The 144179-nt window shown below is 37.8% G+C and overlaps 1 protein-coding gene across 1 annotated transcript; it reads left to right on the plus strand.

Annotated features, from left to right (window-relative positions):
• The first annotated feature begins 9630 nt into the window (after positions 1-9630).
• On the plus strand, positions 9631-106615 carry LOC131045257 (gamma-glutamyl hydrolase 2). Its single transcript, XM_057978809.2, has 10 exons — positions 9631-9997; positions 17853-17939; positions 39486-39575; positions 39933-40027; positions 42509-42569; positions 69673-69762; positions 69961-70023; positions 105828-105916; positions 106008-106100; positions 106373-106615. Exons 1-10 carry the CDS (start codon positions 9704-9706, stop codon positions 106404-106406), a joined length of 996 nt encoding a protein of 331 aa, XP_057834792.1. The 5' UTR covers positions 9631-9703; the 3' UTR covers positions 106407-106615.
• Positions 106616-144179: the final 37564 nt, after the last annotated feature.

A 144179-nucleotide genomic window follows, 5' to 3' on the forward strand; every position in this document is an offset into this window, starting at 1 on the left:
AGGCTAAAAAGTGATAACTCTTGACCCTAGGATTCTAATAAACTCCTCCTTTTCACTGACCAGGATATGAATGTTATCAAATGATTTCCACCTCCAACTTTTAGCTATGACACCCTCCACCTCTTCAATGTAGTTTCTGACACATTTCCCCCACCTTTCCTCCAAGAGGGTTTGGGAATGCTTGAGGTTGGCCATCTTGTTGATAACCAAATATCCACCCCAAGAGTCTAACCCAAACAGGGCATGGTCTCCACTTCCTATATTCCATGTCAGTTTTTTCTATAATAATGCTTCTACAATCTAGTGTGAAGTTCCAAATGCGTGATCCTCTTGGGGGGTTAGCAGTTCAGAAGATGCTCATAGAATTATTGCAATTCAAGTATTTTATGGCAAAGGATTCTGGCCCATTTAAGGTGGGAGAATTTGTGCATTCTCCATTTAATTTTGCTCCTAAAGCCTTACTTTGTTCTCTAATATTCTTGATTCCAACCCCACCATCCTCCTTAGGCCTACATACTTTATCCCAAGCCAATAGTGCCAATTTCATTTTATCCCCTATTCCTTGCCAGAAGAAAATTCAAGAGGTGTTTATTTAGCTCCTTCTTTTTAACTACCGAGAGATCAATACATGAGAGTTGGTAAATTGGCATAGGAGAGAGGACCCAATTTAATCATGGTAGCCCTTCCAGTCGAGGAGAGCCATTTACCCTTCCAAGATTCTTTTTTTTTTTTTTTGGTAACTATATGATCCCAACGTTTTGAAGATCTACAACCCCTATCTAGGGATAATCCCTGATATTTGCATGAAAGATCCCCCACTTTTAACTTCAAAATATTACAAATTGGATGTTCCTCGTTCCTATCAGTATTAAAAAAAAAAATTTCAAATTTGTCTATGCTAATTTCCTGTCCTGACACTTTAGTGTAGGAGTCAAGTATTTCTTTGAATGATCGTACCTCATGTCTATTGCCAAGGCCATAAAACATAGTATCATAAAAAAATTGATGATGAGTGATGGGGTCCAAATCATTAGTTATTCTAATGCCTTTAAGGGTATCCCTTTCCCTAGCCCTGAAGATGGATTTGCCCAAAGATTCTATCATGATGATAAAAAGAAAGGGGGATATAGGGTCCCCCTGCCTCAAACCTCTAGAAATGCCAAAGAAACCCTTGGGGGTTCCATTTACTAGGATGGAGATTCTAGGGCAAGAGATGCATTCATAGATAAGGTTAATCCAAGACTTGGTGAAGCCAAAGGTTTCCAGACATTTATAAAGGAAGTGTCATTCCACCTTGTCATAAGCTTTTTTAATATATAACTTAATAAGCATGCTTGGCTCCTTATTTTGTTGGATAGAGTGGATGGCCTCTTGGACAATGATGACTCCATCATAAATAGATCTTCCTAGGATAAAACCTATTTGATCTTCACTAATAAGGAGGGGAAGCAGTTTCTACAATCTATTTGTAATAGTTTTGGTGAGTAGTTTATAGATAGTATTGCATAAAGCTATTGGTCTGAAATCTCCAAAGTTGTCTAACTTATCCTTCTTAGGAATAAGGGTAAAAAAAGTGTTGTTGATTTGTTTGAGCAAATTACCTGAATTCCTTACCCCCTCCAATGTTGTTGTTACATCATCCCCAATAAAATGCCAACATTTTTGTAAGAAGGTTGTTAGGAAGCCATCAGGCCCCAGTGCCTTGTCAGGGTTCATCTACATTAATGCAGTTTTCACCTCCTCCTTAGAGAATATGGACCCTAGATTCTTATTCTCCTCTTCTGTAACAATTTGAGGGATGTTAGCTAGGATTTCAACTCGAGAACCTAATTTATAACCCTCCCAGTTATTAAGGATATTCTCATAATACTTTACTGCCTCATATGCGATTTGGTTAGGATCTTCAATAATTTGTCCTCCACACATTTTGATTTTGGTTATCATGTTAACTATCATCCTTTGTCTGGTAATATTGTGGAAAAACTCAGTATTCTTATCTCCATCACTTAACCACAACTCTCTGGACTTTTGGCGTCAAAAAACTTTTTACTTAGCCAAGATGTCCTCACAATCAACTAATAATCATATTTTTTCCAAGAAAAGAGCCTCATCCATTCCATTTTTCATAACCATCTTGTTAAAAACACTCCTTTCTTCTTCAATTTTTTCTTTAGTCTCAAAAATGTTACCAAAGTGAGTTTTATTCCACTTTAGCAGATTGTTCTTAACCACTTTCAACTTGCTAACAACTCCAAAAAGCTTGGATCCTGAGACTTTCGTCTCTTTCCACCATTGCTCAATCAATCCCATCACCTTGTCCTTTTTCAGTTATATCAGTTCAAACATAAAAGGGCACCTTTTAGGTTCGGTTTCCTCTGTAATAGATAACTATACGAGATAATTGTCAAAGCCTGAGATAGGAAGGATTTCTGTAGATAGGGGATTAGGGAGGTCGATTAGACCCCCCCTGAGAAAAAACCTATCTAGTTTTTCCGCTATATAGCTGAAACCTAACCTCCTATTGTTCCATGTGTATGAGTCCTCAGATGTCTTAATCTCCACGAGGTTGGTTCTATGTACCCATTCACAAAAATCTTTCTCCGATTGTGAAATTGATCTACTCCCTCCCCATTTCTCTCTTTGGTTCAAAATGACATTAAAGTCTCCCCCAATGATACAAATCTAGTTAGGGATTGCCTTTAGATATTGCTCAAGTTCACTCCAAATCCTTCTTTTATCCCTATTTTGTATCGGGACATATACATTTATAAGAAGGAAACGAAGGTTGTTTTTTATACCTCTTACCCAACCACTCATCCAATGAGCTTGACTACTCTCTACTTCAAAGGAAACCACTCTAGGATCCCAAATTACAACTAGACCCTAGAGGCTCCATTGACCAGGTGACCAACCATCTCCCTAATGCCTAATTTTTTCTTGAAGATCTTGATATCATATGAATTAAGTTTAGTTTCCCGAATCATTGTTATCTCAGAGTTAGTTGTTGTGATGCAACATTTTATTATCCGTTGCTTGTTAGGGGAATTCATGCCCTAACATTTCATGAATGGATTTTCATGGCTCCTTGGGAATGTACTTCTCATTCCCTCTATCAAACATAGAGGTTAATTTGACCTGGCCCTCTGCAAACCCATCCATATTTCTCAATTCTAACAGAGATTTCCTGCCTCTTCTTTTGATCTACTTGGCATAGTCTGGAGTTTCCTTTCCACATTAATTCTAATCAATCCTAAGGATTTCCTCCCTAAGCTTCATGGCTTCCTTGCTCAAATCCTCTCCCTCATCCCCTAATTCCATGATCTTCACAATTAAGGCTTTTTTTTGTAGGACCAGTTCATCTTCATCAACAATTTCCTCTATAAACTTATCCATGAGATGACTTATGACTTCATTGCAAGCTTGGTTGAATAATGCCTCCTTCCTATTCTCATTTTCCCTATCCCTCTCTGATGGAGGCCTCTTGTCTCTACCATCCTGCATCTCAGGATGGTCCTTTTCCAACAGTCCTGTATTAGCCTCCAGTCTAGATTTATTGTTCTTCCCAACAACCTCTATGGCATTCAAAGGAGGAGGCTCATGAGTCTCTCCAACCTTCCCCATACTCTCATTCCATACACTGAAACCATTCAAATTCTTACCCTTGTTTTCACACAACTTATGAGTATTTTCATCCTCCAATACCTTATGAGATGAAGGTGAAATCATATTACCATGAGTAAGGTTTACCAGACCTGGCGACACAATCATCGACCCATAAGTATTGCAATCTGTAGTTGTGGTCGTATTGTTTTTTGATTTTTTCTTAACTTCTGGTGGAGAAGTAGGAGGAGGGGTTAAGGTATGCTGTTTATCTAACACAATTTCTCCCTCTTCGATCTCGGGGGGGTTTCAAGATGATGACATTCTCAATAATCTTAGATGGATCCCCCACAGCCCCAAAGCCACCTGACACATTGATCAGATTGGCTATGTTAAAGTGCTTCTTGATAGGGGAATTAGGGGTAGTATTTTCCCTCCTTAAGAGAGAGGGTGGAGATAATTTGAAGGCAATTTTATCCGACACCGGGCCATCATAAAGTTTAGGTTCTAGATGATATTTGCAGTTCGTTGAGATAAAGACTATTGGTTTTAGCTGAGATGTGTTGGAATCCAAGTTGACAAGCATTTTAAGATCTGAGGATTGAGTCCATTCTCCTTCTAGGCCCACAAAACCCCCAAGGTAGTCACCGATTTTAAACAAAACTTGGGCATGCATGAGTTCTACCAGGAGGTATTTAAATCTAACCCATTTAGATATTTTCTTAAACTTATGCATGCTAGGGTGGAAATTAGGTTGCCAATCTATGAAAATAAAATTAAAACTTTGATAAAATACATATTCCCCTGTTAATAGTTCATGTTTTAATGATTCACTTCTGCAGTCAACAAAAAGAAAGTCATTAGGGAGGATAATGATACTTACCTGGCCCACATATGTTTTTTCCAACTAGCGAGCAATGGACTCAACAGATTGTCCTTTCCTGCACCATTTGGCAAATAGATCATACTTTCTGCAATGATCCCTCAAACCTTTGACAAATTTATCTTTAAAAACTTGCATAAAATCGTCCTTCGGTTTAGGGTTTTCTACTCCAGATCTGTTTGGCCACTCTTGAGCAATGGGCATGGATGTTTTTGGAAATTGTTTTGCTTGGTTAGGAAATATATGTTGGGGCACATGATTCTTGAACTTATTGCTTGATTTGAATTGGGCATTTCCTCGAGAAAGATCAGGATTACCATGAGGATTGGAAAGACCACACCCATTAATAATTCCATCATTTGATCGAGTCTGAGCTAGACATCGGTGAGAAGAGGAGGCACCAATGGTAGGGTTTCGTCTCTTCCCCAGGGGGATCAAATTCACACCCAAAGAAAATATCGGTGTCAATGAGGATATGGGAGTGATCCAAACCCTATCTCTGAGATTCTTGTGGATGAAATTGCCAGAGATGTTACCATGATCCCCCTTGGTTCGAGCCTGCAACACCCTAGGAGATTTCTTGCTTAAAACATCTTGCCATTCATTAGAAGTATGTTCATTGTTTAAATTTTTTGGATGTAGATTCTGAGGCCATCATTCCCTCCCAAAGTTAATCAAAGTAGAGTGGGGGAACACCAAATTAGCAGGGTCTTCACTTATGGCAGAGAGAGAATGACGACCTAGAATCTCAAACTTGTTCTTAGATAGCCCATACTCTGATTGAGAAGGTGCGCTTGGGAGAGATATCTACATTCTGTGTTGTTTTACTACACGATTTCACATATTACGAGCCATACTTATAAACTCATCAGATTATACAATTCTTAAATTTTATTATGTTATAATTTTCATTTTAATTTTTAGTTATTTAATTTATTAATTTAAGTGACTTCACTATGTTTAAGTTATTTAATTTCATTTTAGTTATTCAATTTTTGTAATCACAACACTTATATGCATGCCAAATTAAATGGTTTTAGTTTTTATTAACACATATTCATGCATCCAGTATGTGAGTGTAATACGCCTCTTGGTGTAATTAAAATATATTCTTATCAAAAGAAGACAGAAATAAGTGATAGATTTCTAATTTAAAAAATAATTATTCTACAATAATTAAAATTTTAATAAGACAAATAACTATAAATTAAATGAATTCTAATAATTCTAATTATTATTTGTAATTTCATTAAAAAACATAAATAATTCAAATAAAAATTTCACAAAAAATTAATCATTTAAAAAAGTAAAAAAAATAGCTAATTCTTTCTTTTTTAATAATCTTGTCTTTTCCACTTTTGGAACTCAAAAAAATATGGAATATTCAACTAAAAGAAGATACCATTAAAAAATATTATTATTAAAAGTAGAAAATAGTAGTTTTCTCTTTTGTACACATTCTTTTTCTAATTAATCATATGAAAATATATTTTTTTAGTTTTTATCACTCAAAAAAAATAATAATATTAATGTAAACATATGATTGAGATCAATTCAATCGTGTTGCATCCTTGTAGTAAATTTGTAACCATTGATTTCAATAAGTAAGTTGAAAACTTCATATAGGGTACGCCTTCAGCATAATTAATAATAAGAAAATTAATATTTAATAGAGGTTAATAAATAATTATATATTTTTAATCCTTGAGAAAGAATATTAATACAACAAATGTATTCAATTTCATTTATTAGTTTAGCCATTGAGCATATAGAATTTAAAAAAACATGAGCAACTATCTTATAATATAGATTTAGTTTTTTGATTTTAAATTTTTTGTTATCTTTCCTTCTATTACTTCATGTTGGAAATAGTCTTTTGGAAACACGATTCTTGTTGCACCAAAAGATCTACCTGTTAATGCCCAATACAACTACACAACTTAATGAATCCATGGGTGTTGTGCTACACAACACAAAAAGACCAAGGGTGCACACCTTGCAACAATCCCTCCAATACAAGTGAGGGGTTTGAACCCATGATCTAGGCTTTGATACCATTTTTTGGAAACATGGTTGTCGTTGCACCAAAAGATCGACTTGTTAATGCCTGATACAACCGCAAGACTTAATGAACCTACGGGAAGCAGTTAAGCTATGTCGCAAACCTGAGCGCTGTGTTGCACAACATAAGGAGACCAAAGACGCACACCTTGCATCAATAGTCACTATAAAAACAAACAAAAGAAAACTTTTTTAAATCATAGTCTAATCTAATACATTTAATTCATTAAATCCAATTTCCAATTTATTAATGATTTACTATTATGTAAATCCTAATAGTCATTTTCTATGTGACACGATAATTTAATATGGAAATAAATATTTGCCTTTATTAAATAAACTTTAAATTTATTTTGTCTCCTTAAACATATATCTAATACCACTCAATATATTAGACATAACAAAATTTATTAGAATCATTACAACATGATAGAAAATTACCAATGCGTCTCTTGTTTGAATCACAATCTCTCATATTTTATCTATTTCACCTTTTCAATAAATTAAAATTATTTCAAGTATGCTTAAAATACTATATCCATTGGTCCACAATCTTATCATTTATCAAATAGGACAATAAATAGTGACAAGAAAATAAGTTTGCACTATTAGTTTTTTATGAAAAGTTAAAAGATTCTATTGCTTACATCATACTAATAATAATATTATTCACAATTATTATCCAAAAGAATAAATTAATTTTAATATTTTAATTTTTTTCGATCAATCAAAAGCAACAAAGGAGCTACACCCAATTATATTAAAGTATCAAAATATTAATTTTGTGTTTATATCATCTACCAGTTTCATATTGACATAGCTACCCTAAACATCCATACCAAAATGTCTCAGAGTAGAGGGAGACATATACAACCATCTATAGACCATAATTACAACCGATACCTTACATTCATAAGACCAAACTAGACTTATAAACATATTGTCAAAAAGAGGAAATTGTTCTTTAAAAAGCCACCCTCTCCACTTCTCTAGGTAGGTTGCAAACCTTGCTTTCACTAGGCACAACAAACCACATTAAGAGTACATATCTAGCTCTACCACATCATCAAAGTTTCCCTAGCCACAAACTATTTTTTAGTCACCTCCCTACGACCATCTACCTCCACACCATGCTCAATTAAGCCTTCATCCAGTAAGTATTTGTGAAACCGCCCATCGTCATCCTCCAGTACCAAGTGCCAAAATTGCGAGAGAAATCAACAAAAGTCTCTCAATTTTACTTGCATTTAGCAGGGAGGCCAAAATCATGGAGGAAATACCAGTGTGTGATTTTGCTAGTGATGATTTGTCTTAATAAACTCTTCACCCAACACTATATTTCATTGCATGGACCACCAAATCATGACTCAACTTGAGCACACTTTTTAGCCTCTTCTCATAAATCTCTTTGAGAAAGGCCATATATCATTTCTTGTCGACTAATCGAACACGAGTGTCCATTTCCCACCCACCTAGCACCACTAAAGTCAGACATAACAAAATTCATAATATTGAGATTAACAATAGTGATCACCCTTTAAAGGATATAACACATATTGCATTAATTTATTGAGTCTTGAGCAATGATGACAAATTAAACCCAAAGGGAAAACATGAGAATAAATCATTCCCCGATCTCCAAGATCATAAATATCACCGTCCTTTCAAAACCAATTCCCAACTTGCCTAGCTATCACTTAGGCCGAACATTAACTCCCACCTTTCAAATGTGCTATAATTACATTAGCAAGCATGATACACTGATGCATGTCCTCTTCCAATCCAAATTTGGGAATATCAAATCCAATAGGGTACATTGCCACCTCAAAACCATCGAAGATGTTTATCATGGCCACACAAGCTTGTCCCATCCAAATAAATCGTGCTTCGACACGACTGTCTAATGGGAAAAGAGAAAGCATAAGGCCCTACCATCATCAAACCCCTTTCAAAATATGCCAAGTCATCATTAGAGTCAGGGAGTTACCATGGCCAAATTGGCCAACTCATTTGTCTCTGTGTTACCTTCCTTGTAAACATGCGAGGTTTTTAAAATTTTCAAAATTTATTGCCTCGTCCCAAATTAAAAGGATCCATTTATGTAGTTTCCAATTGGGAGTGTATCTTTGTCGGATTGTGTTAACAACAATCAAAGAATCACCTTCTAGATGCACAATTGTGACATTAAGATCACAACCACACTCCACACCGATCAAAACTCCTCTAAATTTTGCCTCATTATTCATAGCAATCCTAAGATTAACCGTTCTCTGAGCCAATATCCTTCCCATATGATCTTTGACAATACATTCAACTCCACTCACTCCAGGGTTGCCCTTTGAAGCACCATCAAAATTGATTTTCACCCAACTCAGATATGAAGCAGTCCATGTGACACTCTCACGAGGATTGGAAGGAAGATCAACCTTCTTGACCCCATTAACGAGAGTTTGATATTTTAATTATTATTGTTTTAAATAAAAAATAATATCATTTATCAATAGTAACATAAATTAAATTTGCACTATTAATTTTTTTATTTTAGTTAAAATGAAATAGTTAAAAAATTCTATTAAACTTACACATTACATTAAAATTACATTAACATAACATTAACAATACTAACATTACATTAATAATACATAAATTAAATTTGCGCTATTAATTTTTTTAGTTAAAATGGAATAGTTAAAAATTCTATTACTTACTAGTTCTGCTCCGCTCCTCTGCAATCGTTGGTTATGCAACAACCCCTTGCTGTTCTTCTGCACCAACCACACTCTCTTGAATCTACTAATGATATCCAAGAGGAATCCTTGCCGTTTGATCATTCTCTTGATGGTCCCATTGACAATGTCGCCTAGACTCTAGTTTATCGCAAACGAAAGGGTTCTCCCTGCCCGCCCATACCCCTCTTTGAGTTGGTTCTCGATTGTTGAAGATTAGATAAATTTGCCCTAATTAACGCTACATTTTAATAAAAATAATACTATTCACAATTATTATCCAAAATAATAGAAAAGTAATTTTAATATTTTAATTTAATCTCATCAAATTATTTTTATTTTTAATTCTACAATCTCATTGATTCGTTAACAAGAGCAATCTTTTATTGAAGGCTTTTCGAGGGGTTCCAAAGGATTGTTGCTTCGATAATTAATGATGGCAAAATTGCTGTGGATCACTAGCATATTGTTATGTGCAAACCTTGAATCTCATCTCTTATATGCACAGATCTTGCGCTTCCCGTCAGAAAAGCCAAATTCATTAAATTCAGAATACTACAGACCTCTAATAGGAATTGTGAGTCATCCAGGGGACGGAGCAAATGGAAAGCTGAGCAAGGCAGCTAACGTGTCGTACATAGCTGCTTCGTACGTTAAATTTGTCGAATCTGGAGGTGCCAGGGTTGTTCCTCTCATATATAATGAAAGTCCAGAAATTTTAGAACAGGTTGGTTTTTTTATCCATTCCTCTTGATTCTATCCTGGTTCAAATTGAAATGAATTGAATTCCTCTGTTAGATTTTTATGTTTAATAGTTTATCTATTCAAGAGCGCCTAGTTTGCAATTAAACTTCTGTTTTTATGATTAATAGTTTATCTATTCAAGAGCGCCTAGTTTGCAATTAAACTTCTGTTTTTATGATTAATAGTTTATCTATTCAAGAGCGTCTAGTTTGCAGTGTAAACTTCTGTTGGATGCTTGTGGAATCTATTGAATAAGTTGGATGCTTGTGGAATCTATATCTTTATTGGTTGCATAGTGAGGGACAGGAAAACTGAAGCTAATTGTTTGAATATATCTTTTTAGAGCTTTACTTTGAACTGTAAATTGAGATGATTTTAAGGTGGAATTTTGGTTTCGTTCTTCTTTTTATTGGAATTAGGCTTTTACATAGTTTTTAGCTCCATCTAGGCCGATTTTGGATATTAAAATTAGGGGCTTTTGCATTAGTTTTCAATTCCATCTAGATCGATTGAGGATGCTGAATCTATGATGAGCTTTGTCAAAGGGTCGAAATCTGAAGAGAGATTGAACTATGTATAAGGTAATGTGTAATCTCCCTTGTTCCAGGAAGGAGTCACATTTGCCATGATAAGTTTTTGCTAGTGTGAATGAGTAAAAGTTGATTCACATTTGCTAAGAGAAGCGTTTGCTAGCATAAATGAAAAAAAGTTGATTGGCCCTGTAACGTCCCAAAATTGCACCCCTTGCAATTTTTGATTGCATTTGGGTCTTCGCCTTAGTGTTTGCGCCTCTCAGCCTGATCGGAGACTTGAATATGCTCATGCAAGTCAAAACCTACATTTTGCTCAACCCTGCACCTCAAAGTCACCTTGATCCTGCCCCAAAATAGGGCAGGACCAGGGCGTGGCGCCCTGGGATCCCCTATTTGGGACTTATCTTGGGGTCCCTCCCTTTGGCTCATCTCAAATTGGAGTGAGAAAATCCCCCTTATGTCAGTCCAAGTTGGAAAATCAGTCAATTAAATCCCATTGACAAGTATATAAGAGGGATTTCCCCTCTCATTTGAGAGATCACGAAATTCAATCAAGCATCCGGGCATTCAAGAGATCAAGCATCCAAGAGCAATTGAGCATTTTCAGTCTTCCTTCAAGCTTTGGAGCAGCCATAGAGACAAGATTTCAAGCAGCTAAGAGGAGATCAACATTCTACTTCATGAAACCCTAATTCCATGTGGAGGCAAGCGAAACTTCACAAGGAGGTATAAGCATTTCATTTTTAGTCAATTCAACATCCACTCAAAGAGGAGGATTTCTACTTTCAGTCATTTCATTTACATTACTTCAATCACTTGGTTAATTCCAAAACCAGGGTTTGATCTGAAGACAAACCTCTATTCCCAACACATTTCCCTTTCTTCTTGTGTGTAGAAACATGTACGCTACTGTACTTTTGGAATTAAGCTTTATTCGTAGAGACGGAAAAACCCTTTTCGACGCGCAGAAAGTTCGGAGGCGCCCCTGTTCGGACACACGGTCCCTGCAACTTTTGCCGGATTTCTGAAAGCAGCTCCGAATCATCTCAAACTTCTTAGATCTAGGTGCACGACTGAATCCTGAATTTGTAGCTCGCTTTTTTCTCATACTTTGTCTTCATTTCCAGCATTTAGTCTTAATTCAACTTGACAACTTACAAAAGAGGGTCAATTACATTTCAATCACAATCAATCTACTTGGTATTCAATCCTTGCATCCTTTGGGATTGGATCTATGTAATATCCCTCATCCTATAATGACTGAGAACAAGGAATATTTTGCTGTCCAAACTGCGTGTTATGCTGTTCTGAGAAATTGCATGTTATGCTGTTTGCTGTCTCAGAAGTTTTCAGATTGATATGGGGGTGAACTAGCACACATAAGTGGACCAGCACATGAGTGGACAATTACTAATGACTGCAAATAAAGGAATGATAGCCAAGAGTGCATATACAACAGATTTAGAGTATTCTATGTCAAATTAGACCCACAAACACGTACTTCCAACTACCTGACATTATACCAAACAATTGGCATACAACCTCAGAAAAGTCATGTATGAAGATGCAACCAATGCTCCTTCCTTTCTTATTTCAATTGATGATCAAATAGGACAATACATTGACAACACTATGATCAAAACACATTAACTATTTTCAATTACCACTTTCAGATTTTCTGAAGATAAGTAACAGCCATGGACTCATGCATACTAGCTGAGATTACAATGAAATTTCAATGTCAAATGAACCTGAAACAAATCACCTTCCTTGATAGTTGAAGAAGAGAGCAATATCAACAATTTTGGTGCCTCCAATGACCTGATTCGACCCTCCTACCAGGTCGCCCCTGCTGCTGCTATGGTGGACTGAGAATTAACTGTTTGACAGCTTCTAAGTCTTCACCTTTTTACCGAGAATGATCACTATCTCCCCCAAAACAAGATGCCAATGTCAAAAGCCAAGTTCGATACCAATATGGATGCCTAGGAGCAAATTTGTGTGTCCCAGCAGTCTGATCAGTTTGTCTTCAGAATCTGATTTGGGCTTGATTTCTTCCTTAAATTCCCTTCAAAATACCCCCAAGGGGATTGCCCTTCATTGTCAACACTAGCGCTGCCCTCCTTTGTATGATTTGATGCTCCAATGATGGAAATAGAATGAAATCGTGGGTTATGGAAGTCTGCTATGGACTTATCTTCAGATCTTTTTGACTTATTTACACCTGCAACCTCTAAGTTCCCTTCCCTGCTTCATAAACCAATGATGTTACCTTGAGAGTGGAGTCAGTGCCAATGTGATTTCCTATGAGCAAATTCGTGAATATCACCCTAACCGTGGCTGATCTGAAGACGACTGAGATAAACTCAGTGAACTGAAGGTGTGGTCCGCATCCATGTAGAACAACCTTTGAAGACTTCCACACCAAAATGTCTCCTCTTGACTCCTTCAAATCGTACCTTAGCAAGTTGGCCTTTGACCACAATTTGAGCACAATCGAGATGACTGAAGTATCACCTCCTCAATACAACCCCTCGAGAGATCTTCCACTCCCTCAGTTATGTAATCTATGGGAGTTTTCATTCCCAAAGATGAAGATCTGCAAAAACCCCTCGGTTCCACAAAATCCAATCAATATTCAATTCATCAAACCAAGCTGCTTTGAAGCTTCATCTTGATCTCCTTTAATACTTTTTCACCCCAACATCTAGAAGCTTCTAGAAGTGACTTTATGAAATAATATTTAATTAGTCACTTTATTAAATTAATTAAATATAAAGTCATCTATGATTTTTATTTTTTATTTTTAATTTATTTGATAACTTTATAAATAATTAACTTAGCATTATTATTTAAATTAATTAATTAATCTAATCATGAAAAATAATAATTATTTGGACAACTTAACCAATTAAATTAATTAATCAATTCTTCTCAAAAAAAGGGGACATTACAATCTAGTAGATTCATCTCCCTCTTTTGAATGTAAAGTCCCCCTCAAGTGAAAATTGAACCTTAGTAAAGTTCCTCTCTTCTTTCAAGTGGCAAATTTGGCTAAGGTTCCCAATTTCCACTTTATAGGACCCAAGTGTGTTAAGGTTTTCATCTAATCGCCCTGAATAGTAGGTAGGACTAAGAAAATGAAATGTTTTTTTTTGTTTTTGTTTTGTTTTTATGACAGAAAATAACTGTTTTCTACTTAGCCTTATTAAATATTAATCTACTTAAATAATGTTTGACGAAGCAAATTATTGAGCTAGGATGTGGAAAATTAAAGTAAAAGAGAATACAGAAACAAAAACAGAAAAAACGTCTGTAAAACAGTAGATATAAAGGATAGAAGAACTTGGAAGCAGCTCAGGAAGCTCACTGATGTGGATGATAGGATGCCTGTGCTACACTCATATAAACGCACTGTTGTTTGACTTCCATGCTGTCATCCCAGAATAATGGAAATTAAAAATGTACAAACAGATTTGGCTCTTTTTGCAAACCAGAAAATGAAGAACACAACAGAATTCACTGGAAGAGTATAGAAAAACAAAACCTCAAGAATTGATCTATTCTAACTATTTTAAACAGAACATTGAAATGAAAATTAAGGAGAAGAAGGAACAATAAACCTCTGTGCATTTGAAGAGCTATAAGTACCTGTTCTGAGAGAAAGAAAATGATCCTGACTGCAAAAGAGCCTGTCAAAATGATCAGGCCCTTGGTTTGGTCTTCCAACCTCCACAGGCAGTTAATGGAATGGGGGAAAAATGGATTTAAGTGTGTGTTTAGCTTATGTGTGTCTAAGACTGACAATATAAATTAGTTTGCAAGTATTGAAATCCTAGGTCTATAGTGATTGCTACCCTAGAAGGTGTGAAGAGGAATAAAGTGATGGAATCCTGTGGTGCTAAGTAAGAGAATGCAACGACTACAGGGGATTCACAATGAACAACATGACAAATTGAAATTTGGAGAATTAAAAAATACACTAGAAAGTGAAATAACAATCTTTCAATATCACCAGGCCAAGGAGGGCTTGCACAAGAATGCTTTGCATATTGATACATAGGAGCTTTCTAATGCAATTTCTCAAATATCCAATTAAAATGTAGTATTGAAGAGTACCAAAGCTCCAAGCAAATGGCGAGGTACTGCTAGGAAGACTTTTTTTTCAAGAAAACACTATAGATGCTTAGAGATTGTTGTAGGTACTTAGAGAGTTCCAGTTGGATGCAATTGATAGCACACAAATCTGTTGGAAGGTGAAGAAGAATGCAAGGGAAGAGTGACTGTTGAGACTCATTCAATGCATCAAACATCAGTTACGTCTGCATGTTGGGAGGCTGAAAGGTGGCAACTTTGGTAGGACATGCTGTTGTACAATACTGCTGTTAGAGGACAATAGTGGCAACTTTGGTAGGAAATGGCTTCTGTGCAACAATGCTATAAGAGGATGAAAGGGCGCTCATGTAGATGTCTATGCGTATGTGCTATTGTTGTTGTACAATAAGGCCATAGATGATGTAGAATGGATATATGACTTCAAATAAATACTAATGACATATAAAGGAAAGGCTTAACACACAAGGACTCTAGGCTCACATTGGCACGAAGGTCGGAAGGCTAAGTGGTCCTACAAATATGCTATGGGGGTGGACACCAAAGGTGAGGTCCACCTGTAGTGCCAAAATTGCAAGGTATGCAATTTTTGACCTTATAGCTAGGCCTTGACCTAAAATTACATAATCTTATAAACTGAACTTTGTAGTATGTTTTAGGGTAAAATGATGTACGATATGTTAGAGTCTAGATCATAGAAGCAAATATCTTTCTCAACATTTCTTGGCATACCAAAAGATAAATATATTTTTAGATTTTTAGGATATTATCAAGAAAAAATGGGAAAAATATTGGGAACCCAAAAATGCAATAAATTTTTTAAAAAGAGAGATATAACTGATTTTTTTTACATTTAAAGCCACCCTAATTGTATAGAGAGTGAGAGAGTGAAAGTAAATAAGATTGTGCACCATGAATTTTGAAATATCGATTTTTCTCATTAATCGTGTGATCACTGAGTACCTATGTTATTGGGTATTGCAGTTTTAGCTTGGGTACGTGTACCGGTACAGTCCTGGTACTGGTATGGTTTGGGTTCATCCTCGGGTATGCCCCGGGTACAATAATTTTTATCCTTGTCTTTGGACAAATTTTCCTTCTTTGTGAAGAATGTAGGTTCTACTATGGCAGATTTCTTCATCCAACACATAGTGAAACAATGGTTATTCATTTTCAATCCACAAAATGAACAAAGATATGCATATTGACACTCTTGAGCTACACAGCCTCTCTTTTTTCAATTAAAGCAAACAATAGAAAACTTGGCTCTTGCAAACCTTCTTGGATTCCTATTTGGACACGTTGAATCCCTCTTTGGGCTGTTCTCAAACTTGTTTAAGGAAGTAAAGAGCAATAAAAAGGTTTTTGAGGGACTTTAGGACACCAAGATCTGAAGTGATACTTAACAAATATAACCTCTCTAAGGAGGGATTTGATTTATTGACAAAAGAACAAGATGAATTGTGTATGTAGCTTAACTTAACCAGATGAAATATAAATCATAAAAATTACAAGCAAGGCCATTGAAGCATGTGGAGAACTAGAATGAACCTACTAGAACACTTGGAATTTAGAACATAGAGTTAATGAACTCAAGAACTTAAGGATATTACATAAGCTCTAGACTGTATGGTCTGCACAAACTAATTTATCAATACTTAAATAGCTACTTGTATTGCTTAGACCATTGCGACAAGGCACTAGAATTTGTTGTTGAATGAGTCAATTCTTCAACAAGAACACAACGGTCATTCTTTTGGCCACATTTCTTAGGCAGTTCACTCAATTCTGTAGGTCAATCTTCTAAGGCATCATTTGTGATCACTTCCTTTATTTGGACAAGAATCTAAAGATTCTCCTCCACTCACCCAGAGGTCTTGTTACTGCTTGTTGCTTTATGTAGAAGAATCCGGTAGAGTCATAAGCATCATCTATCCCTTCTATTTATAGACATACTAGGGCAATGATAATTCAGGGTACAACAAAATCGTTACATGTTAAATATCAGTCAAGCTTCATGGTCACAATCAAAATTATAAACTATAAAACACAAGTTCAAATATCACTATAAAATGCAAGTTCAAATATCACCAATTTATCACCTAGGAACAAATGACTTTGCTTGGAGGCCAAACTCAAGTATTAGGTTTTCTTTTTCGCTTGACCACCATCACAATAGGATACCAGCTTCATGATTTATTAGTGAGGTACACAACCATTTCTAGAGGTCACAACTAGTCTAAATTTTGCTGGGTTTTAGCCATGCAGAGCAATTTGGTATCATTTCTTCTTAGCCACCCCTAAGCTCAACACTTACCAACTTTAAATACACACGTGTGCACACACACATGCATACTCATACAAGACATAACATCTAGATCCAAATTGGACTCATATACACTATCTTGGGAGGGCTACAACCACTCCATTGGGACCAAGCACAAGTGAACCAGGGAATTTGGCTGCAACTGACTCATCCCCCTATAATGGTGGTGACCTTCATCTAGCCTCAACTGTGATGATCATCATTTGACAATAATCATGATGATTGCTTTGGCTACAAATTAGCATGTAACTCTGCTCTCCACTTAGTGGTGGCTACTGCACCTATTTCTAAGTAATTAATTACTGATTTAAATTCTCCGGATAAAGGGAAATATGATGTTTAGTCATGTAGTTCTTGAGCTCAACTACGGGCATTGACTATTTTTGTTTTTTGAACAGATAGTAATAAATATAGCATATATTGTGACACATTTAATGTTTTGAATCAACAATTAGCTGTAGCATTTTGTTATCTTTTATTTTTATTTTACATGTAAAACATTGATCGTATGGTAAATTTTGTTTATTTTTCTATAATCTTTATATTTTTTATTGTTACACCTAGGCTGTACCAGTCCCATATCCAAACCCCACCTGCAACTCAGTTTTGATATCTCATTCTATAGTTTGTTTTAATAAACATTAATGCGAATGCTATTGTTATGTCCTTGTGTAAGGATGCGCAAACTTAGGTTAATCTATTTCACAGTTCACCAATGAATTTGTCTTTGGTGCAAATATTTAAACTTATAATATCTTTACCACCAAACTTGAGCTTTTAAAACTTGCAATAAAGGATTTTTAAGATTCTGAATCTTTTCGTATATTATTAGGTTTTAAGTTTACATGGATTTTGTGCTTTACCAGAAATTTCGAGCAGTGAATGGTCTTATTTTCACAGGCGGAAGTGCTAAATATGGTCCTTACCATCAGACAATTAAAAAGCTTTTTCAGGTATGAATACTGGTATCTTGGGTGTGTTAACTTCTTAAAATTTGACAAACCAACAACTGCTATTGGTGTTTATTTTACAGAGATAGCATCAATAAAAGTTCTATTGTTTATGTAGATTTTGTTAGTCATTTGTTTTTGGCTTCTTAACACAAGATGGCCACTAGTATAGGTAGAAAAAGTTTGCATAAAAACCGAGGAATCAAACGAAGGATAAAAGAAACACAATGATGCAACTTCTAAGAAATTTTCTCTAGTTGTTATTTACCATTATATATGGCAACAATTTCAAGTGGCCTATAGTTAAAATTAGATTTAGAAACTAAAATTCTTAAGACCTATACAAGCAAATAGTTATATCCTTACAAATTATTTCCACTGCTAATTCATTTGACTAGCTTTTAAAGTTTTAAACAAGTGAGAAAGATCTTTTTGTATCCAATGACAAGATAGATATGGCAGACATTGGTTAAGTTATTTAAAACTAGCAAATATCTGTTCTCAGTATTGTGGTAGAGAAAATTTTATTTTTTCATTACTCAGCAGCTTCATAAGGATTTCTCCCTTATTGCCAATTAGTAAAAGGAGGGATGCAATGCAAGGAAACTGCAGTATATGGACAAGGAACCAACCCCTGTCACCATAATCACATCCTTTAGTGATTATATCAATATTTAATATAGTTGTTCCCATATTCGTTCACTCCTATACCCTACCTCTACATGTTACCATGCTACCATTTGTGAGACATTACTTGAATGGGTGGCAAAGAATGTAAGTGTTGAATCAAATCTTTTTTGTCTTAGTAAGAACCATTCTCAAAAATTACATTGTTATCTCCAATGCTCCTGGGTGACATGTCCCCAGGGGCTTTTGCAAGGATTTGGACTGGGGGGATGTTTTGGGGATTTGGGCATGGTGACAGGATGTTCCCACCTTGTTCCCTATTTTTCTGAAAATTGACATCCCAAGTATGCCTCTCACGATGGGGGACATCTCTTGAGAATGCCATAAAGGGGGAATCCAGGGTGTCTCTGATTTCCCTATGATGCCTTGACGTTGTAATGTCCCCTAATGGGACCGTCTTATATTTTGACCTTGAATCACAATTTTAGTGCATAGTGATTACAATAGAGGGACACTATTGTCAACTAAGCTTGGTCTGAACCCTGCACAACAGATTAATCAACATTTCCATTATGCCTTGATAGACTATATATTCAGCATTCTTATATATTGCATAGTTATATGAAGGATTCAACAACCCTTTCTCTCCCTACACCTGTCCTCATATGGAGCTCAAGGAGAATCACACAATTTGCCTCGAGCTCCAACAAGCCGAAGAGCACCACAGACCTCGTCAACTTGGCCTCTTGGCCCACACTTGGGGTTGGCGTACCTGCTGGAGCCTAGCGCTCTTGCTTCCTTGTATTCTCCCTTCATAATTGGATGGTGAGATTGAAAGGTGTTAGAGACTCCATCATATAATTTACTTTACCATCATATGAACAGTTAGTGATAGAAAGGCATCATTAAACTGTCATACATATTGCAGTCTATATTAATATTACTATTAAATTCTGCATAAGAACATTATCAGGCTTCATATTTTAAGCATACATATTCAGCTCATCCCCATGCATACCACCAAGAACAAAGATGTTACTGCCTGTAACTTAATAACAGTTTTGATCTGATCTGATCCATGGTGATGTCACTAGATGCTTTTGATTCATTTCCTTTATATCTCTCAATGTGAGGGAGAGGTCACATCTCTTCATCATGTATGCCCTTTAGCAAGAGACATGCCCTTTCCACCAATAGCACCCTTTGAAAGAGTGCAACTCTTCATTATATCTGCCCTTTGAAAGGGACATAACCTTTGATGATCAGATCTGCACTTCTTATTTAAATCAGATCTGCACTTCTGATTCCACAATTATCCCCTGCTCAAATGAGGTTCTCTTCTCCCTTTTATATCCCATGTTTGAGGGAGTCACAACTTTTCCTTCCATGTCTTTTGATCATTTATCAACTTAATTAAATTTTAATTATATTATTTTATATTTTAATTTTATTTTTTATTCTTTTGTATTTTAATAATAATATTATTATTTATTATTAAATTCCATTTCAAAGTGGGGACATTACAGACATTCCCCATGGATTCACACTTCTAAACCTGAAAAATAGCTCTTTTTTAATTTAAAAAATAATCCTATGTTACCTCGAGTTTCCGGGATAGGGATGAGTTTCTGGAATGGAAAGTTTTTTTGCCAATTTTGGGGATGGCTATATAAAATATAGGGAAAATTTTAAATATATAGGGGAATTTTAAATGTTCATATGAAAAATAGATAAAGCATGTATATATACATTATATTCTTATGAAAACATGGATAAAGCAGGTATATGTACATTGGAGAACCTTAACATACCACATTTGTGTTCAAAATTCATTGTCAATATTCAATATGCATTTATAATTCATTTTCAATACTCAATATGCATTCATAATTGAAAATATATTGTCAATATGCCAACACTTGTTCGCATGTAGTTCATTGTTTTCTTTCTGGTTGGAGGATATTTTGATAGTCCTCCATTTCTATTATGACCTACAACCGCTTCTTTATGCACTACAAAGTTTTGGGTGTTTGTGAAATTCTATACCAAGCTGTTATTCATATTTATGAGTGCTTTTGGCTATGATTCAGACCTGTTTACCTTTCATAATTGTCAAAAGTTGTGATGTCCCCAATTTTTAGGTTCTTTAGCAAGCTTTAGTAGCTGACACTTTGGGTTCATGTTGTTAATGCATGGTAGCTACGGTAAGATAAATGATTGAATGAGAGATAAATGAAGTCTCTCATTCAATCATTTATCCTATCGATTAAACCAGTAAGAAAAACTTCAAGCTATTTTATTTGATGATTATTCCTCATGTATATCAATATCGATAATCATATCATGGCATATTGGTAATCAACGATATTAACCATCTATCCCAATCTATATCGGATGTGTTCTCAACAAGAGATTATTACATTGCTATTGGGTGGCAAAGTAATGCACCGGTTAATGATTATAATCCTTAGTTAGTGATCGGTGTCGGTTAACATAGACACCGATCCACTTCGGTTAATTTGCAATGCCAAACGCCATCATTAATACCGATTGGCATATCGGTTAATATGCTAATATGATTACGTGAGTCCCGATTAATATCGGGTTGGTAAATATGTTATATGCTACGTAAACTCCGATTAATATCGGGCTGACAAATATGTTTAACACCGGTTGATATTATATACCAAAGGGTGCGATCAAGTAGTGTCTTGATCGGTCATGTCCATAAGACATGACCGGTCAAGGCACTGCTTGATCCTCCCCTCTCATATATATATATCATTTGGCATTTGAGAAAGAGGATATCGAAATCAATAAATACTCCTCTTACCTGCCAAACAAAGAAGATAGTCAGAATCATAATTGAGATAAAATACATAGATATATAAAGAATAAAATTAGAATACATCTTGCATATTGAATTGTAAATTGAACAAACATTTACACGTGAGCGTGTTCAGATGAGTAATTTGATGTTTCTGATGAGCTCAGTTGGTTTATTGGAGTTATACACCACTTTCCGAAGTGATTTTTGGCCTCTGGATTGGTCTCCAAGAATCTTGGAGAAGTCGTCTATTTTTAGTAAGTTGCCCGATCAGCCTTGTTTGCTATTATTCATTATCAGGATCACTCCAGTGCGATCGGAATTTGATTCCGATGTGTTCTAACAAGGTTTCACAAATTTGTTGCATTAATGAGTTATTTTAATTATTTTACTAAGGTTGCTTAAATTTAATTAAAATATTTAATTCCAACCTTATTGTTATAGCTCGTTGGAACTGGGGCAAAAAGTTTTTAAATCTTGGGTGCATAAAATAGTGACCTTAAGTGTCAAAATATTATTATATTATTGAAAGGGTCATTTTTAGAGGAAAAAGGGAGTTTAAATTAATAAAGTGACTATTAATTAAAGTACATTTATTTATAAAGTCACTTTATCTTAAAAGGTACACTTTATTCACTTTAAGAGAGAAGTGATATTTTAGAAAAAACTAAGTTTTTTATCCCACATTCATGGTTTCTTGGGAAATGAGCCCAATGAGAGTTATAAATGAAAGCATTAAATGCAGATTGGGACATCTTGGAAATTGGTATTCTTGGTATTTGTGTTTTTTGGAATTCAGTTCTGGAAATTTTTTGGCTTTTGGGGACGAAATCCCTCATTGGCAACATTTTCCACGTTTGTGAAAGACCGAATCTGGGAAATCTTTGAAAATTAAATCAGCAGAGATTGGGAAGCACGAAAAAATCAAGTTTGCAGGTTGAAGCTCATCCATGAAGGAATCACAGTACTTAGTTATTGGGTTTCTGAAGTGCAGATATTATTCTTCACAGCGCTGAAGTAATACTTTGGACTGTGCGACCAAATAGTGTTGAGATTAATACTATGGCAGGGATATATACAGTTATGACTGCAAAATTAACTGAGTAGAATTTGTAGTGGAGTGACAGGTGATTGCTAGAGTTTGCAGCGCTGAAGGTTTATAAAGCAGATTTGTAACTGGCCGTGGAAGTCACTTCATCTTTATTTAACAGGGAGCTTTCAGCAGGTCACACTTGGTGAGTTCAAAGTTAACACAGGCTATTCGATTTGGGGTGGAACTCACTAATATCACCCAGCAACTCAAGCCGTGGTTCAAAGGGAGCACATGAGGGGGTTTATTTCTGCTATCGACCGCAGTGTATAGTGTGCCCAACCAACAAGTCACGCACCCCTTCTTACATAGGCGATGCACAAGGAAGAATAGACGTGTGGGCAGAGTGCAAATGGAAAGAAGGACTAGTTGACGTTCCAGCAAAAGCAAGTAACCGTCTACCCTTGGGACAAGAGGTGTAAGCTAAATATGCCTTTAGACCAGCCAGCAATGATCAGCAGCAAAATACCAGGTTCATATTTGCAAATGTAATATCATAAAGCTTTGTTAGGAGCTGTGTTATTAGATTATCTTTGAGTAACACTCTGTTGGACTGTGATATTTGAGGAGATTATTAGTTTAAATAGATTCATTTAGTTGTGGAGAGTTAAGTAATTCATTTGAGAACTTCTAGCTGTTATATGATAAGAAATGACATATGAATCCTTGCTGCTAACATACTATGATATGAGGAAATGAATGCTTGCAATGAATGAATAAAAAAAAACAAAAAAAAAAAACACCAGGCACCAGCATAACCATGAAACTTCTCACTGAATAGAAAAAAATAGAACAAGGGAGACAACCTATTACAAAAGTCCAATTTTGCCAACCTGCAACCACTTTTTTATGCACTACTGAGTTCTAAGTGTTTGTGAAATTTATTACCAGGTGATAGCCCTGAAAACGACTATGCAAAATTTGGTGTCCCTGACAATGTTTTTGTCATTTTGAATTAATGTTGCTCTCTGTTTTACCCTCAGGGTTTAAGGTTTTTAGGTTTAGATGTTCCTGAGTGAGCCTTTTATTTTAAAACCTAAATCTTGTTATGTTTCTTCATTACCTTTTTACTTAAACATGAGGGTCTTTTCTATTGTCGAAGGGACTGTGTTCCTTTCCCTAGGCGTTATTTCTTTTGCCGGCCTTTAAATTTTTCCTAGAGACTGTCTTTTTCGTTGTGGTCGGGCCCCTCTTTAATATTTCTGTGGGTATTTATTTTCCCTAAGTCCGGCCTTAATATTTCGATTTATCTCCACGTTTAAGTGCAAGCAACTAAAAGTCCCATGAATTTGCACGTGTTTTAAATGAACGGTGATGTTATGACCCAAGCGGAAAGATTCTCGAAGGATAGCAGCGAGTATTAGGTGGACTTTGTAAGCTGGATGTAATGAACGAGCAGATCGAACGACCCTCGCAATCTCATGATGAAAGATGCAGGGAGGTTAAGGATCGCGACATCACGAGATGATGCCACGTGTCCCAGGCAAGTTGAGCAAGTCCGACAACGGGGCAGCTGACAGAGTCAAGATTCAAAGATGATTTGGCAACGCTTTGTCAAGCTTTTAACGGGCCCATTGGCTACGTTGGAGGGTCAATATCAATGATGACCGATGGTGATCGCGCAATGTGCCATGCTGGACAGATCTATGGTGGAAACATAGTGTTTTTCAAAAGGAGTGATTTGGACTGTTTCATTGTTATTCACGTGGGAAAATAAAGGCAGAAGGAGATAAACTTGTCTACATGGAATAAATAGAGACAAGTCGAGGCACGTGGATGCCTAATGATTTTCAAAAGGCCAATTTAAGAGGTGTTTTGTTGGGTTGAGTCGTATTAGTGGACAAAGTTGGTAGTACTAGAGGTGGCAATATTAGCAAGTTTTCATTGCCACCACGGAAAGAAGTTGATCTTCGGAGGGATGAAAGGGATAAGGATGATTTATGGGTTGGAAGCAAAGTGATCAATGACCTGTCAATAAGATCATAGGACGCGTACTGTCAGAGATTCTCACAGTAAGGCAGAAAATCAAGAAATTGTTGTCGAGAAACTTTCAAAAGATAAAGACTTAGTATCCAAAAAAAGGGATTCTGAAGCAGAAATTTTGCAGTCAAGAAATCAAGAAATTAGGAACAAAATCGTTCACGTAAGGTGAACTTGGTCAGAGGGTAGTGAATTGGCAGTTTGAGTCTGACGATGTTTTTTGATTTGATGGATATGATTTCTTGAATCCATTTTGCTGGCAGGATGAGTAGAAAAGCATTGGAATGATGATTTTTTCCATGCATGAACACCGCCAAGAAAGGTATTTTCATTATAAATAGATCTGGGTGGTGTCTTCAATTGGTAGAAAGAACAAAAAATTCATTATTTTCTCAAAAGGTTTTGAAATGGTGAAAATGATTTTTGAGCAGTATCGTGCTAGGAGCTACACTGAGCTCTGTGACATCGGATGGAATTCTTTTGTGAGTATGCTTATAGTCAATGGAGTCTTGAAAATGGGGAGGATAGTCAATGGAGGCTTGAAATCCATTTTTTATCAGAACAAGCCCTGCAGGACTCATCCTCCGTCTCTCCTTTGTCACTCATTGGTAGAGGGTTAAAGGAGCCTTATAGAGGAAAAGGAGCAGAACAAGGTTGGGATTGGGGCGGCAGCCAGTCATTTCTGCAACAGCATGGAAGCTGCAACGCCTTCTCATCACTTTATTTTCCTCTGTGAGCTCCTCTTTCCATTTTCTCTGATCTTGGGCATCAAGATTGGAGGTCCTCTAGTTTAGGGGCGTCTTTACTTCTTGTCAGGACCTAATTTCCCTTCCCGAAGGGAAATGCTCTATAGAACAAAGATGATGCATCTCACGGTCCATCTGGAAGCATCTGCAGTGATAGTGGCACGACTCAGGAAGTTTTGTTTCTACCAAAATGCAGTTAGGAATTTTGGTTCTACTTCATCATGAACACCAGCATGGACAATCTTTTGGGAGACTGTGAGGAATATTTCTATAACAAAGTTACAAGCGGTCTTATGAGCTTGTGACAGGTGTCTCCTCTGGCTTGAAGCTTGTTTGCTCCCTTGTTTCTATTAAAGGGAATTCAGGGCCATGAGACAGAGGTCGAGAAATTTGGTCCACAAGTTTGGATCCAAACCCTTGGTCATGTATAGTAAGTCTAGGTGAAATGAGTAGGCTGTAATAGGAATTTGCAAAGCAAATAAAATGAGTCTTGTGTCTTATTTTCTTTCAGATTCTTGAAGGAGTTATATGTAAGATAATTTGTAACAGAAAATAGCTTATTAAATGAATGAAAGCATAGTTCAAACTTATTTTCTCCAATATGTAACTCTGTTATGTTTTGAATGAGTAAGATTAAGGGTTTTTCTCATTCATTGCATTGTTGTGATGTATGTGTTTTCTATCTTATGTTCTAATCTAAGGGTTCGGTTAAATTGCCTAGATAGGGCTTATACATGGATTTCGTTAAGTATTTTGGGTTGGGACAGATAGATGAGATGCATTGTAAGGCGGTGTTGTCTTAAGATCTCCAGCTATTAGATTAATGTTCTGTTATATTTTCATCTTATGTTTCACAATTGTAGTCGCCCAATGGATAAGACACTGGTCGTGGCATGTAGTCATTTCCAGTAACAGTTCTTTACTCATAACTCATCGACAGCTTACTGTAAATCACTCATATCAGAATATCTTTTCATTTTTGTATATGTTATTGCTTGTCGAAAGTCGTCTCACGCTTCGAAGAAGGTCGAGGATCACTAAGAGCTAGCCACTCTGTAGCATTCTCCCTTTTTGTTGAGCCCCTTTTAGGAGTGAGACCTTCTGCTTTGTTTTAATGTCTTCTGCAAGTGTGGTGCGGAGATTGCAGGAGCATTAAGGGATCACCCTCTCGGGTTTTGCAGAGCCCGAAGTGAAGAAGGGTTGGCATAATCCTTGTCATATGTTGGTCCAAGTCCCCGAGTATTTCTAAACAGTCTGGAGTTGGCCTCTCCATGCATGATTCAAGGGCCTGACTTGGTTCCTGCCCCTGCGGCAGTGTAAAATCCCACCGTGTGCATCCTGGGGAATCGACACCAGGCTGCTGCTCATTATTTCTAAGTGCTCTTGGAAGTGATTCAAACATGTTTACCCATCATATTAGTGAAAATCCAGTTTTATGGACCTATGATAAAATTTAAAAATGTTTTTTTTGGAGCATTTGAGTCTTTTTTTTTAAAATGTGTTGGGAAAAGGGGATGGCTGGCCGTCCCCATAGGGGATAGGGGGACATCCCCCAACCATATTGGGTACAGGGGGATGTCCCCAATTTTCTGGGACGTTTCCCACAAATTTTGCAATTTTGGGGATGGCGGGGGACGTCCCCTAGCCGTCCCCAAGTCCTTGAAACGTCCCTGGTACAGGGATGGGGCATTTTAGCTTGGGGACGCGTCTGCGGATTAGGTTAGAGCAAAATCACAATATTAAACATCATTGCACAACAAAAATAGCTCATATAAAGATTATGGTGATTTTCTTAATGTTCTTGGTCTTTTACATGCTCCCTAAAGCACCAATTGTTCTTCTTTTTGGGCAAGCAGCTGAGGATTACTGCACCAACATCAGCATTATGATATTATGCTTTCATACAATGATTACCATGATAATTCAGCTACTACTATTGTAGGATCTTTGGATGCTGCAAAATACAACACAAGCTACCTGTTTATTTGTCCAGCCAGATTTCTGCAACAACAGTTCAGTATGATGCTTCCTATATATGTTCAAACAATTGGTATAAGCATTAGAGCTTCGTTGTTGTAAGCCTATGATTCTTCTACTATATCAGTGTTGCAATGTCTTGCTGATTCAGATTTTATTTTTAAAATAATACCACATTTTTTTCCCTGTCAACATACCACAACACATGTTTTTAAAGAGTTTTGTAAGGATTACTATCAATAGCTCATTAGCATCATCACATAGCAGGATAGAATGAGTAGATCCAAATCATAAGCTTGAAATGTTTGATGGTACTTTGAAGTTTCAGCTCATTTGTACAATGGATTCCAATTTTCAGCTCCTATGATCATTGATATTCAAAGACCAAAACCCAATATCTTCCTCCCACCCAATCTGTAGCCTCCAATCTGTGATCGAGATAATTATCCATCTCAGTTGTTAGCATCTTTCTATTCAATTACTTTCAAGGATCAAAGTTCAATCTGATTGGCGGAAAAGGGGAAGGGTATGAAGCAACTCTAATGAATATTTTCTTCAAAATCTGGATCACCAAACTCAAGCAAATCAATGTATTCTCTCACTGAAACTAATAACCAAATAGGGTGGATCTTTCACCACCGAAACCAGACAAATTGTAGAGGGTCTTTGTCCTCAAGAATCCCGAGAAGAACTCTCAAAATTCATTTCAATAACATTTCGATATGTGTGCAAACTTAGAATAAGAGAATGAGAGCTTGAATCCCAATATATAGACTTGGAGGGAGAAATTAGGGCAAATTCTAATATTCAAATATAATATTTTCCTGAAAAAGGCCTTGTTGTGTCGTTTTCACACATTGTCCTGTTGCAAATGGGGGCCACCACTTTTTCGCTTTTTAGGGTAGATGTTTTGCCTAGTTGTCTTAGTCGTTAGCCTTACATGAGAGGGGAGTAGTCCATTGTGTCAAGGTCAAAAGAGAGGGATGTTGTTAGAAATGTCAAAATTGTCAAGTTACAAGTGTGTTGAGGTAGCCTAAGTTAGACAGTTCATTCTTTGGAATGACAAGTTTACGCTTTGCCTTAAATGGAATGAGCAAAAACATTTAAATTTTTTGGAAAATAATAAAAAATAAAGTGAAATCTGCTTTGTCTCAATGGAAGACGTTTTTCTACTGAAAAAATCAACACAATCTCAATGGAGGTCATTTTTCCCCTCCGTTTTGAGCACCAAATTACCTATAAACATGTGTTTGGAATGTTTAGTCCTGATGAGGGCTGTTTTTCCACTTGGAAAGAAAGTTTTCAAGGCAAAAAATACATTAGTCCCAATGACCCATGTTTTTCCATTCCTAGGACTTTGTTAATAAAGGAATGAAGATGTCCGGATGTGTGATGTCCCCAAATTGGACCTCATGAAATATTGTTGATATTGAGAAAGCTCCTTGTATTATCTTTATAATAAAGTTGATGCAGTTGAAACCAAATGGTTTGAAGACAATGTATTAATAATGATCAAGATTATTATCACAGTGATTATCATTACCAATAAGGGATTCACATTTATATCAATCAAGGCATATTGAAGACTCATCCGATGAAGGACAATGATTTTTATGAATTTTATTAATATGAAGAGGAATTACATACACTGATGGAGGAGACTTGTGAGCAAGTATTAGATATTGCATCTCGACCATCAAGATTAAGCATTGACATGGAACAATAAAACAAGCATATTGATTATATATGAAGACGTTAGGAGATGAATGAAATTTGACATTATTCCCCATTCAAATACATAAAACTCGATACAATACTCCAGCCATTGTAATACATTTGAATCAATATCATTGGGTCCTTCTAGGATCACCTTTCCAAATAGAAGTTACGACTCAATATAATTCAAACCCGATATTGGGTAAAGAAGGATCCACGTCAGGTTGGAATAATGAATCCCGCAAGGATTGTGCAACGAAGGCAACGTTTCAACACCGATATCTAGCATTATCATAGGGGATCTTGACCAGATATAAGTGAAGATAGCCGTCATTGCAAAACCATGGGGAAAATTTGAAATTATTATTAAGAAAGCCCGATGTAGAATAATGAATAGAATGGTGCGATTTGTATATAGCTTATTATGATTTGAGTATCTTCCCAATATAAGGCATGATAGTTTGAGAGGCTATCTTTCTAAAAAATAATGATCTACGTGGTAAGGTTAATGATCGGGACACTATCAATGAGATGACAATATTGATCACTTATCAGGTCGCCGCTAAGAAAGGTGATTATCAATAGTATCGAGATTATCGACTAGCAACACATAATAGTGATGGGGTTCAAGACAGCAGATCCGGTAACAAGCATCAATCATTTAAAGGCACAATTTGTAAATGAAATTAATATAACCACTACCGCTAGCATGAGAGTTTGTAAGGTGCGATCAAAGAATATTGACCAAGGCAGAGTCGACATATGTGATAATTAAATACAGCGATTATAATAAATTTCCATTATGTCCAAAACCAGTCTAACTAAAGGTGGCAATGATTGCTTAACATACAATTGCACAGCAATCATAATATGAAGTATAATTGGCACCCTTTGGAAGTAAACCAATGGTTATGAAGAAGTCTAATTATGAAGAGAGATGTCTCATCGACTTTAAAAGGTTGTCATCTATTGGTTTGAGCCGTATAAGAGCAAGTTCAAAGACACTCAAATTGGGGGAAGGAATAGGTATGATTATGATAGGGAATAGAAAGGATTACACTATATTGATTAAGTCCCACGAAGTACAACGGAGTACACATTAATAATTACCAAGCCAGCAATAGGAGGAGAGATAATATGAAAGTGATTTAGAACAGAGAACAATCAGGAGATAATAAATGACTATCAATTAAGAAAAGGAATGATTGATTGTGAAGGAATGTGACCCCAAGGAATGCCACCCTTCAAAGATATATATGTAGTGAATAACACATCCATCCCTGGAATTATGAACTGAAAACTTATCTCTTCTTTTATCCATATTTTATTTAAAGTCAGAAATCAGATTAATGCCCCTAGTGAGCAATGTCATTGGCACAACATTGTGTGCACAATCTTATCAATTTCCAATTTGACGCAGCCCTCTAAGTTATGAATATATCAGTTGTAATCAGAGGAAGCCTTTTATCTCCTTTATCCATATTTGGATCTGCTATATGAGCACTTGCCATATTGGCTATTATTGGTCACATATCTACAAAGGAAGATCAGAAATAACATCTTGTTGCAAGAGTTAATCGACTACATCAGACATAGCAGCATCATTCTAAATTGCACAAGCATATCAACATAATAGACATAGCAATTATTGCTATAAGCCGGTTACAAGCACAAAATTCTACTTCAGATACATCACCACTGATATATATATCAGAATCAGCATCAGACTAACATTGCAAGGATCATATATTGTATATCTGAATATCTAAGATATCCATTGCATAAACATTAACATTCTTCAAATGAGGAGATAAGTCCTATGCTTTGAACTATTCTCAGAATTTTAAGTTAAATATCAAAATAAAATGTCTTCAGTTTGGGTAAATTTTTTATTCCAGTTCTCACTTTAAGTTGGACTTGTTGTTTCAGGATTAAATTAAGGAAATTCCTGAATGGGGACATTATAGGATGGAAAGTCCCAATGACCTTGGATTTTCCACTCAGGATAGAGAAATGAGTTCATAAGGACAAAGAGTCCCGATGGAGGTCGGATTTCCACTCCAGGACTTAGTTTACAAGCACATGAAGATGTTATTGTGGAAAGTCCTGATGACTAAAGAATCTCTACTCAGGACAAAACAATGGAATTTAAGAGTCCCGATGGAGGTCATTTTTTCACTTGATTTACAATGATGAAAATGCACAAGGAAACAAGAGTCCTGATGACCCATGATTTTCCACTTGGAGAATAAATGATCAAGGTGATGCAAAAACAACAAGAATTGAGTGTCCTGATGTTGATCAAATGTCTACTTGGGGCATAGTTACAAGGATATGACTGAATTTCATTGGGAATGAAGTGTCCCAATGGACCTCAATTTTCCACTAGGCTGATATGACATTATATTTATCCCACATTTATTGTGGAGTGGAACAAATGAGGTAAGAATGAATAAACATGCAAGTGGGTGAGCAAAAGTAATGTAAGTGTGAAAGATGCCAACCATTGATTTTGACAGCTGATTTGTTTGTTTGATTCAATTCTTTTGCCAACGTATAATTATTTTGGTTTTTGAAGAGATTTTAGGATAACTTGCATATACAATTTGAACTCTGATTTTAGAACTCTGATTTTTATTACAGCAGTACAATTTGATAAGGAAAGACCATTTATTTTTGCTCAAGGTGCAAATTTGCACACCAGGAGTCCAAAGCTTGCCTGGTTGAGCCTCCTTAATTGACCGAACTTCAATACATGCTAATGTGTGAGCTCCCAGAGTGTGGAATTAGCTCCAAAAGACTTTATTGACTCTGAAATGAATTACCAAAAACAATTGGAGAAGATCTAAGCAGATCCAGATTGATTTCCAAAACCTTGCCAGGAGAAGTCACCCAATTTGACCTCTTTTTCCCAATAAATTGCATATGTAGCTCAAATGAGATATGGATTCTTTGAAATAACCACTAATCTGCCTTATTCCAATCTCAACAATGAATTCCCAGGCAAAAGCCGATTCCAAAACCCTCCTGTTTATTTATTTGATCTCCCAAGCTAGCTAGAATGGTACAGTCTATCTGGGGAAGTACGACTGGCCCCAAATGTGCATCATTTTCACTGAAAATGATCAAATTCCTGCTCAGATCTGAATTTCAGAATGATAACTTTCTGTAGCTATCATTAAAACTATGATTTTAGCCCTCCTTGACCAGATATAAGCATTCCAGACAAATCGATATGTTGAAAAGTGAGAGGGGTTTCGTCCTTTCACCAAGAAATGGAGATTTTTTTCGTTTCCAAATCCATTCCAAAACTCTGCCAAACTCGTTGCAGACCTGTAGAAGATAATACTCTCTCAAAAAATAAACAACTCAATGCCAACATGATTGTCAAATTCACTTTTTATTTCAGCTCTAACTTTAATTTCGAATTAGGGTTTCATTTCCCCTTTTATTAATAAAATAACTTTATTTTATTTATGTCTCCTTATGAAAATTGAACCGCAAGGGGCCTCCATCATTATTTTAATTTGACCCCTTCATTATTATAGTAATATTTGCTAAAATGCCTAGGTAAGAGGGCCAACGAATTGTTATAACTTATTTCTCCATAAAGTGATTATAATATCACTTTATTATTATTTTATTAAATCCGAACTTAAGAAATATTAAAATATTTCCTTATTTATTAATAAAATGAGATCTGGGGCTCAGTTTGGAATTCCATCTGAAGTGCTATGATCACTGCTGACGACTGAAACCCTGTAGGCTGACTTGCAGTTCCTCCTAAAAAATAGGAGCTCGCCCTAAAAAAATAGGAACCTCGCTCAAAGTGCCAAAAACTGTCCAAGAGGCTCCATCTTAGCTTCGTGGTCCCTCGGATGGTCAACCAATTAACTGCTAGTTCTCCCTAAAAAATAGGAGACCTCCCTAAAAAGTAGGAACTGTCGTTTGAAGGTCCAAAACAGCTCACAAAGCGCCTGCAAAGCTCCATGACCCTCAAAATGAGTCCCCTAACCATACAATTGACCTATGAGAACTCAAATGATAGGTCAACCCCTGCTCATCTCATGTTGCCTAGAAAAGGGGACATTACAAAGAATTTCAAGGATAAATTTGTCCTTATGCCCATTGATTTTCCTACCTTGCTGGTTTAATATTTATTCATCCCACATTTGCTGTGTGGTGAAAACAAGAGTGGAAATGCTGAATAAAATACCTGTCAGAGCATTAAAACGATCATTAAGTTGCTGATTTGATGCCAAAGAAAGAGGGATTGAGATTGCCTTAGGCATCAAGGGAGAAGATGCCACCATTACAGACATCTTGCAACACATAAAAGGAAGATGCCATTGCCAGCCAAGACACATTTTCTTTAGGGAAAATCGCATCAGTCCCAGTCATACAAATCCAGATTGCATCAGCCACTTGAAACGCACAAGGAAGAGAATAGCATTCGGCTGATAAAGGACAATTTTCAGACTGTGTATATACTCAGAAATCAGACCTAGACAACTGAGTTATGCAGACTTATCATCTCACATTCTGAGTTAGGGAGGCAATTTCCAGACTTCTGAGACATTCTCAGACATTTCTCTGACTTGTACATTCAGAAACCAGGTTAAGTCAGCAAATTTGGTTGCAACATCACTCCAAATTCTGCGTTAGAAGATAAATTCAGACTTGCAAGTCATAATCAGACCTTTCACAAGTCTGAAATTCAGGTTTCCTTAAGGCAAAATTTCCACATTTAGATTGAGACCTTCACATTTTCCAGAATCAGTATTACACAGTTCCAATTTTCTGATTTTAGAAAGCTAATAAGTCTGAAAATCAATTGAAATCAGAACCTAAGTTAATTCTGGAAAATTAATTGTTCAAATTACCTATCACAAGTTGGGACAAAAGTTGGGAACAAAAGGGTCCCTATGAGGTTGTATTTTCCACTCAGGGATCAATGAGGAGTTGCATCAAGGATAAGGACTAAATAGTCCCTATGGAGGCCGATTCTACACTTGGGGACTAAATTTGCAAAGAGATTGAAAGGGGATGTGCAAAATGCTTTGTCCCTATACCCATTGATTCTCCACCAAGGGACAAATCAATTCAAACATGACAAAGTAGTCCCTATGACCAGCAAATACCCATTGATTCTCCACCAAGGGACAAATCAATTCAAGCATGACAAAGTAGTCCCTATGACCAGCGAATCCCCATTGATGAAGACTCATTTAACATAAAATTGGTCCCCATGGGATTCGATTTTTTATTAAGGGTTCAAATCTATTAAAGATCAAAATGAATTAAGGATTCATGAGTCCCCAAGGGAATCAAGTTCCCATTCTCATGTGGTGAAAGGATTGATGGTGCTTTCATTCATTTCATAGGTGTTTGATTCAATATTCGTTTGTTTTATAGGTTTTCTACAAGGAAGGGAAGTGTGATGATCAAGGCTTGAGGTGAAAGAGGATGCAACTTGCAAGGATACGAAGGGCTCAACACTTCAAAGAAACAAATGATGAAGGATCAGCTCCAAGATGACGAGCAAGTGAAATGCAAGAATGAAGAAACTCAAACAATGTTATGAGGAAGAGTCAAGGTTCAAATTCAAAAGACTCTACAAGCATATTGCAAGGGCAATAACAACAGGACTTCTAGAAATGAAGGAATCCAACATCAATACACTTGAAACAGAGATGAAGACTAGCTCAAGCATGAGGAAAACTTCACCATGATGGTGAACAAATGAGGGAAAGACAAATCCAAGACACGAGCATTTTGGATTCCATGTTATGAAGTAGGAACTACATCAAGGGATCTCAAAGTCAATGAATGTTAAGGAGGAAATAGTTTAAGGGGAATTCCCTAACATAAGAATGAAATGCAAAATATCACAAGGAATTCCAAACATCATGAAGAATGTTCAAGAGTTGGTCAAGTCTACAAGGCAAGCTAAGGTGGCATCCCAGTCACCATTTGTTCAATCAAAGGGTACCAAGTCAGCATTCATTCAAGGATGGAATAAGTGACACGTGATGCTACATCAAATATTATTTATCTTACCTATCCTCATCTCTCATTGGCCAATCTATTGGTGGTTGTAACAAACCCTAATTAGGGTTTCTATCTTTCGATCTTGGCCATATTGAATCAATCTAAGCCATTCATTGTAATGAAACCTCTATATAAGGTTCAATTCTCTCATTTGTAAAGGGCAAATGTTAGAAGAGTAGATGAATAGTTGGTAAGGCAATTTGGAATTAGAAGTTAGAGTAGGAGTAGATTAGGAGAGAAGGCAAAGATTGTTGCCAAGATCTTGTTGCAAGAGACATATTATTTTTTCATTGAAGTTAAGGTGAATTTCATATGTTGATTCAACATGTTGCATGGTCTCTACTTCTCATTTGTTTTAATGTTGGTTAATTGAATGAAAGATTTTGTGGATGATTAATGGTGAAATTTGCATATCCATACTACTAGCAGTTTGCTGATTGCCTTGTGTGGTCAACTGGGATATTTATTCAAGCTAACTTCAATTGCTATTCACACATTGATATGCACGCCTTGATGGTGTCTATGTTGTTGGTGGTAATTTGAACATCATATATTTACCTTAGAAGATCGCACTAGCTTTGTGGAGTTGTTCATTGATATCAAAGTGAAGTGTAATAGAGTTTCACCAAGTCATTCACTACATCCTACATTCCTAGGATTAGATTAGACTCTTTAAACCATTTCCTTTTGTTCTTTCTTTGTTAGATGAGTTAATTTCCACGTTCTAGTAACGTTCAAACATTCAAGCATTCATATACAACGCAAGTCCCCTTGTGATATCAGCATTATCACATCAAACCATTGAGCTTATCCACACGTCAAGACCTGACATTTCGGAACTTGGAGTCTTCCAATTGATCACATAGTTTAGCATTTGGGAAGATTTTGTTCAAGAGAGGATAAGATACCTTTGTATTTTATTCTATGTTAGAGGTGTCTAAAAAACACATCAACAGACCCCCATAAGACTTTTTAAAAACAACTTATGTCTTTCAAGTCTAGGCATCCCATTTGGAGACACACTATGAAATATTAATTGCTTAAGCTATATTAAAGTCACTTTTTAAAACACTTAAGTGAGAAATATAAAATATAATTTTTCCATCACCTTAGAGAATTTCACCATGGTATTGAAAAAGAGAACACTTCTCACTGAAGCGAAATCCAAACTGGAACATATGCCAAGTGCCTAAAATAGAACTTAATAAAAATAGCATATACTAAAAATAAAATTGTTGTTGAAACCCATTGAAACTGAAAACTTGATCTCTCCATAGAACACTGAGTCTCCTAACTTTGACTAGCTTACGGGAACCCGGGTATATAGGCTAACAGAAAGCACAACAAACTAGGTGCAAGAAGGGGACATTACAAAAGTACAAGGGAAGGATTGTATCTTTGTAGTAGTAGATCGACTCACCAAGTATGCTCATTTCAACATCATATCTTCCGAATATAGAGCTCCACAAGTGGCTGATCTATTCTCTAGAGAATTATTTAAACTACATGGACTACCTAAAAATATTGTTAGTGATAGAGATAGTAAATTTATTAGTTTATTTTGTAAGAACTCTTTTGGTTGACTGGAACAAAATTAATCCCAAGCACTAGCTACCACCCACAAATGGATGGAAAAATAGAATTGCGGACAAATGGCTTGAAGGGCATTTAAGGAATTATGTTATAGGACAACAAACAACAAACAATATTGGTTATATGGCTTCATCTTGGAGAATATTGTTACAATTCCACTCAACATATGTGAATTGAAATGACTCCCTTCTAAGCACAATATGGTTACGAGGCATTATCATTAATGAATTTGATTCTTGTAGATAACAGAGTCCCTGGAGCTAGGGACTTGATGCAGCAAAGTATGGATATTTTAAACACTCTCAAAGAAAACTTACAACAGGCCCAAAACAACAAAAGATATATGCTGATTGCCACAAGTTAGAGAGAACATTTAAAATTGGAGACATGGTTTTACTAAGGTTACAACCTTATTAGAAATCCTCTCTCAAGGGAAGTGGTTTAGTGAAGCTCAAGCCATGATTTTATGGACCTTATAAGATTACATGAAGAATAGGAGAGGTAGCTTATGACTTGGAACTACCAGCAAATAGAAGAATTCATAATGTCTTTCATGTATCCTGCCTCAAGAAGGTACTGGGACAACATATTACACGGTGTCCTTAATTAACCTCACTTGACAATGATGGTAAATTGATTTTGGAATCAAAAGCAATCCTTGACATGAGAGAAAAGAGGTTAAGAAATGAAGTTATTTCAGAATATTTGGTTAAGTGGAAAAATCTACCTATGGAGGATGCCACATGGGAAGGAGTAGACATCTTTGATCGTTTGAATTTAAAATTGCTTGAGGACAAGCAATCTTGGGAAGGGCAGACTGTCATGTTCCCACCTAAATTTAAATATTCCCAATTAAATAATATGCCCATCTATCCCTTACAAGATTAATAAAAAAATGCAAGATGATATTAGGCGGTAGTTAAGAGGACAACAATCCATAATTAGTAATTACAATGATATAATTCTTTAACAGTAACAATTTCCTTCTAATAAAGTACAAATAATAATTAACTAAAAATCAAAAGGTGTCCAAAGGGTTATGACTATTGGAGTCAAAGTGGTATATAAGAAGATAAATCAAGGGAAAGGAAGAGCAATTCAAAAGATACAATTATTTATGCATCCTTCATGGAGTATGAATCAATTAGTCAGCCATCTTGCACACGAAACCTCTCATTGATCAGAAATTCAAGGACGAAAACACTTAATTTCCTCATCAAGTTAGTGGACAAAACCCCCTAACTTTAACAAGAATATTTCAAGACATTTGTACAAATGAAATAGTTGCAAATTGCAGGAAAGATTACAGCAGATATTCAAAAATATGTTTGCATTTTCAAAATTATATTATTAAATTTTAAATATTTAATATAATATAAAATTTTAATAATACTTGTAAGCCCTATAGTGAATGTGGGATATTTATGTAAAGAAAAAATAAAGAAAATTATAGAATGGGACATTACACGATCTAATATGAGGTAGTAATATAGATTTAATTCTATTGAGCTGCCTGATAATTGACAAGAGACATCATGGCATTGGAATATTTATCTCAGTGACCATTGCATATCTTGGTGACTTGGAAAAAGGGATAGGAAAGGTAAAGGAAGCCATGGGTCCCAAATCGCACCCTAAGTTGTATTAAATATTAAGCATGGAAATAGTTAAGGGTATCATCCAATTTCACTCAGCTTGCACTTAATGAAAGCAGAAATGTTTAGCTCTAAGGTGTGAGAAATTGTGAGGAAGAAGTCATTTATATTTGCTGAAGGATGAAGTCAATAATTTGATCACAGCTTCTGCTCTATATTTATTAGAAATCATAACAATCATAAAGAGATTCAAAGGAGGGGTTTATGAAATGATAATTAAATGTTGTAATTAATTAAGTAGAGGAATACTCCTTATATAGAAAATTACAAGACGATCTTTCCATAATGAAAATGATTGAGAATAGAAACACGAAAGACAGAAAGGAAACTTCTTAAAACTAACTAAAGACAAAAGACATAAACGGAAGTTTCTAAATACTAACTAAGTTACTAAGATGACCATTATATCAATATTACAATATTATTTTAATAGTTGAGAGGTATCTAGGAAGCAGCAATTCAATCCAAGGCTACTCCAAATGCAGTTTGTGAGAAGAGCTGTTCGTTCACTCACTGCCAACCATACTTTAGCAGTCTTGAATTTGACATAACAAATTTGAGAAGGTTATAAAGGGAAGATACTTAGTCTTGGGTGCCCCTGTGCATTCAGCAGGCCTGTTACAACTCCAGCGAAATGCCCAGTCCAGGTTATTTCATCTAGAACATCAGTTTAGTGGATACAGATTGCTGTACAAGGTCAGAGTGCAATTAAATTCCATTTTATGAAAACCGTGTATTAAAAACCTCTAGCAGTGGGTAATTAATTATATTAGAAATATTTCTGAGTGGGGGTGCATTTGAAATTTGCTATTTGTCCTTTCATCAATCTATGGAGAGAAATGTTAGTTCGTAATGTGTTGTCTATATTATTATCTGGTTAAAGCTTGCATAATTATAACAAGAGCAGCAGCATTTCAAACGGGCATTTTGTCAATCATTTGAAGAGATTTCATTTTTTTTTAGTGAGGTTCATTACATCTTTCCGATCCTCCTCACTTAAAAAAATTGTCATTTCCATTGTAGTTTGTCCTTGAGAAAGTCTCTTGTGAGATTGATTGTGTTTTCAACTTCACCATATTCTCTTACACCTTTGATAATTGAATTTTTTAGGCTTTCACTTCTTACTTTGTGTTTTTAACTTCACCATATACCTTTAAGGTTCTCAGAAACAATGGGAATTTATATGTCATCTTATTTAATGTTACTAAAACATACCAGCATTGCTACTTCATGTTTTGATTTGTATGATTTGTATTTTTTAATAACAAATCATCATTTCTGTTGCAGAGAGCTATTGAAGAAAATGATAATGGAGAATACTTCCCTGTGTATGCTGTTTGTTTAGGTTTTGAGATTCTCAGCATGATTATTAGCCAGGTGAATTTCTATCTTTGTGCTACAGATTAAGCAAAAAGATTTCCAGAATTGATTGAAATTAAGAATGTGTGGGGAGATGTGATAGGAAACGTTAATCAGGAATTCAGACTGAATTTTTGTTGAGTAGCTACTTTGGATATAGATATAAGGGGGGTAAAATTTATAATGTGAGAAAATAAAAATTTTCTGGGCAAATCTACCTTCAGTGGTTCTGTTCACTAAGGGTCATTAGTTTACTTCTTTCTGTATTTTTTTTGGTGTTGCCCATCAATTTCCTTTCAATATTGCTATTATTTTGTAGAAGTATTTTTTTATTAAGTTTTTTTGAATTATCATGAGATGGATTTGTACGTGCAGGATCTAGGCATTTTAGAAAATTTCGATGCAGTGAACTCTCCATCAACCCTAATCTTTGAAAGTGAGGCTGCAAAGAATAGCAGCATATTCAAATGGTGAATAGACTTTTCCCATCATTTTATCGATGATTATATAGGTAGTTTTTATCATTTCTATTGTCATATAACAATTCATCAACATAAATGCCATGTTTTTGCCAGATTGAGTTTTTTGTGTCTTTGTTCATATGCAATGATATCACATGAATCTTCATAAAGCCAATTGCAGAAATGGAAATTAAGGCATGGTCAAGGAGACTCAAGTTCCTCTTAAATAAAAAAGAATATAAAAATCCTTTCTACTGAAGCATGCCCATGAGTGCATTTTTTGTTGCAGGTCTTTAATTAGAATTGTATAGTTCTTCTTGTTTCATTATCATATTGACAGAGAGATTCAAAGATACATGTATATGGTGATTAGATTTTGGAATTTATTGTCCTTTCTCGCCTTTAATGTCAACTCAATTGGATCTTCTTTGTCATGACCTGCTAATGAATACATTTTCTGTTGCAGGTCCCTAGTTAGAATTTGTATTGCTTTTGTCGTTTCACTATAACAAAGAGATTCAAACTAACATTTATTTAGTGATTAAATGTTGGAATTTATTGTCCCCTACTCCCTTTATTAACTTAATTGGATCTTCTTTGTTGTAATGTCACTCTTTGGGATTTATCTGAATTTAGTCCTGAAACGGTATTTCCAACTTAAGATGATAATTGTATTATCTTTACCAATATAACTTTCTAATAAAATTACCAATTGTAGTGCTCTTTATGAGATATTCCTGGCTTAGGGTCTGCAAACAATATTATTCACTAGAAAGTAGAAACTGACATTAAAAACATTAAGTATCAAGAATCCATGGAAGTATCTAAATCCATATAAGCATCATTCATATCTAAATCAATATATCCTAATATCATTAATATTTGGTCCAAGGCATATTCTTTATAGCCAACCATATTAGGAATTCATTTCAAATGCTTGCAAACAGCAATCTCAAGGGTGGTTGTCCTTGTATTGCGAGAGCATGGAAGGATTTCTGGTCCATTCCATCCCTTAGACCACCTTGGAGGCTGGCCGTCCTCCTTGATCAAGCCCAAGAGCATCGAAAGGATTTCTGGTCCATTTGACCTCCTAGCCCACGAGGTCCATCCATCTCGGGGTGGTATACTTGATAAGATGCATGAAGGATTTCTGGTCCTTCAGATCTCGTGAACTCATAAGGCTGGCCGTCCTCCCTATTTGCAAGACATTTCTATAAATTCAAAATATATTGCTAAGATTATTCTTAAATTTAATTTCTATATATTCCTTCTTTGCAATCAATATTTATTTCTATTTGATGTCTTATGTCTAAATTCCTTGATTTCTGAATTCTGTAATTGCTCAATTACAGATTGTTTCTTGTTTATATCTAAATCATCTATTTTCTGCTTAAATTAAATATATTTACAGCTGTTTGTATTTCTGATTTTTCTGCTCTAATTTGAGGATCTGCCGCTCAATATATTTCCTTAATGATACTTAAATTTCTGTCCTTCATGGATTCCTCTTTCCCACAAAATGTATTTCTCTTTCATATCTCCTCATGGGGTCACACCTCTTCATTACTGTCTTCTAGCAAATAGTCATACTCCTTCAGAATGGAGTGCTGCCTTTTATTTAATTTGCATGCTATTTTATTTAATAATAACCGCCACTAATTAATCTCAGTCGGCCCTGTTGCTCGGCATATTAATTCTTTTTAATTCTAGTTGGCCTATTTATTCAATCGCTGTCCTTTTTCTCTGAGCTGGCCCTATCATTCATTTAATTTTATTGCCTAAGTTGATTATTTATAATTGTTTGCAACCAAATTTGATTAAGGCTGTGACTTCTTAGGCGGGGGCATGACATTTGTCATGTCCTAAGCTCGTGAATGCGTTTTTTGTTGAAGGTCTCTAATCAGAATTTGTATTGCTCTTGTTTCATATTGACACAAAGATTCAAATTGACATGTATTTAGTTTTTAAACGTTGGAATTTATTGTCCATTACTCCCTTGTACATCAACTCAATTGGATATTGTTTGTCATGTCCCAAGCTGATGAATGCACTTTTTGTTGCAGGTTCATAATTAATATATGAATTTCTCTTCTTGTTTCATATTAACAATTTTACTGAAAAAATAGATTGTGGATTGTGATATGATGGGTATCATTGTTTCCCTTTACTTGTATGATAACAAAATATTACCCGAACACTATTGTTTTAATTTCTAATATCAAATTCTATTTTATTTAATGTGACAAACACCCTAATGTGATTTTAGATTTTTGTATATCGAAAGTCTTGTAGTCTAATTACTGTTGCTTTCTTAGTGATATTGAATTTCTGCAATCTTAAGGTAAAGTTGTTATTATTTATTATGCAAATTTTATGATTCCTTTGGCATATTTGAGATGCACGAAGGCCTGTGATTTATGAAAGTAATTGCAAAGGTGAAGGGCAGTTGAAATATTTTCATATGTATTCATTGCTTCTCTGTCTTTTCAGGTTTCCCTCCAGCATACTCAGTAAGATGAGCTCAGAACCCCTTTTTATGCAGAATCACATGGTGAGCTAGGGGGTTATCTAGATTTGTTGCATAATATAACTTTTACTTTCATGTGGTAGGCAAACACTATGTCTAAATTAAGGTAAAAATGTTACGATCCTAGGTTTTGATATACCCTACCTTGAACCTATGATTATGTCAATCATATTGCTCCATTTTTGAAAGTCTTCTACCTGAATAAAATATTTCTTTAGACATAGTCTAAAGTACTCAACTTATAAATTTACAAAAATAGAATGCAAGCAAAAAAAACATAAAATAAATTGGATGTTGTAAAATTACTATGCATCAGGGATTTTTTTAGTGGTGAATCTTCAACAATTGGTGAATAGTTTGTATCCGCCAATCCAAATTTGGCGAATACATTGTAACCAGGTGGCGGGGAGTGGGGGAATTGCTTGGAATTTATGAATAATTGGTCAAATGCATTTCATTTCTCCATTATTCATTTTATGAGGCATATATAAATAATATTTTTGCTGTAATAAATTGTGTTTTCAATGGTCTAATTAATATCTCTAACTTGAATTTTGGATGCATGTATTAATTTACCCAACTATTTACCAATACCATTAAAATTTCATTGTGTGTGAGGTTACATTTCACGTGTAACACTAAAAGTTCACTATATGTGAGGACCCATTTCATTAATAAAATAAAAAATTAAGTGCATATGAGGACCTTGTTGATGGGTGTTATGTGACCACACCAACACAGAATAAAGTTTCCAAAGGACACTTGTCCTCTCTTGAGCAAAATCTTTTGTATGCTAAGATTGCGAAAAATCATACCAGTGATTCCAAGGTTCCTACTGCGAACATGCGACTTTGCGGTGGATATGAGATCATTTGGCTTGATGTATGTTGGTAATCCAAGGGGGATTTACGAGAAGTGAATCAATCTTTTAAGGAGACTTTAAACAATTTGGTTTTCAAGGAAGTATGGCGAATGATTTGGCAATGACAAGTAGTTTTGAAACGTTTTCAATGAAATATGCTGAAAGTAAATGAGAATACAGGGGTTTGAGAGACTCTCATCTAATCCTAAAGAACTTAAGAGACAATGACTATTTAGGTGAAATCGACCACACTTTGTTTCGCCAACCTAGACAACTACACAAAGGAGGTGCAATCTTCAAACGTTGTGCTAAGAATTTTCACACCATCTACGAACAACATCAAGAAGAACAACGCACATTCGATGATCGAAGTTAAACACTCACATAAAAGGCTTAGACCAACCTTACACTGCAAGTAGAAATCATCTATTTGCAAAAGGTATGAGCAAATGGTTTCACCACAAAACATGTCCTAATTTTTGAACTTGCACAAATTGGGACGACCCCACATATTTTTGCTTGAAATTTGAGATTTTAAGGCTCTAGACACCTTTTCCAAGGCATTTTTCCATCACCTAGGAATCCATTGATGAATCCAAGTCCTTCACATCCGTTATTGTCAATTTTCATTGTCTTAAAGTTGGGTTTTTCTTCAATTTCCGGTTTCAGAGCAGTCATTGCAAGTAGGAAATTTTAATATGAAATTTGTGATTTTAAGGCTCTAGAGCACGCTTTTCAAGGTGGAAAGTCTACATTTTCTTATGATAAATCAATCATGAGCCTATTTTCGATCTCTGTGAAAATTTTGGTTACTTTTGGCATTCGTTTTGGCCATTTTTTGTGCAATTTCGGGTTTTAGAGCACTCACTGCAAGTTGGGGAACTTTTAAATGTCATTGCAAGTTGGGGAACTTTTAAATGTCATTGCAAGTTGGGGAACTTGTAGATGTCATTGCAAGTAAAGTCACTGCAGGTAGGAACTTTTTGATGCAATTACAAGTTTTAAATTTTACTTTATGTTTCTTTTTCACTTTAAGTGTTTGTAGGAACTTTTTGAGGTGAATGCAAGTGTTTGAAATTGCAAGTTTTTTCAACTTGTAAAGTGTCCTTCAAAACCCGAAATTGGCCTTTTAAGTCATTTTTTCAAACTTGTAAAGTGATTTTAAAAGCTCCCATTACAAGTTATTTTCAAAAAGCAACTTGTAATGAACCAAAAATAACCTGATTCGCTTCAAGTAAAGCATTACAAGACGTTTTCAACTTGTAATGTGTAACGTCCCCAAATTTTGGCGAGATAAAATTAATTAAATCAATTTATTTAAAGTTGTCCAAATGAGTTAAATATTAAAAGGACGACTTTATTTTAACTAATTTAATTAAAAAGTGACTTCAATAAAAAAATTATTAATTAAATATGAAATGAGACCTAAGTTGTAAGTTATAACTTTTTCATATTTAATTAAAAGGAGGGCCACTTAAATAATAACTTTATTATTTACCTAGGCCGAATTGTCAAGGTGGGCGAATTATTATTTTGAGTGCCTAAGTTAATATGTTTGGGGATCGGCTTTTATATGGGCCAATTAAACTTTATAAGGTGAATCATAAAGGTTCCCATGTAGCTCATATGGTAAAAATATTTATGAACCGAAGGTTTTTTTTTTAAGGAAGGCGATACAATTATTTTTAATGCCTTCGTGAAAACTTAATGTTTCCCGACTCCTTTGGCGTGGCGACATTGACCAAGCAAGAAATATTAAATATTAATATGGAGACCAAGTTATGAAAAAGGGAATTTATAAAGGGGAAAATCGCGAGCTATGGGGGCACTCATTCACGATAATTCCTTTATTTTATCAAAGCTTCTTCTCTATGCGACAAGCTCTGTAGCACAAACCCTAGGGCGTGACCCCTAGCTGTGAGATGATTTGGACAAAATCTCAAATCATCGGTTGATGAATTCATTGCTAGTTGTGGATAATTTAAGCATTCGAACTACAGGTTCAGATTTGTTGATAGTTTTGGGTGTGAAGCAAGATGCAGGTTCAGCCCGTGGGAGTAAAGTACAGCACCGAGTCGTGGGAAATACACAGCAAATGATACAAGTACCTCTGCGTGGACTTAGATTGTTATTCCTCAAGATTATATTGCCAACAATACAATTTTGGTGGACAATTGCAAGGGTTTCCTCTATGGCCGTATAGGGTGTCGCATATCTACATGTCCATTCAACAGAAGCCACCGAGATAAATCGATTGAGGAGGATTGGTCTCAGCATGAAGGTCGAATATTCAGGTGGATACGAATTGCAAGGAATTAAGACCAGAATTCTATTAACAGTGAAATTGTGATTGTTGCTCAAATCTGACCTCTGTTACTGCTACTATCGAGGTGCAAACTGTTCTACCGAGCCTCTCTTGACTCATCATATATTGCTAGGCATTTCAACTTCATGAGACTATGTTATTATGTTGGTACAAGTAATGCATATCTGCTGTAGGATATTGATATGGTCAATGTAATGCATTTTTCATGTGAAGTTTCAATTTGAAACGAAGTGTAACAGTTATAACTTAGAAAACAACAAGTTCTGATTTATGCTCCTCATGATGCAATTTCCTTAAGTTTTTATTATCTAAATCATATGCAAGTATCGGTTACCATTTCCATGCATTATTATGTGGTTGGCACTTGGCATCAAATATAAACTCTCAAACTCAAACAACACACAAGAAACTAGTCATCCAAACCATTCATGCAAAGTGTTTGACGAAATGTTCAAAACTAGCAAATTGAAACTTGAGGGCAGAACTAAACAGATCCTTGCAGTGGTACCGGAGCATGAACAATGCAAACACGAATCAGCACTCAGAAAACAAAATCAGACTTTGCACACAAACTGTTTGACAAAATGTCAATAGATCAAAATTGAAAGTTTTTGGTAGAATAGGCAGGGGTTATTGTTGTCATTTTATGACACCCTTGGTCCATCAGTGAGAACCAATCAGAGATACGATCCATGGACCAGCGCTGCCCTAGTTGATCAAGGAGAAAGCAGAAGAATCATGAAGTGTGAAGTGTTGCCTTGTCCGGAGGAAGTTCCTCCCTTGGCCTTTTCTTCCTTTCCCGGAACTCCGGAACCCCGAGGTTCCGAGGTTCTTTCCCTTTGCCTTATCCTGTTTTTCCTTTCTCTTTGCCTTCTCTTGTTGTCCTTCTCCGGAACCCCGAGGTTCCAAAGTTCCCTCTTCGGTTTCTTCCCTTCCCCAGAACTCCGGAACCCCGAGGTTCCGAAGTTCCTCCCTTTCTTTTCTTTTGTTACCCGAAACTTTGGAAAAGTTCCTTTCTCTTGTTCTTCCCTTCCCCATAACTCCGGTACTCTGAGGTTCCGAAGTTCCTTTGCTATGTCCCACCTTTCTTGCCTCCTTTTCAGTGGTTTCGAAGTTCCTTTCCCTTGCCTTCTCCGGAACCCCGAGGTTTCGAGGTTCCCTCCTTGCTGTGTATATTTCCTTACCTTCACCATAGGTGTATGTTTTGTGGTTCTTCTTTCATATATGCTGTGTTAAATTTATTTCTGAGTATGACTTGTGGGAAACCTTCTCCCCTCTTGACACTCGACAAATTCTAACCTCCATACATGCATTGGGGTCACTCATACTACTGAAGTTTGTGCATCTCCTAGGTGTTTTAGTTGATTCTTTGTGTCATTTCGGGTAGGGAGAGGAACAATCTCTTCTTGGTGCATCACCTCCTTTTATTTCAAGCAATTCTCTCTTCCCTTTACCTCTGCAATTTGTTAGGATAGGCCTAGGAGTTAGTTTTGAAGTGTTGAGTTGGCTCAACACCTGCACCTGGATTGAGAAGGAAGCCGACCTTCTCCGGAGATTCAACCCCCTTGCGCAGGGTCGCACACTTCAGGGTTATTTCCATGTTTCACAAGGTTGCTGAGTTGATACCTCAGCAAGGGTGCGAGATTTGCTGATAACAATTATCACAGTGGTATCATAGTTAGTGAGCCAGCCAGCCTGTGGATTTGAAATTCAAGTGTGTATCAGATTTTGTGGTTTCACAAGTTCAACTCAAATTAAAACATGAAGTCAAGAGTAACTCAAAAAATCGGTATTTTCTCAAAAGAATTGAATGATACATTTAATGGTGTTCAGCAGAGGGACTTACAGAAAGAAGAGGAAGTAGGAAATTGGCTCCTTATAATTGGAATAGAATTGAAGTCAATAAATTTTCAGATGATGTTCTCTCTAAGTTGGAGGAGCTAGACTCATATTTGTCTAAAGTAGACCAAGCAGATTGGATGCTTTTGAATTGGGCTTTGAAGCCATCAATGCTCGCTTTGGTGCAGCATAGGTTTTTAGAACATCCTTGTGAAGATGCAAGACTTGCAGTTGCCTCTTGTTTGAGTGAGATCACAAGAATAACAGCTCCTATGGCTCCCTATAACGATGATGTGCTGAGGAAGGTTCTACAGCTGATTGTGAACAACTTTCATGGGTTACATGATGTTAGAAGCCCTTCCTTTGGGAAAAGAGTTAAGATTTTAGACATTATGGCCAGTGTCAGATCGTGTGTCTTAATGATTGATCTCAAGTGTGACTACTTGATTCTTCAAATGTTCCATTGCTTCTTAATCAAAATCAGCAAGCATCAACCAAACAAGGTTAAGACAAGTATGTCAACTATCCTATCCTTGATCTTAGATGAGGATGACGAAATCTGCAAACAGTTGCAAACAAACTTGCTAGCCATTTCGAGAAAGGAACAAGGTGTTTCCCCCATAGCTTATGTTTTTTCAAAAAGATTGGTTGAGCAGAAAATTGGAAAGTTTAATGGACTGTTGACGAGCACATAACTAATCTCTTTGGGTACACAGGTTCCAAGATCACCGAAAAAGAGCAAGAACCAAATGAGGAGAGAGCAGATTTGTTTCACTTGTCAGGAACATTGGTCACCGGAACACACGTGGAATTAATAGAGAAATTTTTTTATTGCAGCTCAGTAGTGTTGAGAACATACAAACAAATGAGGCTACTAAGTTTGAAGAGGATGGCTCAACTCAAGAAGGAAGTGTGCTTGAGTGTCAGGATGTCTCCAATGAAGTGTCTAAATCTTCATATGATGAAGAATTGTGTGATAATGAGGACATAGCAGCAGCCTTAGTCATACATTTGGATCAATCCTACAAAGATTACGTGGCATCTACAAGGGAGTGCAAGAGTCTCTTGGTGGGTGACGTAGAGATTATGAATGATAAACCATATGAAGGCATGGCTTCTAATGGTGTTCCCTTGGTTGATCACAAAGTGGAAGGTAATGCCAACATGGATCAGCCCCTTAGAGATATTGTGAACGTAACTTCCCTCAATGTTGAGCATGAGACTGATATGGATAATGATGGTGTGGATTCTTCGGGTGATCTCAATACATCTTCCTGTGTGATAGTTTGATTTCAATGATGACACAACCTCTACACATGAAGAAAAATCAGAACAAAGGCTTTTGGTATGGGAAGATTTGCAAGACAATTTGATGGTAACTGATGACAAGATAGCTCAAGCAATGTCAAGAATTGATTCTACTCATAGTTACTGTTGACGACTGTTTTGACATACTCGCCAACAGTCAGGTAGCCAATGTGAACACTCACCACCTCTCCTGAAAAGCAATAAGTTTGGGGAAACCAACTACTCCGAGGTCTCTATAGTCGGGTCTCGACGGTGATGGGCAGCCCAATGGTTGATGTGGTTGTACCTGTTAAGGGGCCTGCTGGTTAAAACTAAATCCCATTGATCGTTAATGGTTTAACTTCCTTTTTTTTGTATTTTTGGGGTTTTAAGATTCTTTTGGAAATTAAATTGCGAAAGATAAGGAAACAAGAAAACAACAATGAAACCAATTCAATGACAACTTAACAAACTACTCAATTAGTACCCTGCAATCCAAAAATTATCAAATATTATCCAAATCAGCATTCAATAACGGACCTCCAGTAAACCTGCAAAGTCAGCAACTTCACAGACTCATGGAAAGAATATCACCAAAATATTGTCTATCCCAATAATTCTCATACACTACTTACGTGCACAATATGATTCATAAAGCAATAAACGAAAGATCAGAACACGTTGCTGATTTCAAATAATAGACATTACCAGATTACAAAGAACAACCTCGTAGAACATATGCATAGATCAGGCAATCTATAAGTTGCTTCTTGTATTAATTTCAAAGAATGTGTAATAAAGAATAACTCAAGTTCATTACAATCTGAAAGAATAATCTAAAAAACTTCTAAGTGGGCCTCAAATCATCAATCTGTGGACCCTTACAAATGAATCAAACTCCTCAATTTATAGAGTTTTCTGCCCTACTTTCTAGGAAATAAACCTAATCTAAATTAAGAACTCAAAACTAGGAGTCGCAGTTAACTTGCAAGTTTCCGCCTCTAGACTCCTATTAACTACTACGAAATGGAGGCTAGGTGAGCAGTACGAAGACCATGCTGTATGAGCCAGGCTTTCTTAGTCATGCAGAATTTTGTTCAAAACTAGAACATGAGTTGGAGCTGCAGTCGGAGTACCAGTGGGAGGTCATGCAAAATCTCTTCTCACAAGTCCTGCTATCTTTAGCAACTATGTGTTTATCTTCTACTTCTTTTTATAGGACTTATAATTATTAATGATACATGCAATTGCTTCAGTAGGAGGATCAACAACATGCTTGATTCTGAATTTATACTTTTTCAAAACTTCTTCTGCATTCTTCCTTTTCTTCTCTAACTCCCCTATTGTATCTGCCACTTCTTGACATTGTGTAATTAAATATGTATATCTATCCATCAATGTGACAGTGAACTGAGTCGGAGGTCCTAGACTTTGGGCCTCATATGCGCTCCACTGGAGGTCATGCAAAATCTCTTCTCACAAGTCCTGCTATCTTTAGCAACTATGTGTTTATCTTCTACTTCTTTTTATAGGACTTATAATTATTAATGATACATGCAATTGCTTCAGTAGGAGGATCAACAACATGCTTGATTCTGAATTTATACTTTTTCAAAACTTCTTCTGCATTCTTCCTTTTCTTCTCTAACTCCCCTATTGTATCTGCCACTTCCTGACATTGTGTAATTAAATATGTATATCTATCCATCAATGTGATAGTGAACTGAGTCGGAGGTCCTAGACTTTGGGCCTCATATGCGCTCCACTGACTTAGTACTTGCTCTTCCTCCATAATCCTTGTATCAGTTATCCCCAATCCAAAAACTCCGAGTGTCTTACAAAATCCTCATATTTTAAAATTACCTTGAGGAGAGGAACTTGGATGTCTGCCACATCCTTCACATACTGCTGAAGCATCTCCATCTTCAGTTCCAAAATGTATGTGTAAGACTGCAAATTCTTACAAGTTACAACTATCTCCCCCCCAAGAGGTCCTCTATTATTACTTCCTCTCCTAGGTGCAAAACTTTACTTAATATCCGGAATTGCTTACTAAACACATTGAGTTTCCGCTCCCATTGCTGAGAGCAAGAAGCTAATGCTCCTACCTGTACTGCGTTCTTATATTCCTTCATAGTATTCTACAAAAATAATCTAATTTTCGAGGCATTTATTTGAGCCCATGATTTCGCTGTAGCAGCCACTTGTCTTACCTCCATTAGTGCTTTTACCTCTTCCTCTGGAAGTGATGAGGTTGAAGGTAGATTGTCGTTTCTACAAGAATCTAGTGGCTTACCCATTTCTATCAACAATTGCTTGTACTACTCCAGCTGTGCTTTGACCTCAGCATGAGAGGTATATTCTTTCTCCATTTATCCCTTGACGACGCTAGTAGCTAGTTCCAAAGTATCCAACTCCCCCCACTTTGTTTGCTTACCCAGTTTTATCTGAGATACTTGGTACTTCGGGGAGGTTTGACCCTCTGTCTGTAGTGAAACTGCTACATTCGCAACCACTTCACCGGAACCTGTTCTCGACAGATGATGCACAGTCTTAGGTTTCTTAACCTTCCTTGGTTCCTTTGTGATTGCTTGTTGTAATGTAACCTTAGGTAACACTACTTTCCTCTTCTTCCTCTCGAAGGTGAACCCTAACCATTGTGGTACATCTTTATCCTTGTCACCTTCGTGTGACACTATGTTGGCAGTTACAATATGGACATCCGCCCGTTCCTCTGCTTCACCTTCCTCTTTTGCTCCTGTGCCTCTATATCCTTGAAGTGAAGCAATTTGGTGAGAAGGGTTAGACTGGAGAGCTATATCTTCATTTAATTGTTGTTGCTTATGCAGCTCCCCCAACCTGTCACTGACCTCGTCTATAAATGCTTCGACAACTATATCTTTCAGGAGATCCTCCTGATCCTTGGGAGTTAAAATTAATCTGTCATTTAATAGATCTTCAGCCTCATTTTGTTCTCTCTCCCCTCCAAGTAGCTGTTGTTCTTCTCCCTGTTCCTCCTCTTGATCTGAATGTATCTCAATATTATGGACACTTATAGTTTCTCTAGTAGGCCTGAATGCCTGTGTCCTAGGAGGCACTGTTGTATCAACCGGTGGTGGCATTGGGGGAGTAGCAAGTGAGGCTTGTGCTGCGGCTGTAGGTTGAGGCTGAGTGGATATACCTGTTGTATCAGGAGGAGGAGGTTGCACATTTTCATCTGTCCCTCATTGTTCTTCTTCCTCCTGAGCACCTTCCCCTGGGTTTGTCCTATAGTTGTCCTTACCAGAAAAACTTCTGCGAGTGGCACAGCTCCTAGTCCTTCTTTCACCCCAAAGTCAGTAGCCTTTTTTAATAATTCTGACTTTCTCATCTGCACATGAAGCTTTTTCATCAACTCATCAGTGCTTTCTTCAGGCCTAGCTGCTTCATCCTGGTCAGTGGATGTATTTTTCCTTAAGCTCGATCTTGTCTTGCAAGCATATTCCTTATAGCCCCTTGATTGGGGTACCCCTGAGATGGACTCCTTCTGCTTCCCCTTCGAAGTGCTCGCCCTAACCCTTAAACTGAGCCACTATCTAGTCCTATCAATGACTGCTTGGGTTACTTGGTCTATATTCAAATCTTCGTTTGCTGACCACCTTATAGGAGAGAGAGGCCTTTTATCAATTTCCTGTTCTTTATACATAGCGTCCAGTAATTCTCCATCATCCCTCAAGTCTTTGGGGAGATTGGTTTCTATTTCAAAATCTCTAATTTGAGGCACCGACAGTCTGTAATAATTCTTTTCCCTTACCTCAAAACTATCCTAGAGGTTTGCCCGAAAATCCTCTAGTCTAGGCTTGTGCCCCTCATATGCCTTAGGCATGGCTTGTTTTATTTTTTCTGTAGGGATCATAATACTCCCTAGCATAATCAAATTCCTTCAGGTTTAAATCTTGGAGCTGTTGCTCCGCCGTCTTCGCAACCTGGATTTTTGAACAAGAAAAGTATCCGATCGAAACCGAAAAGTCTATCCTTGTCTTATGTTTTGATGATAATAGGGATTGAAGGCTGAGCAATTGTCTGACATACTCCAGCAAAATGATGTGGTCGTTGCAATATCTTGGCAGCAGCATCGGGTTCCCTGTAAACCCACTGACCCTTATGTATATGGAATGCTGGTTTTGAATGAACCAGCATGCCCATTCTTGGATGATTGCCATAGCTTTAGGGCTTATTTTGTACCCTGTATCACCTGTTAGTTTAATGATCACAGGGAAGAGGAAGGCATCATTGATTCTTTTGAAATGCGTCTTTGTGTTATTTAGAGGGAGTTTGGAATAATATTCCCAAACTTTCTTCTGGCCTTCCTCATCTCCTAGTTGGCCTTCTACCTGTAACCTTGGGAACTTACCTGCTCGGGCAACCACCCAGATGACATAGGAAGTAAAAAAGAACTTCTTTGTTTGGTGTACTTCCATCATCTGTTTGCGGATGTTGTCCGAGAGGATTTGGGCCCAATCAAAATACTGCTTCCCTATGAGGATGGTGGTCATAAATTGGAACATCGAGGGATGGAAATGCTTGGAATCTGGCTTGCCAAAGGCCTTGCTCAGCATGATGATTAAATCCCTCTCGGGTTTTCTGAAATCTGCCCTTAATACATCTGTGGCCTTTAGTCCTGTTTTTCTTTCTTCCTCTAGCCAAATTTCATTCATGTGCCTCTTATTTGAGGTAACGTTATTATTCCACATTCCCAGGGCTTCTTCTTCAGTGGTAAGGAGTACCTCATCCCTTGCAGGGATGCCAAACACAAATCCTAACATGTCTGGAGACAAGTCAATCACCATCCTACCTTGTGCATCCGTACATTTCCTTGTATCTGCATCATAGAACTGTGCAATAGTCATGATGAATTCGGGGGCCTGGACTGACTGCGGGAAGACAGTAGCCTCCACCAGGCCTGATCTTTTGATTCTTCTCAATGGGGCCTCTGGCCTTGGTCTCTCCAATTGTGTTCTGATATCCTCAATCTCGATATGCCCTATCTCAGTGTCTGTCACCCACTTGATCTGATCATCTAGCTTTGACACATACACCTGTCCTTGATATTGGTACTTCATTGTTACGAGAAATTTGTCTATCTCTTTGCCTCTCTTGTTGGATGTTGGGTCCATCTAATCACTTTAATCTGCAAGAAAGAACCAAGAATTAATCCATTGCATAAAACATTAATAACATCATCCACCTCGGGACTCCAGGGTTCCGAGGTAGATAACTCCCTTATTAGACAAATGACCTCGAAACTCCGGGGTTCCGGGCTGGATGGATTTGAAACACAAACTTCGGAACTCCGGGGTTCCGGGGTGATAAGTACGGTTAACTTCGGGACCTCGGGGTTCCGGGGTCCTGTTGATGTGTGTTTTAGGCACATAACATTACATAATAAATTACCAAGATAATTTACCCTCTCTTGAACAAAATCACCTCAGATGCTAAGAATGAGATCAACTAAAATGATTCCAAGGTTTCTACATGTTAGGTCTTGACGAGTGGATAACTCAATGGTTGATGTGAATTGCTGTGTTTCACTTGGGGACTTACGCAAATGTTTGGATTATCATGAATGATGCGGAATAGGTGTGCTGACAACTTAAGATTTATCAATATGGCTCTGGATTTACTTCTTACTAAAAAAAGGACAAAAGGAATAGGGTTCATGAAATCTATTCTAAGCCTAGGAATGTAGGAAATGATGAATGGATTTAGTGGAATCAAACCAGGCAAGGTCTCACAATCAGGTATTGACACAAGCTTAGTGCAATCGTCTAAGGTATACTTAAGGATTTTCAGGCTATCACCATCAAACGTTGACACCATCCAAGTTGATGCTTGTCAAGGGACGCGTAATAGTTGAAGTTAAGCTTACTTAAATTCCAGTTGACCACACAAGGCGCACTTACCAGCGGCAAGAGGCTAGTGGTATGGATTAAGGATTCCACAGAAATAAATTCAACAAATCTTCCACTCAATCTAACATACATGAAAATAAATTCTAATCGAAAATCTAATCTAACTTGGAGGAATTGAGAACCATGAATGCAAATACAACACTTGAAGAGCAAAATCACCAACAATTGAACAATGATTATGATTCAAATAGCTGTAGCATATACCAACAATTCTACAAAAACTCTCCCTTACAAATGAGAGACAAGGAGGCATATATAGAGTCTCTTACAAAATGGATGGCCCAGATTGATCTAAGATCAACGTTTGCGATCATGCCAACAAAACCCTAGAATTGCCCTAATTAGGGTTTACATAAAAAATGGTGCCACCAACATATGGCCCAATGAAAAGATACCTAATCATCAAATAGGGAATCTTCTAGAAGATTCCTCCCTGCATCTCTCTCTCTCTCCTAGCATACTCCAAGAATCTAGCCAATATTGAATCTAACTCCTCCATGGAAATGCTAGGCAAGGTATCCTATTATAAATCAATCACGTCCAGTGAATCCGAGCAAACATTCAAAGTGTTCTCTCATTCTGGCATGAGCTTCTGTGAACTATGAACATGAATCAACAAAGAGACCAAGTCGTCTATTTGACTCTTCTTCAAAGAGTCCTACTGGCAAAAATACATAAATTTCATCTTGTCTCTTAATTCAGCTAAGTGTAAACCATTAGCATCACTAACATCAACACCCAATAGTTCCTCAATCGAGGCAAGGATCTTCATCTGAATGTCTTGAATCAATCCCTCCATCTCCATATAACTCGACTGGGCATTCTCATAAGTTGATTTCTTCACGGCTAATGAACAATACCAACCATGGAAATCATATTTGTGCACAATGTTCTCGCTGACCAAGGTGGAATTAGGAATCCTCTTCAAAGCCTGGAGGCGTGGAATAGTCTTGTCTTGAATAGGCTGGAATTCTTCCCAAACTCCCCCCAAATATTGGATTCTGAATGCGAGCCCCGTTGTCCTATCATATGCATGGACAAACTGAGTAAGGAAATCATCTGCCTACTTTCTTGCGCTCTCAATCCACTTTTCCACCTCCGAGAGTGTACCTCTCGCTGCCTCACATTGTAAATGCATTCCATGGTCAACTGCAATAGGGGAAATAAGGGTGGGATCTTCACGCCTTGTCCCTGCAATATACTCTCTAAGTCTAATATTCTCTTCTCTGTACCTTTCTTTCTTCGCAATCTCTCTGTCTAACCTTGCATCGATTGCCTTGAGGTTGTCACCAACCTCCTGAAATTCTTGCTTTTTGGATGTACAACCAAGGGCAACTGAAGTGATCTGGAAATCCATAGGAGTAGCAATGTCCGCTGTCACGCCTGCAATAGGAACAACAATCTACGCAATCCGCATTCCTGTCTCATCTGTAGCTATGTGCGACAAAATCTCCGCTCTCTTGGGCTCTTTCTCCTTAGTACTCCTAGCTAGGTAGTCATCAATGTCATCAATAGGCTGTACCTCTATCATTTGTTTACTTTTCTCCATACTTCTCATCAACCATTCAGGAATAGTGGCCATTTCCATACCATCATCGAGACATATTTCTCGATCAAGTCCTCTCAATGTCGAGATAACATCATCAGTATCATCAAGATTATTCCTGGTTAAATCATATCTCATTTCCCAAACTAACTTCCAAAGGACAATAGGGGATTCCGGTTGATCATCATTCTCATTAGGAGGTGCAGATGTCGCTGTGGCATGAAATTCCTGAGTATTCCCTGGTAGTATCACTGTGTTGGAACACTGCTGAGTCTCCTTGTTTTGTTCTGTTACTTCAATCACTTCGATTGATGAGACACTCGGAGGGGGTGAAGGAATGATAGTCTTATGTTTCTTCTTCACCTCCTCAATCTTCTTCCCTCTGGCCTTGACTTCTCCTGGAGTGTTCTTCCTTCTCTTGGGAGCTTGACTCTCTTCGTCTGCATGAATCCCGACATCACTGATAGTCATCTGATCATCCTCGAAAATAGGCTCTTCCGGCTTCATCCTTTCATAAGTGAAGGGAACACCCATGTCAACTAACTTATTCATCTGTATATCTACCCATTTATGAGAGAAACTCAAGACCTCTCTCATCAATATATTCAGGTCAATCTCTTCTGACTCTGACCAATTAGGCAATAAGATTGCCTTCTTCATTTCACTCTCATATTGTGGATGCGTATGATCTTTGTCATCTAATACTTGATCAGGAATGAGGAAATGTCCACACTTCCTCATAAAATCCACTCACATTTTGGACCACATTCTTCTCTTCACTGCTTGCTCGTCCATCAGGTTAGCCCAATAATCTTCTATGTCAACTTTGTGAATGAACTTCTCTCCCCTGATCCTTCCTACTTTCTTGTTTGGATCAAATCTTTCTCTTTTCTTGTATGTAGCAAATCGATAGAATGCAAGCTCCTCACTTGCAGTGCTGGCGGCTATGGCGGACTGACAAATCTCTAATGTCTTCCCAACTGAAATAGGGAATGTCATGCCTGTCCCGCGCTTCTCTCTGAAAACATCGAACTCTAGAAGTTGTCTCACCACTTCCAACAAGATCATTCTGTCAGTCGGATACCTAGGAAGTCTGTAGGGTTCAGATTGAAACCCATGAATCCTAAGGTATGTTAAAGTGGGAAACTGTATATACCACGATCCATATTTCTCTATTAACTTTGTTGATTCCTTGGACAATCTTCTGTGGATTCCGCCTTGCAGCATCCGTGTGATGTACATAGTGAATGCATCATTCACTCTCTTATAGTCTTCAATTCTATACATGCTTAGCTAGGGGTAGCATTCATGACTTCTGAATTGTCCTTGCCCATTCCCGACTTCACCTTTGCATATTAATCTTCTGTATGAAACAAACCGTGCAAACAGGTATACCAGGTAAGAAGTCATGGCGAATGACTTGGACTGCTCTACATTCCTTAGCTGAAAATCCAGATTGTCACTTATAATCTTGGACCAATTTACTAGTGTTCCTTTAAGACAATCCTGGATGAAGTAGAACATCCATCCATCAAATATTGCTCCCTGTGGCATCCCCATCACTCTGTTGAGTAGGAATATCAAATCACTATACTCCTTAAAATCTATGCACATGAGTGTCTTGGGAGCCTTGGAATGATGAGACCTAGGCTCAATCATCCATTCTTTGTTAATCAAATTCTTGCATACACCCATCTTCTTCGTGTATCTTTCTGCATATTCATCCTTGGTCACATCCTTCATGTCCGTTCCGCGTGGAATTCCGAACACCTTTGTTATAGCATCCTTAGCAAGGTAGGCAATGACAACGCCCTTAGGAGTCTTGATCATTCCTGTGAGCGGATCGTAACATTGTGCACACTCTAGGATAAGCTCACTGCACTGTATGGACTGCGGAAATCTAGCGGCATGGAAAATGCCACTCTTCATAATATTCGCATATGCTGGGGAAGGAACTTGATCTCCGACTCTGAACATCCGACGCTGCATCTGGTCGAAGTCTAGGAAATGCATGTTTGTATCTGTGATCTCCTTCCATCTGGATGAAATCTTAAGCTCTAGATAAAATCCAGTCTCCAGCATCTTCAATAGTTCTTTCCTTTCCTTATATCCAGACTTTGACATCGCACCTGTACGAAGCTCGAAGTTAGACCTAGGAAAATAAATAATGCTCTTAATAAAATTCCTAACTTTCTAAAGATTTTAGCTAATTTAGAGCATGGAGTCAGCAAAATAATCCATACGCTTGGTAAATTTTAACAATTAAGTTCAAAACGTGACAACTTAAGGCACATAAACCTTTCATAAAATTCATTGATACCTCCTTATGCTTAAAAAGTATGCAAGCTAAAATGCAAAGGAGTATACCGGATCAACGATGACTAAGGAAAGGTGTGAAAGGTTGTGTTTTCACACAAAGTATGTTTGAGGACACCTTCCGCAGTCAACAATTCTAAAGACAACCTGAAAATCAGACTTTTAAAACATGTTGCAATCTTAAAAAATGTGCATAAACTCGATAAAAATCAGTTTTAATGATGAAAACAATCATATTCAGGAATGTAAGTGTGGCTGGTAAAAAAATAAATTTCTGACAAGTCTGAAAATTGATTACTTCAGACTTACCAGCACCTTGCAAAGTAGTTAAAAATCCTCGAAAATGATGAAAAATGGCTAAGGAATCAGCTCCAAGCAAAATTGCCAAAATGGTTAGGTGGCTGGAAACGAATTTTTTTGAAGACAACCGCCTAACAATGGAGTTTTCAGACCTGCAACAGCAATAAGATGGTCTGAAAATGCACATAAAACTCCACAAAATACCTCGAAATGCAAATTGCCTAAGTTGGAATTGGCTGGGCAATAAAAATTTAATTCTGAAAATTAATGGGCAGCCATTAATGGAGGTCAAATCTGAAGCAAACCTCAGATCTGAAGCGAATCAGCGAGCTGGAAATGATGGCAGCCACCAAGAATGCATGGAAATCATCAAAATGTGGCAACAAACACTTCTCCAAACAAAATCGAAAATTTCCCAACTATGGCGCCAAACTAAAATTCTGAAAATATCATCAATGGCAGCCCGGATCTGCAACAATGGAGGTCTGGAACAGCAAGTTAAAAATGGAGGAAAATATCGCCCAAGTCTCTAAACACAAAATCGCCACCCTTCACCAAAAATCGCCAAATTTGCAAAAAATCGCCAGACTTGGGAAATCAAAAATCTGGAAATGGTCTTCAATGGCAGCAAGGGGAATGGATCAGCAAGCTGGAAAAAATGGAGGAGGAAAGAATTCTCAACCCAACACATTAAACATCTCATATATTAGTACAGATTACAAAAGAAATTACAACTCAATCATACCAAGACCTTTCCTGAAGTGTTCAACTTTCACTCTGGATAGAGGTTTGGTAAGTATGTCCGCTGTCTGGTCTCCTGTACTGATATACTGTAACTGAATTACATTCCTGTCTACCATCTCTCACATAGTGATAAGGAATCTCTATGTGTTTGGATCTATCATGAAATACAGGATTCACAGAGAGTTTTATACAACTCTAATTATCACAATGAATTGTAGTAGGTTTTAGTGGCTTACCGAATAATCCCACAAGCAGTTTCTTGAGCCATACTGCTTCTCTTGCAGCCATGGAGGTTGCGATATATTTTGCCTCTGTAGAACTCTGAGCTACTGATGACTGTTTCCTGCTAATCCAAGATATCATGGTTGAACCCAAATCGAAGCAACACCCTGAGGTGCTTTTCCTATCAGTCACACTTCCAGCCCAATCCGAATCAGTGAACCCATGAAGATCTAAATCAACTTTCTCATACTTGAGTCCCTAGTTAAGAGTACCTTGAAGGTATCTCATAATATGTTTCACAGCCATAAGATGTATCTCCTTAGGTTCACACATGAACTCGCTCAAGGCATTTACTGGATAACAAATATCAGGTCTAGTATTGACTAGGTACATCAACGATCCAATCATCTGTCTGTAGAGAGTAGGATCTACCAATGGGGAGTCTGCTGCTGCCTCCTTTAGTTTGTGAAGATTTGTTTCCATAGGAGAAGTAATGGGTCTGCAGTTCATCATATCAAATCTCTTCAATATGTCTAAGGTGGAGTTTCCTTGATTAAGTACAATATTGTCAGAGTTTTGCCAAACTTCCAATCCAAGGAAGTAATGTAGAAGGCCTAAATCCTTCATATCAAACTCCTTCTCAAGGTCTTTCTTACATTGGCCAATAAGGTGATCTTCTCATGTAATTAAAAGATCATCAACATACAAGATCAATATCAACATATCACCTTTGACTTCCTTGAAGTATAGATTTGGATCTGCATGATTCTTTGAGAATCTCAATCCCATGAGATGGCTGTCAATTCTTTCATACCAGGCCCTGGGGGCTTGTTTTAGTCCATATAGGGCTTTCTTTAATCTGCACACATGTGATTCTGCATTGTGGATCTCAAACCCTTTTGGCTGTTCTAAGTAGACTTCCTCCTCAATTTTGCCATTCAGAAAAGCAGTTTTTACATCCGTCTGATGGACTTTCCAACCTTTGGCTGCTGCAATGGCCAGTACTGCTCTGACTGAGGTGTATCTAGCAACTGGAGCAAATGTCTCATCATAGTCTATTGTACTCGGCGAGTTTTTGAAACTCACTGAGTTTTTGAGATCTGCTAGTTTTTATGACTTTAACTCGTAGCAAAAACTCAACGAGTAATCGCCAAGTTTTTCGCAAAAACTCGGCGAGATTCTTTAAAAAACTCGGCTAGACTAAAAAAAGAGGCCCAAACATGTCAAAAAATTATCATTTTTTGTTTTTTTAGGTCAGTTTCATTCTCTTCATCAGAATATACACATGAAATATAACATTTAAGTATAAGTGGCATTTCAATATGTCTTTTTCCTTTCTTATACTTTATAACACCCGATGCTTTTATAAAATAAAAAATACGGTCAAGGGGCAACTTGGGGGCGCTGCCCCCGAACCCCCATCGAAAAATATAAGGGGAAATTGCGCTGGTGGAAGTAGGGAAAATTTAACCTCCGAGTCTGATTAGTCTCCATATAAAAACATAATTAGCATTGAAAAAATCTTGGCATTATACATTTTAGAGTTGAAATTTTGAAACTATTCGTATGAATGATGAAATTTCAAATATTGCGCATTTGTAGATCTCCACCAAGATCTAGACCTATCTCTCTACCCCTCTTTTTCTCACCCTCAGAATTGGGAAGATCTCCACTGGGAAGAGGAAGAGGAATAGTAAATAGTTTTAGCTAGAGCCGGGAAGAGGAAGTTGTAATTGTAATTTGTAATGATGTATTTACTATTTTGCTTCCAGCCATCAACATTCCTCATGAGAATGCGATTTTGTAGACACTTTGCATTTAAATATATCTAGAATCAACTTGTTTCTTTTGTGTTATCATTTATTGACTCATTGGATGCATCTTCTCATTAAATTTTGCAAAAAAATGCATTTTTTATTAAAATTAAGCGTGTTTTTACGTTGCCGAGTTTTTCCCCGAGTTTTTTCGAGTTTTTGCCGAGATTTTTTCTTAGGGGCTTGGCGAGTTGAGCCGAGTCGCGAGTAGTCCAACTATGGTCTATTTCCTCTTTCGGTGAGAACCCCCTGGCTACAAATATGGCTTTATGTTTCTCTTTGCTACCATCTGCAACATGTTTGATTTTGAATAGCCACTTGGATGAAACGACAGATTTTCCTTTTGGCCTGGTAACAATCTCCCAAACATCATTGTTTAAAATGGATTTATATTCCTTAGACATGGCATCTTTCCAAACTTTATGTTTAAGAGCTTTTGATACATTAGCGGGTTCTGATTTGGAGAGATCATTCATTAGGGCTACAGAGCTAGTAAATCTTTGAGGCTACTTTCTCTAAAAGTCCCTAAAGGAGCTGCAAAGTCCCTTGCATCTTCCATTGTTTTGTGAGCCCATAGAGGTTTTTTCTTAGGGATTTCTTGGGGAGGGATCTGTACTTCAATTTCTTCTGAACACTCCCTCTAAATCTCAGAAGTGGGATCCTCTTCTGGGTCTGAAGATGGAGCATAGATTTCTGACTCAATAGAGTATTTAGCCCTTTTGAAGGCTATGTCTTCTTCAAATATTACATCTCTACTAAGTTCAATATTGCTATGTCCAGGCACAAATATTCTTTAGGCTTTAGAGGTTTCACTATATCCAACAAAGATTCCTTTTCTTTTAGAGGGTTCTAGTTTTGTTCTTTTCTCTTTAGGTATATGAAAGTAAACAGGGCATCCGAATATCCTAAAGTGAGTGATATCGGGCTTTATCCCTGTGAAAACTTCTTCAGGAGTGTTATCTTCAATGTGGGAGTGAGGACATCTATTTTGTATGTATACAGCAGTGTTGGAGGCTTCTGCCCAAAGACGAGTTTCTAAGTTTTGATCAAGAAGCATGGCTTTGGATGCTTCTACAATGGTTCTATTTTTCCTCTAAGCAACCCCATTTTGTTGGGGGTTGTAAGGAACAGTGAACTCCCTCTTAATCTCAGCTTCTTTACAAAATTCCCTAAAAATGTTTGAGGTATATTCCCTCCCATTATTAGTCCTTAGGATTTTTATTTTCTTTCCGGAAGAGTTTTCAGAGAGAGATTTGAATTCCTTAAATCTCTTGAGGATCTCTTCAGATTCTTTACGTTTAAGAAAGTAGATCCAGGTCTTCCTTGTACAAATAGCCTTTTCTATGCCCTAAGGTTATAGCCTTCTTGATGGAAGAGTTTTGTGGCCATACTAGAACTTTACCATTCATGAAGGTTATTCTGTACCCATCATCTTCAAGTGCAGATACGGAGATTAAGTTCCTCTTGATGCCAGTTGGAGGGACATGCCTGTCTTCAGCTTAATGGTGCAAGTACCGACGCCTTTCACTGCATGTGCAGAGTCATCACCAATGGTTACTTCTTCATCAATTTCTTCTAACATGGAATCCAATAATTCTCTATACCTAGTGATGTGTCTTGAAGACCCACTGTCAATGATCCAAGTGTTAGATTTATCGGATACTTGGCTAGAGAGGGCAGAGTAAAATACATACTTCTCGAAGTCATGTTCTTTCCTTTTCACTTTTGCAAATGTAGCTTGTTGTTTGATTCTATCCGGGCATTTTGCTGCATAGTGTCCATATTGATCACACCTAAAGCACTGAATGTGGGAGTTGTCTTTCTCAGATGACCCTTTCTCATGTCGGTTCTTTCTCTTCTTGAAATGTTTCTTCTTGCTTTTCTTGTTGGAGTTGGTGTTTAGAACATGGAGATCTTCATCTATGTTCTTTTGCTTGATCCCCTTCTTATTTAACCTTGACTCCTCTTGAAGACAATCTGCTCTTAGCCTTTCAAATTTCGGATATTTAGCCCTTGCACTAATGCCTTGGACGAATGTTTCCCATGTACTAGGCAACCCATCTAGAGCAATGAGCGTTAGCTCTTTGCTTTGGATCTCATATCCAAGCGTTGCCAGTTCATCCCTTAGGGCTACTAGCCGCATAAAGTATGCATTGATTGACTCTCCTTTATTCATATTTATATGATTTATTTCCCTTTTTAGAGCCAAGGTTCTACTTGCATTGTTTATCTTGAATACACTTTCGAGTGCTTTGAACATATGGTAGGTAGTCTCATGCTTTGTTATTATTGGCATAATGTGATTTCTCACTCCATCGACTATGATCTTCATGGCTTTTTCATTTCCCTCAATCCATGTCGATTTGTCAGGTTCATTCTCTAGTTCTTTAGATTCAACTCTTACAAATGATTCAACTTTATTCTCTTTTAGAATCATCTTAATTCTGAATTTCCATTCTGAGAAATTATCGCCTCCTTCAAGTCTATCCTCAAATCTGATAGCATTAGCCATGGGAAATGTGATGTTTACATCCTTGATTTGAACTTCTCAAAGTTGAATGCCTTAGGTTCGATCAACTTGGCTCTGATACCATGTTGAATGTTATTCAAATTTATGTTCAAATCTGAAGTTGTAAGAATTTAGATATTCTTTTACTGTTTTATTGACTGTTCCTTCTTATATTGCAGATTGCTGTAGACAACATTTATTGATTTCAATGATCGGTGCAGCATTTTTGACGGCATATACATATATGTGATGCCCAACGATCGAGGCATGCCTTGACCGGACATGTCTCTTGACATGCCCGATCAAGACATGTCTTGATCTGTTCACAAGCACCGATTGATTAAGATGTTTACCGATAACTATCGGTTCAAATCAAATGCTATTTAATATTAACTGATAACAAATCGGTATGTTTCGAATGCTATTTTATTATTATAACAACCGATAACAAATTGGTATGATGCAAGTGTAGTACGATAACTATTATAGTTATCATATGATAATATCAATCGGTGCTATCATATGATAACTATGATAGATATCATAAATCCGATCTGTTTAATTATAATCCCACCACAGCATATGAAATATGGTCATAGCAGGATCAATGATATTTGGTAATGATGTCCAAGTGTCGAAATGTGCAATCCGATGCTTGGACTGTGGAAAGCATATAAAGATGATTATAACAAGTTTATTCACTCAATCATGAAGTCTACCATTAGCTTGTAGTTACATCGATAAGGTAGATGATTGAATGAGAGATAAATGAAGTTTCTCATTCAATCATTTATCTTACCAAAGCTACTTAGTTTCAACATTTATATACGCAATATTTTGCCATGGTTTTCTCCTGTAAGGGTTTCCACGTAAATCCTATGTTCTTATTGGTATTGATAATGTGCAATTGATGTTATTGTGATTGTTAAGTTGAAAAAGTAAAAGATTGTATTATACTGTTTCACCTCTCGCCGCCCACTTCTCAGTATAATCGTGTGCTCATTCAGAGTTAAGTACCTCTTCATTAGTATCCTGCCCCTTAATGGTCTCCAATGCAATAGCAAAGGCGATGTCCAATCTTGACGAAAATTCCTTGCAAGGGTTGTGATGTCATTGACCACATCTCCACAAACTCTAAGACCAATTATCATTCTTTCATGTGGTGCATCATCAATATGAACTCTAGGAGGGGAAGCCAAGATTTGGTTGACCTCCTCTTGGTCTAGAGCATTTTCCCCTACGTCTTTTGATTCAACATAGTCTATTGAATACTCTACCAAGGGTTGAACACCATGTGGTTGTCTTGGGGCTGTTCTTGAAGGAACATTTGATGTTGATGGCACCTCTAGTTGATGAATAGGCTGCTCTCCCTGTTGTGTCTCTTCACGAATTGGCCTTAGAGCTGGTGCAGAAGTCTTGGGAGCAAGAGTATCAATGTTGTCTGGCATGGTCTGCATCTTGATGATAGGGTCTTGAATTTCCCTATATGCTACTTTGTAATTTGGATCTGCCTTCTTCCTTTGTTCCTCCCCCCTAATAATTGTGCACCATTTCTTTTCTCTTTCTTTCACTTTTGCATAAGAGGTGTAGTTCCTTATCACATCTTCAATCTTGTCAAATCGGTGGTAGAAGTTAGACTTCTTCCCCTCTAATCTGATTTGATCCATGAAATGCTTAGGATCAGAGTTCCTCTGCTTATCCACTCTCATCCTGTATGCTTGCAGCAAAGGATGTAACAGTTCCAAGCCTTTCTTAGCAGTGATAGAAAAAATCAGCAAAAAGAGTTGAGGCTAACAATAATGATCCCTTCTTATGTGCCCTCAGATGAAACTTGTCTGCTTCATTGAACTGCCACATGATCTCCAAGAATGCAACCTATTAGGCATGCTTCTTGGCTATATATGGGATTTCACCAAGGCACCATACACTCTGATTAAAGTGAAGGAACCAATCACCCTAATTGTGGATTACCTTGATTTCAGGCTCCTTACCCTTTGGCCTTAAGAACTTCATCACCTTGTCAAACAATCTGTTTGTTTGAAAATCTAAGTTTCTTAGGACTACTTGCATGAAGCATACCTCAAATACCAGATAGATTGAGGATTGGCAATGCATGTCCCATATATAAGTGCACCCTTGAACTGGCAATGGTACTTCCTCAGCATTGTGAAATCTCAACTACATTGTAGCACTCTAGATTTGACTTCCATCGTATAGAAGGAGATGACACAGTAGTGAATAACATTTGAAATGTATTATTTTTCATCACCCTTTTATGATCATCAAGTCCTTGTGGATTCCATCAGCAATGAAGGTGGCATAAATCAAAGTTCCTGTTCAAATCTTTGTGCTGCACATTTGCTGCCATCATCATCAAGTGAGCTGGCATCTGTGACTTGACATCAATTTCCAGAACTTGGAACAATGCATATTATGTCTTGACAAAGTAATCTTCAAAGATATCCATATCAAATGGCTCCATCTCATCCCTAGCAAATTTGGCCAGTCTTCTATCCGAGCCTCTTCTTCTGTGGTGTGGAAGCCATAAAACTCTACAACTATGCTTTTCCCTTCCATATTTTCCGCATAATGAGTTAAAGTCTACAGGAACATTTGTAGTGGCATTTAGGTTGAACATTTCACAGATGTATTCCCTTTCAAACCTCATCAAAAGACCATTCTTGTCATTTAGTATAGCCCTTGATTTTGAATCACTCTTTTGGCAATAGCTCTGACCAGGTCCACATTGATGAAGACATTTGGGACCACCAACCTTCCTAGGTCCGAATTCCAGATGTTTGAAATTGGTTGGGCAGACTTGCTCCTCTTTTAGCAGAAATCAAATAGATCCCAACCTTGACTAGGGATGGCTATGTCTCTCATAGCCTCTGCCCTATCGCAGTCAACCTTCCTAAAAGGATTCCAGACCCCTGGGCATGTTTTGTCTCTTCGAGGAACCTAGGAGCTGACCTAGAATGTCCTCTTCTAACTATGAGTTTGTGGTTATTCCTATAATTTTTAAAATTATTATAGTTTAGTTTGTTTAATTTGAAGCAATTTCCCTTGTTGAATTGCAAGTAGGTTTAGTGTTTTCTATGATCTTCTTTCTTCCAATGTATTTGAGATCCCCAAATCAGATTAGATTTGCATTTCGTTTGGAATACTCAAATTTAAGAAGGAAATTGCAGTCTTGCAAATATTTTGTGGACAACCCGGTGAAACCAAATTTAAACATCCTAGGATCAAAACGATACTGAGTGTGCTCAACACCCATGTTGAAAGAATTAAGATGTTGATTGAATCCACAAAAGTACAGTTTGGTTTGATACTAACATGGTAAGGAAATGAAGACATAGTTGACACGAGACTCTATTGTCAATTTAGATAGTGTAGACTCCAATTATAGAGCCTATAGAATCAAATTGTCAGCTAGGTGTGGGAATCAACTAGTTATCTTTCAATGCATTTAACTAGTCAAGCTCTGTAATATTTTGATCTTGAAGTGGTTGACTGGTGGATAATTTTTTGATGTGATATTTTAAATACTTTTGAAATTTGACCTATGCATTGTGAAGGGTTGGAGAATTTTCAAAAGACTAGAATATAATAGCTTTTCCTTGAAATTGTTCTTCAACTTGAGTTTGTGTGAGATGTTTAATTCTCATTAAGATTTGTATAAATTCAACAAACTGTAAATTTTGGCATATTTGATATAAGAAATCTAGTTGTGCCTATTTGAGTTAGAATAGGAATCTAGACTATGATTTGCACACATTTGTGGCAATCCGGATCGAGAGAACTTTCAAATCTCTTACCTTTGAAGCTTGCACTATATTCATTGGAAGTTTGTGCTACACTGGTATCGTTGTAGATAATTTTGATTTGCAGAGGATAAGGAAATCCAGACTAAGACATTCATAACCAGCTTATTGTTTTGTTCTTACCCTTCTCCTTTTTTTTGATTTTATTTTGCAATGGAATGTTGATTTAGGTTTTGATTTTATTATTTACGTCTTTTAATCTAAATGCTAGCAGCTAAAACAATCTCTAGTTTAGTTAAAGAATCTGGATTTTCTGAAATTGGTAAAATGGACTTTAGAAAATCATTCATTCTGATTCTAGTCACTACTACCCCCTTGCAAGAGGAATCACATAAAATATTCCAAGTTATAACCAAAGTCCTAATGTGAATCTTAAGCCTTGGGGGAATCTTTCCCTTTCAAGCAGACAAATATTGCTCCTCATGGTGTGTCAAAAGACCCATCAACATCATTGGGAGTGGCAAAACTTTATATCTATGTGGAAATATTATGATTGTGATTGACCAATGACCTTAGGGGAGACATATATTGCTTTCTGACTGTGTAGTAAAGACTAGAAGAAAACTTATACAGGTTGGAAGCCCGCTTAGAGAAAAAACAGAGAGCAGAGTAGAGGATCCTTGCAGCATTGAAGAAGATAAAAATTATGCAAGTTCTGAGGAAGAAGAATGAGCTGAAGAAAACATTTCTTCTAGCATATTTATCACACTTTATGTGGATTCTCTGATATCCGTATTTGACAAAATCATGGAGATTAATTATAAAGTAATGCTCCTACACTTAGAGCCCTCTACACAATCCCTTCAAGTTCAGTGCATGCTTATTTCTTAGCATGTATGACTTTCTGAGTAGACGAGGCAATGAATTGTCAAGGCAATTAGTTCTATAATAGGTATTTATGATCTCGACACCTCCCTATTGATTTGGTTTTAAGGACAAGAAGTGCATAATATTGTGTTGTTAGATGCACAGCTTAATGCTTGAGTAGCATTACATCCATGTAGGGAACTATTGTATTTGCCAAGCCATATCTATGTCCTAGGTTCATTCAACTGCAAAGTGGTAACTATCAAAGGACAATTCGTTTGACAGATATTTTGGATTGTTTTGTTGGCAACCACTTACATAACGCTACTGAAAATTCTAACTGTGCAGAGTGACAATGAGAGCTGGTGAAATGATTCTGGAGTAGTAAACTGTAACCAAAACCCTAAAGATCTCCATGATGTTTGTGTATAGGCCAGTGCCTCACTGTTGTTTATAGAATGTTTATATCTAGCCTGCATATCATGACTTGTTACATGTAATGGATTTCGAAATTTATAATTATATGCTTTATGTTTATCTTCCTTTAAAATCTCTTCTTTATCTCTAGAAAAACATTTCTATTTCTTTGAATCTTTTGAAGATTATTGTTTGATGCATTGTTTAATAGAAATAGATTGTTAACATATACTGGCATAATATACTGCCCATTGTCTATATAATTTAGTGAACAAAACTTATATAAATGTTTTGTTTCAACTTTAGTTCATCACATAAATTCAGTCACATATGTCAAATATTTGAGTGGCCTTTCTTTGTATGCAGTTTGGGGTTTCACCTGAGCGTATGTCAACAAATGACGGCCTTTCAAGTTTCTTCAAAATACTTACAACAAGTTATGATAAGAACAATAAGGTAAAGAAGTAATGAAACATGCAGTAATATTTACTAACCAATTTATTTTCTTACAGTTTACATTCTTGAGTGCCATAATTTACAGAATATTTAGAGGAATCACACTCTTATTCACATGAACTGAGAGCAACATTTCGGTTCAATTTGGAAATAATTTATTTGATTCATTGCTCTCTGGACTGATAAATGGTGCAACAGACATATGTCTCAACTGTTCAAGCTTACAAATATCCAGTGACTGCTCTGCAATGGCATCCAGAGGTAAGTGTTTATGAGCATATGGAAAATATTTTGAACTTGAAAAACATGTTTTGATTCATAAAAACTAGCTGGTTAAATATTTTGTATATGATGGGAATGATGTTCCTATACTTGTCGTCAGTATAATATTTTTAAGATTCACTTGATTTGGATGTTTTCCAATTATATTTAAGCATAGGTATTATTTTGCAGTGATTCATCATTCACCTATTATTTGTGCTGCTATGCATGATTAACTTGTATGACAAGGATTTATGACAAGAGAATCTTATTGCTGTAAGGTCGTTGAATACCATTAAGGACCTACTGTTGTGGGTTACTGACTGTAAACTGCACATATATGGAGATAAGACACAATTGTGTAAAGTTGGCGTGAATCGCACCCTTACTCTAGAATTAAGAGGTGATGTGATGATAAATATCTCAACAAATAGACTCTTATCATCTAAAAATTTATAGAACCATGAGAAAGCTACCATCAGGATATTCTAGCCTCTCTGACCTGTTCCTCACAATACAGAAGTGCCAAAATTTGTTGAAATCACAGTAATTTGCTGAAAATAGCTATTATTTGATCCCATATGGATAATACCTCACTTTCTTTGGAGTATTCTGGCCCCACAAGAGCTCAGCTTCTTCTCGAAGTGTCAAAGGATCTCTTCCACTTTCACCTGGGAATATCACTTTGCCTGCCTTCGTGTCTCTTTAAGGTCAACCTGCCAAGATTCTTATGGCCCTGTTCTTATTTCACTTGTTAGCAGAAGTTAGATGTATTGACACCAACATATGAGATCAACCTCAGTTAGAGGTAATGCAACACAAGATGAAAATTTAAGATTAAATTTATTAACACTTATTACATAAATACTTAAAATTAATAAGTAGGGGTCATGATACTTCAGATGGTTTGCCTGAGTACGGATTTCAAATTTCAAGTCAATCTGGTTAAAATTGAAGAAATTGTCAAAATTTTAAAGTTTCTTTTCAAAAATCTCTAAGTCTGGCTAATCAATGTGTAATGGTGAATGTTATGACAGTAGAGATCAAAAGTCCACCTTGGTATGTGGTGCTTGAGATGGAAAAAGTCCGCCTTGTGGAGAGGGATGAAAAGTTTGCCCTACGGAGAGAGCTAAAAAGTCCGCCCTATGGAGAGGGATGAAAAGCCTGCCCTATGGAGAGAGCTAAAAAGTCCGCCCTATGGAGAGAGTTAAAAAGTCCGCCCAAGGATTTGGTGAATGGCAAGTGGTCATAAAAAGTCCGCCCTCCAACTTGAGAAAAGAATAAGTTGAACTCCAAAAGTCCGCCTTCTTGAACTACCTCCAAAACTCCGCCCTCCATGTTGCCTAGGAAGCCAAAAGTCCGCCCTCTTCATGGTTGAGTTTCAAGTCTTCAAAAGGTCTGCCCAAGCATGATGACAAGAGAGATCAAAAGTCCGCCTAAGTTGTGGTCTTCAAAAAGTCCGCCTTCTTGGTCTCTCCAAAGTCCGCCTTGGAGCATAAGGTAGAAAGTCCACCCAAGTTGTATACCTTCAAAAGTCCGCCTTGATGATCTCTCCAAACTCCGCCCAAGGTGATGATGAATGGATGTCTATGAAAGTCCGCCCTTGAAGCATGTGTCTTAAACTCCACCATGATGGTGATCTCTTTGTTGTCCTCATTTTTGTTTCCAAAAATGAAGGACCATTACATGAAATTTTTGTGCAAAAATGAAAAATTTTACTCTATGGCACGCTTCTCGAGGCAGAATTTCGACTAATCCTTGGACTGGCTTAATCCTCAGTCCATCCTCGAACTACGTTTCGAATTTCGTCAAATTCTGGGTTCGTTTGCTATGTCTTTCCTTCAATTTTGGGTTTTAAAATCCCGACTGCAGGTGGAGAATTTTCTTCAAACTGCAAGTTTTAATGATATTCATTGTTTTGGTCTTTGTAGGGGAATTTTTGACTTATTACATGTGCACTTTTATTTAAAAGATGTTACTTGTAATTTGTTTTAAATTTCCCCTTTGTTGGTTTTATCTTTTTGATTGTTTTTTGGTCTTTTTTAGTTAAAATAGGGATTTTTTGACTCAATTACAAGTAAACTTGCAGTTTGGTCAAAAAAACCCTACTTTAATGGTTTTTACATGTAATAGGGATTTAAAATCCCCATTACATATGTGCAAGCAAGTATAACTTGTTGTAGGGATTTTATTTCCCATTTACAAGTATTTAAAACTTGCAGTTTGCTCCAAAAAACCCGATTTTGCCTTGCAAGTGCATTTTTGACAATTTTTAAACTTGTCATTTGTCCAAAAAATCCCGATTTTGGTTTGGTAAGTGAAAAAGTGAATTTTTAAACTTGCTATTTGTCTTAAAAATCCCGATTTTGCCTTGTAAGTGAAAAAGTGACAATTTAAAACTTGCATTTTGCTCCAAAAAACCCGATTTTGCTCATAAAGTGCATTTTTGACATTTTAAACTTGCTATTTGGCCAAAAAATCCCGATTTTGGCCTAACATGTTGAAAAAGTGAAATTTTAAACTTGTCATATCCTCCAAAAAAACCCGATTTTCATTGTTTTATACATTTTAAACTTGCTATTTGTTCCAAAAAACCCGAATTGCAAGGAAAAACATGTTTTTTGAAGATTTTTAGCAAATTTTTGTGGAGATTTTTTGGGAGATAGAAGGCGTTTTGGATTCCTTCCTATTTCCATGCATTTTTAGACACCTTTCACGCCACATGGAGGTTAAGTTTGCTGGTTTTTAGGTTTATAACAGCAAACACGTTTTTGCTAAAAAACCACATTTTTCTTCATTAAAAATGCCACGAATCAGCAATGTTATGAACCGTTTTGGCTTGGTATGCTAAGGTATTAAGGTTAGAAAGAGTCTTGGCCATTTTCACACATCGCCCCATCGCAAATGGGGACCCCCTCTTTTTGCTTGTTTTTCGCTTGTTTTCGCTTTCGTTTTTAGGGTTTTGTTAGTCCGTTAGTTGTCTGGATTTAGGGCTAAGCCTTAGGGTTTTAAATATTGCCTTTTCAAGCCAAAATCCAGTCACTTTTAAGAGTTTTTTTTGAGCTTCTTTTCTAGAATGCAAATTTTGAATGCAATGATTTCGCCAAAATGGTCTAATTTTCAATTGGAATGTTCATGCAGAGCTTAAACTTGTCTAAGTGTTGACCGTCAATATGAATTTTTGTTTGACTGAATATTTTGACCAAATTTTGACTTTTTTGAAGTTTGATCCTGGGCATCGGAATTGATTTGTTTTTGCCTCGTGAAGTGTTAAAATGTGAAAAATCTTGTTATTTTGGCCTGTAGGAGCAAAATCGCTCCTGTCCCTCAGTGAAGGACGGGAGCTCAATTTCAAATATCTCATCGTCCCTACAGAGTCCAGACAAATTTTACGTTTGAAATGATAGAGAACGACAAGATCTTTCATTTGAATATAAATTGAAGATTTTCATGAGCACAGAAATGCCTCCAGGAGGAAAATCGCCCCTGTCCCTCAGTGAAGGACCGGAGCTACAATTCAAATTTCGCCTTGTCCTTGCAAGATTTTGAAAACTTAATGATTTGAGGACGTCCGAAGGAAGATACTTTGCCAAATGAATATAATTTGAGATGCAAAAAACGAAGGAAAATGACCTATATTGACTAAATCGCTCCTGTCCCTCTCCAAGGGACCAGGGCGAGGTACCTTGTAGCTCTCGTCCCTCTCCCAGGGACCAGAGCGATTTCCTCCATTTTGCAAAATCCAGACAAGGGTCAAGGCAAGTTTACGTTCAAAAACGAAGGAGAACATGAGATGAATGCATTGAATATAAATTGAAGATTTTTGGGACGTCCATACCAGCATTAAATGCCTAGTTCGCTCCTGTCCCTCTCCAAGGGACCAGAGCGATTTTTGATATAATTGCCTTTGTTGCAAAATTACAAACAATGTCAAGGCATGGGCGGATAGAGTGAAGAAGGACGACTCCGTTGAATATAAACTTGGAACCTGGCAGAGTAAGATGAAGGCCACAAAGGAAGGATCGCTCCTGTCCCTCTCCAAGGGACCAGGGCGATACAATGGTGATGATGCGTCCCTCCAGAGTTCAAGGTCGTCCCTCCAAGGTTCAAGGCCGATCCAAGTTAGGACGAAGGGTGGCGAGGACATTTCAAGGCATTTCCATCAAGCGCAACGTTGCAAAGGTCATCACATGGGAGGATTTGCACTATAAAGACCTGGATCGCTCCTGTCCCTCTCCAAGGGACCAGAGCGATATTTCTATTAAAGCATCGATTTCAAAAGACAAGCAAGTTTCAAGCTATCAAGAGGGTCGAAAGGACATCATTCCACGCAATGAAGATGATTGCAAGTCGGTACAAACAAGAACAAGCATGTTATGATGAACTTCGCTCCTGTCCCTCAGGAAGGGACTAGAGCGATATTGATATATTAGATTAATCCATGCAAAATTTACGTAAGGACAAGACATTGCAATGTTTTGGAAGGTCCATGGTATGGTAAAAAGATGATAAACAAGAGTTTTGAACGTGAAATGATCATCATTTTGAGCATGGAGAATAGATCGCTCCTGTCCCTCTCCAAGGGACCAGGGCGATTTGCTTTGGATTCCTTGTTTTGCTTCAAGATCAAGCTAAGTCAAGACGTCTTAAGATAGCATATGGTCCAAGGCATCGTTTGAAGACAATTTGCAAGAGTTTTTAACGTCCAAACATTGCTAATCGAGGTAAAAGTCTCCCATCGCTCCTGTCCTTTGGACAAGGACCAGGGCGATATCATTAAAAACACTCACGTTCCTTCAAAGATCAAGGCGACATGAGGATAGGAAATGCGAAGGACGACATTTGGAGGACATTGCAAAGGAGATCAAAGTGTAAAGTTGCCAAGGTCAAGGAGAAAACATGGATCGCTCCTGTCCCTCTCCAAGGGACAAGGGCGATGGTCCCTTTAAATACGTCCAAACACATAATGAAGCGAATGGGAATAAGCGCAAAGGACACAAGCAATGATTTTTCGAAGGTCAAAGATACAAGATGAACATAAAAACATGGAGATCGCTCCTGTCCCTCTCCAAGGGACCAGGGCGATAATGGTCATAGGATGCACTTGCTCGCACAAGGAAGAAATTCAAGTTCGAAAGACCACCAGATGATCGATTTGGGACGTGGAAATGAAGGAATTAAACGTCGAAAACGCAAGAATCATGCCAAAGATGGTGAATCGCTCCTGTCCCTCATCAAGGGACCAGAGCGATGAGGTACGTCCCTCTATTTACATATTTTTTGGTGCCAAATTAAACAATTCGAATTTACTTTAAATGCTAAATCAATTTAAAAATTAAAAAATCCATTTTTATTGGCATTTAATGTGGCGTTAACATTTATTAATTATTTTTGCCTTATTTAAAAATCGAAATTTGCAATTAAAAAACGCAAGGCATTAGTAATTAATTAATTAATTAATAAAAAATCGATTTGAGCGCTCATATATGGAGGTCGGCCTTGTTATTTCATTGCAAATCATTTAAAAAATGGTTTTGTTTTTATTAAGTCGGCCTAAGGGGTAAAGGATGCAAGCGCTATATAAGGGGGGTAGAATTATCATTTTCTACATCATTATTTTTACCTTCCTTTATGCGAGTTGACAAGAGGCGAATATAGTGCGAGTTTTATTTATCCAAGGTGGCAAAGACACTCCAAAGGTGGTGCGAATTGCATTGAAGACCAAGGGTGGCGCGCTTAGACATTCCAAAGGTGGTGCGACTTCAAACCAAAGGTGGCGTAGACATTCCCAAGGTGGTGTGAGGCGTGCGAAGTGTGTTGGAAGAGGTGCGAATTGCATTGAAGATCAAAGGTAGAGCGAATTTGAAGATCCATCCAAGACCACGCCTAAGGCGAATTTGCTAAGGACTTGGTGATTTATTTGTGCGAAATTGAAGATCACATTCTCTCCAGAGGTGGCGAAATCAAATTTGAGGGGATCATATTGAAGATTATCTTTATACCTCAATTTTGCTTAGGCAAATTTTGTTTTTGCATTCTAGAGTTAGCTCTCTATCGAGGTATGGCGATTTAATTATTATTGTTTTATTCATTCATCGTCATATTTCAAATTTTGAATTTTAAAATCTCTTAGCTCAATCGTTGTATTTTAGGAAATGATAACTCTAGGGACTTATCATGAGGTTTCCTAAAATCTATCTCTCTTATCTACGTTATTTATTGCAAAATCTATTTCTTATAATGAAATGTTGTGTAGGTATGGCGACCCCAAAGGCGGGAGCATCCACCAGTCGCTCGGCTCTCATGAAAGAAGATCAGAAGACTGAAGAAGTGGAGACCAAGATCGTGTCCAAGTGGAGCAACATTGGAGATACAAACTTGGGGAACTTTAGCATGAAGAAGTTCCGAGAGGTCCCTTACATCGGCAAGCCATCACCTGTCGCCCGGAGAATAATAGAGAGTGGCATTATCAAGGCGGCCGGTTTTCCTCCAGCTATTCAGTGCCACGAGTTGATGATCGAGTGTGCCCGTCATTACAATCCACAGTCCAGGACAATTGTGTCCAATGAGGGAAACACTTTGGCGTACCTTTCAGAGGAGGCCATAAGTGAAGCCTTCCATCTTCCAGAGCACAGGGACATGATATACAAGAGCATTGAAGGAGCCAGATCAGTGTACGATGATGATCCAGATGCTTGTCTAAGCATAATCAACAAGAACTGGCTACTCAAGAGTCGTCCCCGTCTGAGCAAAGTACCGAACACACCACACCGGATCGATTTCCAAGAGGAGTACAGAGATTTGATTACCATGCTCAACAGAGTTACAGGAGCACCTCATGCCTTCTATTTTGAGAAATGGATGTTTTATTTCATCCAGGTGATTGTTCAAGGAAAGGGTACAATACATTGGGCTAGGATAATTAGCCATTGCTTAGACGTACAGTTGAGAAGACTCAGGGCTACTAAGTCCTTCCACATGAGTTCATATGTCATCTATGCCTTAATCAGGAGCGTTGAGTACGCAGGACTACCTCACAGAGGAGTGATTGGAAGAGGACCCGGCGAGGTCAGAGTTTGTGAATCCTATACCCACTTGCATCATCCACCAGGGAAGAACTACAAGTTAATCAATGATACTTTCACGATGAACATCACAAGGACGTTGCAAGGAGGGATTCACAATAGATTATCTCAGGATGCCCAGGAGTTAATCAAGAGGTACGGTGCTTGGTTCATTCAGTTTCCCAAGTTCACTTACATTAGAGTGTATGGATGTCCTTTACCTCCATATATGTTGCCGAGATACCCGACAGACAGGATTGTGTTACTTGAAGTAACAAGGCAGTTGGCAGCATATGTGAAGGCATTCAGACACAGACATCAGAATGGAGTTCAGGTACCTATTATTTTGGGTAATTCAGTTGAGGTATGTCCCAATGTCTCAGCCATGGATGACGCAGAGAGGGAGTTAGCCTTGTATCCTTTTTCATCTTTTGCTTGGAGGAATAGTTTTGATCCACATGGACATTTAGAGGAGACAGTCGGTAGAAGATTTAGACATGAGTACCAAATTGAAGATTTTATGATGAATCTCCTAGATGATCTTGAAGTAAAACGCAAGATACATTCTAGATTGCCTTTGGATTTCATCAGGAAATGTAAGATTTACAGAGTAGCCGACCAAGCTCAGGACAACGGCAGGCACATCCAATCTTCATATGATAGGGAGAGCAAAACAATAAGTTTGAATTGGAATGAGCCCGAAGCCGTGGATTTAGATGATTTGATGGCACCAGTCTTGTCTTGTACTCACAGATGGGTAGACATTCAACATCAGAAGTTGAGAGAACAAGGCATAGCCATGTCTTTTACTTTGGAAGAAAAGCCAGCCGAAGGTGGAGCCAGTGTTAGTGAAGGCAATCCTAATCCTAGGAATTCAGGAGAAGGTAACCTTCGATGTGCCAGTGAGGGCAATCTCCATCCGAGAGGTTCAAAGAGAAAGGAAAGATCAGAAAAGAAAGAGCCTTCCAAGAAAAAGCAAGGTGCTAACAAAGATCAAACACCAGGTACTTCTTCCAGGCCAGAAGATAGAACAGTTCGAGTGGAAGAATCCATGGAATCGATGGTACAGAATGATAGACAGGAGGAAGAACAGGCACAGCATGTTTCATCCGATGGATCTCTCCAAGACTATGATTTAGATAATGATAATGAAGTAACATCTCCTCCCAGACAAGAAGAAGTAGTACACAAAGAAATTCAAGTTCAAGAGACAAGATCAAATATCCCAGATTGGTTGAAGGAAAGATTGACTAAGGTGATCGTAATTGAGAACGAGGACAGTGCAATCGATCTAGAGAGCCTTGTTGGACGCTCACATATGACAACAGAGAAGAAGAAGGCTACAAAGATGTCCAAGATGATTCGAGATGAGACTGGATCTAGAAAACTGCAGATAGCTACACCGGCGGCAGACAAATATGAGGGTGAGATCCTAGCAGAAGACTATCATATACAGACTATTGAGTTAGGACCATCCACAGCAGAGCAGACTTTAGATGATGCCACCGACACATTTGAGGCATTGAAGGATAAATTTAGAGAAGAAGTAGAGAAGAATAGAAAGCTTGAGAAAGAGGTCGGTGCATGGAGAACATATTTCAGTCACATCAATGAACCTTTGGGACGTCAGGATCCAGTTAGATCACCATTGCAGGCATTGCCCCTTCAATCAATCAATGAAGCAGAAAGATTCAGGAATATGGTCCAGCGTACGTGTAATTGGATGGATAGATCTCACACGGTGGCCATTGAGTTTATTACAAGGATGTCGAAGATCACCCACCAGGCTATCCAAGTTCTTGAGATAATCCACAGATTGATGGCAACAGTAGCTACATTTGCCCATACCAAGGACGTTGTCATTCCTGTCTTGAAAGTTATAAGACATACATCCAGAAGAATTTTAGCACAAGAGAAGATCTTGGAAGGCGATTCTCACAGTTTGTTTCAGTGGTCAACCTTACTCCATATAAAGAGTGTTCTCTTTGAGGACATCAGTATTAGATGTGGTCAAGTTGAGGAGGTGATCAATCCGATCCAGGACAGAGTATTTGAGGTACTTCGTACCATTCTTGGCAGAAGGATCGAGGTCGAGACAGATGTGGATTTACAAGAATTTGAAGATAGAATCAAGATCATCTTCCGCAAGGACGCAGATGTTACAGATGAGCAGTATGATCAAATGTATGCCACCATGCTCCTAATTGATAGAACAAAGGAACTTGAACCTACCTGGGACACAGCTCTTCTAGATGCATTTGATCAGGTTATCCACTTAGAAGAGAGTATCAAGAATCTTCCCGAGATTCCAAGCACAGAAATCGAAGGAATCGTGACAAAATTCATTGCATATGCTAAGAAAGAGAATTGGAAAGGGAATAAGATTCTAGATGAAAGGTTGTTACAGATGACATGACATCTTATTTCTCATGGGCTGATACCTCCTAGATTTTTGTGCCAAATTTAATATTTGGCTATGTATTTAATATTGTTCAGTAAAAGGGAGGTCATTTGTAACAAACCCTAATTAGGGTTTAGGTGTCATGATCTTGTCCATTGATTTACTTTCAATCTGGACCTTTCATTGTAACTGGGGATGCTATTTATACCCCCATTTTTCATTTCATTTGTAACAGAATAGTCAATAGAGAAATAGAGAATAGAGTTGAGAAATTAGAGTTGTAAGCAATTTTTATTTTGTAGCAAGATTGAGTCTTGAAGAGAGAAGTTCAAGCAATTGTTGTATATGATGACTTGGAAATCAATAAAATATTGAAGTTATGGTGTTTTGTTGCAAATTTCTTAAGTTATCTTCATGGTTGTTGGATGTACTTGAATCTCGCTCAATCAAAGTAGTTTGTTAATTTGAAAGGCTAAGTGTGAGATTTGATATTTGGTAGGATTCGCAATCCAAACCACTAGCTTCTTGCTGATTGTAGGAACGCCTTGCGTGGTCGACTGGAAAACATTTTGAGTCCTTAACCTTCAAGCATTTTCGCACCTAGGATATGTACCTTCGTAGTAGTGTCCTTGGTCTTTGATGCATTGAATACCATTATTACCTTAGAAGATCGCACTAATTTCAATTAAGTTGTTATCTTATGGCAAAATTGAAGTTGGTTGAGTCTTGCCAAATCTCATTCATGCTAAGTCGTTCATAGGGTTAGGCTAGATTAGACCTCTTAAACCCTATCTTTTCCCATTTTTTGAAAGTTCTTTTTAGATTAGTGAAATCTTCGAACTATTGAATCCGTAAGAAGCCTTGAAGGAAACAGCAAATCACATCATACCACTAAAAGCTTGTCCACACGTGGAGACCCCACTAAAAGAACCTTGGAGTCTATCTAACTGATCCTTTTTGCAGATCTTCAGCAGTTAGAGACTATTTTCTCAAGAGAGGATAAGATGCCTGTCGGTATTTTATTCTGTGTATGATTGTGTACAAAATACACGTCAACAGGTATTAAGGTTAGAAAGAGTCTTGGCCATTTTCCATGCCATTTCTCCTGCATTTGCTGCCACGTTTTTCAGTTTTGGGCATTTTTTCAAAAACATGGCTAGGGTTTTGGAATATGGTTAGTTTCTTTTTAAGAGATATTCTTCTTTATTTCAAAGATTGATCATCTTTTGGAGAGGCATTTTTAGATTGGAGCAAGGTAAGATTTATTTTCTTCTTGTTTCATTTTTCTTGTTTTCTTGTTTTCTGGTTTTTCCTTTCTAGTTGTAAATTTGTAAATGGTTGGTTCTTCCCCAAAAATCGGTTTTTTGTGAGAGAGATTTTCCCCTTTGATAGCAATTTTAGAATTGCATTGTTCTTCCCCATTTTCCCTCTTTACTTGTATTCGGGATTTTAAATCCTGATTACAAGTGGGATGAAAATCATTGTTCTTCCCTTATGGATAAAATATTTAACCATCTTTTGTTGAAATTCCAAGTTGCAAAGATGAGAAATACCTATCCTTTCATAATCGGGTTTTTAGAACCGGATTACACGTTGAAAGTTCTTCTCATTTTCTTGAAGATGATCTTCCCAAAATATTTTCATATTCATTTCCATCATCCATACATACCATTTCATCCACTCATTTCACACTTTTATTCATTTTCCCCATTTAAAAGTCTACATGCGGTCAGCCATCCAAAACCCGAAATTGGTCCAAAAAGCACTCAAAAAACACTTGAAAATGAGTTCTAAAGGTCCAATTACAAGTGCAAACTTGTGTTTACCCATTACACATATGAAGTTGCATGTTTGTTCCCCGCAATTGCAAGTAATGCTCTTGTTTTTCCCACACATGTAATGCAGCTTCCAAAACCCGAAATTCACTTGTGAGCCCATTTTTGCATCAATTTATCCCTTCCCTTGTCAGTCCGGTTTGCACACACGATCTACCAAATCAATGGATTAAGGCATGGGCCTTACTTTGCAAGCAAATTTCAAGAATGAAGGATGATACAAAGAAGAAATACAACAACAATTCATGGTTGAGAGCATAAAATGCTTTCAAGACAAAGATGGTCATGACATGAAAAGAGGAAGGCTACCCTTTCCCTCCTGAAAAGATAGTACTACCCCAAGCAAGAAGACAAGGATGCAAGTTCCCCGTTCTGGTTCAAGATGTCTTTACCAATCCAGAATACTTCAAGTTCTTGCATCCTGAAGCGACATGAAGATCATCACAGACAATGGATGATGCAGTTAGAGTCGTGTCTTTAGACACATGAAATAGTTTTAGTTATGCATTTGTAATTTCGTTTTGACAAGTTACATGTAAAAGTATTTTTTTGTAAAATGCAAGTTACACATTACTTGCACTTTTGTAATTACATGTAAGACAACTACAAGTTGTGTCTGATTAGGACTGTAGTTGGAATAAGTCTTAGTTAGTTGGAGTAACTCTTAGTTAGTTAATGAAGTCTCAGTTAGTTATTGAATGAGTCTTGGTGGTTAAGAGAATCTCTCAAGTTAGTTAGGATCCTCCCACCTTTTTCTCAAGGCTCCTCTCCTTTAAATAGAAGAGAGGGTCCATTGTAATTTTTATCTTTTGGAAAGCAAGCAAAAACTCTGCCAAATTTACAGCAAGAAGTCTTTGAGCTTATGTATGTGGATTGAAAGTTTTTGAAGAATAATAAAGAAGGATTACTCAAGTTTTGAGTCTTTGAGCTACATGTTTGAGTTTGAATCTTTTATTTCTTCTATGCCAAGTGTTTCTAAAGGAGCCTAGTCCAATCTGATTTGAAGTCTTTGAGCTGCAAGTAGAGAAGATTAATTAAAATAGGAAAATCTCTAGAAGGAGCAGCAAGTCTTTGAGCTTGCGTCTATTCTTGAGGAAAAATTACTGTTTGATAAGAAATAGCAGCAAGTCTTTGAGCTTGCATTAGTTCTTGTCTTTGTGTTAAAAGAATAAATTATTCCAGTCTTTGAGCTGTTGTCTTTTATTCGTTGTAAAATTTAGTATAGCAAAGGGTAGATAGGACTTCCAATAGTCAAGTCTTTGAGCTTGATATTGCTGTCCCGTCCCGAAGGAAGTGACGGAAGTCTTTGCGCTTTCAGGAAACTTCATTTCCTTTCTCTCATTTCACTTGAAAGTAGTTATTGCTGTTCATTTTCAATCGCTATCCTTTTCTGTGAAGAGAAAAGGATAATGTCTTTCTTGAAGAAAGAAGGAAGACTGCTGTCCCATCCTGTTTTTATTTCAGTTTTAGTTAGATAGGGGGAGCCTTCCCTTAATTAGGAGAGTTTTTACTCGTGTGTTGTGGTTGAAACCACAATTTTGTATATTTCCCCCAAGTGTACAAAATTTTCAACCAACACTCTTGAAACTCCGCCCTACTTGGTGATCTCTTGAAAGTCCGCCCTAACCTTGGAGCACAAGTCATTCAAAAGTCCGCCCTGAAGTTAAGTGAAGAAAGTTTGCCCTACTTGGACATGCAACCTGATTTTAAAGTGAAGAAAAGTCCGCCCATGATGCCAAGTCTACAAAGTCCGCCTTGGTAGTGCTTGCAAGCCTCTCAACAGTCCGCCTAAGGTGATGAAGGAAGATGCTTATCTCTCCAAACTCCGCCTAGAAGATGGTTTCAAAGCAACACTTAAACTCCGCCCTTGGTGATACTTCAAAAAGTCCGCCTTGAGGGAAATGTAATAAAGTTAAGACATGAAGTGCACATAAACATAAGGAAAGTTATAAAAATCCGACTTTTCCTTGCAACACAATAAGAAATAAACTTCATGAAGTCCGTCTAAGTCAAAGGTGAAGCCAAAAATACTTGCTAAGTATAGAGGAAAGGAGAATATTCCTTGGTGATGTCATCCAAATCTTCAGGAAATTCGAACTGTGGATGGAATTAGAAAGTTTTGAAAGAAGATATCTCAAGATCAAGTTCGAATTTATGGACTAAGAATCAATTTAGAAACTTGCACTTTGTGAACCAAGAAGAAGATTTTCGAACTTGAAGAGATGACAAGCCAACTAAAGTCTAAAATAGAAACTTTCTTTGTGGATACGATGGACTGAGGATGAATTAGAAACATGAATTGGAAAAGATCTGCGTGTTTCTAATTGCAAATTCAAACTTCATTACAAATACCTTCTTCACTTCTTCATTCCCACACAAAAGTTCGAACTTTCTGAGCAAGTTAAGAGCAAATTTCAGAGTTATCTTGCAGGTTGAAGGAGGTTCAAAGAAGATTTTCACAAGTTGAGCGTATTTTAGGAGGCATTAATCATCATTTCTAGCTTTGTTCTTCATAAAAGCTGACAGAATTTGGAGTATAACCAGTTAATATGAGGCAGATCATTCGAATTTTCTTAGTTTTCCTAAAGATTTTTCTGTCTTCTTGTTTTTTCTTGTCTCCCATCAAAGGTCGCAAATGGTAGTAGAAGTGGGATCATCATAGAGATTGTAGCTGGAGTGTCAAGCCAAATGGAGGATTGAGGACAAGTTCACGGGCAAGGTTCATCCGAGCGTGAAGATAGCTAAAATTTGGTTAAGTATGGGAAATGTTTCACAAAGAAAATTCCAATTTTCTCAATTATGATGAAGGCATGGAGAAATTCTTCTCCAAATTTCAGGGTATCAAGAAGGAGGACACGATCACAGCGAATGTCTGAACAACTTGATCCCATCATTTCATATTTGCAAGGGGTTATCTAGAGCTTTCACCCTCCTCTCACGCAACATAAAATGGCGCTAGAAGGAGGGCTTTGATCATCATCAAGTCTTGAATAGTTGAAGTTACCCATTCTGGATAGTAGATATGATGCAACATGGTATTGCCGCATGAATTCCCATTCGATCTGCCTCTTGAGCAACCTGAACAAGGATTGAATCAATCATATATTGCACATTAGTTACGAACACTTGCTTGGAAATCGAAAGTAAGTTATTCTCAATTCAGACAAGTGAGTCACATTATTACTAAGGAGGAAGAAAAGGGCCAGCGAATAGAGGCTGTGATTAAGGAAAATCTAGAGAGACAAAGGATTTTGGCCATTCACAAGCAAGTTCTTAGGGAAATCCGACAATTTTCTTTCCAATCCACTAACATGGTAAGAGATGGGCCTGCCAATCATTCCTCTTGAACCAGTATTACAGCCAGACTTGGATTTCAGTGATGAGCAAGAAAACATCTTCACAGAATTATACAGCTTAGCTTGGAGTGTAAAAAGAAATTATCTTGACTGGTGTCGAATGTGCTTTATCCTTGAAGAGGAGGAAGCGATTGCTGATCGCATTGAAGCATAGATTCAAGGAAGAGAGTAACATCCATTGCCGCCCCAAGGAGTTGATCCAGCTCCTGTACCTACTCCTGCACTGCCTCAGCAAGATTAGGAGTGACTCATGCTACGGTGGCGCCTCGTCATCTTCCGACCAATCAGATTACTCCAAGTCAACATGCCCAGATTCAATGAACCTAATTTATCCGAAAAGGAAACTAGACACATACTTTAGTGAGAATGGCAACTGTGCCACATGTAATGTTCTCATTCATTCAAACTGATAGAGTTCTGGGAAACCCTAATTAGGGTTTATAACTTTCAATTTGGGCCCTTGATCACTGTTTGATCTCGCCTATTCATTATTTTCTGAAAACTATATAAGGCTACCTCCTCTCATTTGGAGAGTGAGGTTTTTGATGTATTGTTGCGTGAAGGTCATTTTCAAATAATATAATGTATGTGCGCTTTCTCTTAAGGCTTTGTAATCTCTGTTGTTTGAGTGATTAGCATGGTTTCAATTTCCTCAACACATTAGTTAAAATTAATTTAGATTTGCTTTCATGTTGTTAAAATTGAATGAAAGATTTGATAAGTGTTAATTGACGGTGTACCTCCGCTCATACTTTTGGTGAATGGATGATTTCCATTTCACTGTGCAAAGTTAGTCTGAGCTTATTCTCTGTGCATGCCAACATTTCGATCATAAGCACAACCCGTTGAAGATTGCACCCGCTTTGTGTAGTTGTCCTTAGTGTGGCGAAGCAAAGTGTGGTTTCCCGAGAGCACCCAGTTGATACCATCTCCAGAATCATAGGTTTAGATCAGTTTTCTTAACCTCCCCCTTTTTTCCCTTTTTGAAAGTCCAAATCCCGAAAATCCAAAAAAAAAAAAAAAGAGAGAGAGCCTAAAATTGCTAAATCCGTCTAAGTCCAGAAGCTTGAAAAGACATTAATAAACGTAAGTCCCCCTCGAGATTTTCAGCAAACACTACTTGAGTAGCTATCCCACTAACGTCGCTTGTTCGCACATACAGACCTTGGAATCAGCAGTGATTTTTCAGGGGAGGATAGAATACTGTGAATGTTATTCAAATTTATGTTCAAATATGAAGTTGTAAGAATTTAAATATTCTTTTACTATTTTATTGACTGTTCCTTCTCATATTGCAGATTGCTGTAGACATTTATTGATTTCAATGATCGCTGCAGCATTCCTGACGGCATATACATATATGTGGTGCCCAACGATCAAGGCATGCCTTGACTGGACATGTCTCTTGACATGCTTGATCAAGACATGTCTTGATCGGTTCACAAGCACCAATTCATTAAGATGTTTACCGATAACTATCGGTTCAAATCAAATGCTATTTAATATTAACCGATAACAAATCGATATGTTTCGAATGCTATTTTATTATTATAAAAACCGATAACAAATCGGTATGATGCAAGTGTAATACAATAACTATTATAGTTATCATATGATAACATCAATCGGCGCTATCATATGATAACTATGATAGATATCATAAATCCGATCTGTTTAATTATAATCACACCACAACATATGAAATATGGTCATAGCACGATCGATGATATTTGGTAATGATGTCCAAGTGTCAAAATGTGCAATCCGATGCTTGGATTGTGAAATGCATATAAAGATGATTATAACAAGTTTTTTTCACTCAATCATGAAGTCTACCATTAGCTTGTAGTTACATCGATAAGGTAGATGATTGAATGAGAAATAAATGAAGTGTCTCATTCAATCATTTATCTTACCGAAGCTACTTAGTTTCAACACTCCCTCTTAGCTAGGGAAGATAACTGGAGACCTATGTAAACATTGAAATAAGCATCACATTTCTCATAACAGAATTTATTACATGACCTCGTAATAAAAAGGATCATATCACATATGCTCGTGACATGATGTATCACATAATAAGTGACACAGGAATATATCACGTCATCTCGTGATATAGATATCACATAACACGTGATATCAGTATCGCATAACACGCAATACCCTGGATATAAAATACTTGAGAATGTTGAATTCCCTTATATCCAGGTTATGGTATGTGCACTGACATTACGTTACATAATGTCTACCATAACATATCATGGCACATCCATGAGTCAGGATGATATCAAGTCAGCATGATATCAACATTACAAGATCGTCACCTTATAATGTTTAATACAAGTGTTCATTGTCTAAAAGATTGTCACCTTTTAGAAATGTACACAGGGGGTGGAGCCCATAAAGTCATAACACGACAAAAGAAGTTTACACATTAAACATTCCATATATTAGTACAAATTACAACTCAATCATACCAAGACCTTTCCTGAAGTGTTCAACTTTCACTCTGGATAGAGGTTTGGTAAGTATGTCTGTTGTCTGGTCTCCTGTACTGATAGTCTACAATATCTCTCACATAGTGATAAGGAATCTCTATGTGTTTTGATCTATCATGAAATACAGGATTCACAAAGAGTTTTATACAACTCTGATTATCACAATGAATTATAGTAGGTTTTAGTGGCTTACCAAATAATCCCACAAGCAGTTTCCTGAGCCATACTGCTTCTCTTGCAGCCATGGAGGCTGCAATATATTCTGCCTCTGTAGAACTCTGAGCTACTGATGACTGTTTCCTGCTAATCCAAGATATCATGGCTGAACCCAAACTGAAGTAGCACCCTGAGGTGCTTTTCCTGCCAGTCACACTTCCAGCCCAATCCGAATCAGTGAACGCATGAAGATCCAAATCAACTTTCTCATACTTGAGTCCCTAGTTAAGAGTACCTTGAAGGTATCTCATAATATGTTTCACAGCCATAAGATGTATCTCCTTAGATTCACACATGAACTAGCTCAAGGCATTTACTGGATAACAAATATCAGGTCTAGTATTGACTAGGTACATCAACGATCCAATCATTTGTCTGTAGAGAGTAGGATCTACCAATGGGGCGTCTGCTACTGCCTCCTTTAGTTTGTGAAGATTTGTTTCCATAGGAGAAGTCATGGGTTTCCAGTTCATCATACCAAATCTCTTCAATATGTCTAAGGTGTACTTTCCTTGATTAAGTACAATATTGTCAAAGTTTTGCCAAACTTCCAATCCAAGGAAGTAATGTAGAAGGCCTAAATCCTTCATATCAAACTCCTTTTCAAGGTCTTTCTTACATTGGCCAATAAGGTGATCTTCTCATGTAATTAAAAGATCATCAACATACAAGATCAATATCAACATATCACCTTTGACTTCCTTGAAGTATAGATTTGGATCTGCATGATTCTTTGAGAATCTCAATCCCATGAGATGGCTGTCAATTCTTTCATACCAGGCCCTGGGGGCTTGTTTTAGTCCATATAGGACTTTCTTTAATTTGCACACGTGATTCTGCATTGTGGATCTCAAACCCTTCTGGCTGTTCTAAGTAGACTTCCTCCTCAATTTTTGCCATTCAGAAAAGCAGTTTTTACATCCATCTGATGGACTTTCTAGCCTTTGGCTGCTGCAATGGCCAGTACTGCTCTAACTAAGGTGTATCTAGCAACTGGAGCAAATGTCTCATCGTAGTCTATTCCCTCTTTCTGTGAGAACCCCTGGCTACAAATCTGGCTTTATGTTTCTCTATGCTACCATCTGCAGTATGTTTGATTTTGAATAGCCACTTGGATGAAACAATAGATTTTCCTTTTGGCGTGGGAACAATTTCCCAAACATCATTCTTTAAAATGGATTTATATTCCTCAAACATGGCATCTTTCCAAACTTGATGTTTAAGAGCTTCTGATACATTAGCGGGTTCTGATTTGGAGAGATCATTCATTAGGGCTACATAGCTAGAAACTCTTCGAGGCCTCTTACTTTCTCTAAAAGTCCCTGAAGGAGCTGCAAAGTCCCTTGCATCTTCCATTGTTTTGTGAGCCCATAGAGGTTTTTTTCTTAGGGATTTCTTGGGGAGGGATCTGTACTTCATTTTCTTCTGAACACTCCCTCTGAATCTCAGGAGTGGAATCCTCTTCTAGGTCTGAAGATGGAGCATAGATTTCTGACTCAATAGAGTATTTAGCCCTTTTGAAGGTTGTCTTCTTCAAATATTACATCTCTACTAAGTTCAATATTGCTATGTCCAGGCACAAATATTTTGTAGGTTTTAGAGGTTTCACTATATCCAACAAAGATTCCTTTTCTTCGAGAGGGTTCTAGTTTTGTTCTTTTCTCTTTAGGTATATGAAAGTAAACAGGGCATCCAAATACCCTAAAGTGAGTGATATCGGGCTTTATCCTTGTGGAAACTTCTTCAGGAGTTTTATCTTCAATGTGGGAGTGAGGACATCTATTTTGTATGTATACAGCAGTGTTGGAGGCTTCTGCCCAAAGATGAGTTTCTAAGTTTTGATCAAGAAGCATGGCTTTGGCTGCTTTTACAATGGTTCTATTTTCCTCTCAACAACCCCATTTTGTTGGGGGTTGTAAGGAACAGTGAACTCCCTCTTAATCCTAGCTTCTTTACAAAATTCCCTAAAAATGTCTGAGGTATATTCCCTCCCATTATTAGTCCTTAGGATTTTTATTTTCTTTCCGGAAGAGTTTTCAGAGAGAGATTTGAATTCCTTAAATCTCTTGAGGATCTCTTTAGATTCTTTATGTTTAAGAAAGTAGATCCAGGTCTTCCTCGTACAAATAGCCTTTTCTATGCCCTAAGGTTATAGCCTTCTTGATGGAAGAGTTTTGTGGCCATACTAGAACTTTACCATTCATGAAGGTTATGCTGTACCCATCATCTTCAAGTGCAGATACGGAGATTAAGTTCCTCTTGATGCCAGGAACGAATAGGACTCCAGTGAGTTGGAGGGACATGATTGTCTTCAACTTAATGGTGCAAGTACCGACGCCTTTCACTGCATGTGCAGAGTCATCACCAATGGTTACTTCTTCATCAATTTCTTCTAACATGGAATCCAATAATTTTCTATACCCAGTGATGTGTCTTGAAGACCCATTGCCAATGATCCAGGTGTTAGATTTATTGGATACTTGGCTAGAGAGGGCAGAGTAAAATACATGCTTCTCGGAGTCATGTTCTTTCCTTTTCACTTTTGCAAATGTAGCTTGTTGTTTGATTCTATCCGGACATTTTTCTGCATAGCGTCCATATTGATCACACCTAAAGCACTGAATGTGGGAGTTGTCTTTCTTAGATGACCCTTTCTCATGTTGGTTCTTTCTCTTCTTGAAATGTTTCTTCTTGCTTTTCTTGTTGGAGTTGGTGTTTTGAACATGGAGATCTTCATCTATGTTCTTTTGCTTGATCCCCTTCTCATATAACCTTGACTCCTTTTGAAGACAATCTGCTCTTAGCCTTTCAAATTTCAGATATTTAGCCCGTGCACTAATGACTTGGACGAATGTTTCCGATGTACTAGGCAACTCATCTAGAGCAATGAGCGTTAGCTCTTTGCTTTGGATCTCATATCCAAGCGTTGCCAGTTCATCCCTTAGGGGTGATATCCGCATAAAGTATGCGTTGTTGACTCTCCTTTGTTCATACTTATATGATTAATTTCCCTTTTTAGAGCCAAGGTTCTACTTGCATTGTTTATCTCGAATGCACTTTCGAGTGCTTTGAACATATGGTAGGCAGTCTCATGCTTTGTTATTATTGGCATAATGTGATTTCTCACTCCATCGACTATGATCTTCATGGCTTTTTCATTTCCCTCAATCGATGTCGATTTGTCAGGTTCATTCTCTGGTTCTTTAGATTCAACTCTTACAAATGATTCAACTTTATTCTCTTTTAGAATCATCTTAATTCTGAATTTCCATGCTGAGAAATTATCACCTCCTTCAAGTCTATCCTCAAATCTGATAGCATTAGCCATGGGAAATGTGATGTTTATATTCTCGATTTGAACTTCTCAAATTTGAATGCCTTAGGTTCGATCAACTTGGCTCTGATACCATGTGAATGTTATTCAAATTTATGTTCAAATCTGAAGTTGTAAGAATTTAGATATTCTTTTACTGTTTTATTGACTGTTCCTTCTTATATTGCAGACTGCTGTAGATGGCATTTATTGATTTCAATGATCGCTGCAGCATTCCTCATGGCATATACATATATGTGGTGCCCAACAATCAAGGCATGCCTTGACCGTGCATGTCTCTTGGCATGCCCAATCAAGACATGTCTTGATCGGTTCACAAGCACCGGTTGATTAAGATGTTTACCGATAACTATCGGTTCAAATCAAATGCTATTTAATATTAACCGATAACAAATCGGTATGTTTCGAATGCTATTTTATTATTATAACAATTGATAACAAATCGGTTTGATGCAAGTGTAATACGATAACTATTATAGTTATCATATGATAACTATGATAGATATCATAAATCCGATCTGTTTAATTATAATCACACCACAGCATATGAAATATGGACATAGCATGATCGATGATATTTGGTAATGATGTCCAAGTGTCGAAATGTGCAATCCGATGCTTGGACTGTGAAATGCGTATAAAGATGATTATAACAAGTTTATTCACTCAATCATGAAGTCTACCATTAGCTTGTAGTTACATCGATAAGGTAGATGATTGAATGAGAGATAAATGAAGCTCTCATTCAATCATTTATCTTACCGAAGCTACTTAGTTTCAACAAATACCTTTGGGTATCTTATTCTAATGGTTGGTAGATGATAAAACAAACACCAATAGGAGGGAAGGAACATACTCAACTTTGTAACAGCATCAATCATATTCATAAGAAATGTCGCAGGTATCTCTTTGATTCAAGTAAGAGAGATCATGCTAACTATACATTATAAAATGGAGAACTTATGATGTTGGGAACTAGTTCATTGAATCTCATTGTTTGTATGGTATTCGTACCCTAGTACAATTGTTTAAGAGAGGGTTAACTACTATAAGTTTGACAGTTTAAAATTTGTAAGAAAGCATGACATCATGACAGATTAGTATGTTCAAGTGTGCTCTATACAAATTTTGAATATGGTTTTGGTGATGTTTCATCATTTGTGATAAGTATTGTGTGGAGTCAAAGAGTTTTTAACAGTGTTCCACGGGCGTTCGGGACAGGGGGACGCGTCTCGGGGACGGGGGGACCAAGGGCCTAAATTTGGGGACGGCGGCGGGGGGGTGGCGGGGTGGTGGTGCTCATATATATACATATAGTACTTGAAAAACTAGTTTTGAAAAGATGTATAACATTATAACAGTATAAGAATTAGATTTCAAATGAAACTATAGGAAATACCAAGATTACTTAGATTAGTGATACGTAACTAATTGCTAATTGCTAAAACTAAAAGTAAATAAAATTTGACAAATGAAATTGTCAAATTGGAGATTTCTCATTTCTATCATATGAATATCGAAAAAGGAAAACGAAAAATATGAATATCTGATGCCATTGCAAAGTCTATAATAATAAAGATGATTACATGATTCATCATTACAATGAGTAGCCAAATACAAATACGTGTAGCAATAGCATTACAAAAGAGACGAGTCAAATACAAAATGACAAAACTGAAAAGTGAAAACTCAAACTGTAGCTAATGGAGGCCTCTAATCATCTGCAAACTCCTCCTCACTGGAACTGCTGGACTCCTGAGGATCAAGGTCCCTCAAGCTCACACCAACTAGCCCTGCATCTGAAGTGGTAGGATCATCCTCATCAATCTGTGAAGGCTCCTCTGGCTCTACATCCCATCGTGCCGCTGGACTCTCCTTGTACATAAGTGTCTTGCGGTCAATGAGACGCAAAGCACTGTGTACAGCCACAAGCTTCTCTGCTCTCTTAGAGGTAAGTCTGTTCCTCTTAAGAGAGTGGATGAAGCTATATGTAGACCAGTTCCTCTCAGCAGCTGAAGAACTGGAAACCTGGGATAGCAGACGGATGGCTAGAGTGGTGGTCAAAGATTTCGGGCCATGACATTTCCACCACAAAAGTGGGTCCTCCTGTGCCATAATGTCTATATCCATCTTTGCTGCATCTGAATAACCTCTAAGAGTGGCAAATCTTCCCCACTCAGTGCGCATTGTGCCGGCATCTCTGGAATCAAACATCTTCTCTATGCACCTAAAGAAACCTGCCTTCACCTCATCATCCTCAATCGGTGTCGTTCTACCCGGTCTAGCCTTGTACCACTTAGGATTCAAGGCAAAGGCAGCCATATGCAAAGGAGTGTTCAACTTGTCCCATCTACTCTGAATGATAGGCCGGATTTGCTCATTGTAGAATGCTAGAGAGGGGTCCTTCACTCGCACAGCAGCCCTCATCTGGCCAAGCATAGAGTCAATGCACTCATACACCTCTCCAAGGTTAGGTGCATCCCCATCCCCATATCTGATCACCTGGAATACTGGAGAAATGATGGAGACAATGTATTTCGTATCAGTCCAAAACACATCACTCTTCACTATCTCCTTCACCCTTCTCCCCTGCTCTGTCTTGGCCTCAGCCCACCTATTCCACTCATTAGTCATAACCATGAGTTGCAATGCCTCTTGCAACTCAATCATTCTCTCCAAGAGAATGAAATAGGATGCATATCTAGTCTCAACTGGTTTCAAGAACTCCTTCTTCGCGAAGGTCCTGAAGAGTGCATGTGAAATGTGGTGGTTGCAGATAAACATCTGCACATCTCTCGCATCGGTGACCACTCCTCTAATCCAGTCAATCTTCCCCATGTCCTTGAGTGCATTGTTCATGGCATGCACACAACATGGGGTCCACCAAATGTGTCTATAGGCTGCCTCAACGAGTCTCCCTGCTGCTCTACACACATAGGCTGCATCTGTCACTACTTGGACCACATTTTGTGGCCCAACCTCCTCAATAGCCTCCCTGAGGACCTGAAACTGGAAATCAGCATCTTTACGATGCCCTGTACAATCAACTGCTCTAAGGAAGTATGGGCCCTCTGCACATGTGACCATGACGTTGATGAGTGGACGATGGCTAATGTTCGTCCACCCATCCATAACTATGCTGCACCCCGATGCCACCCAACATGCCTTCATCTTCTCCATCAAAATATTGATCTTGGAATAGCTTTTATCCAAGATCGAGGTCCTCATTTTCGTCTCCCCTGGTGGCACATAAGATGGTCCTCCCTTGGCCACCATATCTATCATCTTCCTATAATAAGGAGACCGTGAAACATGAAATGGAATGCCATTGGCAAAGAAGAAATTGCCAATGGATTCATCTATCTCATCTCTCAGCTGTACATTAAACATATCAGCAATGGGGTTGCTCTGTGGTGTATGCAACTTACGTTTCCCAGCCCTGGCAGCAGTAGAAGTGGAAGTAGATGGAGATCCAAACATCATTCCTCCCGCCTGCAAAGCATGATAAGTATGTGGCACTGGCACATTCTGGCTGTCGTGAAGTGATGCCCTAGCAGACAAAGTAGTAGGCATTGAAATATTTGTGTCATCTGGAACCCCCCAAAGCCTGTTAAACTCAATTCTGTAATGTATATTTTTGGGTTCCTCCAAAAACTTACAATGTTTCACGCCTTTTCCTCTCCAAAATAGAAAGTGTGCATTCACCCTGCTAATGCTACCAAACCATTCTCTGTCACAAATATTGCACTTCCAGTTCCTTGTTCCCCCACTTGAATGTGATGCAGTGCCTTGTACTGATATTTGTGAAGCAAACTGTTTTAGAGGAGACTTAGGATCAAAATGACCCCTAGCATATGGTGCCAACAACTCTGAAGGGCAACCTGTACTAGCTGCTGCACTTGCCATAGAACTAGATTGGGCTCCAGGATCAGCCCCATGGTCACCCCCCTCATTTTCAGGGTCAAATTCTGAATCATTCTCACTATGAGAATGGATTTCCATGTTATCTTCACTAGTGCCTTGGGAGCTCATTGTGAAATTTTCAAATTGACACTGCATTTCACAAAATAAAAATAAAAATAAAAATAAAATCAGCCTTGTTTAACAATATATTTTTAAATTTTTTTCCTATTCATCTCAAAATGAGATTTGATGTTGAATCTTGAGGGCAAAATGATGAATCATTTTGCCCTCAAGATTCAATATCAAATCTCATTTTGAGTCTTAAGATGAATAGGGAAAAAAAATTAAAAAAACCAAAAATGACATAGAACAATGAAAATCAGAAAGTAAAACAAAAAAAAAACAAGAAGAAGTTGAAAAACCCTACCTTGTGCTTGAAAAATCTCTCCAAAATGTAGAAGAATCTTCTTCTTCCTCTTCTTCTTGCTTCTTCTAGCTCCTATCACGCTTGTAGTCACTTTTCTCACCCCTTCAATCAATCTTCTTCAAGTTGTTCCTCCTCTTCAAGCTGCTGGAAAAAAAATCAGTTTTGCATAATGAGAGTGAAATCCAAACTAAACATGTTTTTGTGTTGTTTTGGGGGGTAGGGTGGGGCCCACGTCCAATTAGGGTTACCCCTTAACCCCCCCCAAAAAGCACGTGTCATAAAAACTTTAAAAAAAAATGAAAAATGCGCTTTTAATCCCGTGGGAACGCGGGAGACGCCTGGGCGTCCCCCCGTCCCTCGAGAGACGCCTGGACGTCTCTTGAGGGACACGGAGACGCCCAGGCGTCTCCCACGGAGACGCCCAGACGTCCCCCAGGAGACGCTCAGACGTCTCTGCGTCGGGGACGTCTCCCCGTCCCGGCGGAGTTTGGGTGGCGGTGGCGGGACGGCGGGGGACGTCGCGTCCCCGTCCCCGCGTCCCCGAGACGTCTCTGACGGGGGGACGCGCCCAAAAATGGGGGGGACGCGTCCCCGTGGTTCACTGGTTTTTAAGTACAACTTATGACTGCAGCAGTGATTTTGATGAAAACCTAAATGATGGTTTACTTCATCATTACATACTGATCATGATAGGTATACAGATATGTCTAGGTTTCTTGCTTTATAAGTTATTGGATGATTATGTCTAAGTCAATAGTTAAGTGATCTTATGACAATTGGTGAGATAAAGTTCTCAAAATGTGTAGGGGCTGCATCATTTATGAAAGAAGTTTGATCTAATGGATCTAAAAGATGCTGTGTAAACTTAACTTGATGTCAATTACTATCTATATAAGGAATGTTTAATATATATTGAATTTCATGTTTATATCTAGGACATGACTGAATTACCTTCTGACTTGGAGACTGAGATGTCTTGCCTGAAGAAGAGGTCCAAACTGCATTAGGAACCTCATGCTACAAGAGTTTGGATATGTCGACTAACTTCTCTATATGCATGATGCTTTATTTGACAACAAACTCTATAAGCTTACGAAGCTATGTATTTGAACTTTGGGTAGTGATTTCAAAAGAGGACTACTAAGTCTTGTGCTGTAAACTTGTCATGGGTGTGCCCTAGAGGAGGGTGCTGTTATTATAGACGGCACCTCACATGATTTTATGGCTATTGCCCCATGACTTAGCACTTTTTTGTCTATCATGGATATATTGTGAATGGTTATTATTCTCAACGTCTAGTTACTTTACTTTCTTACACCCTTACTTTATGGTGTTTGAGCATTTATATTTTTATATATTCTTCCTTCCTATCCTTTGGCATACACCTTATAGATCTTCATGGCATTGTTAGGTTCACAACCCCTATGTTGTCTTACCAATTTTATTCAGGGGACTATGAGATATCATGTTTGCAGAAATAAGGATCTTGATAATTTAAAACATGTACTCTATTTTTAATTTGAATGTAAGAATAAGTACCCATAAGAACACTCATGGAACAAACTTTGTTAAAAACACATTAAACATGATGCAAAGTCTGTTCAAGACATGAGGTACCTGGTATACATTAGGAAGGCACGTACATCCATGAAGTAATCATGATGAAAACACGACATACATGGGGGCTAACACGCAGGATATGAATGTAACATGCTAAAACTTAAAACAATTAAAAACAGAAGCAAATTTACTTTCTAGTTCATAGGATTTATTTATTTTAATCAAAGAAACTAGCTGCTTTAGCTGAAAACGAAATTAACTATCTAACTGCACTTCAGCATAAACCAAAACTAAATTTTTTTTCTTGACAGTACATGCAAGAAAGTAAATCTTTCATAATTAAAATAAAGATACATATAAACAAGATACATGCATTTATACGTAAAGAAAGAGAAAGGATCAAAGATTTTACTGAACAATGTACTACTCATTTGGTTTAACTCTTCAAGTCTCGGCATTGTTGTGGAGAGGGAGAGCATCATCAAGGGCTTTACCTCCAACCATAGACTTAGTGGTCCCCCACACACCTTCCTTTTGTAAGTGGCCCTACCCTTCACGAGGGTGTAGACCAAAGTCTAGGACTAGTAGCCATTTGAGCCTGGTGTTTAGAACCTACACAACTCTAGTTGGTCACACACTATAGGTACCTCCTAACGAGCATGACCATCTGACTAGGAAGTGTATTTGATTCATGTACACTGATGGTAGCATGTAAAGCATTATGAACTGGATTTATCATTGATATAAGTCTAATGATAATCTATATAAATACTACACTGAAGAGAATGGAACATGCCTGGTTTTTGGCTGAGGACAAGAGCTTCAGTATGTGCTCCATGCACATCCCCTTCTTCCCAATTACTTTTGTTGTAACTGTGAGCTAATAATCTACAGTGATGACTCTATGTAAAATTTGCAGTACTGAAAAATGTCTATGTTCCTTGTGTAGAGAGCATAACCTCTTACACTTTTGAACATCCATAAATAACCCTGGACCCCCAAAGTAACTTATGGTCTTGGTTGTTACTCATGGAGTTGGTGAAGTGGACGTTATACCCTCCACTCAAGCTTGCTTAAAATGCAACAATAATGGTATCTCGGCTATAACGACCGTAGTATGCTTAATCCCAATACTTGCTCAATATATATATATATATATATATATATATATATATATATATATATATATATATATATATATATATATATATATTCATGCAATTATATAATTAAAAGTTGAAATTATATGATATCTTGTTTTAGTTCAATTATCACAAGATAAGATAATGGTTCCAATTCTTATATTTTAAATCATTAAAGACAATAAAAGGAATAGACTAAGAACTGACTAACCGACTGATAAGGTCATGACTTAACTACCTTGACATAAGGAAACACAAACTCTAACCCAAGGCCAACTTATCTCTAGGTTCATGGCTCAATGACAAATTTGTCATCTTCCAAGGTCTGCATTCCTCTCCTTGATGATATGCTCCCTCGCTTCTGAGGGTGTTAGTTATCCTGCATCCACTTAGACACGAAAAAGGTAGTTAGGCTGACTCTTAGCCTTCCAAGATTCCTTAAATTAAATAAAACATTATTATCAACATCAATACATATATACATGCCAATAATTCCATCTCTCTGATGTTCATATCAACGCAAAATATCATAAACAAAATAAAATTATTCATGTAAAGAGAGATGTAACAATGAAGCATATATATACTACGCAAAGCATACTTGAAAAAGGTACACATAAAACACACGTGGAGTAAACATGCCGAAACACATTCAGTATGAAGTATACTCATGAATACACATAAGGAATGAATCGTACACATGAATACACATAAGGCCTAAAGCATGAAGTATACACATGATTATATGTAAGGCATGAATTATACACATTAATACACGTAATGCACAAAGTGTAAATATATGTAAAGCATGAATCGTATACACATGAATACATTCAAGGCATGAAGCATACACGTGAGTACACGTAGCGCATAAAGCATGAACTTGAAGTATACACATGGATACACTTAGGGCATGAAGCATAAACATGAATACACGTAGTGCATAAAGCATGAAGTATACACATGAATACACTTCGGGCATGAAGCATAGATGTGAATACACGTAGTGCAGAAAGCATGAAGTATACACATGAATACACTTAGGGTATTGTTGTGACGTTTTCACACATCGCCCCTTTGCAAATGGGGACCCCCACTTTTTTTTTTGCTTTCTAGGGTAGTAGTTTGGGTCTTTCACTATTAGACTTTGCATTGAAGGGGTACATTCTCTTAAGTAGCTAGAGGGTTCATCAAGTCAAGTTTGTCTCCTTAGGTTTTATGAAGACAACCAATTATCAAGGCTTTTGGAATGGATGACTCGTCTACTGCTTATAGGGCTATGATTGGAATGAATGACTAAGATAGGTCAAGTTGAGCATGAAAGTTGGAAGGAGGAGCCCTTTATATCAATCCTAGTCAACATTGCAGTGTTTCCTTCATCATCCAGATGATTTGAGCGTACTTCAATGAGAGGTGAGATCCAGGAGCAACATTTGACTAAGTATGCTAAAATTTCCTTTGCTCCAGTTTAGGAGCGAATTTTGCTTCCATTGCTCCGCTTTAGGAGCGAATTTTGCTTCCATTGCTCCACTTTAGGAGCAAAATCTCTCTCTAGGCCCCCCAAATCATCTAAAATTTCTTCTAATGATCATGAAATTTTTTAATTTGGGCAAGGAATACAATGCAGGATCAATGACCTTGAATTGGGATAGTTGAGGAAGCAACTTTTTTGCTCCATAGTTGGAGTGAAATCCTCTTCCATTGCCCCTACCTTGGAGCGATGGAGACTTTTGAGCAAATTTGAGGGAGATGAGTAAGTTTTGAAGCCTCTAGCATCATTTTGATTATAGAAGAAGTGAAGAGCATCATCATTTTGGTTAAGGAATGGAAGGGAGATGACAAATTAGGGTTACTTCCATTGCTCCTCTCTAGGAACAAAAAACACTTCCATTGCTCTCCTTTGAGAGTGAATTTACCTTCCAATGCCTTTAGTTGAGGGCTAAATCACATTCAAAGCAAGCATTGAGGTCTTTTGAGGCTTGAAAGCTAAATCTAAGGTGTGAGCTAATAAGACCAAGCTAGAAGGCGAGTTTGAAGATCATTTCCATTTCTCAAGGTTCAAGGCAAAAATCATTTCCATTGCTCCTCCTTTGGACTGAAATCGTCTTCCTTTGCCCCCAGTTGAGAGCGAATTTGATTCTAGACCTCACATTGAGCATGGTTTGATGCATTTGAGTTGAGAAAATGGGTTAAGTGTCAACTTGGAGATTACTTCCTTTGCTCCTCTTTTGGAGCGATTTTCACTTTCATTGCTCCCCTTTGGAGTGAACTTTGCTTCCTTTGCTCTTGGTTGAGAGCGAATTTGCCTCTAGATCTCACATTGAGCGTAATTTGACACACTTGAGTTGATAGAATGAAGGAACGTCAATGAGAAAATGTTAAGCTTCAAATTGGAGGCCATTTCCATTGCCCCTTAGTGGTAGCGAATTTCACTTCCATTGGCCTTAGATAGGAGCAAAATTCTTTCTAGGGCTTTCCTTAAGGCTAATTTGACACATCTACACACTAGGAAGACAAAATCACAAGGTCTAAGTTCATGCAAAGGCAAGGAATTGATAAAACCTAGCTAAGAGGTGAGTTTGAGGCCTACTTCCTTTGCACATTGATTGGAGCGAAATTCACTTCCATTGCTCCTTAGTGGGAGCGAAAAACACTTCCATTGCTCCTTCACAAGAGCCAAAAACACTTCCATTGCTCTCCTTTGAGAGCGAATTTCCCTTCCATTGCCTTTGGTTGAGAGCGAAATCACATTCAAGGCAAGTATTGAGGTCTTTTGATGTATGAAAGCTAAACCTTAGGGTGCAAGTTAGTAAGACTAAGCTAAAGGATGCATTTTGAAGTCACTTCCATTGCTCAAGATTGAGGGCAAAAATCATTTCCATTGCTCCCTATTTGGAGCGAAATCCACTTCCTTTGCCCTTGGTTAAGAGCGAATTTGCTTCTAGACCTCACATTGAGCATAATTTGGTACACTTGAGTTGATAGAATGAATGTAAATGAGCGAAAGTGAGTTAAGTGGCAAAATCGAGACTACTTCCTTTGCTCCTCTATTTTGGAGTGATTTCCACTTCCATTGCTCCCCTTTGGGAGGGAAATTTGCTTCCCTTGCTCTTGGTTGAGAAAAAAAATGATTCTAGAGCCTTCTTTGGGGTCAATTTGTCACGTTTTCACGTGTGGATGGCTAAAGACTTAAGGTTTGAGTCAGTGGAATGAAGGAAAGTGAATGAGATTGAGCTAAGTATCCAAATTGCAATGATTTCCTTTGCTCCCTGATTGGAGCGAAATTCACTTCCATTGCTCCTCATTAGGAGCAAAAATGTCTTCCTTTGCTTGAGATTGGGAGCGAAATTGATCTCAAAGCCTTCTTCAAGGTTGGATTGACTCCTTCAAGTGCATAAATAGCAAAGTACTCAAACATAAGTGATGAAAGACAAGTTTGAAATCATTTCCATTGCCCTCCCCTTTGGAGCGCAATGTTCTTCCATTGCTCCTCATTGGGAGCAAATTTCACTTCTACTGCATCTATCATGGAGCAAAATCATCTCCAAGACGTTTGGTGGAAATTTTTTGACAAAGCTTGCATATGAAGAGATGAATTGATGAATAGAGAGCAAAAATCTGACTAAGCACCAAAAAATCTCCTTTGCTCCTCTCTAGGAGTGAATTCTTGTTCCATTTCCTCCCTTTGAGAGTGAAAAGCTCTTCCTTTGCCCTTAGATAGGAGCGAAGTTGATTCCAAGACTCTTCTTGAGGTTATTTTGACACAGTTTCATGCATGAAGGTTAGAAAACTTAAGTTTTGAATTGATGGAATGAAGAGAGGTTGAAATTTTGCGCTGTATCAAAAAATTTCCATTGCTCCTTGTTAGGAGCGAATTCTACTTCCATTGCCCTTCTTTGAGAGCGAAAATCATCCCAAGGCAATTTTGATGACAATTTTGAACATTTCATGTGGCAAAGATGACGATCTTGAGGTATAAGAAGGCAAGATTGGTGAATTTTAGCTGAAACAAGTGAGTTTCTTACCATTTCCCTTGCTTATGATTTGAAGTGAAAATTACTTCCTTTGCCACTTTGGAGGGGCGAATTTCCCTTTTGCTCATTGAAAGAGATGCATATGCCAAATTTTGCTAAGTGTTGGAAAACTTCCATTGCTCCCTGATTGGAGGCAAATCTACTTCCTTTGCTCCCTAAGAGGAGCGAAATCACTTGCCTTTGGCCCCTCATGACAGCGAATTCACTTCTAAGGCACTCATTGAGGGTAATTTAATGGTTTTTGCACATAGAGACTAAAAAACTTAAGGAATGAATGAGGTACAAGAGATCAATTGATGAAGAGGTGATGAAATGTTGCTAAACTTGCTTTGCTCCTTATCAGGAGTGAACTTGGTCCCCATTGCTCCAACTTCCATTGCCTACCCTTAGGAGCGACCTCCTCTTATCAAACCTGCAACACATAGAAAATCGGATTAAGAGGTGGTATAAAGATTTTATATCATGTATGCTTGATACCATCTTTGTTTATTTTGCAGAAATAACTAATGCAAAGGATGGAGATGTGGATTGAAAGCAACATCTAGAACACAACGCAAGACAAGCATGACATTCAAGAGGAAGGATTTCATTGGCAAGCACAATGATACCGGGAAGGTGACCGTGCAAGGAGGACTTCAAGATATTCAAAAGATTTCATAAAAAGGAGAAGTCATACAATCACTTCAAAGCGGTTATGACATCAAGGGTTCATTCCAAGGCCGTCACAAGATCCAAAACTAAGAGGAAGTCAACATCTATAGCTTGCACCTTCATGATTGAGACATTCAAGAGGATAGTTTCAGAAGAGTTAATCAAAGTTAGAAGATCATCATCATCATCACTGCTGAAGCTAGATAATGTTGAGTATCAAGAAATATTATTTACTCATTCATGATGATGAATCCAGTCCACAAAGAGCAAGTTGAGGTGGCATCCCAGTCACCACTCCACCAATTAGAGAAGTTCCACTTGAGTATGTCTTGATTCACTGAACCAAGCTCACCCGTGGGAGCACAAACTTTAATGTACCTATCCCCACTGTCTATTGGTCAAATATTTTAAAGATGACATGTGTCCAAGCCTTGTAATTATTTCATTGTCCAGAATAAAGTTTGTTGTAACAAACCCTAATTAGGGCTTCATTGTAAAATCTTGGCCATTGATTGGGTTTGATCTTGGCCATTCATTGTAATGAGCTCTCTATATAAAGCTCAAGCTCTTCATTTGTAAAGGTTAATAGTTAGTAGCTCAAGAATAGTTTAGTAGAAGTTAGAAGTTAGAATAGATTAGGAGAAGAAGAAATTGTTGCTAAGGCTTGTAAATAGAAGTACTCTTTTCATTGAAGATATGGTGAAAAGCATTATTTCAACAAGCTACATGGTTTCTACTTCTCATTTGCTTTCATGTTGATCAGATTGAATGCAGGAATTCGTTGAAGGTATTCGTGTGGAATCCATCTAGTCCATACTGCTAGCCTCTTGCTGATTGTAAGTGTGCCTTGTGTGGTCAACTGGAATGATATGAGCTTAACTTCAAGTTGTTATATATCCATTGCCTATGCATTAACTTGAATGGTATTCAATGTTTGATGATAATGATTTGAATATCTTTGAATTGCACCTTAGAAGATTGCACTGAGCTTGTGTCAAATTGTTCAGTTTGATGGTGATACCTAACCCAATAGGATTCCATCGAATCATTCACTCTTCTCTTGCATTCTTAGGATTAGAATAAACTCCCTAAACCCCATGCCTTTTGCTCTTTCTTTATTCTCCAAGCAAGTAGTTAGAATCTAAGTTCCAGCAATTCAAGCATTCAATCAATGTAAGTCCCCTTGTGATTCCAGCATAATCACATCAAACCAATGAGCTTATCCACACGTCGTTACCTGACATTTAAGAACCTTGGAGTTGTCTCAAGTGATCCTTATGCGAATCTTCAGCATTTGAGAGACTTTGAACAAGAAAGGATAAGATACTTTTCGGTATTTTATTTTGTGTTCGCATGTGCCTGAAAAACACATCAACATGTATGAAGCATACACGTGAATACATGTAGCACATAAAGCATGAAGTATGCACATGAATACAGTTAGAGCATGAAGCATACAAGCATACACGTGAATACACAGTGCATAAAGCATGAAGTATACACATGAATACACTTAGAGCATGAAGCATACACATGAGTACATGTAGCACATAAAGCATGGAGTATACACATGAATACACTAAGGCATGAAGCATACACGTGAATACACATAAGACATGAAGTATAAATACACATAGGGCACAAAGCCATATAATCACTTGCCAGGCATGAAGCATATATTTGAAAGGCACACACATAAAGTGCAATGTTTTCCTATTTAATTCACTTAAGAAAGGCTTGAATAGTTAACCCTAATTTTATGGGGGTTAAGCAAGTTTGTCTGGCAAGCTGGCAGGATTAAGGCTCTGATACCAATTCTAATGTCCCCTTCCAAATTTACCCTATAATTTGCCCTAAAATCACAATTTCAGCAAGTTAGGGCTAGGATTATATCTTTACCAAGTAAAATATCTCCTTTAAACAAAATTACTTCAGGATTTAGATCCTGCAACCATAACCAAGGATACATATACATATATACATACTTCCAATCATTAGGGTTAGACGGTAACATGTAATAATTTAATTAATATATAGACAATATACAATATCGGTATCATTCCCTACTATTCAAACACATTAGGGTTTGGGGGAAGAAGCATGATAGGTCCGCCCGAAGCCATCCCACACTAAGCCCAACACTCACCCTCTTGGCCCCAATGGCAGGCAACATGGACATCCAATCGGGGTGCCCTACCTAGTGGTGTGGTTGTACCTACTTTCCCTATCCATGCCTCATCCCCTAAGGTCAATAATGCATCATTGTAGAATCAGAGGGGAGATCGTAATAGGGACTTCTTAATTGTCCTATCTATGGCCTCAGTGGTAGGCAATGTGGACATTCACTCAAGGTGGCCTACTTAGATGGAAATCTTATGCCTACCCCTCTTCCTTACACCTCCTCCCTTTCCTACAAGATGGGGGTTTACAAACAGACTAACAGTCATATGCATCCAATCTTACATATATATAGATAAGAGATAAATGCTGACAAATAATGTATAGGCAAAATATATATCACAAGGGCAATTATTAAGATTATCAGATGTGGTTATAACAGATCTGAGATGATTGGAAGTCTGTTGATTTCACGTCTGATCTTGATGCGTATTTACTGCTCACACTAGTCTTTTCCCGTTCTGGATGTTGTGTTCTTGTACTATTTGCTGTAGGTGTTTGAAGTGGATGTTGATGACTGCAGGTTGCAGATTACCCCCACGCCTATACTTGATCGATCTCCAATAAACAACCTCTTCCTTGGAATGGAAGAGTCATGTTCTTCTATAGTCATGTCTCCTCCTAAGGCGGCATCTCTCCCTTGGTGACTGCTGCCTTTGGCTAAACTGTTGATTATTAACTTATTTAAATCCTTTCCTTCCCCTATGCTTCTGCACTTTATCTGTTCTTTTATCTGCCCTTTTGTCTGCTCTAAATAGAATTCTATTCCCTCCATTTTTTTTGTTCTTGTCATATTTTATCTCCCTTTATGCCACCACAAAGGGTATGGTTTCTCCAAGAGAGGCAACCCTTTTAGGGGAGGGTCAGCCTTAGCAAATCTTTAATTAATTTAAGCAAATATTAAATTGATTTAAGTAAGTTGGCTCAAGCAAGAAATATTTCTCACGTGACCAGTGACAACCTATTCCAGGTCGGCCCTATTTATTTATTTTATTTCCTAGGGTATTATATCAGGTTGGTCCTAGGAATTTTTCATTAGTTCTATAGCTGAATTTAATCTTATTAAAGCTGCGATCTATCAAGGGGCAGGGCATGACACTATGTTTTGTTCATTTCTTGCAACTATCCTTACATTGCCTTCTTGTTTTTGGGATAATGCTATTCTTGTGTTTATGTGTTTATGTGTTTATGTACCTTGGTTGCAGAAAAATACATTTGAATGGGAAATTACAACAACTCCTCACTCTGCAGATGCAGTTCAAGTAACTCAAAGTGTCGCAAATTTTGTGGTCAGGTATGTCTTTATTGATATTCCTTTACACAACGGTTGCTAAGGAGATCACCATCAAATTCTTATTTTATCTCACTTGTTTATTTCATTGCAGTGAGAGTCGAAAATCCAACCATAGGCCAAGCTTTAAGCAAGAAGAGGAGTACCTCATTTACAATTATTCCCCAACATACTCTGGTAAAGTTGGGTAAGTAGTACCTTGTAAACAAAGTAACTTCAAAATTTTATCTTTCTACTTTATTCCATATTGAGATCACCAGAAATTGAAGGTTTAGTTATTTCCAAGATCTATGTACTCTTCTGATCTCTCAAATTTATAAAATATTAATTGGCATAATCGGTATTTAAGACAATTTAGTAGACCTTTACATTGCATACAACCTGTGCTTTGCCTCAAACGGTTATTTATACAACTGACCAATATATTCCTTTTGTTCTGTTCTCTTGCCTTATTTGTAGGGGATCGTTTGATCAAGTTTACCTCTTTACATGAAATTATTGACTGTTCTGCCAAAACATTCAAGCGAGAATGAGCAATGCAACCATCTTATCAAAGATGCCTGTAATGAAGTTTCCTTTCAGACTCAATGGTGAAAATCATCACAGTTTTAAATAAGATTGTTGTTCTAATACTGGAATGTGCAAAGAACTGCACTTGATGAAGCTAGTTGATATATTTACTAATAAATCTGTGCTTGCATATGTCTAGATACAATTTCTTGTTTTCTTTTTTATCCGTTCAAATTCAAATTACAGTTATCTGTGATTAGGCTGGTTATACCAATCTCAATTTTACTAGCTGAGCTTAACATGTGTAAAATTTAATCCACTTATTTTTCTGTTGTAATATTTTTTTACCTTAAGAACAGCATGTATGGAGAATCATAATGCTTGTCAAAGTGCCTGAAATGAAGAACAATTATGCATCGAAGAACAATCAAGCAAGTAAAATGATACAAGATATATCAAGGAGAAACCTAATAGGAGGGAAAACTCCAACAAATAAGGGTTGTACATCTTTATGCCAACTGAAACTGGCAAGATTACAAGGCAATCGCTTCTTTGGAGCCACAAACAACAGCTCTACAATGTTTTATGCGCTTGTTCTGCTCTGTAACACTACTCATCAACCTTACAATACTTCCCACTCTTGGTTATATTAGGATACTACAAATCTAGATGCCAATACATGAGCCAATGTTGCATTTTTCTGCTTACATTTGTATTGAATAACTGATTCAGAAAACTTTAAATGCCTTTCCATTTCAACGGTGGGCTAATGGATAATCCAACCTTCCTTTCGGGCAAATTCAGCAAGGTCTGAATTCCCCTGTTTGGAGAATTCTGATATGGGCAGATTCTTTAGCTACAAAATCTACCTCGTTCAACCATTTTGCTGTGGATGCTGCCAAATTCGTCTCGTATGACTAACTTTTCAAGTTGGTGGTGGCAATGGAGTTTGAGGATCAGCTCATCCTTTGAGATTCCATCATGGCTTCCTCCAACTTTATTTTCCTTCCACTGCACTTTTTTTTACTACATGCTTGGTCTTGTTACAGCTTTGGTTTTCAGAGTTGAGTCTGAGTGTCTATTGTGTGTGTCCTTGGTCTTCAACCATGTCAGCTGAAGTATACTAATCCATTTTGGATCACCCTTTTAATTATTATCATTGCCTGTCTAGTATAAATCCTATTTCAATTGATCAAGTTCTACGTCAAAGTTTGTTTCCTGAGTGTTACAAAGAATATTACTTGTATCCCTAGACAAAGATAATGTCATTGATATATTGACAAAAGCATGCAGTTTGGAAGGCTTAGAAGCTTTGATTAAGGTAAACAGTTTTGATCGGGGTAAACACTTTAGGTGGGAAGGGCCCGAACCAAAAAACACATCAGCTGTGGAGGTGAACAGAACATCTCTCACAAGAAGAGAGACAAAAACTAGAAAGGACCAAGGGGAAAACAAAAGACCTGCCAATGCTTTTGACCGGAGCATCGAACCGAAAGATGGAAATAGAAGGATACCAAAACCAGCAACAAAGCCAACACGATCAAGGTGGTTTGAAACAAAACTTTGGTAGAGGCCTCAAATAAGGGGCTAGACGGAAGTGGAGTGACCTTCCATTCTTTGTAGGGAACTCAATCGAAGGATTTCCAAGCACATCATCAAGTTTCCTTATAATCTTGCAGAAGGAGTCAATGTCGTCATTATTGTGGTTCTCCGAAGAAGGGCTCTCAAAAACAATATGTTCCTTAAAAAAGGAATTAAGAACCTTGTCAATTTGATCACACACTATAGTATCCGAAACCATCCTATTAAAGTGAGGCTGAGGACAACCCACTTCAAAAGTGACCTCATTGTGGGCAAATCATGAAGAAGTGTCTAACATTGTGTAGGTGGTACAGATGAGAAGTCTCATAAATGTAGTGCTTGCTCCCAAACTCCAAGCTTGGAGCAAAGTTTCACAATTTTCGGCAAATTTGAACCAAACTCAACCATGACAGAAAATCTAGCAAAAAGAAAGCCGGTTCTAGATTTAGTAATATTGTCAATTGTAACATACTGACCAATAACATCAGCAGTACCCCAAATAATACTTTCATACTGAAATTCTGAAGGGAGCTTTAGGAGACAAACCCAAATAGGGAGGATGTTAACATTTGTAGCATCAAAACCAGCAAACTGACTTTCTAAATGAAGAAAAGCCTTACCAAGGGACTTGTTGTGACCTTTTCACACATCGCCCCATTGCTAACAGGGACCCCCTCTTTGCCGGCTTTCTGTGTTGTTAGGTTAGGGTTTTGGCTGTTTAGTGGGCAATTTTGCGTTTCCCGTGCCTGAGTCTCGGAGTTTTGATCATGCCTAGTGCCGTCTAGGGTTTTTGAAGTTACAGGATCAAGTTGCAAAAGTCGATATTTTAATGATCCTAAGTTTTGCCTAAGTGTTGACCTATTGAGCGTTAACGTGTTTTTAAACATGCGCATCAATGATTTTAAAGTGCCAAGGTATTCATAGACCTTTTGGAGTTGTTTTCTCGCTCCTAAGGTATTATTTAAGTTGGTTTCGCACTTTATTCCAATATTTTCCTGGCATTTTGCTCATGTTTTTGGAAAATTTGCCTAAGTCCAGTCTAAATTTAATGTTTCTAAGTAATTTTGAGTGGTTAAAATGATAAAATCCTAAGGGAAATCCATATTCCAAGGGTAAAAGGGTCAAATTCCATGCTAGAGGTGCTTTTCCACTCACATTCCAAACTACCCAACCCATTCCCCCACTCAAAATCCACACTACACATGGGTTTCCCCTGAAATCCATACTGGCTGCTATTTTCCCCCATTGTTTATCCAAACCCAAATCGACTTTCCCTTGGAAGTGCTAAAATTTGGCTAAGTGTCAGGATTTATCCAGACTGCCATCGATTTTCCACCAGGAGTGCGGACTGGAGTGCAGACAACGTTGAGGATGATTCCATGCCTGGGTCGATTTTCCACCAGGATTTTTGTGATAGCTAAGTGCGGATTTTTGTCTGGGTTTTCATCCAGACAGAGGTTGATTTTCCCTTGAGAGCATTTTGTAAGGATTTTTGTCCGGATTTTCATCCAGACAGAGATCAATTTTCCACTGGGAATATTTTGAAGAGTTTTGAGTCCGGATTTTCATCCAAACTGAGGTTGAAATTCCACTAGGGAGGATTTTTCCAAGTTAAGTGAGTTCGGAGTGTGGATTTTTCAATCCAGACTACCATCGATTTTTCACTGGGGAGTTTTATGTGCAATTTTGATGAATTTATGCATGAATTTTTATCCAAGCTAGGGTCGATTTTCCCTTATGGGGCAAATTTTGACATTTTAATGATTTTGGAAGGGATTTTTCAATCCTAACCCAAGTCGATTTTCCCTTGGAGGCTTAATTTTGACTTAAATTGCAATATTTTAATAAATAAGCCCCATTTAATTGCTTTTAAATAATAATTAATGATTATTTAATATTTTAAAAGCAAAATTTAATAACTTGCAATAATCATTTAATATTTTAACCTTCTAGAAGCAAGTTAGGTTTTCACCAAGCAAGTATTTAAGCAAGTATTTTATCCCACATTGCTTGTGTGGTGAAAGTGAGAGGTGAAAGCAAGTATAAGAAAGGAGCCTTAACATTATTTTATCATTAAATCTGCAAGGTGTCTCCATAAAAAGCGATTTTTCTCCAAGTTGGGCGAATTTTAGCAAATGATTGAAGTGAAATGTTGGGTTGAGGATTCTTTCTTCCTCTATTTTTTCTAGCTTGTTGATCTATTCTCCTTTGCTGCCATTAAAAACCAGCTCCAGAATTTTGATTTTTGCTAAGTTTGGCGATTTTTCCAAATTTGGCATTTTTTGGTGAAAGTTGGCGATTTTATATTTGGAGACTTGGGCGATATTTTCCTCCATTATTTGCTTGTTGTCCATACCTCCATTGTTGCAGATCAAGGCTGCCATTGACAATATTTTTCAGAATTCCATTTTGGTGCCATAGTTGTGAAAATTTCGATTTTAGTTTGGGTGATTTGGTGCCGCATTTTGATGATTTTCATGCATTCTTGGTGGCTGCCATCATTTCCAGCTTGTTGATTCGCTTATGATATGAGGTTTGCTTCAGATTTTGACCTCCTTTAATGGTTGTCATTAATTTTCAGACTTAAGTTTTTATTGCCCAGCCAATTCTAACTTAGGCGATTTGCATTTGGAGGTATTTTGTGGAGTTTTCTGTGCATTTTTTAGACCATCTTATCGCTGTTGTAGGTCTGAAAACTCCATTGTTAGGAGGTTGTCCTCAGAAATTTTCATTTCCAACCACCTAACTATTTTGGCGATTTTGCTTGGAATTGATTCCTTGGCCATTTTTTATCATTTTCAGGGATTTTTAACTACTTTGCAAGGTGCTGGTAAGTCTGAAGTATTCAATTTTCAGACTTGTCCTCAGAAATTAAAATTTTACCAGCCACACTTACATTCTTGAATATGATTGTTTTGATCATTAGAACTAATTTTTATTGAGTTTATGCACATTTTTTAAGATTACAACATGTTTTAAAAAGTCTGATTTTCAAGTTGTCTTTAGAATTGTTGACCTCCATTGTTGACTGCGAAAGGTGTCTTCAGACATTCATTGTGTGAAAACACAACCCTTCACACCTTTCCTTAGTCATCATTTATCCGGTATACTCCTTTGCATTTTAGCTTGCATATTTTCTTAGCATAAGGAGGTACTCATGAATTTTATGAAAGGTTTACATGCCTTAGTGTTGTCACACTTTGAACTTAGGTGCTAAAATTTACCAAGTGTATGGATTATTTTCCCGACTCCATGCTCTAAATTAGCTAAAATCTTTAGAAAGACATAAATTTTATTAAGAACATTATTTATTTTTCTAAGTCTAACTTCGAGCTTCGTACAGGTGCGATGTCAAAGTCTGGATATAAGGAAAGAAAAGAACTATTGAAAATGCTGGAGACTGGATTTTATCCAGAACTTAAGATTTCATGCAGATGGAAGGAGATCACTGATACAAACATGCATTTCCTAGACTTCGACCAGATGCAGCGTTGGATGTTCGGAGTCGGAGATCAAGTTCCTTCTCCAACCTATGCGAATATTATGGAGTGGCATTTTCCATGCCGCTGGATTTCCACAGTCCATACAGTGCAGTGAGCATATCCTGGAGTGTGCACGATGTTACAATCCGCTCACAAGAATGATCAAGACTCCTGAGGGCGTTGTCATCGCCTACCTTGCTGAAGATGTTATTGCAGAGGTGTTCGAAATTCCACGCAGAACAGACATGAAGGATGTGACCAAGGAGGATTATGCAGAAAGATACACGAAGAAGATGGGTGTATGCAAGAATTATACACCCAAGAGGTCTCATCATTCCAAGGCTCCCAAGACACTTATGTGCATAGATTTTGAGGAGGAATATAGTGATTTGATATTCCTACTCAATAGAGTGATGGGGATGCTGCAGGGAGCAATATTTGATGGATGGATGTTCTACTTCATCCAAGATTGTCTTAGAGGAACACTAGTAAATTGGTCAAAGATTATAAGTGACAATCTAGATTTTTAGGTGAGAAATGTAGGGCGGTCCAAGTCATTCGCCATGACTTCTTACTTGGTGTATCCGCTTGCACGGTTTGTTTCATACATATGATTAATATGCAAAGGTGAAGTCGGGAATGGGCAAGGACAGTTCAAGAGTCATGAGTGCTACCCCCAATTGAACATGTATAGAATTGAAGACTATAAGAGAGTGAATGATGCATTCACTATGTACATCACACGGATGCTGCAAGGCGGAATCCACAGAAGATTGTCCAAGGAGGCAATAGAGTTAATAAAAAAATATGGATCGTGGTATATACAGTTTCCCACTTTCACATACCTCAGGATTCATGGGTTTGAATTTGAACCCTATAGACTTCCTAGGTATCCAACCGACAGAATGATATTGTTGGAAGTGGTAAGACAACTTCTGGAGTTCGATGTTATTCAGAGAGAGAAGCATAGGACATGCATAACATTCCCTATTTCAGTTGGGAAGACATCAGAGGTTTGCCAGTCCGCCATAGCCGCCAGCACTGGGAGTGAGGAGCTTGCATTCTATCGATTTGCTACATACGAGAAAAGAGAAAGATTTGATCCAAACAAGAAAGTAGGAAGGATCAGGGGAGAGAAGTTCATTCATAAAGTTGACATAGAAGATTATTGGGCTAACCTGATGGACGAGCAAGCAGTGAAGAAAAGAATGTGGTCTAGAGTGTCAGTGGATTTTATGAGGAAGTGTGGACTTTTCCTCATTCCTGATCAAGTATTAGATGACAGAGATCATACGCATCCACAGTATGAGAGTGAAATGAAGAAGGCAATCTTATTGCCTAATTGATCCGAGTCAGATAGACGACTTGGTCTCTTTGTTGATTCATGTTCATAGTTCGCAGAAGCTCATGCCAGAATGGGAGAACACTTTGAATGCTTGCTCGCACTCACTGGACGTGATTGATTTACAACAGGATACCTTGCCTAGCATTTCCACGGAGGAGTTAGATTCAGTATTGGCTAGATTCTTGGAGTAAGCTAGGAAAGAGAGAAATGCAGGGAAGAATCTTCCAAAAGATTCCCTATTTGATGACTAGGTATTTTTTCATTGAGCCATATGTTGGTGGTACCATTTTTTATGTAACCGTAATTAGGGCAATTCTAGGGTTTTGTTGGCATGATCTCGACCGTTGATCTTAGATCATTCTAGGCCATCCATTTTGTAAGGGACTATATATGCCTCCTCATCTCTCATTTGTAAGAGAGTTTTTGTAGAATTGTTGGTATATGCTACAACTATTTGAATCCTAATCATTGTTCAATTGTTGGTGATTTTGCTCTTCAAGTGTTGTATTTGCATTCATGGTTCTCAATTCCTCCAAGTTAGATTAGAATTTAGATTAGAATTTATTTTCATGTATGTGATTGAGCGAAAGAATTGTTGAATTCATTTGTGTGGAATCCTTAATCCATACCACTAGCCTCTTGCCGCTGGTAAGTGTGCCTTGTGTGGTCAACTGGAATTTGAGTAAGCATAACTTCAACTATTACTGGTCCCTTGACAAGCATCAACTTGGATGGTGTCAACGTTTGATGGTGATAGCCTGAAAATCTTTAAGTATACTTTAGACGATTGCACTAAGCTTGTGCCAATACCTGATAGTGAGACCTTGCCTAGTTTAATTCCATTAAATCCATTCATCATTTCCTATATTCCTAAGCTTAGAATAGACTTCCTGAACCATATTCCTTTTGCCCATTTTTTAGTAAGAAGTAAATCCAGAGCCATATTGATAAATCTTAAGTTGTTAGCATACCTATTCCACATCATTCATGATAATCCAAACATTTGCGTAAGTCCCCAAGTGAAACACAACAATTCACATCGACCATTGAGTTACCCACTCATCAAGACCTGACATGTAGAAACTTTGGAATCATTTTAGTTGATCTCATTCTTAGCATATGAAGTGATTTTGTTCAAGAGAGGGTAAATTATCTTGGTAATTTATTCTGTATTGTTATGTTGCTTAAAACACACATCAATAGAACCAAGAACCTCCTTGACAAACACAAGTGCAATATGAAAACAAATTAGTATTTCACAAACTTCTAAAAGATATAATCAGATAAAAGATAAAGCATACAATCTCAAAGCATGACACAAAATTTTTCTCGTGGAAAACGGTCATGCCCCCTCCTTGATTATTATATATAACCTAAATGAAGTAATTATTATTAATTAATATAATAATTACCAACAAATGATTACTTGGAATAATTAAATATTTATTTATTGAATAGTATTATTTAATTAATATTTATTAATTAATATTCTTGAAATATTTAATTAAAATGAATTAATATTATATTTGAAAATATTATAAATAAATATTACATATTAATAAATAATAGTCTGTAACTGTAATTGATCAATAATGAATTATTAAGTAAACATTCATTATCATTTCTAACAAATATAATAATAAATAAATTCAGAGAACAAATAAAAACAATATATAATAGATGAATCCTGATCAATAAATAGGATTAATTATTAAATCATATGCTAAGTAGACTGTTGGTGTTAGAGATTGTCCCCTCAACAATGGACGGTGATAAGTCTAATAATGCAGCGATTAATATAAGGAGTTACAATTTAAAGATAACATCTTGCCATTAATGCCAAGGCTGTGATTTGTATTGATGAAGTGAATGATTAATAAGTTGTTCTGAAGAATGACGAATTTGAAGGGACATTACATAATAAAGACTATCATAACTCAGTGGCACCGAATGGAGTATCCAATTAATAAAAAAGATTAATTAGTCATAAGCAAACACTAATTAGAGAACATTGTGATTAAATTAAAGAGGCATGATAAGTAAACAACGATCATTTTGGAAAGGTGCGATTAGCATATGAGAAGAAGAATTAATGAATAGTTGTATCTTTTGGTAACACCACCTGTCGTATTCACAATCAGGATATAAAAAGGCAATTCAACCATCGAAGGTGGGGAGGATATATGTTTGTGTTTCATTGTCCAGTATGGGCTTGCTCACAAGAGCAAAAAAGGATATCAGATATACAGACACATGTTGGGCTATATATATATATATATGGATCGCTCTTCTAAGAGAAATTGCCTTTGGCACACCAAACGGTTGCAAAGAAATATACAACAGTTTGAATTGTACTTAAGGTTATTGTTGTGACTACAAACCGTATTAGGGAAGGAATAGAACATTAAGTTACTAGTAGATTATTACATCACGGGCAACATGTTGCAACTACTCATTAACTAATAACTGTTGAATATTAAGTTATGTCTGCGTTCTAATTAAGAATAAAGATTAGATCAAAACTATTAAGTTACAGACAGTAACATCCTTGACCTTGATGGTATGCATGGGAATGTATTTTACTATATGAAATATGATAATGTTTCTATGCATAATTTAATATTAATAGGAATATTAACATAGAGTGCAATATGTATTTAATAAGGATACCAAGTATCATGACAGTGGCAAACCAGATCTGACATGCATAAGATCTGTTTGCCATTACCAGCCAGTAAACATATTACTAACTAGGATTGTTTAAGTTGGTAGTAGTATTATATAAATTATATAGAAGGATATCAGAGTAAGGAATAATATAAGGATTGTAAATATAGATATTGATAATAATAAAATATAATAATTATAATTAATATAATGCCTTTAGAAATTAGTAATAATTCATATAATTAGTAAGTAATAAATACGTAAAGGATTTATAATGGATCAGAATAAGATTAATTATTTAGTATGGTGAGACAACAAGTACTTCATAGACTAAAGAAAGGATAAAAGATTCCAGATTTGATTCATGTTAAGATAGTCTTAACTCTTAATCAAGTTAGTTCAAGTCATAAGTACTTTGAAAATAGATTAATTATGGTTAAAATTGACCAAACCCTAGTAGGGGACATTACAAAAACCCTCTCAGGTAAAAAACCACAACATTAAAGCTTTCATTTTTAATAAAGGGCACCAACCCAATTACAAATAAGAGCTCCAACTCCACAATAATAGAGGCACCAACCTCAACTTACAAAACTTACAAAGGCACCAACCTTATTTAACAGAGACATCAACCTCTGAACTTATGAGATTTTAAAGAACAAAGAGACCTGAGAATGCAAATATTGTTCTACTTCACACAAATTCTATCTTTCAAAAGACTTCAAACAGAGATATAAAATTGAGACAACATCATCGTGTTGCTGGTGACTGAAACTTCTATATTGTTTCACACAGCATACACATAATCACTCTGAATCTGCATTCTCCAAAAATTCTTCAGGACCCAACCATTATGAATAACTGAAAATAGACAATCCTACACGTGTTGCACAGAACTATTCCAGCTTACAAAGCTACTAAATGCTCTTCACTACCAAAAGAAATTACTGTTGTGTATCTTTCTACTATATAATCTACTATATGTTCTTTAAAAAAAAATGTACATGCTATGAAGACCACATAATACACCAGCACTCTGCAACACAATAATTCATACCAAACTCTGCTATTCCTTAAAAAACGTCCCACTGCCAAAATCTTTGTTGACTGTTGAATCTTTTACAAACAATAAAAAATGGACTTCATCGTTCTAATCTGTCATCGCAAGAGAGGCTTAAAAAAAAAAAGTCGCCAAAACGCTGCATCAAGTTCCAACCTTTGAACTCAAATTAATCCTTTTTTTTGTGTGCACCTACAAACTATCTCTCACCAAACCACAATCAATGCAAGAGGAAGAGTGATGAGAAAAAAAAACGCCCAAAAGAAAAACATCCAATTCAATATCTGGTAGGAATTCAGAAACAACTTTTTCTAACAGCTCACCACACCCAGTTTATAATGCCTATTAGTTTGCCAAAATCCAAAAGAAACATCTATCGAATTTTTAACACACTACTATTATATCCAAATCGACATCTATCAAGGAAGAAATCAAAACAATCGTAACCCAAAATAAGATTCACCATGACTTCAAAATGAGAATATAAGCTGTATTGAAAAGAATACGACATGTATAAGCAACCTTTTATGAAAACGACACATATAAAGTCGACTCCACATCATCAAACGTATAAATCATCAGAAAAATTCGATGCAAACCAGAAATATTTAGAATATGCATTGGACGTATGTGTCACAATCCAACAAATGTATATCTCACACCATTCACAACTTAGGATAAATACTGGCAGGAAATTCAAGCATATTCGACTTGATTTGGCACATAAAACTAACGTGTCCAACAAGCAGTCAAAAAAGGCACACAAATAACTAAAGTAGACAACCATGTACTTCAGACATGTAATGTCCCCACTTTAGCAGTTGACCAAGTGTGTGTGCGTTAGCCTTGTTCTACATGGTCCCGAGGGCTAACGAAGGGTTTAAGGGGATCCTGGAGTGTTTTGGCCTAGTCATTTCCAGTTTGGGCCAAAACGAAGTTGATTTACTCAGTTTCAGGCATACTTACTATTTTTAGTAAGTCAGCAGGACATAGTGGAGGCCAGTTTTGGTGTTTGGATTTGATACTCCTCGGGAGAGCTTTCCGACGAGCTATCACTCGCATTATTCGGAGTCCGATTGCTAATACATTTTAATGCCTGAAGTTTTATTAAAGTAACATTTAATTTAATTGTAAAATATTAAAGTGTTACTCTAATATTTATTTTATGGGGATCTGTACCCAAGGGAGACATAAGTGAATATTTTAATATATGTTTTATATTGCTCATCTTTTATCCCACATTGCCCATGAGAGTTGAGTGGACCCTTGGAAAAAGAATAAAAGAAAGCGTTTGTGGCTTCATTAGATATGTTGAATATAAGAAGAATTGGTATGTGTGAGTTGTAGATCCGTTCTTGGCATTAGAAGACGTCTATCCTCTCTTGTGACATTCTAGACGTCATTCCCCTGGGGTTTGGCCTTTGGAATCCATTGCTATTAGCTTCATTATCAGGCAGATTGGGTGCATTTCCAGCTACAGGTAGATTTAATGTTTATTCATATCTTCTTCCCTACTTGTCCGATGCTTATGCCATTTTGAGGAGATGATTTTATGAAGATATTGGACCTGTTGAAGACAAATTAATATTGCTGCAAAACTATTCACGCGGTTACTATTCACGTGGTTACTATTCACGTGGGTACTATTCATGTCACTGTAGCAGCAAGATTGAAAATTATTGCTGGAGTATTATGTCAATAATGCTGGAATAATTAGTGAGTTGATAATCTGCCATGTATTTGATTTTATTAAAATCTGAAAATAACATCTTATCAGCAGTAGTTCAATTTTCAGTTTGCATATTATTGTAGTTTCATTCTTGTCCATATTCTGTGATTTCAATTCCATGTAAAACAAACCAACATTTCATTTCCGGAGCCATAAGGGAATTTAAAACATTAAATGGAGAAATAAGGAGTTGGATGCAAACTGTTTGATAAAATTCCTAGCAGCGATTGGTATGGTTTTTGGGCATTCCGGGGTGTCCATTACAGTGGTATCAAAGCTATAAGTTCTGCCATCCTGTGGAGGTCTTACAGAGACTTTGGAACAGCCGGATAGAGGGAAAAGTGTTTGACGAAATATCAAAGCACTAAAATCAGAAATTAATGAATTAAAAAACATGCTAAGCATGTATGTTTAAGCATGCAACAGGGGCCTTATAACTTCCGCCATACCAAAGCAAGACAAAACAGAAATTTGAACTCACAGAGCGAGCAGTCTAGTTCATCTGTGTAGGTGGACATAGAATCCAGTCATACAGACATAGAGGAGATATTCTTTGATCAGGACGACAGTATGGGTGACCGAGATGATAGGAATATCGGTCTAGATCAGGGGGAGGTAATGTTCAGACAGTTACTGGGTACGTTAGAGCAAGGGCAGCGTATGCAGCAGGAGCAGAATAGGCGAATGGACATGATGTTGCAGCTTATGGCTAGACAGATGGGCGTCAATATTAATCCAGGTGATGCCAACAATGGAAACAATAAGAATGGGGGAAACGATAACAATAGGGGCAATGATAATAATGGAGGCCGAGGCAACAACAATGGCCCTGAGAATAACATTAATGGTAATAATGGACATGGCAACAATGGGAATGAGGCGGATAACTTTAGACACGTTGCACGCACAGCTCGAACAACGAGCTCGAGACCTCTTCTACCCACCTTCCCACCTAGGGATCCGGTTCAACCAGTGAACGAACCACAGATTACTGAGTTACAGGGTCAGTTCAGGAGGGACTGGGAGGCCAGTGGACCAGAGTTTCAAGCAGATATTTCCCTCAGAGATTATATGGACTTGAGGATGAGACATATGCCTAGAGCAGGAGGGAGGAATAAGAATTTTGAGCTGAGAAAGAAAGTTAGAAAACTTTCCTTGCCTTATTATGATGCTTCAGGGAAGATGACCACATGAGCTTGGGTGCAAAAGGTAGATACATACTTGCAGCTAAATCCTATGCCTGAGGAGGAGGCTATCAAGTATGCGGCTATGCATTTGGACGACGTTGCGCATGAATGGTGGCATCATGGCATGGTGACTCTGGGGCATAATCAGATTACATCTTATGAGGAATTCACAGAAAGATTGATTGAGAGATTTGACACTAGGGATCCCGAGTTACATTTCAAGGAGCTAGCACAGTTAAAACAGTCAGGTTTTGTGGATGCTTACATTGCCGAGTTTCAGCATTTGTTTGTACTTGTTACTGATATCTCTCCTAGGAGATTGGTGGTGTTATTTTGTGATGGGCTTGTTGATCCATTACGTGGTTGGGTGAAGGGACATGATCCACTCACCTTAGCAGAAGCAACTAAAAAGGCACGAGATTTAGCCCCTTCGGTATTCAAAGGAAAATACCATTCAACAGATTCTTCCTACCACAAGGACAAAGACAAAAAACCATTTCAGAAAGAGTATAACAAACCCAAAGAAGGATCAAAAGGACTAGACAGTGAAACCTTGAATGAACTTCGAAAGAAGAAACTGTGCTTCCAATGTAGAGAGCCTTGGGACTTATCTCATAAATGCCCTCTCAAGGCTAAGGCAAATCAAATGGAGTATTTTTCAGCAGAGGAGTCAGAGTCAGAGGGGGAGGATCAGCACTCCGATTCAGATGAGGGTAACACGATAGAGGAGAGCAGCATTCTTAAGGATGATAGATCGTTGGCACGCTTGACAGGGGCCCAAAAGGCAATCACATTTAAGGTCAGGGGTACTATCCAGGGGCAGAAAGTGATATCTCTCATTGATACTGGGGCTACACATAACTTTATAGATACGCAGTTGGTAGCCAGGAGAGGCTTACAGACAGAGGAGCATGATGGTTTTAGAGTCATGGTGGCTAATGGCCAAAAGCTATTATGTACTCAGAAGGTTTCAAATCTTCACATTAGATTTGGAGATGGCTATGAGTTGGAGGACGATTTCTATGTTGTGGACATGGGAGATTACGACATCATCCTCGGTATGACATGGATGGCATCGCTGGTTGAGTTCACTTTCAACCTAGCAAAGTTGGAAATGAGGTTTCAGCATGAGGGTAGGACTGTTGTTCTCAGGGGACTTTCAGATGGGAGTTGCAGGAGTAGTCTCTTTGAGGAGAATGGAGAGACTTTTTTGGCATAATGACATAGAGTGGGCAACAGAGTGCTTAGTTATGCTATCTTCACCGGAGCCTCGGGTGAAGAGTCATCCACCAGATATACAGGAGATTCTTGACAAACATGCCAAGGTATTCAATGATATTCCTCACGGGGTTCCTCCTGACAGGGGTGCAGAGCATGTTATTGAGCTCGAGGAGGGAGCCAAACCAGTGATGATCACTCCCTATCGTCATCCTAAGAAACATAAAGATGAGATAGAGAAGGCAATTAAGGAATTGTTGGAAATGGGGCACATCAGGCCTAGCAAAAGCCCCTTTGCTTCAGCTGTAGTTCTGGTAAAGAAGAAGGATGGGACAATGCGCATGTGCATCGATTATAGGGCATTGAATAAGAAAACAATAAAAAACAAATATCCCATTCCTCGGATTGATGAGTTGATTGATGAATTGCATGGAGCATGCTTTTTCACCAAAATAGACTTATGGTCTGGATACCATCAGATCAGGATGAGGGCAGAGGACATTGAGAAAACTGCCTTCTGATGTCACTATGGCCACTTTGAGTTTATGGTTATGCCATTTGGACTAACCAATGCACCCGCTACATTTCAAAGTTGTATGAACCAGGTATTCAGGGAGCAGTTGAGGAGATTTGTCTTGATCTTCTTTGATGACATCTTGGGCTTCAGTAAGACCTGGGAGGAACATTCACAGCATTTGGAGGAGGTATTATCTATCCTAGAGAGATAGTCTTTGTATGCCAAGGAGTCTAAGTGTGAGTTTGGTATGACAGAATTACTATACCTTGGGCATATTATTAGTGTAGATGGAGTTCGAGTAGACCCTGAAAAGATTAGAGCTATAGTTGATTGGCCTACTCCTACGAACCTCGCACAGCTTAAGGGATTCTTTGGTCTTTGCGGATTTTACAGAAGGTTTGTTAAGGGTTTTTCACAGACGGCAGCGCCTTTGATAGATCTCACCAAGAAGGGGGCCTTCGTGTGGACAGGGGCAACACAGAGGTGTTTTGAGCATTTCAAGCAGGTAATGTTTTCATGTCCAGTTCTAGCTCTACCAGATTTCACGAAGCCTTTTGAGCTTCATTGTGATGCATCGGGTGATGGGATTGGAGCAGTATTGATGCAGGAGAAGCATCCCATTGCATTAGAGAGTTGGAAGCTCCGGGGAGTTGAGAGGAGTTATTTTGTCTATGACCGGGAGATATTGGCCATAATGCATGCATTGGCCAAATTCCGATCATATTTGGTAGGTGGGTGTTTTGTGATCAAAACTGATCACAACAGTATTAAATACTTCATGAACCGGCGTGATCTTAATGACCGACAACATAAATGGGTTACTAAATTGCAGGCTTATGACTTTGACATAGAGTTTGTCAAAGGTAAGAAAAACGTGGTGGCTGATGCCTTATCTCAGAGACCTCACTTATGTGCTCTGGCAGAGATTTCAGGAGATTGGAGAGATCGGATTATAGCAGAGTATGTCGGAGATGCTTGGGCTTCTGGATTGATTTCAGGTACTATATAGGATGATCGCTATGAGGTGATAGATGGATTGATCAGAGTTCAGGACAGGGTTTATTTGATTCCGTCATCACATTTGAGAGAGGTGATACTGAAGGCATTTCATGATGCACCCACAGCTGGGCATCCGGGGATCTTCAAGACCTATAGGCAGATCCGAGAGCGGTTCTCATGGAGAGGGCTCAAGGATGATGTTCAGAGGTATGTCAGGGAGTGTGCGGTTTGTCAACAGAATAAGGGAGAGCACACATTTCCTGCAGGTTTATTACAGCCCTTGCCCATTCCTGATAGGAAATGGGAAAGTATTTCGATGGACTTCATCACTGGTTTACCACAAGTGCAGGGAAGGGATTGCATCTATGTTGTGGTGGACCGCTTGATGAAGTTTGCTCACTTCTTTGCTATTCCGTCCATTTACACAGCAGCATAGGTGGCAGATCTTTTCTTTAGAGAGATATTCAAGTTACATGGGTTGCCCAGATTCATTGTCAGTGATCGGGATAGTAAGTTTATGAGTGTTTTTTGGCATGAGTTGTTTAGGTTGTGTGGTACAGATCTTACACCTAGCACTAGTTATCATCCGCAGACAGATGGGCAAACAGAGATTGTGAATAAATGGGTGGAGGGATATTTGAGGAACTATGTAACTGCACAACAAAAGGCTTGGGTCAGATGGTTGCATATGGGAGAGTATTGTTATAACACCACTTATCATATGTCCATCAGGATGACTCCTTTCATGGCACTCTATGGTTATGACGCACCTAGCTTCATGGATTTTGTTTTGGGGGACAACAGAGTGCCCAAAGCCAAAAACTTATTGCAGGATAGTCAGGACATCCTGAAAGTGCTTAAGGGGAATATACAACAGGCCCAGAATCAACATAAATTGTACGCTGATCAGCACCGAATAGAGCGCAGTTTCGAGGTAGGGGATATGGTTTACTTGAGGCTACAACCATATAGACAGTCATCGCTCAAGAAGAGCAGAGCTGAAAAGTTGAAGCCTAGATTTTATGGCCCCTACAGGGTGATTCGCAGAGTGGGCGAAGTCGCCTATGAGCTTGAGCTTCCAAAGGGCAGTCGGGTGCACAATGTGTTTCATGTGTCTAGGCTTAAGAAAGCCATTGGTCAGAGTGTAGTGCCTTCTGCAAATTTACCCCCTCTGGATGAGGGGGAGAAGCTTGTGTTAGTACTCGAGGCTATTCTAGACACCAGAGAGAGGAAGCTTAGAAACAGGATAGTGAAGGAGTATTTGGTCAGATGGAGAGATCTGCTGGAGGAGGATTCTACATGGGAGAGTGAGCAGGTTATTCAGCAGGCTGGACTGAGATTGCTTGAGGACAAGCAATTTCAAGGGGGGCGGACTGTAATGTCCCCACTTTAGCAGTTGACCAAGTGTGTGTGCGTTAGCCTTGTTCTACATGGTCCCGAGGGCTAACGAAGGGTTTAAGGGGATCCTGGAGTGTTTTGGCCTAGTCATTTCCAGTTTGGGCCAAAACGAAGTTGACTTACTCAGTTTCAGGCATACTTACTATTTTTAGTAAGTCAGCAAGACATAGTGGAGGCCAGTTTTGGTGTTTGGATTTGATACTCCTAGGTGAGAGCTTTCCGACAAGCTATCACTCGCATTATTCGGAGTCCGATTGCTAATACATTTTAATGCCTGAAGTTTTATTAAAGTAACATTTAATTTAATTGTAAAATATTAAAGTGTTACTCTAATATTTATTTTATGGGGATCTGTACCCAAGGGAGACATAAGTGAATATTTTAATATATGTTTTACATTGCTCATCTTTTATCCCACATTGCCCATGAGAGTTGAGTGGACCCTTGGAAAAAGAATAAAAGAAAGCGTTTGTGGCTTCATTAGATATGTTGAATATGAGAAGAATTGGTATGTGTGAGTTGCAGATCCGTTCTTGGCATTAGAGGACGTCTATCCTCTCTTGTGACATTCTAGACGTCATTCCCCTGGGGTTTGGCCTTTGGAATTCATTGCTATCAGCTTCATTATCAGGCAGATTGGGTGCATTTCCAGCTACAGGTAGATTTAATGTTTGTTCATATCTTCTTCCCTACTTGTCCGATGCTTATGCCATTTTGAGGAGATGATTTTATGAAGATATTGGACCTGTTGAAGACAAATTAATATTGCTGCAACACTATTCACGCATTTACTATTCACGTGGTTACTATTCACGTGGGTACTATTCATGTCACTGTAGCAGCAAGATTGAAAATGATTGCTAGAGTATTATGTCAATAACGCTGGAATAATTAGTGAGTTGGTAATCTGCCATGTATTTGATTTTATTAAAATATGAAAATAACATCTTATCAGCAGTAGTTCAATTTTCAGTTTGCATATTATTGTAGTTTCATTCTTGTCCATATTCTGTGATTTCAATTCAATGTAAAACAAACCAACATTTCATTTCTGGAGCCATAAGGGAATTTAAAACATTAAACGGAGAAATAAGGAGTTGGATGCAAACTGTTTGATAAAATTCCTAGCAGCAATTGGTATGGTTTTTGGGCATTTCGGGGTGTCCATTACAAGACACACCGCCAAGAAGTTTGAATGCAATCACAAACAATTTTGACATCAATGACAAAAATTCTCTACACAGTCCTCCAAGGAATGAAAAGATAATAGTACATAACCATTCATCAAAGCCATAATACTAAGACCTAGAGCCTTCCAACAATTAGAGGCCCAACTTTGAATAATGTCAATGTTTGGTCTATAACCATTAAACTCCCAACGAGAGAAAAATGTAGGCCAATAGTAGCGCTATTCACCAACCCATTAGAAATACTCAAAGAATAGAAATAGGAGCATGAGGCAACCTAGCAGAGGTATCTGTTGGTATTATGGATGTGTTATATTGGTTTTGTCATTGATGTCAACACTTATCCTTCTGGAGGTCTACATTGTTGATTTGGTACTTTGGTTATATTGGTTTACTGTTGAACCGACACATTGTGTTCACGGGCAAGGTTAGTGGCTTATGCACAGTCACCATTATATGTTCACTGACAAGTTATATGGTTCACCGACAATGAAGATGACTTGTTATCATCTGGAGATCTTTTGATTATGTGGAAGACATGGATTAGATGTTTGGATTTGGTGTTTTGGTTATTGGTCTAATCGGGTTGACATATTTGTTGTTACTGACAGATAGGTCTAGGTTATGGACCGGTATACGCTATCTATTCTAGATTAGCACAACACATTATGGAGATGATTTATTATTTGGATAATGTATTAAGGCCGACATATTGTATCACATCAAGACTTATTTTGTAATTGATTTAAATGTAATATCTTTAGTGAGTCGACCTTAATATTTGGTCTTAGGTTTTGTATAAATGTAAGATCTCATTGAGAGATAAAAAAAAAGGAATGTAACTTGGTATATGTGCCAATACTAAAGATCATAGGAACAGATTATAGTGTGAATCACGTAGACATCATCTGAAGGTTGAAGGAAGGTATGAAGGTGTTTGTCAAAGCTTAAATCGGTACTGAATCCATCATTGGAGATGCTACTTTGAAGTAGTACATTGATGTAGGATTTAACCATCCTACTGTAGTCAGTGTGACTCCCATTTTGTGATTGAGTAGTGAGCTCTAGGCGGTTGGCCTTTCTGCATGTGCAGACCCCATTTGTATACACTTACTATCTGTAGTAGTATCATCTGATTGTGGGTAAGGTTTCCCACCGTGGTTTTTCCCTTTACAGGGTTTCCACATCAAAATCCCTATGTCATGTGTTGTGGATGTTGTTTCTCTTTCTGTTTCATGCATTAAGTTTCACCGGTATTGATATAAACTACTAATCTCTTTCACTGACATTAAGTTTGGTTTACTGGCACTAAGTTCAAGTTGGATTAATTTATATTTGGGTTGAAATTCATTGACAACTAATTCAACCCCCCCCCCTCTCAGTTGTCCTTGCGACTCCTAACAATTGGTATCAAAGCCTAGTCCTCTTTTTGTAGAAGTCTAACAGCTTGAGGAGATCCTATGGCAATGAACATTTTCAGGAAGGACAGTCCTAAACTTGATGGAACTAATTATGGTATAGGAAAGATCAGAATGGAGACACATCTGAACTGCATTGGAAGAGATATATGGGAAGTTACAAAGAATGGCTATGTTGCTCCTATTCTGAATCAACCTCATCCACCGACATTAGCTAAGGACTTAGAGAATGATTGCAAAGCAAGAGAAGCACATTTGAGCGCATTATTAGATCAACAAATCATAGGATTATCAGACCAATCTACTGCTAAAGCTATTTGGGATAAAATGGAAACATTGAATGAAGGAGATACCACTGTCAAAATTGCAAAACTAGAATGTTACCGAGTTAGGTATGAAAATTTGAAAATGGAAGAAGATGAAAGAATTTCTGCTTTTATGGAAAGAGTAAATGAAATTGTTTTAGGAATACAATGTTGTGGAGGATCCTTAAGTGAAGATGAAATTGTTTCTAAAGTTTTAAGAGCTTTGCCACCGACTTACCAAATGAAAGTGACTGCTATTAATGAAATGAAAACAATGCCTAATACATCAGTATCTAGAGATACCTTGGTTGGAAAAATTTCAGCATTTGAACTTGAAGAATTTGGTCATGTTGCTACAGTCAAGACTTATTTAGCTTTCAAAGCATCATCATCTGCAACATCATCATCATCATCTGACAAATCTGACTAGAAAGAACTTTATGCAAAAGAACTTGAAGATATCAGGAGGGAAAATGAAGAACTAGAAGAACTTGAAGCACTATTTGCAAGGAAAATGCCTAAAGGTCTAGTAGGAAGTAAGTATGAAGGTAAAGCACCCTTCAAATGTTTTAATTGCAATAGAATTGGTCACATAGCATCTATATGTCCTGATAGACATGCAAGATTGAGAGAGGAAACAACAAGAACATATAAGTCTAACCCTGAATATCAGAGATACAGATTTAAGAAGAACAGAGATAAATCATGTTACTATGCCGATGAAGGAGTTACAGATGATTCAGATGAAGATCCGACAGATAATGGATGGGCATTTGTTGCAATAAAAGAAGATCAACTGACACCTACTGTCAAACCGGTAGAGCAGGCACTAGCAACTAACATTGAAGAAAATGATGAATGGATCATTGATAGTGGATGCTCGCATCATATGACTGGTGATAAAAGAAAATTCTTGTCATTTCAAGAATGTAATGGAGATCTAGTAAGATTTGGTGATGATAAAACTTGTTTAATCAAAGGAAGAGTCACTATATCTTTGGATGGGAAGCACAATACTGACAATGTTTATTATGTTGAAGGTTTGAAACATATTCTTTTGAGTGTTGGTCAATTAGTTGAAAAGGGATTTCAGTTACAATTCAAGAATGGAAAATGCAAAATCACAAACAGAACTGGATTGGAGATTTTAACCGATAATCAGACTAAAGGTAATATCTTTCATTTGAATACAAGTGATAAGACATGTTTGATTGCATTATAAAGATCAGTTCAACTAAGGCAGTAAGGGATTTACCTAAGATTATGAAACCTCATAATCTGGTATGTAAAGAATGTCAAATGGGAAAGCAAGTTAGAACAACATTTAAGAGCTTTTATGAGAAATCCAATAATGTTCTTGATTTAATTCATACTGACTTGTGTGGTCCCGCAAGAACAAGAAGTCTTCAGGGAGATAGATACTTTATGCTAATAATTGATGATTATTCTAGAATGTGTTGGATTACTTTTCTCAGGGAGAAATCAGAAGCTTTTGGAAAATTCAAGTTATACAAGGCAATGGTAGAGAATGAAACCGACAAGAAAATCAAATGTCTGAGATCTGGTCAAGGGGGAGAAATTACATCTAAGAAATTTAATACATTCTATGAAGTGAATGGAATCAAAAGACAACTATCAACACCCCAGACACCTCGGCAGAATGGAGTTGTGGAAAGGAAGAACAAAACTATTCTGGATGCAGCAAGAAACATGATATTGGAAACAAATCTACCTCATGTGTACTAGAGAGAAGTAGTGAATACAACGGTTTACACTTTTAACAGAGTTCACATCAAAGGTGAAACTGGTAAGACCCCTTATGAACTATGGTTTGGTAATACTCCTACTCTTAAATACTTCAGAATATTTGGAAGCAAATGTTATATTTGGAAAGATGAGTATGCTGACAAATTTGATCCTAGAAGTGATGAAGGAATATTTATTGGTTATTCATCTAAGAGCAAGGCATATAGATATTTTAATAAAAGATTGCAGAAAATCATTGAAAGTACTAATGTGAAGATAGATGAACACTTTAGAGGAAATTCAAGGTCTGTAGATTCTGAACTGGCAGTTGAGATGATCATAAATGAACCAATACAAATTACACCGGTATAGAATGTAGATCCAGTCACACCGGCATCATCAGAAAACTCCACTGTGACTGAAGAACAACAACATGTGAATAAACCCAGGTATGTAGGATTGAATCACTCAGAAAATCAGATTATTGGAAACAAATACCAAGGTGTTATGACAAGAGGAAGTTTGACAAATAAAGAGGTATGTTTAATTTCTCAAGTTGAACCAACATCTGTTATTGAAGCATACCAAGATAAACATTGGATAAAAGCAATGGAAGATGAACTAGAACAAATTGAAAAGATCAATACGTGGACATTAGTTCCCCGACCTAAAGACAAAAATGTAATTGGAACTAAATGGGTATTTAGAAATAAACTTAATGAAGATGGTGAAGTAATCATAAACAAAGCAAGATTAGTTTGTAAAGGTTATTCACGGAAAGAGGGAATTGATTATAATGAAACCTTTGCACTGGTAGCCAAAATTGAGGCAGTTAGACTATATCTTGCATTTGCAGCTCATAAGAACTATAAAGTATATCAGATGGATGTAAAATGTGCACTTTTGAATGGTGATCTTGAAGAGGAAGTTTACATTGAACAACTTGATGAATTTTCATTGACATGATAAGGATATGGTTTGCAGATTAAGGAAAGCTTTATATGGATTAAAACAAGCTCCCATAGCTTTGTATGCTAGATTGGATAAATATCTTTTAAAGCTTGGATACACCAAAGGTAATGCTGACAGTAACTTATATTACAAAGTCACTAATGATGACATCTTGGTTATTGAAGTTTTTGTGGATGATATCATTTTTGGAGGTGAAGATGGATTGTGTAAGGACTTTGCTAACAAGATGCATGAAGAAATTGAAATGTCTATGATTGGAGAGATAAAAAATAATTTAGGCTTGCAAATTTCACAAACAGATAAAGGTATATTCATATGTCAAACAAAATACTTAAAAGAACTTATGAATAAATTTAGTATGGAAAAATCTAAACCGGTAAGTACTTCTATGACTACAACTGATAAATTGACATTGAAGGATGATTCAACTCCTATTAATCCGACAAGATACAAATCTATGATTGGAGGTTTACTGTATTTAACACAAACCAGACCTAATATAATGAATGTAGTATGCATTGTTTCAAGATTTCAGAATAATCCTAAAGAAAATCATGAATCAACAGTAAAAAGGATTTTCCGGTACCTACAAGGAACAACAAATCTTGGTTTATGGTATCCTAAGAATGACAATTTTGAGTTATGTGCATATACAGATTCTAATTGGGCAGGAGATGTAAATGACAAAAAGAGTACCACTAGCGGTGCATTCTTTCTTGACAGAAGATTGATATCATGGATAAGCAAGAAGCAGAGTTGTACATCATTATTTACAACAAAAGCAGAATATGTTGAAGCCGCAACTAATTGTACTCAGGTATTATGGATTAAACAAATGTTGAAGGATATAAAGGTAAAATGCAAAGAATTGGTAATCATTTATTGTGATAATTCAACAGCAATTGATATATCAAAGAATATGGTATTTCACTCTAAGACAAAACATGTTTCTATCAAGTATAATTTTCTGAAAGAAAATGTTGAAGCAAATGAAGTAAGATTGGTTTATGTGAATACTAAAGAGCAGATTGCAAATATCTTTACAAAGCCTTTGCCTAAAGAAACCTTTGAATATCTCAGAGAGCAGCTTGGGCTAATTTCCCCATCGACAGAGACTTAGATGTTGAAGTTTGGCATCAAACCGGTATAAACTAACAGAGAAATCTTTTTCCGGCTTTGATTGAGGAGAGCTACTTCTCAAGGGGAGTAGTTAGCTGTATGTTTTGATATTTTTAACTGCTTTGGCATTTGATGTCAAAGGGGGAGAGATATCTATGGAAAAACATTGTACTTTGGGGAGAGATATATTCTTGGAGTAATGTATTTTGGTTTTGGGAGATTGTTGGTTTATTGGTTTTGACATTTTGTTTTGGCACTTAGATGTTTTTCCATCTAGTGTTGCCATCAATGCCAAAGGGGAGATTGTTGGTATTATGGATGTGTTATATTGGTTTTGTCATTGATGTCAACACTTATCCTTCTGGAGGTCTACATTGTTGATTTGACACTTTGGTTATATTGGTTTACTGTTGAACCGACACATTGTGTTCACCTGCAAGGTTAGTGGCTTATGCACATTCACCGGTATATGTTCATCGACAGGTTATATGGTTCATCGGCAATGAAGATGACTTGTTATCTTCTGGAGATCTTTTGATTATGTTGAAGACATGGATTAGATGTTTGGATTTGGTGTTTTGGTTATTGGTCTAATCGGGTTGACATATTTGTTGTTATCGGCAGTTAGGTTTAGGTTATGGACCGGTATATGCTATCTATTCCAGATCAACACGACACGTTATGGAAATGATTTATTATTTGGATAATGTATTAAGGCTGACATATTGTATCACATCAAGACTTATTTTGTAATTGATTTAAATGTAATATCTTTAGTGAGCTGACCTTAATATTTGGTCTTAGGTTTTGTATAAATGTAAGATCTCATTTGAGAGATAAAAACAGGAATGTAACTTGGTATATGTGTGAATACTGAAAATCACATGAACAGATTATAGTGTGAATCACGTGGACATCATCTAAAGGTTGAAGGAAGGTATGAAGGTGTTTATCAGAGCTTAAACCGGTACTGAGTCCAGCATTGGAGATGCTACTTTGAAGCAGTACATTGTTATAGGATTTAACCATCCTATTGTAGTCAGTGTGACTCCCATTTTGTGATTGAGTAGTGAGCTCTAGGCGGTTGGCCTCTTTGCATATGCAAACCCCATTTGTATGCACTTACTATCTATAGTAGTATCATCTATTTGTGGGTAAGGTTTCCCACCATGGTTTTTCCCCTTACAGGGCTTCCACGTCAAAATCTTTGTGTCATGTGTTGTGGATGTTGTTTCTCTTTCTGTTTCATGCATTAAGTTTCACCGATATTGATATAAACTGCTAATCTGTTTCACCGACATTAAGTTTGGTTTACTGGCATTAAGTTCAAGTTGGATTAATTTATATTTGGGTTGAAATTCATTGACAACTGATTCAGTATCATCCTCAACATCTCTAGTTTGCAAGGTAGAACTTGCCAGAAGAACAAAGAGAGGAACTTGCAAGGGGGACACCAAAACCGATCCATCACTAGGAAAAACAAAATACTCAAAAATCTCATTCCAAACAACAATAGAATATAATGCACTTAGATTATGTAGAGATTGTTTTTGTGATCCATCATCAAGATGATAATTGAGAGCTTGAGGACATTCGATCATTTTTTATGTTCATCTTGATGATGGATCACGAAGTGTGATCCGAAATGTTAATGGAAAAAATCTCTACACAATCTAATCCAGAAGCAATTACATTACTCACTATGGATTGTGGAAATCTGATATCATTAAACAATAGAATCTACAACAAGGGGGCACCATCAACTCTAGGAGTAGTAACCTAGAGGAGAAACAAGCACAACCAAATACCTAGTTGCAACTTCAAGGGAACTGTTATCACAAAAGCTCGCACCCTTGCCGAGCCATCAACTTAGCAACCTTGTGAAACATGGAAACAACCCCAAAATGTGGGACCTTGCGCAAGGGGTTGAATCTTCAGAGAAGGTCGGCTTCCTTTTCAGTGGAAGTGCAAGTGTTGAACCAACTCAACACTTCAAAACTTACTCCTAAGCCTATCCTAACAACTTGCAGAGGTAAAGAGAAAAGAGAAATTCTTAAAATCAAAGGAGGTGATGCACCAAGATAAGAGATTGTTCCTCTCCCCACCCAAAATGGCACAAGGAATCAATTGAAATACCTAAGAGATGCACAAACTTTAGTTGCATGAGTGACCCAAACACATGTATGGAGGTTAGAATTTGCCAAGTGTCAAGAGGGGAGAAAGATTCCCACAAGCCACACTCAGAAAAAACAAGTCAACACAACATATAAGGAGAGAAGAGCCACAAAACATACACCTATGATGAAGGTAAGGAAACATACATAGCATGCATAAGTTGAAGGAAGGCAAGAATGTAATTCCAATTCATTCAAAGGCCTAAAGACAAACTTACAGTTGCATAAATGCAAGATAAATACAAGAGAAGTGGGAGAACATAGAATAGCTCAAGCCAGTAGGGAGAGAACCCTTTACAATGAGGCTTAACAACCTTTATATAGAAAAATGGTTACAAGAGTGATCATGACCCCTGTATGTCAGTTTGGGAGTGTTGGGAAGTGCATGCACTTGATTTGTACGTGCAAAAAACCTATCCATACCCACAAAAGGCAACTTTGAGAAGGGTGGATTGACCGACCTTCCAAAATCAGAATATGTTGACATGACATAAGTCGCCAGCAAGCATGGCCCCGTACCTCCCCTGCCAAAAAAATTAAATGCACCCCTATGGATTCACAAAAGAAGGTGCATAAGTCACCAAAGTTGTCGGAGCATTTAAAGCTTCGAGTGTTGATCACGCGATCCAGAAGTGTTGCAAGACGAAAGTAGTTTGGAAGACTTCAGAGACCTGGGTCACCGAAGTTGGTCACCAAAGTTGGGGAACTTCGGAGACTTGGGTGACCTTAGTTGGGGGAACTTCAGAGAATTGGGTCACCGTAGTTGGGGGAACTTTGGAGACTCGGGTCACCGAAGTTGGGAAAACTTAGGAACTTTGGAGACTGGGTCACTGTAGTTGGGGAAACTTCGGAGACCTGAGTCATCGTAGTTGGGGGATCTTCAGAGACCTGGGTCACCGTAGTTGGGGGAACTTTGGAGACCTGGGTCAGCGTAGTTGGGGAAACCTCGAAGACTTGGGTCACCGTAGTTGGGGAAAATTTGGAACTTGGGGGTTTCCGGAGTTCCAGGGTTGAAGAACAAGGAACTTGTGAACTTGGGGGTTCCGGAGTTCCGGGGCTGAAGAACAAGCAACTTGGGAACCTGGGGGTTCCAAAGTTCCGAGGTTGAAGAACTTAGGAACTTGGGAACCTGGGGGTTCTGGAGTTCCGGGGTAACTTCGGAGACCTAGGTCACCGAAGTTGGGAAGACTTAGGAATTTCCTTCTGACAAGACAACACTTCACACTTCATAATTCCATTGCTTTTCTCCTTGATCAACTGGGGCAACGATGGTCCATGGGACATAACTCTGATCGGTTCTCACTAATGGACCAAGGGTGTCAAAAAATGACAATATTTTTGGCGATTTTTGCAAGATGCTTGCCTGCTAAGCATGAAGTCCAAAAGCCTTAAGCATCCATTGGGCACTGAGTCATTGAAAAGACCCAAAATATGTGTGCGTCATCATTTGAAGGAAAACTAAAAACTAGAGCACACACCCTCTTAAGGAGAATGCAACATGTGTATGAGCACTTATGAAAGCGAAACAACCTCTAGTCTAATATTTACATAGTCATCAACACCCTCTTTAGAAGCAAGGCTTGAGATGAATCCCATTCACTGGGATTGGAAGAACTTTGCCATCAAGCTCGGAGAGATGAAATGCATTGGCCTCCTTGCAACTAGTGATGACATATGGACCACTCCAGATAGCATCAAATTTGGAGTGTCGCTCAGCTTTGGCTTTGTCTTCATCCCACTTGAGAACTAGATCTCCCTCTTTGAAGACCCTATTAGTAGCCTTTTTGTCAACAACCTTCTTGACCTGCTCTTGATGAGTCTTAAGTGTATGCATAGTCTGACTTCTAACCTCCTCCAGCTCCATTAGCTCAGCTAGTCTTACTGGCATGGCATCATTCTCTGTCAATTCCAGCTGATGTGCTGGTTCAAGAGAGGGTAACTCTAAGGAAGTTAGGAGTATTGTTTCCTTCCCATATACTAGCATGAAAGGGGAGTTACCAATCACCCTCTTGGGTATGATCCTGTCAACCCATAAGGTTGTCTTCAACTTAGTGTGCCATGCCCTCTAATTGTCTTCAATTGTCCTTTTAATTATCCTGATGGGGTTCTTGTTGGAAGATTTAGTTAAGTCGTTACCCTGAGGGTAATAGTTGGATGATGTCTTCAAGTATACACCATGCTTAACTGCCCAAGAACTAATTTGGGTTCCGAAAAATGCCCTGGCATTGTCTGATATGATGGTGGAGGGGACACCGAATCTTGTCACAATTCGTTCAAGGAATTTCAACACTGAGGCCTCAGTTGCATCCCTCAATGCAACTGCCTCCATCCACCTAGTGAAGTAATCTGTTGCGGCCAAGATCCACTTATGGCCAACACTAGAAGTTGGGTTTATCATGCCAATGAAGTGTAAACCCCATTGGGCGAACGATTGATCTGCTTGGATGGGATGAAGAGGTAGGGCAACTAGTCTTTGCTTCCCAGAGAAGAGAGCACATGTCTTGCAATTCTTCACCCATCTATGTGAGTCACTGAATAAGGATGGTCAATAATAACCAGCTCTCATTATTTTGATAGTCGTAGTCTTTGCAGAGAAATGACCCCCTAAAGAGCCATCATGAAATTCCTCTAACAATCTACTGACTTGGTTTTGCTTGATACATCTTAGTAAGACTCCATTGGAGTCTTTTCGAAAAAGAGTGCCATTCACTAAGACATAGGGAATGGACTGCAACTTGAAATGCCTTCTTTTGGTCTTGTCCAAACCTTTGGGGGTATCTACCTTCCATTAAAAAGGTCGTCATGTCACTTACCCAAGTGAATTGAGTGTTGTTCCCAGTTGGTTGATCCTCTTGTAACACAAGGGCGACCTCTGAAGTAGTCTCAGAAGATGAGACAAGATGTTCACATAGGCCCCTGCCTCTTACAAGCTTGGTTGTCTCGATGTTGATGTCATACTCCATGACCTTGGTTATCCACCCAACCCTCTTCTCATTGATGTCCTTGTTTAGAAGGATATCGTTGACACTTGCATACAGATCTAAGAGCTGGATCCTGTTGTTGGACAACATGTGTCTAAACTTTTTTAATGCCCTTACAACATTGAGGACCTACTTCTCTACATAGCTATATTTAAGCTCATAGTCCTTCAACCCCTCACTAAAGAAAGCAATAGGTTGCTCCAAATTGTCATCGTTCAGCTGTGTTAGGACAACTGAGATGTTGAATTCTCCTCCGAAGGTATAGAGGATAAAATCCCTTTCATAATTAGGATTAACAACGGTAGGGGCCTAAGCATTTGCTTGTTTGATCTCTTCGAAACCGGCCCTTCCCTACTTGTTCCAACTGAAAGCCAAGTTTTTCTTCAACATGGAAGTGAGGGGTTTTATCATGGTGGCAAGGTTGGGAATGAACCTCCTCAAAGTTGATCCTACCAAGGAAACTTTGCAATCCTTTGTTGTGACTGGGGAGTAAGAGAAAGAATAGCCTCCACTCGCTCTGGATCGATGGTCAAACCCTCCTTGGATACGATGTGTCCTAGCAATCTTCCTTGATCAGTAGCAAATACACACTTGCTAGGGTTAAGTACACACCATACTCCTTGCATTTCATGAAAACTTGTTCAAGATGACCAAAATGGTTAGCTGCATGCTTCAAATAAACAGTTATGTTGTCAAGGTATATAAGCACAAACTTTGCTAATACACCCTTGAAAGTCATGTCCATTGCTCTTTGGAACGCGGCACCAACATTGGTTATCCCAAAGGGCATTTTACAATAAGCATAGGTACCCCACTTAGTAGTAAATGCAGTCTTGTATTGGTCTGATTCTTGGACCAAGATCTAATTGTAGCCTGAATACCCATCCAAGAATGAAAATCTTTCCGAGCCACTGACCTTTTGGAGAATCTGCTCCATAGAGGGAAGGGGGTAGTGATCCTTGAGGGATGCTCTATTGAGATCCCTAAAGTCTACACATAGCCTGATTTCCCCATTCTTCTTCCTTACAGGGACAAGGTTGGCCACCCAGGAGGAGTGCTTGATAGGGAAGATGATATTGGCTTCTATTAGTTTGGTCAACTCATTCCTCATTAGTGGCTCAATCTTGGGGTTGATTGGCCTTTGCTTTTGTCTAACTGGCTTGCATCTAAGTTTAGCTCTATAGTATGTTGGGCTAAGCTAGGGTCAAAACCTTTCAAGTCTTCATAGGTCCAAGCAACTATGTCATCATATTTTTGGCAAAGCTCAACAAAGGCCTCTTGCTCGGTGGAGGAACACACCTTACCCAAGTTTAAGGACCTACCTTCGGCGACAACAACTGGCTTGTAATCACCCCTCTTTGCAGCCAAGTTCATCTTCTTCTTCAACTGATCATCCTAGTTGAAAATGCCTTCCAAGGTAACTAGACCTTTAGGCAACTTGTTGGAGTTGAGCTGCATGATTTGATCTCCATACTGGTCTTGCAACTTAGGCTGATTTTTAGCAAAAAACTCTGCTTCATTTTGCAAGAAGTTGACGATCTGTTGATCGCTTTCGAACACTTGCCAATTTACTTGATTGTCTGGGACAACAGGCCTCACAACAATCCTGATGTGTTGCTCCTTCTCACTTTCAACATGCGTTGGTATGTCGAATTGAGCACCAACTGCTGCAAGCCTATCAACATGCTTGTTCTGACTTCTAGGAATGCTTTGGATATTGAAGGCCTCAAATCCTTCAATCAAATCCCAAACCCTATGTTTGTATGATTTGAGTAGGTTGTTTTTTGTTACACTTTGGGCTCGGATGTGTTTAACAACCAACTCACTATCTCCAAATACTTGCAAAGATCTGATCTTTTTTCTTTGTGCAAGTTGGAGGCCTTGGATCAAGGCTTCATACTCAACGACATTGTTGGTGCAACCAAATTGAAGCCTAAAAGAGAAGAAATATTTCTCCTGCTCAGGAGAAACAAGCATCCCACCGGCACCTGCACCATTCTTGTTTCTTGAACCATCAAAAAACATGTTCCATAACCCCTCTAAGTCTCCTTGTGTCTTGATGAGGTTAGGGATAGGAGTATCCTCTTCATGGATACAATAGGTGCCAATCCTAGTCTCTTCAGTCTCAGCTAATGGATCAAACGGAAAAGCATTGGCCCATTCGTCCAACAAGAAATTAGGAACCTCTTGCAAAAGAGTGGCAGGCTCATGGACATTCATGTTTATAGCGCTGGGGGTGTAGGGTTCAATGTGGTTTTGGGCAATGGGCTCTGCCCTTATGGTAACCTTGGTACCATACCTTGTTCGAAATAGCATGTGGGACCAATCAAAAGACAAGTACCCACCTATCTTGGCGGTGAAGTCTCGAGATAGGCAGATGGCAAAGAAGGCAGGGAGATCGATGATTGATACATCTTGCAAGACAGTGCAACCAGGGCATGCATGCAAGGTTAACTTCAAATTTTTTACCACCCCTACTGTCTTAATAGAAGTGTCATCTAATTGGACCACCCCTTTGGTCACAGGTTCATATTCCATGCCAAGAATATTGGCTACCTTCTTAGGCATGACTGAGCTACTAGCTCCTGAATCTATCATGAAGTTCTGAACCAAATTATCTCCTATGATTAAGGAGAGATAGAAAGGGGGAGGCTTGCTGATCTTGCTTGAATCTTCCTCCTCCTTAGGTAGCACCAAAATGGTGGAGACTGCCTTTCCGCTGATTGCTGCCTCACCACTTGACTGATTGACGTCCTTCAATGCCTCCTTAAGCAAATCCCTTAGAGATGGGCTTGAAAGGGCCTCCCACATAGTGATGTTGAGGTTGGCCTTCTTCATCTGATCAACTATGTTGAAAGGGACACTAGTTGATTTTAGAGGACCCTTTGAGGCTACAAGGTCTACTTTTTCTCTTTGGACGACTTGGGCCTCTTCCTGCCTCTTGCTCCCTTGCATGGTACTCTGGTTTGTATCATGGGAGGCTACATTGGGTGTTGGAGCTTGGGTTGATGTTGAAGGTGAGACAACCTCCATGGCTCTCTTCTTTGACCTTGTATACTATAGCATAGACTCACCATTTGTTTGGTTCAAACCACATAACTCTGCCTCTTGGCAATTGACAAAGGTAGAATACCCTTGGAAGTAAGCGTGAGTGGCAACACTAGGCTGATTTGGGTCATTGCTGGCCAGAAGTGGCCGGCTCATCTTGCACCACTAAGGTTTGGACAAGCCCTCCATTTTGGCACGCACCTTGGTTGTGTGGCTGATTGCATGGTTGACACCAATCTTGCTCTTGGGCGAGGTTATTTTGCATTGGAACTATCGCCTTTGAGTTGCTTGCGGTTGTGGGGTTCACACTATTCAAAGGCCCAACGTTGCTCCATTGGTTTTTCCCTTGAAAGGGTTGCCTATTTTGTTGATAGTTCTGATTTTGTGCCTGATAAGGTCTGTTGTGTTGGGCTTGCTGGCTCTTTAATGTCACCAACTCATTGCTAAATTTTTGCAATAGAGCCTTGACCTCATAGAGCTCATTGGAGGATGTGCAGGATGTGGATGGTGCAGGTGCCATGGGGATAGGAGCCAACGTGGGTTGTTGAGTAGGAGCTTCTAGAAAAAGAGGCATTGGAGGCCTTGGAGCTATCTTCCTAGCTTGAATCAAACAATTTTTTGCTCTTATGGCTACGTCATATGCATCCGGTAGAGAGGCTCCACCCATTGATTGTACCATGACAACTATATCATTGTTGAAAGCTCTAAGATAATACAAGAAGGCATGATTTGGAGATGGCTTCACTAGAGCAAGAATTCTATTCCATGTCTCATGGAATCTAAAATTGAAATCTCCCATGAACTCGTGGGGTGCTCTCTTGATCGTAGTCAATTGCTCCACAAGTGATAGGTGATCACTTTTGTTTTCGAAATGGTTGCACAACCTCTCCCCCAATTCATCCCAATTGTGAATGGAGCTAGACGACAACCCCCTATACCACTGCAAAGCTTTGCCTTTCAAAGATGTGGCTAAGAGTCTAACAACAACATCGTCCTGAGTGATATTATGGATGGAGCAGATGTTTGTAATGTCCTGAATGCGTTCAATAGGGGTAGTAGCCGTTTCACCAGTGAAGTATGGTATACTCTTCAACGCAGCCACTGGTATGTCATTCTATTGGGTCAAAATAAGGGGACTCCCCCCATTGAAGGTAACAAAAACTTGATTTATTGCCATGTGAAACAATGGTCTATTGATATGAGTGGTGGGAGCCCTTGATAGTAATGGTCTTGTAAATGGAAGGGTAGAATGAGACCTGGGAGATGGAGTGTTTAGAACGTCGACCTCCCTAACTGGTGATAATGAAGGTCTACCTCTCCGCCTTTTAGAGCCTGAAGATGAGAGTTCTTCGAATTGGAAACTACCTCTAGAAGACGCCCTTGTATGAATTATGGGCATGAAATCTGGATCTGCAACAAGTCATGAGCAAGCTGACTGAACTGGTGAGCAAAGCCTTCAGAACCTGGGGGTTCCAGAGTTGAGCACTTCGGAACTTTGGAACCTAGGGTTTCCGAAGTAGCGGACCTAGGAACTTCAAAACCTAGGGGTTCCGGGGTTGAGATGGCTTAGTGACTTCAGAACCTGGAGACCTCGAGGTTCCAGAGTTAGCAACAAGTCATTTACAAGAGGTTGGTCTTGTGAGCAGAGTTGCCAAGTGCTTGAAGATGAATGCCTCTAAAGGTTGAGATGCCAAGAACAACATTGAATCCTTAGCATGTAAATCGAATAAAGTCCCACCGGGTGTGCCAAAAACTGTTATCACAAAAGCTCGCACCCTTGCTGAGCCATCAACTCAACAACCTTGCAAAACATGGAAACAACCCCGAAGTGTGGGACCTTGCGCAAGGGGTTGAATCTTCGGAGAAGGTCGGCTTCCTTCTCAGTCCATGTGCAAGTGTTGAACCAACTCAACACTTCAAAACTTACTCCTAAGCCTATCCTAACAACTTGCAGAGGTAAAGGGAAGAGATAAATTCTTAAAATCAAAGGAGGTGATGCATCAAGATAAGAGATTGTTCCTCTCTCCACCCGAAATGGCACAAGAAATCAACTGAAATACCCAAGAGATGCACAAACTTCAGTTGTATGAGTGACCCAAACACATGTATGAAGGTTAGAATTTGCCAAGTGTCAAGAGGGGAGAAGGATTCCCACAAGCCACACTAAGAAAAAACAAGTCAACACAACATATAAGGAGAGAAGAGCCACAAAAAATACACCTATGATGAAGGTAAGGAAACATACATAGCATGCATAAGTTGAAGGAAGGCAAGAATCTAATTCCAATTCATTCAAAGGCCAAAATCCAAACTTACAGTTGCATAAATGCAAGATAAATACAAGAGAAGTGGAAGAGCATAGAATAGCTCAAGCCCGCAGGGAGAGAACCCTTTACAATGAGGCTTAGTGACCTTTATATAGAAAAATGGTTACAAGAGTGATCATGACCCCTGTATGTCAGTCCGGGAGTGTAGGGAAGTGCATGCACTTGACTTGTACATGCAAGCAACCTAGCCATACCCACAAAAGACAACTCTGAGAAGGGTGGATTGACTAACCTCCCAAAGTTAGAGTATGCAGACATGACATAAGTCACCATAACAAGCATGGCCCCGTACCTCCCCTGATGGAAATCCTGTCAAAAACATTAAATGCACCCATGTGGCTTCACAAAAGGAGCATAATTCACCAAATTTGTCGGAGCATTTAAAGCTTTGAGTGTCGATCAGGCCATCCGGAAGTGTTGCAAGTTGGAAGTAGTTTGGAAGACTTTGGAGACCTGGGTCACTGAAGTTGGAAAAAATTCGGAGACCTGGGTCACCGTAGTTGGGGAAACTTCAGAGACTTGGGAAATCGTAGTTGGGGCAACTTCAGAGACTTGGATCACCGTAGTTGGGGGAACTTCGGAGACCGGGGTCACCATAGTTGGGGAAACCTCAGAGACTTGGGTCACCATAGTTAGGGAAACTTCAGAACATGGGGGTTTCAAAGTTCCGAGGTTGAAAAACAAGGAACTTGGGAACCTGGGAGTTCCAGAGTTCCAGGGTTGAATAAATAGGAACTTGGGAACCTGGGGGTTCCGGAGTTCCGGGGTTGAAGAACAAGGAACTTGGGAACTTGGGGGTTTTGGAGTTTCGAGATTGAAGAACAAGGAACTTGGGAACCTGGGGGTTCCGGAGTTCCGGGTTTGAAGAATTTAGGAACTTGGGAACCTGAGGGTTCCGGAGTTCCGAGGTAACTTCAGAGACCTGGGTCACCGAAGTTGGGAAGACTTAGGAACTTCCTTTTGACAAGACAACACTTCACACTTCATAATTCCATTGCTTTTCTCCTTGATCAACTAAGGCAACACTAGTGTATGGAACATAACTCTAATTGGTTCTCATTGATGGACCAAGGGTGTCAAAAAATGACAATAGGAACCTAAAAATCCCCATGAAGAGGTGATAGAAAATTAGAGGAGGAAACATGCGATTCAATGAAAGAAGGCACGCCCTTGTGCCAAACCCTCTCCATCACTCCCTTCAAGCATAGCATCCATACAAAACGAAGGAGGAAGAACAAGGTCGAGATCACACCTGACACCCTTTATAGTTTGAGGTTGGGGAAAGGAAGCCCTTAAACATGTCCAAATCAAGCCAGATGAAGGCTTCCTACAAACAAACAAATCAAGCATAACTTCTTAGCAGTCTTGGCTCCAAAAGAATTTCAAGAAGATCCTCATCATTTGAGCAGAGCTCCTCTAGGTCATCACTCCCAACCAATCATCACTATCCTCGTCCTAGGAATCTTCAATAATGAGAATTGTTGATGCTTTTTTAGAACACTTCGAACACAGAATAAAATACTTACTAATCTATCCTCTCTTGAACAAAAAAACCTCATATGCTAAATAATATGATCAAATGAGACAACTCCAAGGTTTACAATGTGAACAATGCAACTTTATGCTTGGGATAGACTCAATGATGTATGATGTGATATTGTTGGAATCACAAGAGGACTTACATTTATGAACACTACTGTAACATGGAAACTAACTTAACTTACTTGGAAAATAAATACAAAAGGGGCTAAGGGTTAATAAATCTAATCTAATTCTAAGAACAATGATGATAAAGGATGATGCTTTGATAGATGGATTCCATAAATAAGCTTTGTTTCGCCATGCAAGAACAACTACACAAAACTGATGCAATCTCCAAAGGATAACAAAGGGTTTTCATATTATGAACATTCATTCAAACACCTAATATTGGTGCAGTTCAAGTAAATAACACAATTGAACTAGTGCTTAACGAGGTTCAAACTAACTTTGCACTATAGCTTACAATCAACAAACCACAAAAAGTATGAATCGGAATTACATCACATATCATTACACTTCTCTTTTATAATCAATGAACTTTATCTAAACTTGAGAAGTAACAAGAAACCATGCAACATGTAGAAATTACACAGAGATCCATCGTGAATCAATGAAAATCATGTATTAACTCCAACAAGTCTTGGCAACAATTTTGAGTTTCCTTCTACTGTACTACTACTTTTATCAAAAAATTATGTTTACAAATGAGAAGGTAATGCCTTATATAGACATCCCAATTACAATTCAATGGCTCTGATTGATTCAAGATCAGTGGTCGAGATTACATGATGAAACCCTAATTAGGGTTAGTTATAACTAACTCCCTTCGACCAATGAGAAAATTACATCATTTAGGACACGTCCTTTGAATTTGAACCAATGAAAAAAACAGGTTAGGTAAATCAAACTTTGTGCCTTCCATATTGGTAGTTATCTTCTTTGTTGGATGAGCCAAATACATAAAACTTGAATGCTTTAACTTGAAATCTCCTAATTGGTTGAATGTGACTAGGCACCAACTCATCATACTTATCTTGTAGATCATCACAAAAAGTGTTTGTGTTTCAAGCAATATCTCTTGATACTCAACATTTCCAAGCTTGATGTAATGTGATGGATCATAATCCCAAATTGCATCATCTTGGTGATCGATGTCTAACTTTGATTAACTCTTCTAAAACTGTCTCCATTCCTTGATCACACTTGCATTTCACCTTCTTGCTTAGAAATTTTCTTCTTGTGATGCATTTCCATCCTCATGTCAAGGAATTCACCTTGTTTTCTCCTTGATGATGTTTTCCATTTATATTGGAGTCAAGCCTCTTGATAGTCTTTGATCTTAAAGTGTGGAACACGTCCTTGATATGATTGAACTCCATGTAGTAGTTGTGAAATCCTTTGTTGTGTCTCTATCCTCTCGTATTTGAACCTTGATTCCTTGATTTCCTTGGCATAGAGAAATCTCCATGTTCTAGAGTTCTCATGTTGAAGTTGGGATCTTGGATTTCCAAAGGAAATTCAAGATTGTGATAATTGTATCCCTCTTTATGTTGATCCTTGCACTTGTCTTGTTAAGGTGTTCCTTGCTTGATGCCTCCTTTGTGTGATTGATGTTATGATTCTCCTCCATGTGATTGAGGTTGTGATGATGTTCACTTGCCTCTTGATTGAAATGTAGATCTATTGTTCGCCTTCCAATGTAGACTTCGCCTTGAGTATGCTGGAAACTTCATCTTCATGTCTTGAATGCGAAA

The sequence above is a fragment of the Cryptomeria japonica genome, chromosome 2 (genome assembly GCF_030272615.1).
Source record: "Cryptomeria japonica chromosome 2, Sugi_1.0, whole genome shotgun sequence".
Classification (NCBI taxonomy): Eukaryota; Viridiplantae; Streptophyta; class Pinopsida; order Cupressales; family Cupressaceae; genus Cryptomeria; species Cryptomeria japonica.

Bases quoted from the DNA above. Each gene is read 5' to 3' on its own strand.
- LOC131045257 (XM_057978809.2), top strand. From the start codon at position 9,704: ATGATGGCAAAATTGCTGTGGATCACTAGCATATTGTTATGTGCAAAC. The intron at 40,028-42,508 runs GTGAATAGACTT...CTGTCTTTTCAG, and splicing joins AATAGCAGCATATTCAAATG to GTTTCCCTCCAGCATACTCA. The intron at 69,763-69,960 runs GTAAAGAAGTAA...ATGGTGCAACAG, and splicing joins GTTATGATAAGAACAATAAG to ACATATGTCTCAACTGTTCA.